The 123,294-nt window shown below is 36.6% G+C and overlaps 1 protein-coding gene across 13 annotated transcripts; it reads left to right on the top strand.

The window, feature by feature from the left end:
- The first annotated feature begins 45,783 nt into the window (after positions 1–45,783).
- Zbtb44 (zinc finger and BTB domain containing 44) lies at positions 45,784–110,390 on the top strand. 13 transcript variants are annotated; one of them, XM_026392428.2, is made up of 9 exons: positions 45,784–46,312; positions 58,967–59,165; positions 59,699–59,778; positions 80,387–80,459; positions 81,437–82,510; positions 96,974–97,058; positions 99,698–99,861; positions 101,161–101,461; positions 103,554–110,390. In XM_026392428.2, exons 5-9 carry the CDS (start codon positions 81,493–81,495, stop codon positions 103,834–103,836), a joined length of 1,851 nt encoding a protein of 616 aa, XP_026248213.1. In that variant the 5' UTR covers positions 45,784–46,312; positions 58,967–59,165; positions 59,699–59,778; positions 80,387–80,459; positions 81,437–81,492; the 3' UTR covers positions 103,837–110,390. The 13 variants fall into 13 exon arrangements, with proteins under 13 accessions (XP_026248213.1, XP_026248211.1, XP_077653104.1 ...); XM_026392426.2 differs by having other exon boundaries at positions 58,967–59,475; XM_077796978.1 differs by lacking the exons at positions 58,967–59,165; positions 59,699–59,778 and adding an exon at positions 68,818–68,977.
- The last annotated feature ends 12,904 nt before the right edge of the window (positions 110,391–123,294 follow it).

Genomic DNA, 123,294 nt, shown 5'->3' with positions numbered 1-123,294 from the left:
GTTCTGTTTTACATTTGGCTTTGTTCAGCAGCAACCTCCACTTAGCCAATTTCTGCTGAGGAGCCAAAGCGCCAAGAAACTACACAAGAAGACAGGGCCTGGACAGGATCAGAAATGCCAGAGATTTTGCCACCAAGCCTCATCCACCGAGACTGCCAGGAGAGCTTTGCAAATGGAATCAATCTGAATGTGGCTGATGAGAAACATCTGAATGAAAGAAGCCAGGACAAACAGAAATCATCAAATTTCCCACTGCCATAGGCTGCAGTAGCTTCCCCAAAATTTTCTACTTGTATGTCTTGATCTTTGTAACACAAGGAAGACACATGCTCCTTCCTGAAAACCTGTCCAGACCATGCAATTGGATTCTTATCTCACGAATCCCACTTTCCCTCCAGTCCCTGCCTCACTTCTGTGCCCCAGTCTGCCCAATGGTTATTGGGTCTCATTGGATATTTTTGATGGAAGACAGGTGGGAGATAGACTTTTGTCACAGTATTGTGCTTTATTTTCCCTGAAATTTAAAAAGATCAGAAAGCCTCATCCCCTAACCATCTATGTCCTCACTGCCCCCAAATAAAAGACCACAATACCTCCCCAATGTACCTCTCCAATGTAGTCCTCACAATACCTCCCTCAAGGTCAACCAAGCAGTGGCACCATTCACTGTAACACATCTCAGCTATTATAATAAAGGAGTGTGATTATCTGCCTTAAGCTGGGGGGAAAGAAAACCTGTGGTTGTCTAACAAATTCCACAGGAGAGAGCATATTCATTCTAATACCTGGAATTGGATCCTAGATCACAGTGACTTCAGAGTAGAAAACCAGAAAATCCCCCAAAAGATGATAACTTTACGTAAATAGCATTTTGGTGATACTCAGTTTCCTTTTTCTGACTGTATTTTCATCAGATGGGCTTCTCAATTTTGATTCAGAGCAGTTAGCCAGCTGCGATCACCTAAGAAAAGTGGGCAAATTAGGTGCTCTAATTTTTTTTTTTTTTTTTTTTTTTTTTTTTTGCTATTGGAGATTGAACCCAGGGGCATTTAACCACTAAACATCATCCCCAGACCTTTTTTTTTTTTTTTTTTTTTTTGTGTGTGTGTGTGTGTGTGTGTGTGTGTGTGTATTTTATTAGAGACAGGGTCACACTGAGTTGCTTAGGGCCTTGCTAAGTTGCTAAGGCTGGCTTTGAACTCATGATCCTCCTGCCTTAGCCTCCCAAGTCATTAGGATTACAGGATTAACAGGCAAATGCTCTATGTTTAACCTTGGCAATGCCAACAAAAGATCTGGCATCTGCAAAGCTTTGGTCCAGACCTGGGACCAAAACTGATTGATGGTTCTGTGACTTGATAGTTAGGAACTGCCAAGCCACCAGTCCAGAAACAATTAAACAGTTGGTCAGGGAGTTGCCCTGCTTCTTAGTTTCTTTAAAGGATAACTCAGCTATGTGTTACTCTGAGCATAAACATTATGCTGACCTTGATCCAGGAATTTAAACAGTGTCATTTCATGTAAACGCTAACAAATACCTTCTTGCTGAAGTGGTCTATTTTCAGGATTGGTTAGAGTTTCTTCTCTATGAAAGTACTTTGGGGAACTGGACTACTTTTAATTGACAGAAATGACTGTACAACTTTATGGGGTACAGTATGATGTTTCAGTACTCTTTATGCATTGTGTAATGAACAGCTCAGGATATTTAGGTTACCCATCATCTTAAACATTTATCATTTCTTTGTGATGAGAACATTTAAAAATCCTCTCTTCTAGCCTTTTTGAAATACATGATACACTATTGTTGACTAGAGTCACCCTTCTGTGTAATGGAACATCAGAACTTATTCTTCCTATCTGGCTGTGACTTGCACTGTTAAGCAATCTCTCCCCAGTTCCCCACCCACACTCCTCTGTCTCTGGTAAGCACTACTCTGCTCTACACTTCTCTGAGCTCAGCTTTTTTAGATTCCACATATGAGTGAAATCATATGGTATGTGTCTTTCTGTGCCTGGCTTATTTCACTTAACAGTATGATCCCCAAGATCTAGAACAGGACAAGGATGCCCACTTTCATCACTTCTGTCCAACACAGCACTTGAAGTCCTAGCTAGGGCAAGAAAGAAAAATAAAAAATCTCCAGGCTGGACACAATGGTACATACCTGTAATCCCAGGGGTTCAGGAGGCTGGGGCAGGAGGACCGCAAGTTCAAAGCCAGCCTCAGCAAAAGTGAGGTGCTAAGCAACTCAATGAAACCCTGTATCTAAATAAAATATTAAAAAGGGCTGGGGATATGGCTCAGTGGTTAAGTACCTGTGGATTCAATACCCAGGACAAAAAAAAAAAAAAAAAGGAAAAGAGAGAAAAGTTGTCCAAATTGGAAAAAAAGGAATTCAAATTGTCCTTATTTGCAAGTGATATGATTTTATATATATATATATATATATATATATATATATATATATATAAAATCCTAAAGTCTCTGCTAAAAAGAAACTATTAGAATAAATTCAATAAAGTTGTAGGATACAAAATCAGCATACAAAAATCAGTAGCATGTCTACAGACCAATAGCAAACTATCAAAAAAGAAATTTAAAAGGCAATACCACTTAAAATAGCTACTAAAAAGAAAACACTTAGTAATTTAACCTAGAAGGTAAAAGAGCCCTAGAATGAAAACTATAAAACGTTGATGAAAGAAATTAAAGGGGACACAACTAAATCGAAAAACATTCTGTATTCATGAGTTGGGAGAATTACTATTATTAAAATGTCCAGAGTACTCAAAGTGATCTACAGTTTTAATGCAATCCCTATCAAAATACCAATGTTATGAAGGGCACAGTGGTAAACACCTGTAATCCCAGCAATTTGGAAGGCTAAAGCACAACATTCACAAGCTTGAGACCAGAGTTAGCAACTTAACCAGACCCTGTCGCAAAACATAAAAAGACTTGGGGGTGTAGTTCAGTGATGGGTACTCCTGGTTCAATACCCAGTACCATGGGGGAAAAAAAGTGATTCTTCACTGAAGTAGAAAAAAGTAATCCTAAGATTCATATGCTATGTTGGGTTTTAAATTCACAATCATATCCACAATTCTTCCATTTTCATGGGTTTGCCTTCCAAACATTGCTACCAGCTTCTAAGGTTGAGGGAGCCCTCTGCTGATGGCTTGGCTGTAACTTCACACCACAGAGCAAGAAAAAGTGAATGAACTCTGAAGAATTCCCAAATTCGAGAACTATAACCTGTCTAGACCTGTGGTTGAATTTTGCTATGAAAAGCCAGGCTCTAGAAATGTTCTTTGTTAGGTGCAGGACAGGCTGAGTTGTCTACAGGGCAGTCTGAACAAACGTTAACTGCAGGATAACCCACGCACTCAAACCCCCCTTTGTCTGATCCTTTATCACCTGTTTGCATCAAGTCTGAACACTCAACCCCACTCAAGGCTGAACACTGGACCCCTACTGGTCTGGTGCAACAGAAACCCACATCTGACCCCTGCCCCATCTGCCTGAAGGCAGAAGATGACACCCTTAGCAACTACTGTATGATCCAATCACTGTATGCCAACAAGGCAGCTTTCAGACCCAGGGACCCCATTAGATTTGGGATATAAAAACTCCCTCCTGCCAGGCCCCTCTCTCTTGCTCTTGCTCTGTCTCTCTTTCTTGCTCTTGCTCTTGCTTTCGCTCTCTCTTGCTCTCTCTTTCTTCTCTTGCCACCCCCCCCCCGCTTTCTCCTCTTTTGCACTGCTGCAATAAAGATCTCTTGGTCACTTGGAGTGTTGTGGTCACTTTCCTTTCATTCTTGACATTATTTCAGATTTTATTTTTCCAGGTAATAGAAGTCAAAAGGTCTAGAAGAAGGCTGATGTCCTATGCATTAAAAGATTGTACACTTCTGTATGCATATGGAAAAGTATGCTCCAATACACACACACACACACACACACACACACACACACACATACACACACACACAAACACACACACACACACACACTGCAATTGTGACATGTTGGTCAACTACAGGAAGACTCTGCTCTACGTGTATGTGTCCTAGAATAAAGAAGTGGGAGGCACCAAGGTATATATAGAATCCCAGAATCAGGGGACTAGATGGAACATTTACCTTTTGTGGCATGCCCAGATGAAGACTCCGATGAGCCACGGCTTGACAGAGAGGAATTCTCTACTGTGGCTATATCCTTGATGGTGGAGGTTAACAGCTTAACACCAGGGTGTGGTGCCCAATTCGAAACTCTGGAAATTAATGGTGATAAGAGTGGGCTGTCTGCCAAGGGCCCACAGTGTGAATCCCAAGAGAAGCACCTTCTATTTTGAGATCTCTCTCAATTCATGGTGTGCTATCCTGTGCTTTGATGCATGTCCCATCTCTCTGTGTCTCTCTTTTTCTGAATCCTAAATTTTCTTGGGTTTTCAACCCATGGACTACATCACAACTTACTCTCTGACACTTCTGATTCACCAAAAGGAATAGTTGTACGGTAGTATGAATCAAATACTTCACCCAGAGGTCAACAGGAAGAAGCAATGCTATCACATTTCCTTTCCTTGCCAAAATGTCTAAGGAAAGAGAGGAGGAATGACAGAACATCAGGTGAAGCCTAGGCAAATGGGGATAAAAGCACAGTAAGTTCCTTTTCCTGGAGAGAGCTCCCCTGGAAAGGTCAAGTTAAAAGGTCAAATCACATAGTTTAGCCAATGCTGCCAAATATTTGCAAAAATAGCCAACTCTGAAAAAAATCAAAAGATCAGAAAATGCTACTCCCCTGCTCAAAAACCTTCTGTGACTCTCCATTGTCAATGTACAATCTGAAGTTTTTAAGAGGACATTCAAAATTCATTATCTCTCCTGCCACAATCCCTCCCTTCCTTCTTACCATCTCAATAACATGTAAGTATACACTCATCTTACCCATTAGACCACTTGCACCTCACATTTTTCCTGCTTCTAGTCCTCACTTCTCCTTTGTCTGTACTTCAGGCATTAGCTTAAATGTCACCTCCTCCATCTAGCTCTCCCAGACAGAATTAATGCTTCTCTCCCCATGCACCTAAGAGATTTCATTTATACCCTCTCCTCACCCCCACCATTATAACACAAATGAGATTTTTATTCTGTCTCCTCCAGTTTGTAAGTTTAGATCAAGCCCACATCTTACTTTTGCATCTGGCTTTTGAATTCCCACCTCCACTCTTCACCCCACTATTCTCCATAATTTCCTCCTGTCAAGGACCAATTATACCATCTCTCATAGAGTAAAGTCATTGTTTGTTACCTTAAACTAAATTAATACCTAAAATTAGAAGAAAATGCAATTCACTCCAAAAAAACAGAACATCAGAACCATGGCAATAGCCAAGTGAGGCATCGCATCTAGTCCTAAGTCATATGGACTCTCATTGCTTATCTAGAAACTTCTCAAGATTTTGAATTCCTCCAGTTTGGGGGCCCTGCATTATACATGTTATCATAGACTAATACCAATTGTTGAGCAATTGCAAATTATAAACCCCCTTTCCTCAAGATACCTTTCTGCCATCTGCTAGAAATATGTCATAATCCAAATATGAGTGACATATCTACAAGCATATGAGTGACACTCCCAGGGTTGTGCAAGGAACATCCCTAAGCAGCCTCAAACATATTAAGCAGAATGCATTGGGCTATTTATCCTGCAAGATGGGCTTCCTAACTGTGCAGTCCAAGAAATCTTGAGTTCAAATTCTGATTAACCATTATAACCTTTAGCTTTCATGCCTTTAAAATGGAGCTCATAAAATGTCTCTGCATGGGGTGGCTTTTAGAATTGAGATTTTTAAATACTGAATATTTAATGTCTCACAACAAACATTAAGTTAGTGGAAATGATTGTTACAGGAATACTTCTAGAATTTAATACATATCTGAAAACTTTTGGATTTTACCTTCAAAGCCCTTTGATTTTACCAAATTCTTTTGGATTTACCTTCAAAGCCCTTTCATAAACCATATGCAAAAATCACAGATTTTTTGGTGTTTCTGTATTCTTTGTTTTGTGCTAAAATTATAATACCATATGTGAGTCTCCATTTTATTAATCTGATGTAGCTAAAAATGATATTAAGATATTTACAAGAGTCAAATCCATTGTTTAAAGAAAAATTTTGTTACTACTGACTATATGTTCTAAATATTTAGAGAATTCCAAAGACACTGTTCAAAAATTAAATCTGGTGGGCTGTGGGTATAACTCAGTGGTAGAGATCTTGCCTACTATGCATGAGTCCCTGGGTTTGATCCCTGGCACTGAAAAATAAAAGAACTAAATCTTGTATAAAGAACACTTACATTTTCAACAAATATCCTAGAAATTCTCTATAATATATAATAGAAAGTTAGACCATTGTTTCATTAAGTATGTATTTAATGTGAAGGCTATTGAGGGATGACAATTAGGTTCTGAATCCATAGAATAGAATCCCAAGAGACTTAAAACTTTGGAAGAAGCAATTGAACCTGGAAGCTCAGTTAACCTGACATTCTGGTTGGCTCCAGGAGATTTTAGTGGAGCAATATTCTCTGGGTTTCCTCCTGAACCTGAGAATAACTTTAATTATTGCTTCACATTCCAATTTTCTAACGCTTAGCCAAATAATGTCCTTGAAAGTTCACTGGATTCACTAACAGAAACTATCAACTCTGGTTTTTCAAGAGTGGATCATTATTCATTTAATCCACAAGCACTTCCTGGCCCCTTATGCATAGAATACAATAATCATCAATGCAGAAATTAAAAAAGAAAATAACACAGGGCCTTGACCTCATGGGATTTCCAGTTTAGGGGGAAATCTAGAATTTCAACTTAAAATCTGTCTATTGGAATTAGTATATAAGATGGATAAATAATATATGGGGAGGGTAGGCTGGGGTTGTGGTTCAGCGGTAGAGCACTCACCTCGCATGCACAAGGCCCTGGGTTCGATCCTCAGCACCACATACAAATAATAAATAAATAAATAATAAAGGTTTTTTTAAATGTTAAAAAAAAAAGAATATATGGGAATGGTCATGGTAACCTAGAATTAAACTCAGCCTTAATGGATAGAAAGACTTTCACTGATCTAGGGAAGAGACCTCTATAATGACATATGCCCTTGGACAACAAAAAGTAGATCAATCTATTTACATATAAGTTAACGTACCAATACGGTAGATATAAAAATAATCTTGTCTAGTGGGACAAGATGATGGGAAATTTAAGTGACAGCATCAGGGAGTCACACTTTATCCTACATAGACTAGAAAGTGATCTATACAGTGTGGCATATCAGGTGGCACAACATAGAAAGCTGGTCAAGAGATACAGAAATGCAGAACTTTCACAGGTCATTTAGACATTAGCTCTGTGGTCAAAGGGATCACATGGCAGTGAGTCTAAATCTTCTGCCTTTAAAAAAAAAGACAATAACTTGGGGATTAGCTGTACATTTCAGTCTTCCATGTTCATGCTGCCCTCTTCCATATTCATGCTGGCTTCTTTGACTATGGGTCACCCACAATGGATAGATGAAGCAGTAAAGGCAAAAGAAACTCAGAGGTACTAGTGGCTGGAAAGAAGTTGTTCCTGGCAGTGAAACCTGCCCACTCCATGCCTGGGATTAGGTGGTTTGTTGGGCCCAATGGCATGGTCCGCAGGGCTGTCAGCAGCCTTTAATCAAAGCATGACAGTGTAGTGCACAGTGGTGACTGGTTTATGTTCTGGATATTAAATGTACGCTTACGTGTTCCTCTATTTATACACTCGCCCCGCCTGCTGGATGACTGCCATTCCATTCAAGGGAGGTAAAATAAAACCCTCCTGCGTAGCACGTTGATACACACGCCACACATTCCTGGAAGCAGCAGGCAAGAAAAGGTTTGACCTCCAACCACAAAAAGGAATCCAGTAGGGGAACCACACAGTGGCCTAAGAGACCACAAAAGAAATCCATCTCCACAGTGTGGAGAGCTGGTCTTGGTAGAGTAGGAGGTGGGATTTTTAATAAGCCATACCAGTTTCAAGAGATGGAATGGCAACATGAGGGCCCTGCCTTCACAACAACTTCATGGTCAAACTTGTCAAAATACCACCCTTGGAGACCTCCTAGTTTTTACACTAACTTTATTCTCTCATTCATCAGGCATAGTCCTTCTCCAGAGACTAAGACAGTTTCAACCCAGAGGAAAGCATAAAGCACTGGTCAGTTATGTGGAACTTGCAAAACTGAGTTTGGAGGCCCATATAAGGAACACTGGTATCCTGCTTACTGACAAAACTATCTTTTACCCATGCCTTTCATTCCACACCACTAAATTCCCATTGCTCTATCCCTTGCCCTTAAGCATTTAGAAGCAGACCCATGTTTTATTTTCTTGGCCACCTCCTTCCTAATGCTTTCTCAGATTACTAGAACTGAGTGCTTCCTTTCAAACTTTTTCTAATCCCATGGCACTTTTTTAATATCCTGTTTTATCTAATTATTCTCACATACTGCCTTCTCCCCACTAGTTATATCCCTCCACTCCCCACATCACCTTAAACATCAGAGATATTCCAATAAACTGTTGAAAATAAGCACAAATTGTAAAACCTCAGTGGTTTTTTAATAAATGTTGCTGACTCTTTCATCCAAGGTGGTACACTTCAAAAACACAAATACCACCCAAAGTGAAAATCATGATATCAATATATTGGTCCCCTTTATCCATAGGAGATATATGCCAAGACCCCAAGTAGATGCCTGAAACCTCAAATACTACCAAACTGTATATACTGTTTTTACATACATACCTATGGTAAAGTTTAGTGTGTAAATTAGGTACAGGAAGATATTAACAATAACTAATAATAAAACCAAACAATTTTAACAATACACTGTATTAAAGTTACATGAGTGCTCTCTCTCTCTCTCTCTCTCTCTCTCTCTATCTCTATCTCTATCTCACCTTTCTTCTTGTGATGATGTGACATGATACATGAATAGTACAGGGACTACAACATAGTGTTAGGCTACTACATAAGGACTACTTGGACACAAGCTTCATAATACCATGGCAGTCAATCTGATGACCAAGATGGCTACTGAGTGCCAATGGGTGGGTAGTGTATACAGTGTGGACATGCTGGAAAAAGGGACAATTCATGTCCCAGGCAGGTCAGAGTATCAGAGTGGGACAGTGGAGATTTTATCATATTACTCAGAATCTGCAATTTTGAACTTATAAAGTGTATATTTCTGAAATTTTTTACTTAACATTTTTGAACAATAATTGACCAACTAAAATTGCATAAAGCAGAACTATAGATAAAGGGAAACTACCTTGTTTGGTCAACCACTGACATGCTCCGAACAGATCAATAGGTAAAAGATAAGACAAGCAGTAAAAACATGAAGTTAAGGGGACAGTTAAGGGACCTACATGTTGGACCTCACGTGTTTTCTTTTAAAAAGCAATCTACCCAAGGCCATTCTGGTCCTGCTCTGGCTTACGGCAACAGAATATGTTACATTCCTTGACAAACAACCTGATATCTACAGGGCTGTTTTGAGGGCCAGGGAATTCATGTCCAAAGAATCCTCCCTACCAATAAGAAGACAAGTTACTCTGAAAGGAGACCTTTGTGACCTTTACACAGACCAAAGATTCCAAGACTCAGGAAGACAGGTTAATTAAGAGAAAAGCCAATCAACCATAAAAACCTGTAAAAACAAGTTCCAATTAGAATGAGTCATTGTGGGCCAAAGTGACAGAGAGTTGCTTTTAGATCTTTAGTATGACATTTTAATCTCATTATAATAAAAAGATCCTCACCCCATGGGAATCATGCAGAGTAGGGACTTAAAAATATGATGTGATACCAATGTCAGTCAAGAGTTAAGAGGAGGTACCTGGACAGGACTCTCTAGAAACTTCCCTGAGAACCCAATAAAACTAGGAAATAAAGGGGGCATGGCATCACTATCCTCTTTGACATGACTCATCCTCTCCCTTGAGGGTGTTTTCCTTTGTTTTCAAATAAAGTTTGCCATACTTGTACTCTGTTCCATGCCTTGCTTGGAATTTTCTCTTGCAAGGATACAAGGGCTGAGAAACACAATGCCCTCTCCCCAACATTAACATGGCACCTAACTCCCACAACAAGATATTAAAACCAGTGTTCTTCAAAACAGAGTAGAGAAGCAGTTAGCCCTTTGGGAAGCAGCCACCAATCTTACTGGAAAGAGGCAAATGTGAGGCATCTTCATCCACCTTTCTTCACCTCACCCCTTCCTGTTCACCCCACTTTCATACTTCCTGACCAGTTCTTACTTCCCCTCCTATTCCTGGCCCTCAAGTCCAGATGCTTACTATCTCTGAACTGTGGCAGTTGTCTCCTCATTGGTTGCCCACTCAAATATCTTCCACATTCCCCTGTTTTGTTTAGATGATTTACAGTTTTCCAAACATATCCACACATTCCCATCTTGAGGTCTCTGCTCATCCCTTTCCTATGTCTATGGAATGGAACATTTGCCCCTCATCTGTCTCTCTAAATTTTATTTAATTATTCAAACCTCAGTTCAACCTCTTCCTTCTTCATTGAGTCTTCCCCGAAACTTCCTCAGGGAAGCAATTTCTCTTTTTCTGAATTCTCATGGCACCTGGTACCTTTCTCGCTATAGCTAGCACACTCTGCATGATAGCATTCTGTTTGTTTGTCTTCCTCTCCAATTAAAATAGAAATCCCTGAGAGTGGCAGCTTTTGCCTGATCCCTCATGGTATCATACATTTTAACTTCATATAATATGTCTTTGATGAATATTTGTTATTTGTTGAGTGAACAAATGTATGAATGAATGAGTGTATAAAAAACTAGTAAGTGATTGAATGGATGATTAGATTGCCAGTGTGGCCCAGATTTAAGAAAGAGGAAAGTCACACCAGACAGTTATCAGATTGAACATTTGCCTTGATTTAGGCTAGTTATAATTATCCTCACTTTACAGATGAGGTAACTGAAGCCAAGGTAGACTAAATTTCTCCTAAGAGTCATGCTGCCAGCCTCCCAATTTAGAGCTCTCCATTTTAGACCATTCTACTCAAAACTGGCTTCTGTTTTCTTCAGTATTTGACAACATATACCATGGCTTTGACATCAAGATCAGAAAAACTACCCTACTTCTTATATTCATCCTCTTCTTATGAACCTCTTCTTAGTTCCATGCCTTCATAGAGGCTATGAATGAACATTTACTTATAATAGGAAGATGTCCATTCATGATAAACAAGGCCTACATAGTCTAAATTAAGAGGGGATTTTATCAAAAGAAGCAGCCACAGTGTGGGGTATGTAAGAAACAGATCCACCACAGGCGCTACTGTCAAGAAGCAGAGATAGAAAATTAGCTGCCTGTGAGTATCCCTCTCCTTTCTAGTCTCAATGCCAGGACCTCTTTGGTAGATGGATTCCCAGATTTAGTTCAGACCCTACAGATGGAAATTTTCAGGGCAAGCTTCATCCTTTTGCCACAGAAACATTGTCCACCCCTGCCCCTCAGCCTCCACTGAGAAGCAGGCACCAAATCAAAAGTGCAGAGGGTCAGCTTCTAGGGAAGAATTGATCTGGGCTTGAGAGTGGCCCCAGTCCCCGAGAAGTGCAACTGCTAAACATGCTAATGCTGATACATCCAGGAGATCTAAGCCCATTGCAAGGAAATCTCTGGCAAATGTTCTCACAGTTTGATTTGTGAAAACATTAGTTCCTGATAAGAGTTCAGGAAGTAGATAGTAGCTTTTAACACCTCTTGGGCTGAGCCCTGCAACTCTTTTGATGGTCTTTCTGCATGTTAGAGGAAGAAAACTTTAGGGCTAGTGGTAGGTAGAGAGCAGCCTGAACAGAAGGTGGTTCTTGCCCAGCCTTTTTAAGGGGTTACAAGCTCAATGGTTTTGTGCTTTTGTCTCCCAAACTGTAAAATGAGGGGACCTAGGGTTAGGACTGTTGTGCTTGTCTGTAAAATTCCAAATCCACAGTATGAGTGTAGACCAAAATTCCTCAAGTCACATCACTCTGGGTGGGCACCCTGACAAAGAAGCCATGTGGCTCAACTTTCACCAGTGGGAGCCTTTCTCATTCTCTGCCTTTCTGGTTCCAGGAGCCCCTGGGAATCCAGTGGCTAATCCCCTTCCCAAAGGCCCAAGGTACTATACTCTTTTCTAGGTTGCACCTACCCACCTGATGACCCTATTTTGGGCCCCACAGACACTGATGTGGGGCTCCAGTGCTCTGTTCCAGCACTGGCTTTACTGAAAGACAAGAAAACTGCTCCTTCCAGTTTTTACAGTCGACCCTTGGTATCCATGAGGGAATGGTTCCATGATTTCCCACAGATAGACAAATCCATGGATGCTCAAGACCCTTATATAAAATGGCATAGTGTTTGCCTATTACCTACGCACATCCTCCCTATACTTTAAATCATCTTTAAATTACTTATAATACTCGATATAATACAATTGTTATGTAAAAGTCATTGTACTATATTTTTTAGACAATAATAAGGAAAAAAAGTCTGTACATGTTCTTTACAGACACAACTTTTTTTTTTCAAAAATCTTCTATCTATGGTTAGTTGAATCCATGGCTGTAGAACCTGCAGATATGGAGGGCCAACTATATTACATTCTCTTTCTGGGGCACCAAGCAGAATAAAATTAGATATTCATATTATATAGACCCTTGAGTGAATTATCTGGCTGGTTTCTGTTGTTCATTAATGTTATAGTTTGAATCTGGAGCTCATGTATTGAAGGTTTGGTCTCTAGCTGATGGTACTACTGGGAGGTATCAATAACTTTAGTGGGGCCTAGTTGGAGGAACTAAGTTATTGAGAGCATGCCTTTGAAGGGTATATTGGGACCCTGGCCCCTTCCCTCACCCCTCTCCTTTCTCTGCTTTCTGGCTTCCACGAGGTAAGCAGCTTTCCTTTGTCATGTGCTTCTGCCACGATATACTGCCTCATCAAAGGACCAAAAGCAACTGGACCAAGAAACCACAGACTGAGACCTCTGAAATCATGAACCAAAATAAAGCTTTCCTCCTTTTAAGTTGATTAAATCAGGTATTTTTTCACAGTGATGCAAAGCTAACATAAAAAATTGGTACTTAAAATAGGGTTATTGTTGTAACTATATTTGAAGATGTGGTTCAGAAGCCTTTAGAATTGGTTTGTTGAAAGACATTGGATAAGTTTAGTGAAGTGGGCTAGAGAAAGCCTAGAATGCTCTCAGAAGGGCTTAATGGGTGGTTCTAGTGGGAGCTCAAAAGACCAGAATGCTGATAGGAATGTGGAGAGTAAAGCACAGACAGGCTGATGAGATTTCAGATGGAAATGAGAACTCTATTGGGAATTGGACTAGAGGACATTGGGAATTGGACTAGAGGACATTCACATTATACTCTGGCAAAGATCTTATCTACATTTTCACTATTCCCTGTGACATTGTGGGGGACTGAGTTTAAAGAAAAGGAAATTTCAAGGCAATACAGCATTCAAGCTGTAGCATGAATATTGCTGTATGCTTTTAGCCAGATTTACAGTGAGGTTTGGAAGCAAAAAGCAGAATGGAAAGATCTGAAAAACTTGTAGTTTGTCCAGAAAAGAAGCATGGGTGAAGTTGAGGCCAAGGAGGGTGTGGCAGTTAAAGAGATTAGCACCATTAAAAATAAGCTAAATGCTTTGCACTAAGGCTCAAGGAAAGATGCCTTAAGGACATATCAGCAATAAGGAAGACCCCTGCCCATTGAAAGCTCAATGGAAACTTGGTTCAAAGACTTTGAGAGTCGTGGAGTGCCTTGCTCACACATAGCAACCTAGAGAATTATTTCCCAGGGATTCCTTTTTCCTTATTCAGTTGTTCAAGCACTCAGAGGTTGCTGCAGCTATGGTCCAACGGGGGCCCAGCTACTGCTCCTGCTGACAGCAGACCTTCTCCTGCTGACAGCAGACCTTGGTTTCATCTACATAATGCTAATTTTTCAGGTATATAGAATGTAAGAGTTATGGGGTCACAGGGCTTTCATCAAGACTGAAAAGGAAAGCCTGGGAGACCCAGCCTGTATAACAAGGTCAAAGTCCTTCACAGCATCTCCTGAGAGGGTAATATGTAAAGCTGTAATAATGGGGCTGGGGTTATAGCTCTGTTGGTAATGTACTTGCCTCATATGCACAAGGCCCTGGGTTCAATCCCCAGCACCCAAAAAAAAAAAAAAAAAAAAAAAAAAAAGCTGTAAGAATGAAGCCAAGGGTCTGAGGATGTAACCCAGTGGTAAAGTGTTGAGAGCCACAGCAGAAGGGACCCCAGCAAACTTCCAGCTGCCAGCAAACTTCCAGCTGCCAGCTGATGATTGGCTCACAGCGGCCCCAGCAACATCTAGCTGATTGGCTCCTCTGTGGTGATGCTCATTGGGCTGTTTCCCCACCCTTTCAGACTGCCAGCTGATGATTGGCTCACAGCGGCCCCAGCAACATCTAGCTGATTGGCTCCTCTGCGGTGATGCTCATTGGGGGACTTCTTTGGCTCCGCCCACACAACCCAACCACTCGGCCTCAAGAGCAGGAGGATTGTGGTTGGTGGTGAGGTTTTTTTTTTTGGTGTGAGAGGCTTGTGGGAAGCCGGTGGTGGCAGTTGGGCTCTGAGGGTTTTTCCTGAGGAGCTGTTTTGTTTGGCCTGTGTGGTTCTAAAAATAAAGTTAGTTTCTTTTGAAAAAAAGAAAAGTGCTTGCTAGCAGGTATGAGGCCATGGATTTGATCCCCAGCACTGACAAAGCAAGAAAGAGAGAGAGAGTAAAAGAAAGAAAGGTAGATTACCAGTAATTAAGTATAATCTTTGCCTGAAAAACCAATTATCCACATATATATTTTCTATGAAAATGTACTCTTCTCCAAGAAAAAATAAAATAAACAACTATTTCTTTTATAAAATAATAAAATTTAAACCCCACTCCCCACTCCACTACCAAAAACAGTGGAGTCTAAGCTGCATTTGAGACCCCAGGAAATTAGCAATGCCAGATACATGAATCATCTGCCATAGAAAGTCACAGGCAATAAATACAGCCTCCCAAGAAAGAGGCCAAGTGGGCTGCAATCAGCAAGGCCATAGGGGCAGTGCTTCCCTTTGAGACTCACATCATGCAACTGTGTTTCAGATGCCAGACATACAGCTACAGGATTTAATATTTGCCTCACTGGGTTAAAGCCTTGGTTTGAACCAATCCTTCTTTCCTCTATTTTGGAATGGTAATGTTTACCCTGTACCATTGTGTGTTGGAAGTATGTAATTTGTTTTGTTGTTGCTATTTATTTTTATAGGAGGTCACAGCTAAGAGTTTGCACCCTGAGTCTCAGAGAAGACTTTGAACTTGGACTTGTTAGCAATGCTGGAACAGTTCAGATTTGGGGACCTCTTAGAGATGGACTGATGCATTTTTAATTGGATGGACATGAGCCTTTAGGATTCAGATAGAATGTATGGATCTGGAATGTCCCCCAAAAGCTCAGGTGTTCAAGGTTTAATCATCAGTTCATGGTGCTATTGGGAAGTAGTGGAGATTTTAGGAGGTTTGGCCTAGTTGGAGGCAGTAAGTTATTGGGGGAATTAGAACCCTGGCCCTTTCTTTCTTCTCTTTTCTATTTCTCCTTCTCCTTCTCTTTCTCCTTCTCTCTCCTCTTTCTGTTTTTCTTAGTCACCATGAGCAACTTTCTCCACCATGTGCTTTCATCATGATATACTGCCTCACCACAGACCCAAAAGCAAATAAACCAAGTAACCATAGACTGAAACTTGAGCCAAAAAATATTTTCCTCCTTTGAAGTTATTTATCTCAGGTATTTGTGTCACAGTGACACAAAGTTGACCAATACAATTAAAGTTCCCTGAAAGCTGGAGTAAAAGACTAGTAGAAAGTCATTTTACCATGTTACATTCTGTCCAAAGTGTCCTTATCTTGTCAGGGAAGACATACTTTAAACATAATTACCATGCATTCATCATGCTTAACAAAAGTGACATTAATTCCTTAATATCCTTCATTTGTATATCAATATTTGGTATGTTCCCTTGATTTTTTTCAAATATGTCTTTTTATTATTGATTTGTTCAAATCAGGATCCAGAATTTCAACATCACAGTGTTACCTCTTCTCAATATATTTTATCCTATAATAATTGAGCCCCTCCTTTTTCTCTAATGTAATTTTGACTAAGAATAATATATATTTGTTGAAGACACTGGGTTGTTTTTCCAATGCAAGGTCCCACATTGTGGATTTAGCTGATTCTATTCTTGTCATTAAAGTTGTTCTTTTATATATAAACTAACAGCAAATATTAAAGTTGTGATGCAATCAGGTACAATTTCTGAGGCAAGAAAACAAGTGAAGTTTCTGTTGTATCACACCATGAGGTACACAGTGTTTGGTCTGTCCAACTTTTAAGGAGGCTGACTGAAAACGGGGTATGGGGGTCAGTCTGACCTTTTTATTGCAATGACTCTCATTGACATTCCAATTAATAGTTTTAGACTCCTTAATGAATATTGCCTGAATCAAGTATTTCATTAGAGATTTAAAATTATGCATTTTAAAAAAATTTTACCATTTCCTACTTGAATCAAATGTATGAAATATGATATGTCAAGAGCTTTGTAATGTTTTGAACAACCAATAAAAAAATGCAAAAAAAATAAAAATAAAAATAAAAATTTTACCATTTCTTTTGCATTTATTAATTGTAATTCTTCTATATAGGAGGACCTACTTTTATCAACTATTCAGTTATCCCAAAATATTGATGGCATAGGAAAGGTAAAAAAAATACTTTTTCAGTATTTATTCATTTTTAGAAAAAATAAATTATTACCCTACCAACCTTCAGTGGTAAGCCATTAGGTTGTTTGGGGATTTTTTTTTTAAGTATCATTATGAAATCACTACCTTTATATATTTGATTGGTTTTAATCCATTGCTTTATTATTCTTTTTGATTCACAAATTACCCCCACTTAAACCCCTGGAAGCCCCTTCAAAAAACTTCCTGTGTTGTTTTGACATGACCCTAAGTATTCTTAGAGAGTCTCCCTGATATTCCCCATTGACATTTCAGCTAACAGTTTTAGTCTTCTTAAATGAATACTGCCTGAATCAATTATTTTATTAGAGGCTTAAAATCACGCATGTTAAAAGCAATTTTTACTTCCTTAAAAACAAGTTGTCCAAAAGCTCACTGCTATCATTTGATGCTGAAATAGTCTCCAAAAGCCCTTGTGTTTATAGGTTGGTCCCAAGCCAATGATGTTATTGGGAGGTGGTGTAACTTTTAAGAGATGAGGCTCAGTGGGAGGAAGTTAGGTCATGGCAGGCATGCCTTTAGAGGGAATATTGAGTTTCTCTAAAATATATTTCTAGATAGGAAACTGTTGACTCATTAGGTATGAGAGTCTTAAATTTACTAGATATTTCCAAATTACTCTCCAAATGGTCTTGCAAACATATGCTTCCAGTGTATAAAAATTCCCATATATCTACATCCTCACTTGAAAATGGTTCAACTCAGGGGTGTAGATGACTCTTTCTTGGTATTTTAATATGCACATCCCTGATTGCTAGTGAAGTTGAGATTTGTCTTATGTATGTGTTAGCTACTTGGGTTGATTTTTGTATTGAATTTGAGAGCAAACATATTGTTCAAGATCATAAGAACTGGGGTCAGACTCCTAGGTTTTAAACTCAGCTTCACGATTTACTAGCTGTGTAATCTTCAACAAGTTATCAAAACCTTTCTCTGCCTGTTTCTTCATCTGTAAAATAGGGATAATAAACACCTATCTCATAAGAACGTAGGAAATATTAAATGAGTTGATATATGTCTCAAGGGCTCAGAATACTAGCACTGAGCTACCATCATCATTGGTGTATAGGAGTTCTTTCTACATTTTATTTCTTTTTTCTATATTATTTCTTTGTTAGATTTTATACTTTATCTTTTTCCCAAATGTCTATAATTGGTCTTTTGTCTTTATTTATAACATATTTTGTTACTGTAATAAAATTTTATCTTTATTTTTCCTTCAGTTTGAGTTTTTTTTTGGTATATGGTATAAAAACCCTTTATATCGCAAGGTCATAAAGGCATTCTTTATCATATATTTTCTTCTAACATTTCAAAGTTTTGCTTTTCACCTATAGGATTTCAGCCCACCTGTGATGTAAGACAGAGATTCAATTTTGTGTTTTCCAATATGAAGAAACAATTTTTCAAGTCACCATTTATTGAAAAATTGATTATTTTACCACTGATTTATAATTCTACATTATCATATATCAAGTGTCCAGATAGGTGTGAGTGTATTTCTGGCCTTCATGTCCTATTCCATATATTATTTTCTAATCCTTGCACCATTCCACTGAGTTCTAACTTCTATAGTTTTAAAATAAATCTTTGTGTTTCATAGAATGAGTCTTACCATCTTTTTTTTTTTTTTTTTGAATCAGTATTCTTCACCCTTTGCTCTTTCATGGCACCTCTTGCAGCTAGAACAGTGCAGACCCTGTCTAACATCTGAGATATGAAGGATGAAAACCCACTGGAGTTACTCTGAGGGCAGAAACTACTGCTCTAAATAGTGGACTAAGCATGATCTGCAGCTAAAGTGATTCCCTCTGTGGGGAGGGGAAGAGGAAAGAAAGAGGATCTAGGTTTGGGTAGAGGCCATTTTGGGAGCTGCTAAACTGTGAGAATGTTATGGTTTGGATGTGAGATGTCCCCCAAAAGCTCCTATGCTCATGCAGGAATGTTTGGAGATGAAATGATTGGATTCTGAGATCTGTGACCTAATCAGTCCATACTAGTCTGAATGAACTAACTGGGTGGTAACTGTAGGCAGGTGGGACATGACTAAGGGAGGTGGGCCCCTGGGGGCATGTTTTAGACTGGTACATCTTTCCAGTGGCCCTTCTCCCTTCATCCCTGCTGCCATGGGCTGAGCTGCTTTGTCTACCATCACTTCAGCCATGATGTTCTGTCTCACTTTGGTCCTAGAGCCATGAAGTTGGCTATCAATTGACTGAAGCTCTTGAAACCATGAGCCAAAATAAACTTTTCCTCCTCTAAGTTGGTCTTATTGGGTATTTCGCTCATAGCAACAACTAGCTGACTAAGACAGCAAGGCAGCCTCTTGTCTGACCATAAGGATTACTGGGCATACTTGTTAACAAAAAAGATTTCCAGACTTTAGTACAGATTTATCAAATTTCCCAGGAAGAGTGCCTGAGAATTATTTTCTAAATAAATAAATAAATATATATATATATAGTTTTGCAGGATTTTTGTTTTCTGTATGTTTGTTGTTGCTGTTTTTTTTTTAAAAGAGAGAGGGAGATGGAGAGAGAATTTTAATATTTATTTTTTTTTAGTATTTGGCAGACACAACATCTTTGTATGTGGCACTGAGGATCGAACCTGGGCCACAGGCATGCCAGGCGAGTGCGCTACTGCTTGAGCCACATCCCCAGCCCTGTTTGTTGTTTTTTGCTTTTTGTGCATGTAGGGGTTTTTGTTAGATTTTTGTTTTTGTTTTTGTTTGTTTCTTGATACTGAGGATTGAACTCAGGGGCATTTACCACTGAGCTACATAACCAGACCTTTTTTGAGACATGGTCTTGCTAAGTTGCTGAGGGTCTTTACTAAATTGCTGAACTTGCAATCCTGCCTCAGACTCTGGAGTCACTGAGATTACAGGCATGCACCAACATGCCAGGCAGACAACTTGTATTTTTAATAAAAAACCCCCAGAGAGTCTTGTAAATGGTCAAGTTTGGAAAACACAAGAAAGGAGAATAAACATGGACTTTGGAGTAAGACTGGGTTTATAAAATGATTCACTCCTAACATTTGTATGGCTTTGAGCTAGTCACTTAACTTCACTGTGTCTCTTTCGTTTTTATTTAGAAAAGGGAGTTGATCATACCTCCATGATAGGGTAATAATGAAGACTGAATGAGAAGATGTATATAAAACACTTAGTATAAGGCTCAGTAAATGATCAATTTATTATGTTCGAGAGAAGACAAATTAGCAACCTACAAAGACATTTATTCCTAAAGTTAAGGGGGAGGCCCCTTTCTTGTTTTTCTTGTTTGTTCGGCATCTGCGTCCCATTTTTCTAGTCACAGTACCTGAATTATCTTAAGTGAATCACTACCACCTCGTTCACATGCTTCTCCTTAATCTATGTAAGGCTGTCTTCCAAGTTCTGGGTGAAAGTGACCCTGGCATGACCAATCAGCAGTCTCAATTCTACGTGGCCCTCTGATTGGTTCAGAATGAGGAAGATGACCCAAATTGGTCCAATGAGATTAAATCTTGGGATTTCCATTGATCTTGGAACTGAACTGCTGCCAAGAGGGCAAGAAGGACTGTAAAATTCATGATTACAGAAGAAAGAAGAGCAGAGATATGAGAACAGAAGAGCAAGTCTTGAAAATACTTTGGAGTTCTGGAATGTAGACATGCTATTCTATCTCAGGATTTTTCAGTTATGTGAGCCAATAAAAATTTTTGATCAAGACAATTTGGGTTAGATTTTTCTGTTACTTGCTCTCAAAAGTATCTTGACAATAATTTTTATAGCTTTTCTTCTATTTCAGTGTCCAGCTTACTAGGGAGTCATGAGAGCCTTTTTCATGTCTAATGTATTTCCTAACTTTTTTAGGAAGAAGCAATCCCATGGCCCAATATTTAGTTGATGAATAATGGAAACTGCTGAAGCATTACCACTTGGGGGCCTGGGGTGCAATAAGAAACTCAAAGCTTTTCCATCTAAATGGATCCTTTTCTCCCAGAGTGAGAAGGAGATGACATTTAGGTAGGTCTCTGCCTTTGCTCCACAAACTCTGAGAAAGGTTGCCATTAAAGGGCAACACAACAATGAAAGCGGTTGGATAGGAGAATGACAGGTTTGGCTTGTATGCAACACTGCAGCTGAGACAATTATTCTTGACAATGCAGCTGAGACAATTATGGGAAAACATTATGCAATCGTCTCTTTTAAGTTCAGCTTGCTAATATATAATACACAATTAGAGGGTATTGACAATTGGAATATACAGTATCAATTCTCTTTTTTTCTTTATTTTCTTCTTTTTTTAATTGTTGTTTATTTGTTTCGCCAGTGTTAATTTTTTACCCTCTCAAAATAAAATAGTCTATTGCCTGTGAAAGCTGCATTTATTTTGAGTCTCTTAAATATGCCACTATAGACAGGTAAGAATTCCAATTTTAATTTGGGAAGAATCCAAACAGAACTGGAGTTGGGAAGTCATCTTGAAATTCATTATTAAGGCAAAACCAGTGGTAAGTAGAATGAGGGTAAGTTTAGTTGCCAAGGAAGTGGAAGGTGGAGTTCAACCTCCCATGCCTCTCACTAGGAGTCCCTGTCAAGGACCTTAGGCAAATCTGGCTGAGGCAGCTTCTGGGCCTAATGAGGGATGTCCCAGAATGGACATGTCCCTGTGTGACTGCCCAGTGAATACCAAAAGGATTCAGTCATTTTATTCAAACCTGGAGGACTTGGCTACCCAAATACATGCTCTGTGGATGAACTCACTTTTGGTTTAGTCCCACATGGCTGCTGAAGTTTGAGCAGCTCAAACAGCAAGGGACAGAGGAGAACACAGGCGGGTGATCAGAGAAATCTAAGGGGATTAAGTTACTGTCAGATCAGAGGGAGGGGAGATTCTGGGTCAGATTAATGCAAGAGTCTAACTGGCTGGCAGGGAACTAAGAACTATCACAGTCCACTGTGGAGAACCAGCTGCCTTGTATATGTATGCAGATGCAGGCTAACTGGGCAGGAGAAAATATCAATGTGTACCCCAAATACCCAGCAGTATACCAACCCATCCAACTGGGAAACAAAGCATGCCTTTTGGATTCCAATTCTCCCAAACCAAAGAGATATCTACAATGATATCCATTTTCTTTTTTCAAAGAGCATGTCTTCACCAGTCACTCCACAAATACTTATTTAGAGATTTCTAAATGTTAGGCAGTTTGTTAGATGCCAGGGTTATGGAGGAAATATGTATAGTATTTCCCTCTAAGGAACTTCTCATCTAGTAAACAACGACCAAAAATGAAAAAATGCAGTAGGAACTGGGATCAAAGAGAGCCCAAGAGTTGACAAAATAGACAAAAATCCCAGTAAGTTTACATTCTAGTGATAGGCATTAAGAAGCTTTCTGGGACTGAGGATATATCTCAGTTGGTAGAGTGCTTGCCTTGCATGCACAAGGCCCTGGGTTCAATCCCTAGCGCCACAAAAAAAAAAAAAAAAAAAAAAAAGTTTTCTGGAAAGATAATATTTGAGCACAAATATGTGACTGTACAAGACTTGTTTGTATCTGGGATTCTGCCTATAGGTTCATAGCAAGCATTGTTTCTACTGCCCTTGAGGAGATTGCAAAACTACACTCAAAGACACAGACCCATACTTACCCTTATTTGTGAACAGAAACTGCTGCCAAACTACCTAAAGTTTGTGCCTACTAATGTTAATGATAAAAGATTTGAATGGAACAAACCATCTATGGTCTTTCCTCTGAACTCCAGTGTCCAAGGACACAGCAGACATTTGCTAAGCCTCTGGATCCGATTGATGGGTAAACCTCTAGTCATGGGAGCTTTATTCTAATTCCAATGAAGCTGAACGGTTCATAAAATTAAAGTCCTGACCTTTTAATATCATCTTCTACCAACCAGATTAAACAACACAGTGTAAAAGACAACCAAAGTGTGAAAACATAAACAGAGTACACACAGAGAGAAGACAAATATTAACTTATTACTAGACCTAAAATGGCATCAGAGGATATTGTTACCATGTTGAGGTCATAAACAGGAAACTAGATGAGATGAGAGAAAACTGATGGGTGGGCTTATTAGGAAGATATGGGTTTTGAAGGGTGACTTATATGATTAAAGACATAAATTCTTTTGCTATAGATCATGACTTATGTGATCTGGTGCCTATTTGGGGAGTATAGTTCCTAGAAGAGTGCCTGCCACATGGAAGATGCTTGATCATTTTTGAATATCCAGTGAATTGCAAAGTTAGGTGTTCTTTAATGAAACTTTCTTTTATTTCTTTTCATTTAATTTTATTAAAAGGTAATATATTGAAAGGGAGAGAGAAGGGGAATTGCATGAAAATGGAAGGAGACCTGCATTTGTATACAAAATTACATATAAGAGGAGGTAGGGGAAAGGGGGAAAAAAACAAGAGAGAGAAATGAATTACAGTAGATGGGGTAGAGAGAGAAGAAGGGAAGGGAGGAGAGGGGAGAGGAGGAGAGGGAAGGGGGGATAGGAAGGGGATAGGAAAGGCAGCAAAATACAACAGACACTAGTATGGCAGTATGTATAAACGTGGATGTGTAACCAATGTGATTCTGCAATCTGTACACGTGGTAAAAATGGGAGTTCATAACCCACTTGAATCAAATGTATGAAATATGATATGTCAAGAGCATTGTAATGTTTTGAACAATAAAAAACAATTTGGGAGACCTAGTACAAAATTAAAGCATGAAGCCCCTTGTTTAAAATGCTGAGAAAAACAGTGCCATTGAAGTTACTAAAATGTAAAGCTTTTTCTTTTCTTTAATGGTCATCCTTGACAAGTTATATTGTTTTTTATTCACAATTTAATGACATTCTAAGAAAAATAAAAATTTAAACTAGCGTGAATTTTTTTTAAAAAAGGTAATATATTGACATAGTTCAACATTTTAGTATAAAATGATGATAGAAAGTATTGGTCTCACTCCACTCTACTCATTCTGTTTCTACATCCTGCACAGCAACCATAACCATTTGTTAGTTTCCTATTTATCTTTCCAGGTTTTATTTATGCAAATAAAATAAAAATATATTCATTTTACTTTGCAAAAGATAACATATTAATCTGGTTTTTTTTCCACTTAATGTAACTTATTCTGTCTTCAACTTGGAGAGTAACTACTATTATTTTTAACAGTTCCAGTCAATTCTGCTGTGTGGATGTTCCCTAATTTATTAAGCCAGCCCATGAGAATGGATATTTGTGTTATTTCTAATTCTTGCTATTAAAAAACAAAAGTGCTATACATCGAATAATAAATTCCCCAAAATTGAATTGCTGAGACAAAGAATATATGCACTGATAATTTTACACACACACACACACACACACACACACACCCATCCAAACTGCCTTCTAAAGGTGTTATACAAACTTATAGCCTCACCAGCAATGTATAAGTATGCTTGTTTCCCCAAATTCTTGCCAACAGAGTTTTATCTAACTCGAATTTTTGTTAATCATATATTTAAAAATAATATCTCAGGATGGTTTTGTTTTGCACTTCTCTTGTTTTGAGGTACAGCAACTCTTTATGAATGGACCCCTTTATTTCTATGAATGGACTGTTCATACTTTTCTTATGTTTTCATTAGGATAATAGTCCTTTTGCTACTTGGCTCATAAGTGCATATTATATATAGAGAGAGTTTAGCCACTTTTCTGTAATGCACAAGTTGTAAACGCTTTTTATAGTGATACATTGACAAATGTTTAACAATAGCTTTCTGGAGAAAATAAACCCTGCTTTATAGCATTTTATAATTTCTATAGGGTAAATATATATGCTGCAGCCAATTTCAACCCACTAAAATGATATCACTGCATATGGAATTATAAAGAAATGTGTAATGGCATATAATTATATAATATCTACAATACAAATATAATAGATGTAAATAACCTCAAAACCCTCATGATAGTGAAAGGTAGTTTAATAATTAAGAAGAGGTGTATTTTGAGTATTTATTACCTGCATTTGTAACATACTTTCATTATAAAATTTATATAATTTTAATTTTCAATAATGGCTATGTTTGACAACCAACCTCCACATTTCTAAAAACATATTAATTCATAGGAGGTAGTGCAGGCCAGCTCTAACGCTACCTTGTCCCCCAGTTTGTCATTTGCCTTTTAACTTTCTTTCAAGTTGTGTTTTTCACCATAGAAAGCCTGATGTTGATGTAGTTGCATTTATCAATCATATTTTTATGGGTTTAGTCTTGAATAATAATTAGGATGTTCTTCCCCATTCCAAGATTATTAAAGAGTTCTTCCATGTTTCTTCTAATATATCATGGCTTCGTGGTTACATCTAAATCTTTAATCCACTTGGATCATATCTTGGTATATGGTGAGACAGTGGTTTTAAAATTTTAATCAGAAGCCTAACCAACTGTCCCCCCAAGTTGTCTATCGTTTAATATGACTCGGCTTTCTTTTTAATGGCCATGGCATTTATCATTATTAGAAGGGTAAGTTTGAATTATACTTGCAGTTTATAAACAGCTTCCCTATAACGGTCATTTGGTCCTCTTTTTTTTTGGGGGGGGGGCGTCACATCGTCTTTATTTTGTTTTTCTTTGTTTTTAACTGATACATAGATACATTAAATTTGTTTCACTCATTGTGATAAATTTGGTAGGTTGAAATAGCTATAATATTTTTATGCTCAGCATCCATTCCCATTCATTTCCTCTTGAATCCTTGAGGGAATTCTTCTATGTGATGTGATCCTAGAGAAGTCAATTACAGTATACTGGCCAAACCACAGGACTTACTACGATCTAAGCTGATCAGTGGAAAAATCCCACCACTCAGTGATTGGACAGTGTTGGACATCTGGCCTGAGCAAGGTAATACAATCTTTCTTGGAAGATTATTGGATATTTAAATGAGAGAGAAAAGACATTTTCTGTTGTAATTGTTAGGCTAGGAGAATTTAGGTCTTCATAACTAATACAAAAATTAAAGTATGTGTGAATAAAACCAAATAAAAATAAGCTAAGTCAAGAATTGGAGAACAGGACAGTTCTGATGGTTTCCTTTGGGTCTCTGGATTCAGCCTTCCACAAAAATTAATGCCCCTTGGACATTTAGGAATAAAGTTTATAAATTCCATTTTTGTTTGGTTAGTTGCTTTTGTTTGTTTAGTTGTTTTGCTTTTGCTTTACCTAGTTGAATGCAGCTTCTTTGTAATTTGCTTTAATAGGTATTATTGTTCCCACATTACAGATGAAGAAATAGATGGGTTGGATGAGTGTAGTCCAATCTCAGTGATAAGGTATTGCTTAGCTTTTATTTTCTGGTACCCTTTCTCCTAACATTGGCAACTCCCCACTGTAACCTCAAGAAGATTTCCTAGGATGACAAGGAAGAAATGGCATATAAAGGTATAGAAGCTGCTTATTTTCTTCTAAACTAGCCAAAATCCTGAATTGAATCTGTTCTGTTCCTGCCCTTTGGCCTTTCTTTTCTTGTAGCAATGTGAAAATCCCCTGACCTGGCTTCTCAGTATGGTCAAGGTCATAGTTTTATCCCCCTTGGCTGAGAAGATGTGAAAGGTCATTGTTCCAAAGGAATAAAACTCAAATCAGTCCCAGAGTTTCTTTTCATATTGGAAGGACAAATTTGGCTTTCTAAAGCCCTTCTTTGATTGAGAATTTCCTCATGTTACAATCTGGATTAGATTATACCTGGAAAACAAAAATATTCTGAGTTGGAACCAGGTCGTCTAAAAATTCTCTTTCCTGTGGAATGATTAACATTAAATTAGAATTTTTTATTTTGGTTTGAAATACAAACTTCAGTTAAAATGCAAATAGCTCCTGTGAAGGTTCATCCTCAAGTTTTATTGGCCATGTCCTCCTTAGTGGATACCTTAGTAGATTATTTGCTTGAAGCATATTTTCACTGAAAAAGTAGGAGGCCAAAGAGGATACATAGAAGAAGAAGAAATCTGAGAGCAGAAGCAGGGAATCCTACTGAAGGGGAGAAAAGTGAAGCAATGGAGAGATGGTGATAATTCAAAGGCTTTCCACCCTAGGTAACTTCTGAGACACAGCTGTAAACCACAGACATGGTTGGGACACACTGATTCAAAAAGTACTGTTCAGAATAAAATGAATTCAACAGGTTCTCATAACCCTGGGGAGAATTTAGTGCCAGAACCAGTCAGCTCATTCTTTTCACATATTCTTCTACTTGGTCATTTTTGGCATTGCTCAAGACCATTCACGAGCTGGAATTAAATTTGCATCCAGAAATGAGACCCAACCATTCAAAGCATGTAATTGCAGCTGTTCTATATTGTCAGCAAGTGCCAGCTCCCTGAGCAATTTACTACCTGGACGAATTTCATTTTATAAGCTTATCTGTTCTCAACTGTCATTGATACCCTTGTAGATTCCTTGTCCATAAAATTTTAATTCTACAACTAAGTTCTTATTCCAAGTTGCTTTACAATGGCTAAAATTGCCTTTGTTCCCACCATGATTTTGTGATTTTACATACCTTCATACTTTCATTTACGATTAAATGGCAAGTCTTTTGGTGCCCTTTGGTGAAAATCCAAGTGAACACAAAATTATATCAAAGAGGGGAAACATCAGTAAAAGTCAGATTAGAAAATTTCAAGCTCTCATTCCCTTACAGAAACATGGGGAAAAGTTTTTTTAAACAGAAACTATTTGAATTAACCTTATCAGAGCTCTGAAAAACAGTCATAGTTTACGGTCATCAATAAAATGCCCAATCAAGAAAAACAATCTTGAAAATAGCAGGAAAGTTTTGTAGAATTTTTACTCACCCTTATTCCACCATACCCAGCATGGCAGTGGTTTTGGTCTTGAAGTAGCAGCAGCCTGCAGGACCAAAGCAGGACTTAGAAATTATTTTGTATGTCTGCTCTAAACTGTCAGGTGGAGAACTGAAAAGATGACTGAAACAAAGAGCTTGTCTCTGTTTTGCCTAACTCAGAATTCAGGCAGGAAAACTGGCAGGCACTATATATAAAACCTCCAAGATGATTACAGATCCACAGGATCCTGAGGCAAAGGATTATAAGTAGAGACATACCATAGATCATCTAAGGTCCAGAGGACAAGTCTGGGAAGTTAGAACATACAAAAGCAGCCACGTATAGAAGGGGATTTAGGAAGCCACAACTACACACAGGCAAGATGCACACTCAGGAAAGACCTAAGAAGACCTTAAACTTTCACCTCAGGCTGATCCCCAGGCACAAAACAAGCATAGATAATTGTTAAAGGAATGCCCTAACACAGATTCACTCTTCAAACATTAGAGAAACTCCTGAAATTTAAAGAAATATTTGTCAAAACATTAGCTAAAGTCAGGTATGGTAGTGCACATCTGTGATCCCACTATCATTGGAGGCTGTTGCAGAAGGATCATGAGTTCAAAGTCAGCCTCAGCAACTTAGTAAGGCACTAAGCAACTCAGTGAGAACTTGTCTTTAATAAACTATTTTATTTATTTATTTATTTATTTATTTATTTTAGTTCTCGGCGGACACAACATCTTTGTTTGTATGTGGTGCTGAGGATCGAACCCAGGCCGCACGCATGCCAGGCGAGCACGCCGCTTGAGCCACATCCCCAGCCCTAAACTATTTTTTAAAAAGGGCCAGTGATGTGGATGTGGCTCAGTGGTTAAGCACCACTGCATTCAATCCCTAGTACCCAGTCCCCCCACCAAAAAATAGCTAATCATGAGCTAAAGAAGCAGAGAATTCTGTGACCCAACACAACAGGAACAACTTCTGCAAAAGTAGTTAAGAAAACTAAACTAATAGACTGCTATAGACTTTAACACACACACACACACACACACACACACACACACACACACAAACTGCAAACCTTGGGGAAGGAGAAAACTGGGATTTCCAAAGTTACCATATTATAAGTTAAATGCCAATGACCAATTTTGTTTTCTTTTCTTTCTTTTTTTTTTTTTTTTTGGTACCAGGGATTGAACCCAGGGATGTTTCACCACTGAGCCACCTGCCAACCATTACAAGGTCTCGCTAAGTTGCTTAGGGCCTCAATATGTTGCTGAAGCTGGCTTTGATCCTGCAATCTCCTGCCTCAGCCTACTGAGCTACTGGGATGACAGAACTGTGCCACCATGCCCAGCTCAAATGCCCAATACTCAATGACCAAAAAAAAAAATCACAAGATGTTCAAATAAAGAGGAAAACATGGCTCACTAAAGGGAAGAAAATATATTGGAAAAGGTCATCTCCAAGGAAACCCAGACATCAGACATACTAGACAAAAACTTAAACATAATGTTTATCTCTAAGTCTAGAGTCTAGAGGAAAACATGGGCCAAGAACTAAAGGAATATAGGTATATACACAAAATAATTGAAAGCAAGTATTCACAACATACAAAAGAGATTCTTGCATACCTATGTTTATTGAAGCCAAAATATGGAATCTCCTGGTTTCCCATCAACAGATGACTAGAGAAAGAAAATATGCTACATATACACAATGGAGTATTATTTGGCTACAGAGAATAATGTAACCCTGTAATTTGCAAAAAAAAAAAAAGGAAAAAAAAGAACTGAAGGACATGATGTAAATAAGTCAAACACAGAGACAAATATCATATATTTTCTCTCATGTGTGGAACCTGGGCAGGGGTTGGGAGGAGGATCTGAAAGTAGAATATAGAAAAGGGACTACTGGGGACTGAAAAGAGAGCCAGGGCAGGGAAGAGGGGGAGGGAATAGAAAAGGCCTGATGGATGTGATGAATGCATGGTATGTGTGTATATGGAAATATCACAGTGAATTCAATTAATTTGTGATATTAATGTGTTAATAATTATAATTTTAAAAAGCAAGGACTCAAATAGATACTTATATATCATAGCAGCATTATTTGCAATAGCCAAAAGGAGGAAGCCATCCAATTATCCATCAGATGAATGGGTAAACAAAATGTAGTATGCAGATACAATGAAATACATTCAAACTTAAAAAGGAATGCAATTTTGGTATATGTTAAACCTGGATTAACCATGAAAATATTATGCAAAAGTGAAATAAATCAGACACATTATAGCTAAAATTTTATGATTCCACTTATATGAGTTTTTTAAAATAAGCACATTCATAGAAACAAAATAAAGGATATCAGGTGCTTAGGATGAAATGGAGAAATGTTGTTTAATGGATACATAGTTTCTGTTTGGGATGATGAAAATTTCTGGAAAGGATTAGCAGTAGTGGTTGGACAATTAGAAGGTATTTAGTGCCATCAATTTGTACTATAAAAATAGTTAAAATGGTAAATTTCATTATACAATTTTTAAAAATTTTTTGTAAGGGATTGAACCCAGGGGCACTTTACCATTGAGCTACATCCCAGCCCTTTTTTATTTTTTATTTTGAGACAGGGTCTTGCTAATTTACTGAATTCCTCACTAAATTGCTAAAGCTAGCCTCTACTTTGTAATCTCCCTGTCTCAGCCTCTCAAGTCACTGGGATTATAGGCATGCGCCACCATACCTGGCCACAATAAAATTTTTAACTATGTTGGAGCTAAAATATTTTTATAACCCTCTCAAACCACCTATTATCATTTAACTTTTTTCCTTCACTCAACCAAAATTTATTAAATACTAAAAAATGTCCATTGTCATGTAGGTCTTCAGCTTCAAAAACACATCAAATAGTCTCTGTCATTTAAAAAAAAAAAAAACTTTAAAATCTGCTTGGGAAAGCATAGACTTTAAACTAGCAGACAATACCATGTGATAAGTACCATGATCTGGTAAGAATAAGTACTTTAGGAAGCATGTAGGTAGGAGCATTTAGGTCAAGCAAGAAATATGTAGAAATACTTTTGAGAGGATGCTGGTGACTGGACTAAATCTTAAAGAAAACAACTATGATGTAGCCAGGTATAAGGGGAAGGGAGCTCCTCAGATAAAAGGAGCAACACATGAAAAGGCACAGACAGTAAAGAGACCTGAGGAGATTGAAAAGAATATGATGTTATATGACACTGGGGGGAATGGGATAGGGAGAGGAAGATGAATACTCACAGAGAAATTTAGTTTCTTATATGATATAGGAGTTTGTACTTTATCCTTCAGGCAACAAGTACCCACTGCATAAGACTTCAGAAAGAGAAGTCTGCCATGTCTTCAAAATAGACTCCCTAACTACTTGGTAAGAATCAACAGAGAGGTGCTCAGCTCCCCAGGCATACAAGTGAGAATTGATGAAAAGCCTGAAGTGAGGTGGAGGAGATGGCCAGGGAGACTAACAGAGTTGGAAAAATGCTAATGATAAAGACTGGGAAGACTCAAGACTGGTTGGATGTGGGTGATGAGAAGACTTGGGTTTCTAGCTTGGGGAAATTAGTGAATGTGAGACAACTCACTGAAATGAGAAATTCAGAAGAAGAAATAGGTCTGGGGCAAGAGATATAAGTTCTGTTTGTAAATATATTGGAAGCAATGGTGAGGTAGTAATAGATGGCCATTTAGACATGGAGTTTGGGAAAGGCATGATGGACAGATAGAGATTGAAGAGTTCACTGGATTTGCCTAAGTTAAAAGAATTTATGTCTAAATGTAGAATCTCACAATTAGAGTAAGTATACTTCTCCTACTGCAGGCTAATTTAAGGAATGAAACAGTTCTTTTTATGACATCAAAATCAAACCATATGGGCAGTTGTCCGCTCAACTTTGCATGTAATAAAGCTTATGAGAATAAATACACTAAGGATAAGCCTGGAAGCTTTCCAAACCGGTTTTAACTCTGAAGCAAAGAGATATTTCTTTAAAATATATGTATATATTTTAAATATATATACATATATATATGTATATATATACATATATATATGTATATCTTGCCTGTGGTGAATCAAAATCCTTAATCTCTTTTTATATTAGAGATCAATCTTTTGGAAATCTTTTCAACAACCAGAAAGGAATAGCTAATCAAATAAAATGTGATAAAACCAAAACAAGTACAAGTGCACTCTATTCTTTTAAAAAAAAAAATGGACATTCATCATCAGTTTTCCCTGTCCTTTCCTTCTGCTGATAGAAATCCTTCTTCCTTGCTGGTGGATTCTATGCAGAATTCATATGGAACTGGATTACATCATATATGAAATAAGACTGGGCTTCAGAGTAAGAAAATCCTAAATTTAAATCCTATTCATCATGTCCACAGTCATTGACAAATTTGTTAATTCACTTACTCATTCATGCATGCAACAAACACAGAGCACATTCCTTACAATGTATCCTGTCCTATGTACACATAATACTGAGATAAAAATGCATACATCTTGTTCACAAACCAGTTGAGAAGGCAGATATACAAACACAGAATTACAGAGTGAAAATGTAGGTGTGAGGAAGATGGTGTGTATAACTCTGATTTTAGAAGACCATTACTGAGACTTGGAGGAGGAAAATGAATTTGCCAAGAGAGAAAGGTGGTAAGAAGTAGGAGAAATTAAAGGGGCCTAGGGACATGGGAAAAAGACAGAGGGTCTTCCTAGTAAAGGAACTATAAGACCAAAGTCAGGAATGCATAAGATGCAATTAGGTTCCAGGAGCTCCAAGTCATTCTTGGTACATCATTCAGATACATGAGTGACAGAAATGGATGGCAAGATCTGATGCACAGGCAGAGGCCAGATCATATGCATTCTGTCTAATCTGTTGCCTAGAGGTACCATTAAGGACTTCTCCTCATTCTCCACTGAGACTGTGGAAATATTACTCTTTCAGTAAATGCAGTCAAGTGCTACATAGTGACAATCTGTCAACAACAGAATGTTTACACAGTGAATCCCTATCAGCTCATATCATCTAGTGATGTAGTTATCTTAGTTGTATAAGTGAACCCTATGAGCTATGCATAACAATGAAATCACCTAATGGTGCATTTCTCAGAACATATTCTCATTGTTAAGTAACACATGACCGTTATTTTTTTTAATCTTATCACTGTCTCCTATGTTCTGGTACTCATTATTTGGGATTTTGACACTATTCATAGGCTCCTCTCTACATTCTGTAGCAGCCCATATTACTCAAGAGTTCTGCAGAGAAACAGAACCAATAGGATATATGTGTACACAGGGAGAATTTCTATTAAAAATTTGGCTCACATAATTGTGGAGGCTGTCAAGTCTCAAATCTATAGGGCTGGCCAACAGGCTGTAAACTTGGGCAGGGGTTTTTATGTTTTAATCTTGAAGAATTTCTTCTTCCTTGAGATACCTGTATTTTTTCTTAAGACCTTCAACTAATTGGAGAATCACACACACTATGGGGTAAGGGGTAATGTGTTTAATCAAAGTATATAAAAATAAGATTATAAATGTTAACCATATCTAAAAAATCTTCATAGCAATATGTAAACTGGCAATATATAAACAATTGGGCATACTAGCCTAGCTATGTTGAAACAACAACAAAAAAATAACCATTAAATATTCCTTGAGTCTTTAAAGTATTTCCATATTCAGACAAGAGTCCAGCAGGAAGCAGAATTCACTGAGATGCATCTTATGAAGGACTATTTTTAGAGGAGTAGTCAGGTTTAAGGGAACACATAAGCAACGTGAAGGTACCTGTCAAAAATATAAAAGTCGTAATATTTTATTCTATTTTAAAGCTAACAAGATAACCTACTACAGTTTCTTTTTTTAACCATATGATTTATTTTTATTTTTTTTAGTCATACATGACAGCAGAATTTATTTTGACATATAATACATACATGGAATGTACATACATCAATCATCTTGTCTATTCTATTCTGCTGCCCTTCCTATCCTCCCTACTCCTCCCCTCCTCTCCCATCCTTTCTCTCTATCCAATCTAATGTGACACACTTTTTTTTCTTTTTCTCCTCACAACATCATATATGTATTCTGTATAACAATGAGGTTCTCCTTCCAAATTCCGTGCAACTCCCCTTCTCCCTCTTTTTCCCTCCCACCTCTCTTCCCTATTTAGTGGTAGTCTTCTTCTCATGCTCCTCCTCCCTATCCCATTTTGAGTCACCCCCCTTATATCAGAGAAGACATTTGGCATTTGTTTTTTAGCATAATCTGCTCAAATGCCATCCGTTTACCTGCAAATGCCATGATCTTGTTATTTTTTAGTACTGAGTAATATTCCATTGTGTATAAATGCCACGTTTTTTAATCAATTCATCTATTGAAGGGCATCTAGGTTGGTTCCACATTCTAGCTATTGTGAATTGTGCTGCTATAAACATTGATGTGGCTGTGTCCCTGTAGTATGCTCTTTTTAGGTCTTTTGGGTATAGTCTGAGAAGGGGAATAGCTGGGTCAAATGGTGGTTCCATTTCCAGCTTTCCAAGGAATCTCCATACTGCTTTCCAAATTGGCTGCACCAATTTGCAGTCCCACCAGCAATGTATGAGTGTACCTTTTCCCCCACATCCTCGCCAGCACTTGTTGTTGTTTGACTTCATAATGGCTGCCATTCTTATTGGAGTGAGATGGTATCTTAGAGTAGTTTTAATTTGCATTTCTCTGATTGCTAGAGATGGTGAGCATTTTTTCATGTATTTGTTGATTGATTGTATATCCTCTTCTGAGAAGTTTCTGTTCAAGTCCTTGGCCCATTTGTTGATTGGGTTATTTGCTTTTTTGTTGTTTAACTTTTTGAGTTCTTTGTATACTCTAGAGATTAGAGCTCTATCTGATGTTTGAGGGGTAAAAAATTTGTTCCCAGGATGTAGGCTCCCTATTCACCTCACATATTATTTCTCTTGTTGAGAAAAAACTTTTTAGTTTGAATTCGTCCCATTTGTTGATTCTTGGTTTTAACTCTTGTGCTATAGGTGTCTTATTAAGAAATTTGGGGCCTGCTCCCACATGATGAAGATTAGGGCCAATTTTATCTTCTATTATATGCAGAGTCTCTGGTCTGATTCCTAGCTCCTTGATCCATTTTGAGTTGACTTTTGTGCATGGTGAGAGAAAGGGATTCAATTTCATTTTGTTGCATATGGATTTCCAGTTCTCCCAGCACCATTTGTTGAAGATGCTATCCTTTCTCCATTGCATGGTTTTAGCACCTTTGTCTAATATAAGGTAATTGTACTTTTGTGGATTTGTCTCTGTGTCCTCTATTTTGTACCATTGGTCTACCAGCCTGTTTTGGTGCCAGTATCATGCTGTTTTTGTTACTATTGCTCTATAGTATAGTTTAAAATCTGGAATCGCAATACCACCAATTTCACTCTTCCTGCTTAGAATTACTTCAGCTATTCTGGGTCTCTTATTTTTCCAGATGAATTTCATGATTGCTTTTTCTATTTCTGCAAGGAATGTCATTGGGATTTTGATGGGAATTGCATTGAATCTGTAAAGTGCTTTTGGTAATAAGGCCATCTTAATAATATTAATTCTACCAATCCATGAACAAGGTAAATCCTTCCATCTTCTAAGGTCTTCTTCTATTTCTTTCTTCAGGGTTCTGTAGTTTTCATTGTATAGATCTTTCACCTCTTTTGTTAAGTTGATTCCCAGGTATTTTATATTTTTTTGAGGATATTGTGAATGGAGTAGTTGTCCTCATTTCCATTTCAGAGAATTTGTCACTGATATACAGGAATGCCTTTGATTTATGCGTGTTGATTTTATATCCTGCTACTTTGCTGAATTCATTTACTAGTTCTAGAAGTTTCTTGGTTGAATTTTTTGGTCTGCTAGGTATAGGAACATGTCATAGGCAAATAGTGCTAATTTAAGTTCTTCTTTTCCTATATTTATGCCTTTAATTTCTTTCATCTGTCTAATTGCTCTGGCTAGTGTTTCAAGAACTATGTTGAATAGAAGTGGTGAGAGAGGGCATCCCTGTCTTGTTCCAGATTTTAAAGGGAATGCCTTCAATTTTTCTCCATTTAGAATGATGCTGGCCTGAGGCTTAGCATATATAGCTTTTACCATGTTGAGGTAATTTCCTGTTATCCCTAATTTTTCTAGAGTTTTGAACATAAAGGGATGCTGTATTTTGTCGAATGCTTTTCCAGCATCTATCGAGATGATCATATGGTTCTTATCTTTAAGTCTATTGATGTGGTGAATTACATTTATTGATTTCCGTATATTGAACCAGCCTTGCATCCCAGGGATGAATCCCACTTGGTCATGGTGCACAATCTTTTTGATATGTTTTTGTATCCGATTTGCCAGAATTTTATTGAGGATTTTTGCATCTAAATTCATTAGGGATATTGGTCTGAAGTTTTCTTTCTTTGAAGTGTCTTTATCTGGTTTTGGAATCACCTACTACAGTTTCATGGGAGCTGGCAGAAGACATAACACTCCTGGGTCAAAGATGAGGGACAGTTTATTTCTCCTAATAATAACAATAACCAGAACCTCAGCATATTTTGTTATAATCTCCCAAGCCCCAAATATCTTCACATGAAGTGGGATTGAGAGAAGACCCTGAGTTTAGGGAACCCAGTATTTTATAATGGGCACTAAACATCTCTTCCCTTTGCTCCAGAGAGAGATACTATCTTTACTTTCCAAGGCTACTCATTATACAAACATCCTTGAAAATATATTAGTGCCTTTCTCATAAGATATGCAGAAACATAAGAGACCCATGGAGAACTCACTCTAAACAGGACCTAAAAACCAATGGTGGTAAAATTCTCTTACCATTCATAGGGCCATAATGGCAAACTAAAGAAATAGAGTTATTGAAGCCCCGCAAGAACTGGAGCCATGGAAAAGAGACTACTGTGCAGGGTCAGAGAAATAGAGTTGCTACTATAAAAGCAATTGAATCACAGAGAATGGGAAATAAATATTCTGGTACTCTCTCTTCCACTTTGATCTTTGGCCAGTAATTACAATTAGCCAAATCCAACATAAAGCCAACTAGCAAGGAAATCTGGTATCAATATAATTTATAAAAGTCAATCTCTGAATGTTCAAAGAAGTACTGGGAGAAGAATAGAGAATATGTCTGGGATACAGCGGAGGAGAATAGTTGACACAATGGATGATCCTTCCAATATCTTAGCTTTGAAGCTTTTTCGATTTCTGGGATTAAGTGGCCTTCACTCCACTCACTCCACTTGGACCATTCAGACCCAACATTACATGGAATTTAACAACACAAAATAGTAAGCCTTAATATGTTAATCTCTGTCTACAACTTTCCAAACCTCCATGTGGCTCACTTTCTTTTTCCTAGTAGAGCTTCTTTGCTCATTGAACAACACTGTTTCATGCAATCCATTTATTCCTTCTGCTTCCAAATTTCTTCTTATTGAAATGTTCCATTTAATAATGCTTTCAGAAAGAGTCTCTGAGTGATAAAACACTAAGACTTTTAACTATCTGAAAATGTATCATAGTCTCAATATTGTATAATAGTTTAGCTGAGTATAGAATTCTTTTGTGCTGGTTATTTCCTCTTAGAATCTTAAGAATCTTATTCCATGAAACTTAAAACCACACTGAGATTCCATCTCATTCCAATTTGAATGGCAATTATCAAGAACACAAGTAACAATAGATGTTGGTGAGGATGTGGGGTAAATGGTACACCCATACATTGCTGGTGGAATTTCAAATTGGTGCAACCACTCTGGAAAGCAGTATGGAGATTTCTCAGAAATTGGAATGGAACCGCCATTTGACCCTGTTATCCCACTCCTCAGCATATATCCAAAGGACTTAAAATCAGCATATTACAGTGTCACTGTAATATGCTGTTTATAGCAGCTCAATTCACAATAGCTAAGCTGTGGAACCAACGCAGGTGTCCTTCAACGGATGAATGGATAAAGAAAATGTAACACACACACACACACACACAGGAATATAACTCAAACATAAAAAGAATAAAATTATGCATTTGCTGGTAAATGGATGGAACTGGAGGCTAAGTGAAATAAGCCAATCCCTCCCCCCCCAAAAAAAAATCCAAGAGAGAACCAAAGTTCTCTCTAATATGAAGATGCTAATACACAATGTTGGGGGAGGAGAATAGAAGTTCATTGGATTAGACAAAGGGGAATGAAGGGAAAGGGAGAAGGATGGGAATAGGAAAGACAGTAGAATAAATCAGACATACTTTTCCTATGTTCATATATGAATACACAACCAATGAAACTCCACATCATATACAACCACAAGAATGGGAACTTATACTCCATGTATGCATACTTTGTCAAAATATACTCTACTGTCATATATATCCAAAAAGAACAAAGTTTTTTGAAAAATTAAATCTTATCCCATTGTTTTTGACTACTCTTTTGGGTACTAGGGATTGAACACAGGGGCACTCAACCAGTGACCACTAAAACACATCCCCAGCCCTGTTTTGTATTTAGAGACAGGGTCTTACTAAGTTGCTTAGCACCTCACTAAGTTGCTGAGCCTAGCTTTGAACTTGTGATCCTTCTGCCTCAGCCTCCCAAGCCATAGAACCTGGCTTGGCTTCTCTTCTTGCTGATAAGATACCAATTTACATATTTTTTGCTCTTTAGGTAAACTTTTTGTCTCTAGTATCCTTGAATTTTTCTATAATGTGTTTACATAAGTGTTGCTATTGATTTGTTCTGCTCAGAAATAGGCTTTTTATACTTTGAGCAATTAAGCCTTTTATAATTCTTGAGAAATGTCCAGCCAATCATTTTGACTATATTTATTGTTATTTGTTGCCTTTGCCCCATTTTTTAAAAAATTTCTTCTCCTGGGGAATCCTATTATATGTGTGTTGAATACAAAAATTCAAGTTTCAAATTTTCCTTCTTATTCTCTCTCTCTTCTTTTTGCATGTTCCTTTGGATAGTTACATCATAGCTGTGTTCCAGTTCACTAATCATTCATTAAATTGTATTAATCTATAATTTAATCCATTTATTTGATTTTATCTTCAGTAAAAAATGTTTTTCATTTTAAAAAATTTTGTCATTTTAGATGAACAGAATGCCTTTATTTTGTTTATTTTTTATGTGGTGCTGAGAATCGAACCCAGTGCCTCATACATGGTATGCAAGTGCTCTACCCACTGAGCTACAGCCCTAGCCCAAAAATGTTTTTCATTTCCACAAGTTCTATTTAGTTCTTTTTCAAATCTTCCTGGCTTAGCTTAACAAAGTCTTGCTCTTATGATTTCTATAGCTTCTTTTATCTCTTTACTTATTTTTAAACTACTGATTTTATAATATTTTTATAATCATTCTATTAAAATATCAACGTTTTAGAATTCTAATTATACTGTGTTGTGATGATTCTTTGTATAGTTGTTCATTTTACCATGTAGTTTGGAATGTAGTCTATGAGCTCATCTTTAGGAAGTGTTGGCTTTCCCTTGTCGGTCTGCTGGGTAATGAGAGTATGCTACACAGTGGCTATATATTTGCATCTTCCAGGAATAAAAAGGATTTCATTGTCTATAAACAGCTTTTAAACTAATATATCCTCCTCAAATTAACAAATATAAGGTTAATTGAGATTTTAAAAATCTGAATATGGGCCAGAAATACAATTCTTTGTAACTTACCAGATAATTTTCTAGTTCCCCCTTTTACTGAAGGGTAGCCCTACCAAAGTCCTGGCTTGATTTAGAGATCTCAGCTCTAGTTTCCTCCCTTATTCTATCTTTTTAATTTTTTTTAGTTATATATAGACAAAATATCTTTATTTATTTTTTATGTGGTGCTGAGGATCAAACCTAGTGCCTCACATGTGGAAAGCAAGTGTTCTACCACCAACCCACAGCCCCAGTCCCCTTATCCTTATTCCATCTTAAGGCCTTTCTTCTGTCCTTATGCAGTCATTAGAAGCCCAGTACTCTACAACCTGCTTTGATATTTTCCTGGCTGATGTAGCAGGTTGATAGATCGTTTTTTAGTTACTTTTTTTACTTCTGGCATCCAAGAACATCATTCTACCATCCTTTAAGTGGGCAAGAGTGAAGTGTGCCTCTTTGGCTCACTCTGTCATGAGGTTAAAACTGGATTGCTACTTCATTCATAGATATATACTTTCATGTCCAATATTCTTCCAGGAACTTTATTGCATTCATGGTTATGGTGTCATTCTTATCCAGCATAAGATCTACTATACTTCCTACAACCCAGATGCAGTTGCATATGACTATAGTCCCAATGACTCAGGAGGCTGAGGCAAGAGGATCACTTGAGTCCAGGGATTCAAGGCCAGCCAGGACAATATAGCAAGATCCCATCTCAAAAAAAGAAAAAAAAATGCATGTACTGTACAATTAAATTGTTAGTTCAATATGTGTTCCTTCTGGAAACTGACCTCAGCATCTTCATATCTGGCATGTAGACTGTATGTCCTTATCATACCTCACTGCCTTGATTTCTGTTGATTGTTTTAGAGATGAGCACCCATCCTGAGTTAACCAATAAGTCCCTTCCCTGGAATTTTTAAGTTTAGGACTCAATGTATACAGTTCCTCTCAACTGTATACATTTGCATAGTGTTTAATATCCTCCTCAAATTAACAAATATAAGGTTAATTGAGATTTTAAAAATCTGAACATGGGCCAGAAATACGATTCTTTGTAACTTACCAGATAATTTTCTAGTTCCCCCTTTTACTGAAGGGTAGCTCTACCAAAGTCCTGGCTTGATTTAGAGATCTCAGCTCTATTTTCCTCCCTTATTCTATCTTTTAAAAAAATTTTAGTTATAAATAACTAACTATCCATATGAATTTCAGTATGTTAGAATTTTGACCTGGTATTTGAAGTTCTAGAGATAAATTACTTAAATCCTGGTTTGGGGGGCTGGGGATATAGCTTAGTTGGTAGAGTGCTTGCCTTGCATGCACAAATCCCTGTGTTTAATCCCCAGCACCTCAAAAAACAAAGACTGGTTTTGACATTTACAATCTTGTGATTTGGGGGATGTCTTAACCCCTCTTCAGTTTTCATATCTGTCAAATAGATATAACTTTACTATTTCATATTAGAATATTAGAAAAACATAGAACAGTACATCATACTTCTTAAGTGTAGCTATTTTTACTATTTACAAATTGAAACAAAAGCATTTTATTTTTCACAAATCTAACTCCAATTCAATTTTATTCAATTCAACTCAACATTTCTTTTTGAATTGCTTACTATATTCCAAGTATCAAGTTAAGCTTAGGAGAAAAATGATGCCAAAACATGATCTTTGTCTTCATAGAATTTATAGTTTAGTTTAGTGAGAAGGCAATGAATAATCACACAAATAATTATAAATATGAACCACAAGACATGCTATGAATTACAAGTAGAGGGTGGCATGAGAGAATACCAATCTAGTCTTCCTTAAGAAAGCAATAATCGAAAGGTATGTATGAGTTTGGGGAAGTTGGAGAAAGATTTTTGGGCAGAGGGCTCAAGTGCAAAGACTCTGAAATGGGAAAGAACTTGGTGACTTAGGAAATTAAAATGGGCCAATATGGCTGAGTTACAGTGAGAGAGGAAGAAATGCAGTTCCCTGAAATGAGTCTGGAGAATTACACAGGGACCACATCATACAGGACCTTGCAAGATGAAAAGCATCTGAAGAATTAAGTTCTTGGAAGTCGGGTTGAGGACTTTAGATCAGGGTGGTAGTGTTGGAAAAGAAAGAAGTGAACAGAGTTAGAGATTTGGTAATAGGGAAAGAGTCAATCATTTAGCCTGCTTTTCTGTATTCATAGTACCACTAAGTAATCAAATAACTGAAAAAGAGAAAATTCCCATTGAAGAATCACTGTCGCTAATAAATGAAGAATGATAGAACTATATCACCATTTAAAAATTCCTAATGTATGGGCTAGGATTATTGCTCAGTGGTAGAGCGCTTGCCTCACACACATGAGGCACTGGGTTCACCACATAAAAATAAATAAAATAAAGATATTGTGTCCATCTTTAAAAAAAATCCTTTAAAAAATCTCCTAGTGTATGAATGGATCTAGGCATTACTCATGGGTGATTGCTAAAATTACAAAAAGAAAAAAAGAGAGACACATTTTATCTCTTCTAATGGAAAACTACTCTACCACCTATGAAGTAATCTTGCTAAGAATTAAAATCAAATCTGATAAAACATCTAGATCCCACTACCTATTTACAAAAATGCAAAGGATAAGAGAATATGTTAAATACACTGTAGGGATACAGCCAATAAAATCTAGATTGTGGCAAATATTACAGGACAAAAACCTGGTCCCTAAAAAGTGACTGGGGGAAAAAGAGAAGAAAAAACATATAGGTCTTAAAAGATATATCACCCAAGCCATAGTATAGCTCCCCAACAAACTAAAATAATAATATACAGTAAATATATACAGTAAAACTAAAATAATAATATACAGACAGAAAGCAAATAGGTTAGTGATTGCTTAAGGAGTTGGGGAAAAATAGGTAGTAACTGCTAATGGGTATGGTTGCTTTGAGGGGGATGAGAATGTTAAAAAATTGACTACAGTGATCATTTTACAACTCCCTATGAATATACGAATAATTGTGTATCTTAAGTGAGTGAATTTATTGTGTGTGAATTATATCTCAATAAAGCTGGCATATGTATATTGTGTATACATTATAAACTATGTAGATATGTGTACTATGCATAACATTTTACAGGTACTAATATATATTTTTTAAAAAGAAGATATCTGAGGAAAGAGGGGAAATTGGCCAAGGTATGGAGTATTTCTACACAGAGGGACCAATATATGCAATGCAAGAAAGAGCATGGCATTTTAGATGTGATAAAAGGAACTCTATGAAGGGCATGTTCCTTAAAGGAATATATCAAGAGATGAAGCTAAAGACCTAGGAAAAGCCCAGATTGTGGAATATTGCAAAACCCATGCTAAGGATTTGGGACTTTATTCAGAAAACAATAGGAAGCCATTGTTAGGTGAAATGATTTCTATGCAGTACAACTCCGATTACCATATACATAATGAGGATAAGAGGGAATTTATTTAGGAAACCAGATAAGTGTTATTATAATTCTATATGCACACACTCTTGTCATCTTATTTTAGAATGGTGACAATGAGAATGGGCAAATTCAACAGGATTTGTTTGCTGATGGCTTGGAATTGAGATGCAATAGAGTAGTAAAGTAGCAAAGCTGACTTACCTAACTGGGGGGATGGTGAAATGGTAACAAGGGGAAGAGATGCAAGTAAGGGAAGGAGATTAATTTTTGTACTTGAAAGTATATAATACTGAAGCAAGACTGACTTTTACAATAATGAGTTCTCCTCATTGAAATAATTCAAGGCAGACTAGTGATCTTCCTGTTGAGTAGAAAGCATTCTTGCTCTGAAATGTTTCGGACTATATAACTAATAATAACCATTCAGCAATAATGGTCTTACCAAAAGAAAGTGACATTTGTGCCAGAATCTGGTCCCTAAAACAGCTTGTGGCTGAAATGAAACCCCTGGAATTTCCCTGGAATTTGAATTCCTCAGAATCATCCACATCAGATTAATATTTAAAGGTTCCTCATACTATCTAGTGTGTTTCACCTGTGTACAGGCTTCTGATTTCACTAAATCTTCCCAGAGGTGTTATTTAACCTAGTGTCAAAGAAAGGTGTATGTATTCCAGCAACCCAAAGACAAGTCTCTTCTAGCTCAGGAAGAAAAAAAGTGGGAGGTTGCAGAAGCCACAGAAACTGACTCTGCCCAAAGTCAAAATAGAGAAGAGGACTCCTGCAATAGTTAATCTTCTTTGTGTTTTTTCTCGCACCCTCTCCAAGCATCTATCACTTTGCCCTTAAGGACCCAACAACCATTTGTTGGTTTAATAAGAGTCTTCAGATTTGGAGTTGGGTGTAGAATGGGAGAATGATAAAAATTTTATATGTAAAATGATAAATAGTAAAAGCACAAAAAGGATGGAAAGATAGAAGAGACAAGAGATTAAGAAAGCAATTTTTGTGTTAATGTTAGTACTGCAGTGAAAGGCAACTGCCACCTCAGTCCCTTGAGACACAATTAGTGAAGACTTGCCTAATGGTCTTTTATTGACTGTCCTATTAAATGCTCTAGGAGAGGCAGACTGGATTTATTTGACTACTTTATTCCCACCAGATTCTTCGCCAGTTGTTTACCTGGTACATCCATTTTCACCCGCACCCCATCAGGGCCTGGACCTCAGGCACCTTTCTGAACCTTGGTGGGTAAGCATTCTGCCTTCTTTCCCTTCCCCTTCTTCAAATCTCAGTGCAGAACTGAGCCTAATTTACATCTTTCTGATTTTGCCCATCTGTAAAATGGGAATAATAAAAATGATGGTGGGAATAATACTAAAAACCTCTAAGTTGGGTTGCAGCAAAAATTAGATAACATAAACTTGAATACTTGTTGGAAACTACAAACTATAAACAGATCTTGGTTTTATTGCATTTATTTCTAAAGCAGATTTCATTGGTTAAAATTAGGATGCTTGGGTGTTTGGCTGCTTGTCTCTCCGGAGAGGATTAATGTGAGTTGTTGCCATGTGTTTCAGAAGAAAAATCCACTCATTTCAGCGGACGTCAACCTACCTTACACAAAGTCTTTGGAAATAAGTCTTTCGGCTTAAAAGCTGGAGGTGTGAGAGAACCAAGTATGCAAATGCAGAACAGCTTGTCTCAAGAGCTCGGCTCCAGCCGGCACCCTGGCACCCAGCCTGCTTCCCAGCAAACGCGGCGGGCGCACTGCTACCTGCTGCCCAGCCCCCCCCCCCCCCAATCGCCGGGTTTGGGTCCACAGCACATACCTGTCAGGCTTAGGGAATCAACACTTAACACGATTGATTTTGCAGGTGACCAAGAACTCTGAACTCCCCCCCCCCCCCGTAGGCGATACCAATCAGTTCGAGGTGACCCACACATTTCCTCCCCAAAAGGCCAGAGAAGTAAGCGAAGCTGTAATAAAATGATAGATTCACGATTGTGGGAGGAATAAGCAATAGGTTGTGGGTTTTTGTTGATTTTCTTTTCCAGTCGCTCTAGGTGTCCCTGGAACAAGGACTTGGTAGACCATTTTCCTAGTCATTTCAAGACCACACTTCCTGCCGGGTCGATCAGGAAATTGCTAGAACACCCTTTGGGCGCTAGGAGGATGCTGAAGGAGCCCAGGCAGTTAGTGAATCGAAGATACCGTAAGGGGGTCGCCGTCCGCCGGGCAAGCGGGCACGGGAGGTTCACGGCTTCTCCGCGCCTCTCCCCTTGGCGCCGGGGTGCCTCTTGGCAGGCCTCAGTTTCCACTTGTGAAAAATGGCCACACTACCAGTTCACCAGTTTTTGGCCTCGCTACAGAAAACCACCAGAGAAAACTGGAGTTTCTTTCGTTCTTAGTTCAAAGATTAACAAAATAAAAAAGTAATGCTTTTCTCAATGTACGAGGGGAGCCGGATGAAAGGGCGGCTTTAAGAAAGGACAAACTGGTTGCGATTATGGCGCTTTTTTCATATAATTCTGCACGTTTACATATAGGCATAAGTGCACAGGCAGTGTCAAGATTGAAGGTATTTCTGTGTCAGGCTGACTCCACCGAGCGAGAAGAACCAATACCTCACAGTTCAAGTCCCGGGGACCTGGAGGTCCTTTTCTGCGCTTGCGCAATAACCGCGGGTTTCCCCCAACCTCACCGCCCCCCGGTCCCGCCCTGAGATCGTGCGGCCCCGCCCACTTCCCCAGCCCGGCCGTTCGCGCAGAGCATTGTGGGACACAAACAAAGTGCCCCCAAACAGGCTGGAGTGAGCCGAGCGGCAACGGCGGCGGCGCCGGCCCGCACGCGCGCGGCGGCGGCTCCCTCCCAACCTCCCCCTCCCCTTCCCTCACTCCCCTTCCCCTTCCCCACCCCGCCCCGCCGGGAAAACGCGAGCCGTCGCCGCGCTCCCCAAACCGCCTCCTGCCCTCGGCCAACCGCCCCAACGGCCGCCCGCGCGCGGCTACCCGCGCCCCCTCGCTCCTCCCCTTAGGCCCCTCCGGGAGCTGGAGGTGCTTTCCTGGTCTCCGCCTCGCGCTCTCCCACCTCGCAGGCACGCCGGTGGGCTCTGCCGCCATGCCCCAGCCACAGGCTGCTCACGGGCCTAGGCGCGGCTGCCCGAGATAGGGTGCCCTGAGCCTCCCGGGGGAGGAGAGGGAGCCAGCCGCGCGCTCCGCCCCCTCCCCCCGGGCTGTCGCCGCCACCGCCGCCGCCACCTCGCCGCCTCAGCCTGGCGGGGAGGAGCAGCAGCAGGCCTCCGGGCCCCGGCACCGCCGCCCGCAGGTAATGGGGAAGGGAAGGCTAAGTGGGGGATGACTAGCCACTGCGCGCCGCTGGTGCACTGGGGTGCTCCCGCCTGGGAAGTGCCACCACGCGTCGCCCACCTGGGCGCAAGAGGGAAAGGAAAACCTGGTCTCTGACCCGCATCCGCGCCGGGAGACACTCCTCAGGGTCCCCCCAGTGACATTTAATCCTTCAGGGAGAAGGCTGGCCTTGAGCCCCGCAGTCCAGGAGCAATTACCCCGATCTTTAAGGGGTACTCATTTGTAAGCTTATCTGCCCAATACCAAACCCAAAGCAGGCGGAGGTGTTGATCCCTCTCACCTCACCTGGTCGATCTGCAAGCCTAAGACCTGTTTGTTGGCTCCTCTCCCCTGCTGCTTTTTCTCTTAATAGTTGAAAGAAAAATATGGCACTTATTTAAAAAAGAAAAAAAAATGCAGACACCTCTTTTTCTTCCTTACCTGAGGATCACTCTACATCTGATCATTTTACTGCCAGTCTAACCAGAAAAAGGGATTACCTACAAGTGAAATGAGTTCGTTAAAATTGATGAAAAGCAATTTGAATGTTTGTAAATTGTATGAACCTTAACCAGAATTTAGTATAAAAGCCAATGACCGTGTACTTTTTTGGAACTTAGAGAAATGAAGAAAAAACTTATTTTCGATTTCAACATATAAGTAGATTATCCGTTGAGGTTAGGGAAAAAAACTCTCCTTAACTTCCACTTATTTTCTTAGTGTTTTGTTTGGAGATAGGCTAATACTAATACTAAAACCAAATCATACAGTACAACAGATACCAAAGAGTTTGGATTGGTAGGGACTTGACGATTTCCTTTTCCTAGGGTTTCAGTGGAATTATTAATTTAAAAAAAAAAAAAGAGTCTTCATTTTTTTCCTATTACTTTGACTTCGAGGGGATATTTAATTTTATCTAATGTAGTTTCCCCTTTTCATGAAATGTGAAAGTAATTAATCTTTTAAAGTAACCTTACATTTAAGGATGATTACATCCATTAATTATGAAAGTTGGATTTACTTATTTGTGCAACAGGGCTAGGTTTTACTTATGTAATCTTTAATTCTCAGAACGATCCAATGATGCAGATTTGTTACTTGAATTTTACAGATGTAAAAGAAACTTAGTAATGTTAAGTAATTTGCCTTAGGTCACACGAGTAGTAAGAGCTGAGATTTAAGCCCAGATATAATTCCAGTGTAGGTGTACTTTCCTCTGTACCTCTCAGTAGAGTTATAGTTTCTTTTAACTTTGTCATGAAATTTTTCGTTTTATAGAAGTGTGGGGGGGGGAATACATGAATACCCCAGAACCTAGATTCAGTGATAAACATTTTTATCAAGTTGTTACCCTCTCTTTCTTTCCCTGTTATGTGTTGTGTAACCATTCCAAAGTAAGTTGGACACGTCTCCACCTTTAAATATTTCAGCATTTTCTAAGAATATATTCATTTACTAACCCTGATCAGTAACAATACCTATCAAATAGCTTATTCAATTAATGTATTCACATTTCCTCAATTGTTCCAAAGTGTCTTTGAGCTCCCCCAACCCTTCAAGATTTTGTATTTGGTGATTAAGACTAATCCCTTCTGTAAAAAGTATAATACTTACTCTTTCATTTTCCTGACATCTACCTGACCAAACCAGATGTATAATACACCCACATTCTGGACTGCCTATGTCCCAGTGGTGTTATTTCATTTATTCCTCTTTCCCCTTGAAATTTCTGTTAACTGGAAGTTTGATCTTAAGAAAAGCTTGATTAGCTTAAAGTAAAACTTTCTTTGGCAAGAGTATTTAATAGGTAATGCTGTGTACCTCAGGTTGCATCATATAGGAAATATATAATGTCAGATTGCTACACTGTTAATGATGTTAAATGTGACCAGTTGATTGAAGTGGTGACTACCAAATCTGTTGTAAAGGTGTGTGGTTTGTCATTTTGTGGTTAGTATGTAACCGAAGGGTAATACTTTGACCCCAAGCAAATATCCTATTTCTAACTACATTTTGCTTAGTAATATTTAGCATTCATTAATTGCTTTTGCTTAAATCAGTTTATTGGTATTTCTCTGTAGGAAAGATTTACTCCATAAAGTGGGAATAAGCTAAATTTTCTTGTAAAAATGCATATTAAATGCTTGCTTTCATCACTTCAGTATTCAGAGTAAAGAGCTGAGAAAATAGTCGCCCCCATGGTGGCAAATAGATTTTCTTTAGTATTTTTGGAAAAGATACTACTATGGATTTGTGGGGGGGGTATTTTTTTTTCATTGTTTTAGAACCATTATGATCCTTTCTCTTTTGGGTGACCAAATTGTCCCAAATTTGATAGTAGAAACCCTTTCAAGCTGGCTGCTGGCACAAGATATCACATGCTTCTTTTGTACTTTGTTTGCTCCACATCTGGCAAGGGCTGTTTATTCAAGGTGTCTTGGGTCTTTTTAGTTAGAAATAGCACATAGAAACCAAGATCTGTGTATTTGGCATATAGATTGCTGCTAAGGTGTCATTTCTTCTAGGCCCTTTGAGAAGAAAGAATTAAGAAATGGTTTTCTGCTTGTTTGTTTAATCAGAATTTCATAATGATATATCCTATTGAAATTTAGCATAGCAGAATTTTTCTTCTTTGATTCTGTTTTTGTCTTTTTGTATAAAAATCTTGCTACCAAATTAAATTAATATACTTATTTGCTTTCTACTGTATACATAAAATCATTTTTAAATTACAATACCTATACTACTGCTTCTGAGTGAAGTTGGGGATTTTTTTTGCATTTCTTTTTGTCCCTGAAATATATTACACAAAAGATGTGTAATCAGTACTATTTCCAAAGTCACTTAAAATACTTTTCTCTGGTCATACTACCAACTTGATATGATTCATTGGTTTCATATTTTTTTGGGGGGGGGTTATTTTTGAATTTGTAAAATATATACACAGCTCAAAAATCAAAATAATGTTTCCAGTTATACTTTTTAAAAAATTTACTCAAATTAGGTGAGATTTTTTTCCTTCAGATTTTAATATGAAATTTATTTCTTGCATAGTCCATGAGCAAGTTAGATCAAAGAGCTGTCAGATTATTTTTTAGAGCATTAATTATATATAGTATTTTGATCATTTTGACAATAGTACATGCAAGAAATTTGATTTCAATCCCATTTCTCCCCCCTTTTCCTTTCCCTCCTCCCTCCCCCTCTTCTCTTCTGCTGACCTTCCTCTCACTCATTTACTTTTGATTGGTATTTTCTGCACATGTGTTTGTGCATGCGTGCGTGTGTGTGAATATATACAGGTAATTCATCTTGGTTCATTTATGTATGTATGTAACAAGCTATTATTTAATTTGTTCCATAGTTCTGCCCCTTTCCCTTCTTTCCTTCCTCCTCCTTGTTCTCCTTCAAATTAGTTTTTTAAGGTAAAATATTCTTTTCTTTTGCCATACTCCTTTTAATATCTACTTGCATATTTTAATTGTAGAAGGATGAGCCATAAACAAGGTATAAAACTTAAAGCCATATAGTAGTGCTTTTAAATTAGATTCTGATTCTTCTGGCAAAGAGAAAGCACAAAGACTAATCTTTAGAAGTTAGAGAAATAGATTTCATGCTTTTGCAGATGTCATGTTTTAAATAAAAATTCCATAAAAGTAGAACTGCAACTTTTACTTTGCAATCAGGTCTTTAAAGAGACATGTTAATTGGTAGAGGTTTTATGAATCCATATACTTTTATGCCACACAACAAAACTGGTACACATATGCTAGCTGCAAAAATAAAGGCATTTAGATGTGTGATCAGTGAAGATAACACATTTTGTTTGGAATGAACCAAATTTGATAGAAATCACAATTATATGGTCTCAGATACTATGTTCGGATGCTTTTAAGAGGGAGCACTGGTTGTCTGAAGCAGGCAGAACACAGATAGTTTATTGACCTCCTGTCAACCACCTGATGAAAAGCCCACAGTGTGAATGTATTCTGTGTTCATCATCACTGCTTTTAGTACCAGAATGAGCATCTGTTTCCTTCAGGGAGTAGAATGAGATGATGGAGAATACATGTGCTTTATACCTATTCACCCTCATTCTGTCTTTAATCTCAGTAATATAAATGCACCAAGATTGTTGGAATAAATAAGGTGATTTTAAAAATGGTACAAACATTTACAAGGGTGTGTAGCCATGCAGAAGCTAAAAAGCCTGTTGTAGTTGACTAAAATATGGTGATGATGATGATTATATTTGTTGTGCCTTTTCTATAAACCAGGTATGCTAAACATGTTATACATCATTTCAGTTAAATCTCACATTAACCCTTCCATATTGCTACTAGTATCTTATCATTCGAGAAGGGAAAGTGATACTTCGAGTAGATTAAATGACTTGCCCAGGGTATCTCATCTAATAAGTAACCAACCCATGTTTCAAACTCAAGTTAGCACTTGGCTGCTATCTACACCTCACACTAAATGTGACAAGTTGTAAAATTGAATATATTTCAATCACGATGAATAGGAACCACATAACTGATGTTTATTCTGTAGGAAAATTGAGATCAATCGTTTGTCGTGTCTATTACACATATTTATGTTTTCCTTTCTAAGATATATATGAGAGTTCCTGGTCCCCTGCTACAAGAACTGCATTTTAGATCACGTTTTAATAGATGTTTTTAAAGTATCAAAAAATAAAAAGTAAAGTAACAAAAATCAAGATGAATTGATGAAGGGGTAGATGAGTGATAAGACAAGTAGGGTATAATAGAATGTAAATAATAGCATATAGATATGGTTGTTTAGGCATAACAGTATTGACAGCTGTTTAAAACTCAGTAACAGTCAATGTGTCCTGTATTCTGTCAGCAATTATCCTCTGAAACTCCTAGTAAGTCTTCCTAGCCTTTTAAAGAATAAAACAACTTTGTCACTGAAAAGACTGTTGTAAAAGGGGTTCCCTCATTAACTTAGGAGACTCCTGATTAATTAGGCTCCTTCCAACGATAATTTTTTATTACCTCTATAAATATTACATGTATTGAAAATAATTTTCCCTTGTGGTTTCCTGACATTTTGACTGCTGTTAAATAGAGTGTACTCTAAGCTTTACGATGGGATATTTTTGCTTTAAATGCCACTGTATTTACTACAAAGCAGAGTTGTCACATCTAAGAACAGTTGCTTAAAATTTATCTCCTGTTAAGCTGAAAGTCACATTAGTTTTTCGTTATTCTTCACCCCATTTTAGGACATGAGCAGGAAATCTTGTGATTTCTACTCATATATTCTAAAAGAGCAATTGTATATGTGCTTTTAAAAATACAAAGCAACATTAGAGTTATATTGCACTCTTATTTCATGAAGTATTACATTAATTTCTTCACTAACACTATCATTAGTGCCTAGAATATTCTTGGCTAGCACATTTTTACTTTACTTATCCTGGAGTAAACTACTAACTTGTCGAGGTATCTCATATTGATAACTGTTTTGGGAGAGTAAAAATGGGTAGATAGAAGCTCATTCTTAGTTTCTCATTATTCTTAGAAAGTATCATTTCCCTTTTTCCCCCCCCACATTAAATATTCTTCCATTTTAAATTTTAAACTTCCATTGGCAGCTTACAAAAGTTTGATACCCAGCCTTTTTTGCAGTTTCAATATTCTGGTACTTAAATAAAATTTTTAAAATTCTGTTACTTTACAATATTGCTGTCTTGCTATATGTATTTTGATTATTTTAATAGCCAAAGGATATTGCTATTCTTTTTTTTTAAAACAATATCTTGATTTTATTTTTATGTGGTGCTGAGGATCGAACCCACTGCCTCGTGCATGGTAGGTGAGCACTCTACCTCTGAGCCACAACCCCAGCCCTGCTATTCTTTTACAGACATTAAATTGTATATATTTCTTTATGCTGAAGTGATTTGCTGTTGATTAGATAATGATAATTTATGGATGCGTTCATCACACATCTTGGGTAACATCTAGAGAAGACTGTGCATCTCTGGAATCAACTTTTTATGAAACTACTACCCTCTTATTTCTGAAAATAACTATATAATTTCTTTATTAAATTATTTCATCTTACTTAGATCTTAACCTAAGTATCTTGATCCTCACTTATTCTTGGCAAACAACCATACTTAAATACATAAAATATTTTGTGTTCTTTGATTAATAAAATTGAAATATCCTTTGGCCCAAAGAAAATAAGATCTGAGAGTTTCCAGGAACTTAGACATATTGCAATTGTTTTCTTTTTACTGGTGGTATTTATTGATTTATTGATGTGCATGTAAGCATTCTTCCACTTTTAATTTTTTCTCCTTTTTATATTTCAGCTACTTGGGTCCCCCCCCACCTTTGTTTTTCTTCCTTTCTACTTTGGATCCTCCCATTGCTCATTTCCCTTTTGTGACTTTCCATTAATGTATGAAGGCAGTTTCTCTTATCTTTGGTGCCTTTTACATTATGTGCAAACCATACTTCCATGAGAATTATTTTTATTTACAGTAACCATTGTCTCTTATCTTTTGCCCCACCTAGTGGTGTTTCTTCCTTAATTCTTTCTACTTTCCTTAATTAGGTTTACTTAGCTTTGTTTTGAGAAGTTATGTAGCATAGTGGTAATACAACAAACTGAGCAAACCTGGATTCAATACTGACTTAATCTGTTACTTACTAGTTGTCTGACCTCGAGCTCTTCCTTTTTGGGGGGGTAGGGTGGGTACCAGGGATTGAACTCAGAGGCATTTAACCTCTAAGCCACATCCCCAGTCCTTTTTTCTATTTTATTGAGAGACAAGTTCTCTCTTAGTTGCTTAGGGCCTTGCTAAGTTGCTGAAGCTGGCTTTGAACTCGAAATCCTCCTGTCTCAGCCTCCTGAGCCACTAGAATTACAGGCATGTGCCACCATGCCCAGCTTCAAGCTGTTTCTTCTCTTTTGTGGTTTATTTTTCTTACAAGTAAAATATCTCAAAATGGCATATATCTCTGAAAGGTTATTGGTGGGAGGGTGCGGGAAGGGCGGCCTGGGGTTGTGGCTCATCGGTAGAGCGCTTGCCTAATAAAAGTAAATAAACAAAATAAAGGTATTGTGTCCAACTACAACTAAAAAAAAGTTATGTGAGAGCTAAGGTGGTGGTAAACGCTTGCCTCACACAAGTGAAGCACTGAAGACAACTAAATATATATATATTTTAATTATGTGAAAAATTGTTTAATATGTAAAAAGTACTTAAAACAATGCCTGACACATTGAGTTCCATGTAAGTATTAGCCAGTAATATTATTATTGCTTTTAATAAAAAAATTCAAAGCCATTGATTCTTTTTCAACCATTTATTGAAATACAACTTAAAAGTTATAGATTATTGCCACTAAAAAATTTGGATTTCTAATTTCATTTGGGTCTTTAGTGCCTCCTAGCTATCCTTCTGTTTTTTTTTCCTCCACACATTATTTTTCAGATTTCATTTTCCTCAAAATTTAACTCTATCCTCCCTTCTCAACTATCCACTTCTACCTCTAACTTCAAAGAGAAACAATGCTATCAAATAAAAACTTCTGCTACTTCTCACTGTGGGAAGAAGTGTTTCATTGTTGCATTTTCCTTGCTGAAAAATGATACCAATCTCAAAATTTTATGTAAAAATTAAATTATTTAACATGTAAAAAAGTACTTAAAGTAATGCCTGCACACACATCTTTTTTTCTCTCCATCACTTAGGTATCCTCTTGTTTTGGGTTAATCATTTCATGTTCTGAATCCCATTTTCTTCTACCTATCGAGGGACCTTTTACCATGTAGTAACACATGTTCCCTGCATCTTTAATTTTTCCCTCTTTTCTGAGTCTATTCTAATAATAATCAAAAATATTCTCTGCATATTTACCACAATAATATGTATATATGTATTTTTTATTTGTTTGGGGGAATGAAAGATCATTTCTATTCAAATATCAGTATATTTTAAAATCCTACTAAGCTAAGCTCCCAGTTAACCCCGTTGCTCTGTCTTTAGAACCAGAGTACTTCAGATTGAATTATTCGGGCCCACAGTTTTTATTTCTGTGTATTCTTTGTCAGTTGAAATATTGCTTCTAACTCTACGTCTACTCCCTTGTGTGCTATTATAAGGTCATCAGTGACTCCTTTGTGGCTATATCAAATATCTTTATATCTTTATATGTTGATGGTTTATATCTTTGAACTATCAACATTTGACCCTGTCAATCACCCCTTGAAACATCTTACACCCTTAATTTCTGAAATGTCTTACTATCCTTGTTTATTCTGTATATCTTTTTCACTATTCTGTCCTCCTTTATTTTACCCCTTGATTTGTTTAGCGAAAGGTTTATCAGTTTTGCTTATTTTTTTCAGAGAACCAAGGTTTAGCTTTAATTTTTTTCTATTATTTTAGGTTCATTTTGTTCTTTTATTAACTTCTTAAGATAGAAGTCTGGACCACTGTTACCTTTTTTTTAATTGTGATGAAACATACACAAAATTTACCACCATAACAGCTTTTAAGGGTACAGTTCAGTAGCTTTAAGTACATTTATATTTCTGTACAACCATCATTACTACCCATCTCCAGAACTCTTTTCATCTTTCAAAACTATAATTCAAGCCTGGTGCAGTGATACAGGCTTGTAATCCCATCTTTGGGACACTGAGGCATGAGGATCCCAAATTCAAGGGCAGCCTGAGCAACTTAGCAAAACCCTGTCTCAGAAGTAAAAAGGGCTCCCAGCAGCCTGGCATGCCAAGGCAGGAGGATCACAAGTTCAAAGCCAGCCTCAGCAATTTAATGAAACCTTATCTCTAAATAAATTATAAAGGAGCTGGGGATGTGGCTCAGTAGTTAAGTGCCCCTAGGTTCAATACCTGATACCGAAAAAATAAATAAAAGGGGTTAGGGGATATAGCTCTATAATAGATCACTCCTGGGTTTAATCACTAAGTACCACAGGAGAAGAAGAAAAAACACTATGACCCCATTGAACAATAAGATTTTAGTGTCCTCTCTACATCCCCAAGTATCTACTACTCTCTTTATGAATTTACTTTAGGTGTATTATATAATTGGAATCATGTTAACATTTATCCTTTATAACTACCTTTTCACTTGGCATGATACCTTCAAGATTTATTCATTTTGTAGCATCAGAATTTTTCCCTTTTTAAGGCTGAGTAATAGTCCATTAGTATGTTCCATGTTTGTTTATCCATTGGATCTGTTCACAGACATTTGAGTTACTTTTGGCTATTGTGAATAATGCTGCCTTTATATAATTGTACAAAGATTTCATATTCCTGCTTTCAGTTCCTTGGAGCATATACTTAAGTGGAGTTGCCAGATCTTATAGTAATTCTATTTTTTTTTTAATTTTATTTTTGGTACTGGGGATTGAACCCTGCCTGGGTCACTTAACTATTGAGCTATATCCTGAGCAGTGTGTGTGTGTGTGTGTGTGTGTGTGTGTGTGTGTGTATTTTTTAAGACATGATTTTGCTAAGTCGTTAGGACCTCACTAAATTGCTGAGGTTAGTTTTGAACTTGTAATCCTCCTGCCTCAGCCTCCTGAGTTGCTGGGATTACAGGAATGTGCCACTGGACCCAGCTATTTTTTAAGAATGCAATAAAAGGAAATTCTGTTAGTCTAATGTTGATAATTTAATTTATTAACTCTAGTTAAGTCTTAATCTCTCTCAAAGCTCTGAACTTATTTAATTAGGGAAAAGATTAAAATATTTGATTGAAAACTGGCTAGTTACGGCTGGGAATATAGCTTAATGTTATAGTGTTTGCTTAGCATGCATGAGATTTGATCTCTAGCACTCAAAACAAGGAGTAAAAGTGGCTAAAGTGATACTTTAAAACTCTGGTAAAGTTTTCTACTTAATTCTCCCTGAAAACTTTAACACTTAAGAAAGACTGTTGGGATGTAAACCATCATCAAATAAAGATTGTATACACTTTTATTTATGTTTAGATAAAGAAAAGGCAGGTTCTCAAATATGAGTTCTCATGTGAATCCATTCTGAAAAGTGGTTCTTTCACAGAAAAAGAGCCGTTTGTTTGTTTGTTTGTTTGTTTTTTAACTTAGATTGAAAACAGGGTACATATTAGAACAAAACTTAAAATATAAAGTACAGCTATATTTGTAAAGAATAAAACTTGATTGTAAAGAAAAAAATAGAAACATCTTATTTTGATTTTCTGGAAAATTAAAGTATGATTGAGTTAACATTTGCTGGTTTCGATGCACTTACATATCTTCCCTGGATTTTAACATGAAGTTTTAACTTCAAGTTATTAATGTGATTAAACACGAAGTAATATGTGTTTATTTTGGAATATTTATATTCCAATAAATATAAGCTCCATTAAAAAAGTAAGCCCCATAAACCACAAACACTTTTTGAGCATTTTACAAATATCCACTCTGTTGTAGGAAGTTACAAAATACAGGCAGGACCCAGCCTCTCCCCTCAAGGTAAATGTGGGTTTTGAGGAGAGCAAGATCTGCAAACAAATCATTGATCACCTATTACACAGAAATATTGTACTGAGGATAGAGTAGTGATTATTTTTAGAATTACTGCACTGTAATAAGTAATGTTATTGGTAAGTATAACACATGTAAATGATGTAGAAACAAATGATTAAGAACCTCTGCTGGTTTGTCTTCACAAGGGCCTATACACAAATGTTCATAGCAGCTTTATTTGCAGTAGCCCAAACTGGAAACAACAGTCTGTCAACAGTTAAATGACAAACAGATTGTGATACATCCATTCAGTGACACAGTCCTCAGAAGTAGAAAGGAACAAAAAAATTCTTAAGCCCATGTTGTGGGAAATATGGATGAATCTCATAGTAATATCAAGTGAAAGAAGTATGAGTATTGCATGATTCCTGTATATAAAGTTCTAGACCAATGCAGTACTGTAATTTGCTACTTGGAAGTCTGAGGCAGGAGATTGGCAATTTAGCAAGACCCTGTCTTAAAATTAAGGGGAAAAAAAAAAAAACAGGAATGGCTTGGGATGTTAACTCAGTGGCAGAGTGCCTCCCCAGTACTGCCAAAGAAAGACATGGAGGGAGGGAATTCCAGCTAATCCAAAATGACAAGCAAATTGATGATTTCTGAGGAGTAGCAAAAAGGAGACATTGCAAAGAAGCACAAAGAAACTTATAGGGATCACAGAAATGTTCCCTATCTTGATTGTGGTGATGATATATATGTCCTGACCTTTTTAAAGAATATATGCTGGGAACCCAGGTATGGTTGATTTCATAAATATGTTGGAATTATCCTTGGAGAGACAGGGCAAGTACTCCAGTAAACTTAAATTGGTAGAATGTCAAATGATACTGACAGAACTACTACAGGAATTCCATGGAGGGAAAGGTAATGTGGTATAACAGTAATATTAAGACAGCGTTTAATTATAGAAGTCTGAGTTTGAGTACCTGTTAGGCCGCTTCTTTTCTCTGATCTTTAGTTTTTTTAATGTATTTCATAAGACTTTTAAAATCCAAAGAAAATACATTTGAAAATACATTTTAATCTGAAAGGAATATAATAAATGGAAAGCATTGGTGATATCTCATGTTGAAAAATAACAAAATAGAGTAGAATTTAACCTGTTGAGAGTAATAAGGAAAGAATTCCAGAGGTGAGGAAGTGGATAATAGTATATTGAGAGAATGATGAGTCAAAGCCAATTTAAAGCAAAGAGTTTATATTGGAGAATAAGGGAGGGAGGGAGAGCGAGCCTAAAGCATCTAAAAGTGTAATAGAGCAGGGAGAAGATAAAAAGTGAGAAAGCTTAGCCACAGATACATTGTTGTTAGGAGCCTTGTAACCTTTGACAAATCACTTATTCTCTGAGGCTTAATTTCCTCATTAGTATAGTAGGAGATAATAGGCTTTTCTTAAGGATTTTGTATGTTGAAATCAATATTAAATAACAGCATTATGGAATATTATGAAATATATGAAATGTGACATCATGAAAGTGCTGAAATGTAACAAAGTCTGCGTGGTAACCAGGACATAAACTAATAAAATATCTGGATTGAGATATTGCATTTTAGAGACTATCTAAATAATGTTGGAGGATTAATTCCCTCTGGTAAAACTAAAGGTATGCAGACCAATCAGGATGCTGTTTAAGTAGTCTAGCACAGGGGCAGTAGAGAAAGGAAGGGGAGGGTGGATTTGAGATAGGTTTTAGTGATTGGGCCCATATTGGGAACAAAAGAAAAAAGTTGTATTAGTTTCATGATTATCACAAACTGGATGACTTAAAGCAACAAATTTATTTTCTCGGACTTCTGGAAGCCAGAAATTCTAAATCAGTATCTCTGGGTTGAAATCACGATGTTGACAGGTATCCATTTCCTCCAAAGGCTCTAAGGGAGAAACCATTCCTACTTCTTCCAGCTACAGGCATTCATCTTATAACCATATCATTCATCACTCCAGTTTCTGCGCACTGCCATAACCCCCTCGACCTCTCCTTTTTTATATCATCTTCTCTGTTTCAACTATCCCTCTGCCGCCTCCTCTTAAGGATATTTGTGATTGTACCTTTTTCTTTTTAGAGTTGGTGCTGTCATTGACCAGAGAACTTCAAAAAGAAGAGTACATTTGTGAGACATGATGATGAATTCATTTGGACCTGTTGAAGTACCTATGGGATATCTGAATGAGGAGTGACATTTTATATATCAGAAAACCTTGAGTCAAGTGGCTTAAACATTAAAGACATTTATTATTTCATACACCTAACGAACTGCTAGGGTAGGGCAACTTCAGAGTTAATTTGGCACTTTAATGGCATCATCAAAGTCAATTCTCAACTTTTTCTTTGCCATCCTTAGATTATAGCCTTCCCATGGTTACAAGACGGTCCCCACAATTCTGAATTATAGCCTTAATTCCAGAGATGAAAACAACACGTAGCTAGCTTGTTTGTGGGCTGTTTTGGAAGGGTGGAGGAGTGGCAATAAGATCCCTAGCAGGTTATATTTTTCTTGGTCAAAAAAATTTTCTTGATCACTGTCTTTTATCTAAAGCAAATCTTTTATATCGACAATGAAAATCTGTTGAGGTATGTATCTTATCCCATACACAAATCCAACATCTATTTTTTATGACTATCTTAAGTGATAGATGACAGAACAGCCCTACTGAGTACTTTCACTATCACCACTATTTTGTGACCCTAAAGCAGTGGTTATTGTGGTCTGGTAACTCTCTTGGGGATCCCAGAACTTTTCAGAGGTCAAAACAATTTCATAACAATATTTTAAGATATTTGCTGTTTCTTTCAGATTCTCTGAGATATATATGATGAAGTTTTTCAGAGGCACTTGAAACATGCTATCACAACAGACTGAATGCAAATGCAGATGTGAGAATTTGCTAATTTCCAATAAACTAGAATTCCAAGAGATTTGCAATTTTTCTTGCTTTTTTAAAAATATTTTTTAGTTGTCAATGGATCTTTTATTTTTATTTACTTATTTATTTATACATGGTGCTGAGGATAGAACTTGGGGCCTCACACATACCAGGCAAGTGCTCTACCAATGAGCCACAACTCCAGCCCATTCTAGTCTTTTTGAGTCTGAAAAAATATAGGTTTTTGAAAAACTGTTGTATTAACAGATTTATTATTTTTCAATGAATCAATTTTTTTAATTTCTAATTTTAAACAGTAAATGTATATAGCACACATAAATAAGTTCTTTGGGATTCTCGATCCATTTTAACAGTGTAAAGGGGTTCTGAGACTAAAAGTGAAATCTGCTGTGCAGGATGGATACCATTCTAACCACATACTCCATAGTTTTTCCATTTCTTCAGTCTTTTTTTCCTTGTCTTTTGCAGATCATCATCAATTATTGTGTAGGTTTAGAATCTTCATATATTGCAAGATTAGTTGTGGGTACTTTGGTCATTTATACTGAGTATTTACCCCAATCACAGGGCAGCATGCTTTGTTTTCTCTGTATTAATGTTTGTCTTTACTAATGTGTTAATCTTTGCATTTTATTTTCACTATTATCACATATCTCTGTTCATTAGCACTTTCAGCATTCTTACTGTTTTTGTACTCACCTAACATGCTGCACTTAATAATATGCACCTCAAAACTTACCCATAGAGAGAACACACCAATCAAGACCAGAAAGCCAAGATTTACAATTATACAAGATTATATTATCTCTGGCTAGTGGGCTTTGAAAGATGACTTTGATTTATCAGTAAACATAATTTGGAGATGATCTATAGTTCTCCTGAATTTTTCTGTGAAGAGTACCTTTCAAGGTTTTGATGAAAGATAAAGCTGGTGAATAAAAAAATGAATACTAAACTTTATCATGTGTATGTTACATATAGGAAAAAACATAACATATATAAGGTTCAATACTACATCTGATTTCAGACAACCAAAGGGGGTCTTGGAGAAGGTATCCTCAGAGAAGAGGGGACTACTCTACTATATGAGATTTTAAGCAATGGGTGTGCCTGAGCAATTGAAGGTATAAATCATTAAAAAAATAAGAAATTTTGCAGTGGAATATTAGCTGAAGGAGAAAAAGCAAGTTCAGTTTCAGATGTCAAATTTGCAACATGGCATGCACAGTCAAAGGGAATCTAGCAAGATAGCTGGTCATTAGAAGCTCAGAACTGAAGTTCAGGAAGTTGGAGATTTGAGATTAATTCAGTCACTAATAGCTTTCTGTCCATGATGTTAACTCCTCTGTTTCTTGCTATCATATCTTGTGCATATATACTGTGTGCCAATCAGTGGACACTTTACATACACTTATTTAATTCCTAAAGCAAGCCTCAAAAAAGCTCATGAAACTTTTCTAAGGTCATCCAGCTACCTCAGTGACACAGCAGTGATTAAGATCTAGATCTGTCTGAATTACAAATCTATCACTCTTCCTGGTATACACTCTTGTCTTCAGGCAACATTAATACATTGATAATTGAATTAAATGTGAAATGTGACTATACATGAGGTGAAGGAATCTATTGCATTATGGAAAAAAACTAATTCTTCTAATTAATGCATAATGATTTATCAAGTCTCAGTGTTTTTATTCTTACAGCAATCTTATGTGTTTCAAAGGAACAGAGATACCAGGAATGTCTATGGCAGATCTAGGATTAGAAACCTTAATGGGAATTGAGTAGTAGTTATGATATAAGGTTTATATGGTTTATTGGGAAGATTTGGGGTAGTAAGTTTCTAAGAAAATTCAAATTAAACTGGGTAAGTAAGTTGGCATACTAGATACTTCAGAGGCTGAGGCAGGAGGATCCCTTGGAGCCCAGGAGACTTCATGGCTAGCCTGGGGAACATAGTAAGACTCCATTTAAAAGAAAAAAGAAAATTCTAATTAATAGATGTTTTCATAGGGCTGTATTTTAGGGTGTTTTTTTTTAAGTATATATTTACAGATGGAAGAGTAACCTTTAAGTATTTTTCTGAGACCATCAGATAATCAATGTGCTAATATCTGGCATTTTCAGTCACTTATTTCTTTTTAAGTTGTTGGGTAGCAAGTACTACATCTAAGACAGCTTTTAAGATTCTGGTCTAGCCGGGCACAGTGCCACATGCCTGTAACCCCAGCAAGGTATAAAAGCTACATATTCATATTGACTAAGCAAGAATGAAAAAGTTTGCAGTATATCACATACAGTGTGGTACTATAAATTCCTTGAATTTTTGAAAATTTTACCTACATATTTGCTTGCCTTTTTAATAATATCTGCAGAGTAGAGAACTAGAAAAAAATCGAGTCATTCTCGCTGTCAAATCTCATAATTTTAAAAATGAGATTGAATTATTTTCATTATATTAAAATAAAAAAGATTTATATAATTCTAGAACAGCTATGCCAGTGAAGTCTGTGATGTTATTTGCTTCCCTGATATTCTTTGGAGTTTTGATAAAGTCTGGCCTTGATGATGAGAAAGTTTTAGAAATAGGTACTGGTTGCACAACAGTGCAGATGTAGTTATTTCACTTAACTGTACCCTTAGAAATGATTAGAATGACAAGTTTTGTTATATATTTATATTTTATCATAGTATTTTAAAAATCTTTCCTTGCCTGTGGAGGTATATCACATACATGAATATATTGAAATTAATTAAAATACAAATGAGATTGGCAACTTGGAAAAGTTGCCAATGTTTTCTAAATAAAATACAATGTGAACAGTTAAAAGTAGTGAAGAGGGTTGGGGTTGTGGCTCAGTGGTAGAGTGCTTGCCTAGCATGTGTGAGGTACTGGGTTCAGTTTTCAGCACCACATATAAATAAATGTTTTTTTAAAATATTTTTTTAGTTGTTGATAGACCTATCAACAACTAAAAAAAATTTTTAAAAAACAGTGAAGATACAGTAAAATGCCAAAATTTTATGCAATCCAATCTGATAATTTAAGTATTAGAGAGCTGTGAGACTAGTGGCCTTTGCAAAATTCCTCTACCTAGAGATTCTTTGAATTTGTAAATAAACTTTATTTTTATTAAGTAAGGGATTTAAAATCTGTGGGAGAAACCCAGGTGTATATCAAGAGATGAGTGGATAAACAAAATGTGATATATACATGCATTGTAATGTTATTTAATTTTTTTCTTAGAATTTTTTCACAGTACCTTTATTCTATTTATTTATTTGTTTATTTATTTATTTTTGTGCTGAGTATCAGACCCAGGTCCTCACTTGCCTTATGCTAGGCAAGTGCTCTACCACTAAGCTACAGCACCAGCCCATTATTTAATTTTTAGAAAGAAAAGAAATTGACAGACACTACAATATAGAGCAATCTTAAGAACATGATGATAGCTGGGCATAGTGGCACCTACCTGTAATCCCAGCAGCTCAGGAAGCTTTTGCAGGAGGAAGGAGAGTTCAAAGCCACCCTCAGCAAAAGCAAGGTGCTAAGTAGCTCAGTGAACCCTGTCTCTAAATAAAATACAAAAAAGGACTGGGGATGTGGCTCAGTGGTTGAGTCCCTCTGAATTCATTCCCCATCCCCCTCCCCCAAATTATGCTAAGTAGAATATGCCAAACAAAAGGATCAATATTGCGGATTCCACTTAGGTAAGGTATCTAGTGTTGTAAAATTTATACAAAGAAGGACTGTAGTTACTAAACACTGGGGAGAGGGAGGAATGTTTCAAGAGTACTGAGTTTAAGTATGGAATGTTGAAAACCTTCTAGAGATAGATACTGATAATGGTTTCCTAACAGTGTGAATGTACTGAATGTTACTGAAGTGTAGACTTAAAATTTTTATGTGTATTTTGCCACAATAAAAACCTAAGTAACTGCTGTGTATTAAGTGATTTAGGTGATGTCAGCTTTTTGGTTTGTATAGTGTTTTTGAAGAACATTATTTTTAAAATCGTGATAATAAGGGCATATCATCAATACAATAAAAAGCCTTTTCCCCATCTTTGTGAAACTGGGGATCAAACCCAGGGCCTTATGCATGTTAGGCAAGAGTTGTACTACTGAGGTATTTCTTTAGCCCTTAAAATTGCATTTTAATATTCCACTGGAAATTTGGCAAGTACAACTGAAGAACTGAATTTTCAGTTTTATTTGATTTTTAACTAACCATGTATGGCTAGTAGCAACTACATTAAACAGCACAGTTCTATGTTTTCTTCATCCTTTTACTTATTTTTTCTTTAATTTTTTTTTTTTTTAGTTATAGTTGGACACAATACTTTCATATTATTTATTTATTTTTATGTGGTGCTGAGGATCAAACCCAGTGCCTCACAGGTGCTAGGTGAGCACTCTACTGCTGAGCGACAACCTCAGACCCCTTTTACTTTCAGTCTACCTCTATCATGTTTAAAGTAAGTTTTTTATGGATAGCATATCATTGATTTATGTTTACAAATAAACATAAAGTAGTTGAAAATGTGGTGAAATGCCAGAATTTTGTTTGGGATAACTTCATTCTAATGATTTAAATGTTAGAAGGCAAAAGGACTATATGGCTTTCCCAAAATTTCTCTACCTAGAGATTCTTCAAATTTGCAAATAAACCTTGTTTTCATTAATTAAGTAGGGAATTTAAAATCTGTGGAAGAAACCATAGTGTGCCTCTACAGACCCTTTTGGCCAGTCTGTCTTTTACCTGGACTACTTAGATTTAGTGTCATTGATACGTGAAGATTTTGGTCTGCCATGATCTGTTTGTTCCCTCTGTTCTTTCTCTATTTTTTCTTCCTTTTGTGTTACTTGTACCTTTTTTAGAATTTTGTATTTATCCATAGTGTTTTGAGTGTAAATTTTTGTATAGGTTATTCTGAATTTGCTCTAGGTATTTATTTATTCAGAAGTAACTTGTCACAGTCTAAAACATTTTAAGTTTTTGGAATAGAAATCTTTCCTCCCTTTCAAATTTCCTTACCACTTCCCTTGTTTATGATTGTCTGAAATATTTCTGTATATACTTTGAGAATCATGTAAAAAAATGAGAATTTTTGCTTTAATTATGTCAAAAGTAAATTAGGAAACTCAAGATGGAAGACTGTCACCTGTGTTTTTTTACTCTTTCCATTGTTTTTCCTTCCATTTCAGTAACTTATTTAACCCTTCTTTTAGGGTAAAGCAGTTTGCAACAAATTTTCCAGTTTTTTTTGTTTGTTTGTTTGTTCTTTGTTTGGTACCAGGGATTGAACCCCAGGTGTGCTTAACCACTCCCACATTCCCAGCCCCTTTTTTATATTTTATTTTGAGACAGGGTCTCACTAAATTACCTAGGGCCTTGCTGAGTTGTTGAGGCTAGCTTTGAACCTGTGCAATCCTCCTGTGTCAGCCTCCCAAACCATTGGGATTAAAGGGGTCCACCATCATGCTCAGCAAATTTTCCTTTTTTTTTTTTTTTTTTGTCTGAAGATGTCTTAATATTCTCTTTATTCGTGATGGATATTTTGCTGGATATAGAATTCTGGGTTAACATGTCTTTTCTTGAAGAACTTAAAAAGACATTGTGTCACTTGTTTCTGCCATCTATAGTTATCTTTGAATATGATGTGTTTGGGGATGAATTTTTTTATTTTTTATTTTTTAATATTTATTTTTTAGTTACAGATGGACACAATATCTTTATTTTATTTTTATGTGGTGCGAAGAATTGAACCCAGTACCTCAGGCACACTAGGTGAGAGCTCTATCTCTGAGCCACAACCCCAGCCTGAATTTTTTCTTCTTTAATCCAGTTTTGCTTCACTGAGCCATTTGAATCTCAAGGTTTATGTTCTTTGCAAGAATTCAGAAGTTTTCAGTCATTATATTTTTGGGAGGCTTTTTCTGCCTCAACCTCTCTCTCTCCTTTAGGAAGGATATGGAAGTTAGTTCTCTTTTTTATACTGTGTAACATAGGCCCTCAAGGCTCTTTTCATCTTTTTTCAGTCTGTTTTCTTTCTTGTTCAAATTTGATGGTTTCTATCGTGCTATTCTGAAGTTCACTGATTTTTTTCCCCTGTCCTCTCCATTTGCCTGTTGAATTTATTGAGTTTATTTTCAGTTACATTTTTTTTACTTTAATATAAGCTTACATAAAATTCACCCATTTAAAGTGTGCAATTCAGTGACTTTTAATATATTTGTTGGGTTGTACATCCATCACTACAGTCAATTTTAGAACATTTTCATTAGTCCAAAATAATCCGTGGACTCCCCCTTTAGCTATCATATTCTAATACCTCCATCCCTCCAGTTCTAGCCAACCACTAATTTACTTTTTACCCTGTATTGTATTCTGGGCATTCATATAAATGGAATTGTACAATATATGTTCCTTGATGACTGTCTTTTTCAGTTATTATAGTAATTTTAAGATTCATTCATGTTGTAGCTTATATCAGTACTTCATTTTTATTATTGCCAAATAATACTTCATTGTATGGATAAAGCCACATTTTATTTGTCCATTCTTCAGTGCTGCTGTGAACACTTATGTGCATGTTTCTGTGTGAACACATTTTCACTTATTTTGGACATACATCTAGGAATAGTTGCTCAGTGGGCCGTGAGGTCACTGTATGTATAACCTCTGAGCAACTTCCAAGACTGTTTTCCCAAATGGCTATACCACTTTACATTCCCATCAGCCTTGTGTGAGCTTCCAGTTTCTCTAGCTTCACCTAACTATCCCAGTGGGTATGAAGTGATAGCTCATTGCAATTACTGTATTTCATTGTTGTTCTTTATTGTTTAATATGTTTTGGTTATGTTAATAATTGCTCCTTAAAGCATTTTTATGATGGCTGCTTTTAAATCTTTGCCAAATAATGGAGGTATCTGTGTCATCTCAGTGTTATCATCTGTACATTGTCTTTTCTTATTCAGGTTCAATTTTTTTTTGGTTCTTGTATGAAGAGTGATTTTTAAAATTTTATCCTGGACATTTTGGGGTTTAGGTTATAGGACTATAGATCTTTTAGCAGCATCCTTTGACACCATGCCATTAAGGGAGGCACTGTCTCTTTACTGCCAAGTCAGGGTAAAAGTCCAGGTTCCTTACATGGCATTTGTTGACACTGGCAGTGAGGTGAAGGGGGTGCCTCGTTACTGCTGGGTTGGGTCAGGAGGTTATGTTCCCCACTTGACCTCTGCTGAACCTCCCTGGCCCAAAAGGTAGAAACACCTTGTTTTACCATTTCCCACAAGTCTTCACTCGTCTCGAGGTCCTTCTTATCACTGGGCAGGGATAAAAACAGCTCCCCCCAGGTCTTCTCTAATATACATCAACAGGATAGGTGTACCTCATTACAGCTAGGCATGAGTACAACTAGTCTCAGCTTTCCCATTTGACCTCTAATTGGGTGAGTTGTTTTTGTACCGGTACATTTTTAAGAATTCTTTATACCCTATATTCTTGATACATGTTCTTTGACAGGTGAGTGATTTGCAAATAATTTCTCAAAGGTTTTAGCTTGTCTTTGCTCTCTTAATATAATGTTCTTCACACAGCAACTTTGATTTTCACACAGCAATTTTGATGGAATATAGTGTATCTTTTTGCTTTTGTGCTTTTGGTTTAATGGCTAATAGTTCCAAACCTGTAACCCTAAGACAAAGATTTTCTCCCTTATTGTGTTTTATACTTTAGCTTGTAACTTGGAATAAGATATGAGATTTCCATCAAGGATTTTGTTTGTTTTGTGGGTTTTTTGTTTGTTTTTTATTTTTGCATATGAATGTCCAGTTGTTACAACAACTAATTGAAATAACTGTTTTTCCATTGAATTGCTTACCAAAAATTCCTTTACCAAAAATCAGTCAACCGTATTTGTGTGGGTATATTTCTAGACTCTTGTTCATTGATCTCTCTGTACTTTTGCTAGTACCACTGTCTGGATTCCTGTATAGTAATTATAGTAATTCTTTAATGTGATTCCTCTAACTTTCTTTCTTCAGAATTGTTTTGTCAATTCCAATGTCTTTGCTTTTCTGTGTAAATTTTAGAATCAGCTCATCTATAGCTACAAAAAAAGTCCTGCTGTAATTCTAATTGTAATTATGTTAAATCTGTAGATAAATTTGAGCAAATTTGACATCTTTTACTATGTTGAGTTTTCCAATTCATGAATATAATGGTTCCCTTTTAGGTAGGTCTTCCTTAATTTCTTTTATCCATGTTTTATATTTTAGCATGTAACTTATATGTGTGTTTTGTTAGATTTATACTTGTTTTTTTCTGGAGCTGTTTTAATCATGATACTAGTTTTTGAGTTTAGGTTACCTTTTGTTAAATGCTACTATATAAAAATACAGTTGAGCCAGGTGCAGTAGTGCGCAGTTGTAATACCATGTAATCAGGTGGCTGAAGCAGGAGAGTTGTAAATTTGAGGCCACCCTAGAGCCAATCTAAAAATAAAATTTTAAAAAGGGGAAGGAGGGCTGGAGATGTAGCTCAGTGAGAATGCTTGCAAGGTCCTGAGTTCAATCCCTAGTGCCACCCCGTCCCCCATTCCCAATTATAGTTGACTTTTTTATGTTGACCTTGTATTTGGTAACTTCGTTCTGTTCTTTAAAGATTTTTTGGATGTTACTTACCATGTGTAATGAGTAAAGACCATTTCATTTTTTTTTCTTTTCAAATCTATATATCTTTTATATCTTTTTCTTGCTTTTTTTGCCCCAGTGAGGACCAGAATAGGTTGTATGTAATTGGTATTATTTCTTCTTTAAGTGTTTGGTAAAATTCTCTGTTGGAACCATCTGAGCCTAGAAATTCTTGGTTAGAAGGATTTCATTATGAATCCAATTTCAGTAGTAGTTATTGGCCCATTTTATTCTGGTTGTAGCATCTACATATTCATAATATTGCCTTTTTCCTTTCATAGTAATTTGATTTTTTCTTTTTTTTTTTTTTTTTTTTTAAATCTTTCAGTACTGGAGATTGAACCCAGGATCTCACATAGCTATACAGGCCCTCTGAACTACATCCCCAGCCCTGTTTATTTTATTTTGAGATAAAGTCTTGCCAAATTGCCCAGTCTGGCTTCAAACTTGCAATCCTCTACCTTAGCTTCTCTAGTAAGGAATAACAGGTATGTACCACTATGTCTGGCTTTTCTTTGTCATTCTTGCTAGATGTTTTTTCAATATTACTGATATTTTTAAAGAACATTTTGGAGTTTTTTGGTTTTCACTGCTTTTGTCTATTTTGTCAGTCTCTACTCTTTAGTAATTCCTTCCTTATGCTTGCTTTGGTTTTATTTTCTTCTTTCCTGGCTTCTTAAAGCAGAAACTTGAGATTGTTCATTTGAATCACGAGTAGTACTCAGCTTCTACGATAGAGATCTTATTCAGAGAAAACCTTGCCATTATCTTCCTTCACCTCTAGTTTCTGAACCCTGGATTTTGCCTGTGGGGAGGAAGGTAGACCATAAAGCAAATAGCATCTATTGTCTTCCCAAAGCAACTGACTTAATTGGCAACATAATATGTAGAACTTAAAAATGAAGATCCATCTCAAGAACAGTGGTAATTGTGGAAGAGGTTTAATGGATTTAATGAATGTATAGCCTAGAGTATATGCCAGCTGGTCATTAGGAGAGGCCAGGGAAGAAGTGGCAAGAACCCTGTTGTGTGGCCAGAGCAAATGTCAAACAGACATCAAAAAGTATTCCTTTAAAGGAGCCAGGATGTGATTGGATTAATTTGTAAAGTGATTGGATTGATTTGTGAAGTTGTTGGATTAATTTGTAAAGCAGATTATGGGGTCTCCCCTCTCTCCCCCCACAAACACACACATTGTTGAGAAACAGTAGATCAATTAGTGGAGTTTAATACCTAGATGTGATTAAAAAAAAAGAGAGAGAAAAGGCAGTCCTAGATTTATCACTGTAAATCCAGAGTGACTGTGACATACCCAAAGACACACCTCCCTGAGGAGCAACATCAGAAGCTTAGCATTGTGGGTTTTAGGGAATTGGGAAAAAGGACTTCACTAAAATCATCCAGCTAGTCATTAAAAAAAAAAAAAAAAAAGAAACAAGCAAAGAACAGTAACAAGCACTGGGAAAGAAGAGGAGGGGAAAGGAATAATAACCAGAATTGACTAAAATATTCAGTTTAACTAAAATGTTCAGTTTTCAACAAAAAGTTGAGGGTTGTACATAAACAAGAAAGTATAGCCCAAATACTAGGGGAAAGATGCAGGAAACATAAACTGCCTGTGAGATAGAAATCAGATGTCAGATTTAACTGAAAAAAATTTGGAATCGTCATTATAAGTATGCTTCATAGAACTACAGAAAAAGCATAATTAAAGAAGGTAAATGATAATTTTCACAAATGGAGAATATTAGTAAGCAAACAAATTATCAAAACAAATAGAAATTCTGGAGTTGAAAAATAATGAATTTCAAATTTACTGGCAGTTTAACACATTTGAACTGGCAGAAGAAAGATTTAATGAGTTTGATTATTGATAAAGATAAAGCAAACCAAAGAACAAAGGTAAATAAACACAGCCTTAGAAAAATGTGGAACACAATCCAGTGCACCACTGCTAGTACCAAAGGGGAGAGAAAAATGAGAAGAGATGGCAATTGAGGGGGGAAAAACAAACAATGGCAGAAAATTTGCTATATTTCTGGAAAAATTCATTTACATATTCAGGAATCTCTGTGAACTCCTAAGTAAGAAAAACACAAAGAGACAAAGACACATGGTAAAAATGGTGAAGTCAAAGACAAGGAGAAAATCTTGAAAAGTAGCAAGAGACAATAACCCTCAGAATGTTACCCCACAGTAAGATTAATAGTTTCTTACCAGAAATAATTATGTTCAAAAGTTAGTGGGATAAACATTCAAAGTGCTCAAAGACAAAAACTGTCAGTAGGCACTTGTCTAATCCCAGTTCTTCTAAAAACTGAGGCAGGAGAATCAGAAGTTCAAAGCCAGCCTAGGCAACTTAACAAGACCATGTTTCAAAATTTTAAAAAGGCCATGGCTCTACTTCAGTGGTAGAGTCCTGAATTCATCCTCACTACCACCAAAGGGTGGGTGTGGTACTGACAACCAAGAATCCTATATCTTTCATCATTTTTAAATGAAGGCAAAATAAGGACTTTCCCAAATAAACATTCAAAGAATTTGTTGCTAGCAGACCTACCTTGCAGGAAATATTAAAGGGATTTCTTCAGGCTGAAAGCAAATGACCCTCAGTGTTAATTACACCCACACAAAGCATACCAGCAAAGGTAATTATGTAATTATAAACAGCAATTAGTGAATATTTTCCTTCTTATCATAGCTGATTTTAAAATCAGTTATTATGTATACATATGTATGTATAGTGTAATGTTGATATATAACACAAACTGCAATAAGTGTGTAATATATTTGCTGATACTAGGACAAAGAAAAAATGATTGGAAATAAAGCTGTATTATTGAGCTAAGGAAATATGACTACAGATGGGAAGTTGTAATTACATCAACGTGTTGTGTTTGAAATATTAATAGATACAGTAGGGAAGAGAATAAAGCTATATAGGAGTAATGTTTTATCAGATCATTGGAATGAAACTAATATAAATCTGAAGCTGATTCTGACAAATAAAGGTGTATGTGGTAAACCTGAGAGCAACCACTAGAAATATAACTCAGAAAAATTGAAAGAAACCATTAAAATACAGGGTTGGGGGGATGAGTTATAGCTCTGTTTATAGAGCACTTACTGAGCATATGTGAGGCCCTGGGTTTAATCCCCAGCACCAAGGACGAAAAGGAAGAAGAGGAACAAAAAAAGGCATAAGACGGAACCAAAGTAGAATGGCAAGCATAAATCCATACTAATAATAAAAATGTGAATGGATTAAACAGAAAGTAGTTGTTAAATGTGGTTAATATTATCTAGCTATATGCAGGAGATTCAAAGAAATAAATGGAAAGTAACATGATGAAAATAGATATATCATGTAACTAGAAACAAGAAAACTATTGTAATTATACTAATAGTCAACAAATATGCTTTATAACCAGAGATGTTAGGGACTTTTTATGATAAAAGTCATTACATCAGAAAGGTAACCAATTGTAAGCATATATATACTTTAAAAACAAAATACCAAATAAGCAAAATAATTTTTATTTTGCAAATGTAATAAGCAAAATAATAAAAAATACATGACAGTTCAACATTAATGTTTGAAAACTTCAATATACAACTTCTAGTAATGTATAAAACAATTGGATGATAAGCAAGGAAATATAAACCATCTATATCTAACAGGCATCTATAGAACATCACACAAAAACAGATTATACTTTCCTCTGAAGGAAAGTATATGGACCATTCTTTAGTGTAGACCATATGCTAGGCCATAAAACAAAGTCAATAGATTTTAATAGGTTGAAAGAATGCAGAGTGTGTTCTGATATCATTGGAAGAAAATTAGAAATCAATAGCAGGAAAGTTTAAGAAATTCAAAAATATGTGGAAATTGAATAACACATTCCTAAATAATAAACGAAACAAAAAATCAAAATATTCACAGGGAAGTAAAAATGAAGACTCAACATACCAAAACTTGTGGAATGTGGCTATAGTATGCTTACAGAGCAATTTGTAGCTTTTCATGCCTACATTAAGACAGAAAAAAATAATACTAATGAATAACCTCACCTTCTAAAGACATTGGAAAAAAAGAAAAAACTAAACCTGAAAGAAGGAAATCCTAAAAATAACAAATAAATACTTAGAGCAATTGTATGCCAACAAATTGGGCAACACAGATGAGTAGAGATCCTAGGAAAAAACTCAAGAAGTAAACAATCTGAATAATATGTCAAGAGAATGAATCAGTAGTCCAAAAATATATATATATATATATCCACAAATAAAAGCTCCGGCTCAGATGGCTTTACTATGAATTCTACCAAACATTTAAAAAACTAATACCAATTCTTCACAAGCTCTTTTAAAATATAGAAAACACATCTCATTTTATGGGGCTAATATTACTCTGATAAGGTAACTAAAGATATCACAAGAAAACTATAGAACACTGTCATTTATAATATGTTGTATCAATACAATATTTTTAATCCATGTGATCATCCTCAATAAATATAGAAAAAGATTTGGCATAATTGAGTACCCTTTCATGACAACACACAGCAAACCAGGAGTAAAAAGAAACTTTCCTCAACCTGAAAATGGGCATCAAAAGCTAATGTCCTAATTAATGGTAAAAGACTGGCTACTCTCCTCCAAAAATCAGAAACAAGATAAGAATGCCCAGTGCAGTCTCACCACTTCTATTTAATACTGCACTGGAAATTCTAGCCAGAGAGATTGGGCAAGATGAAGGAATAAAAGGCACTCAGATTGGGAAGGAATAAATAAAATTATTGGTAGGTGACATGGTCTTATATAGAGGAAATTCTAAGGAATCCATTAGAAACCTGTTAGAACTAATGAGTTCATCAAGGTTACAGGATACAAAATTAGTTGTCTTTTTTATACATTTGCAATGAGCCATCCAAAATGAAATGAGAAAACAATTTCATTCACAATGGTATCAAAATAATAAAAAACTTGGGGGCTGGGGTTGTGGCTCAGAGGTAGAGCACACACACATAGCATGCATGAGGCACTGGGTTCGATCCTCAGCACCATATAAAGTAAAATAAAGACACTGTGTCCACCTATAACTTAAAAAATAAATATTTTTTAAAAACACTTGGGAACAAATTTCACAAAGTGTGAAACATTCTGAAAACTATAAAACATTGCCAAAAGACATTATAGACAATCTAAATAAATGAAAAAACACCGGTTTCTGAAATTCATGTGGAAGTGCAAGGGACTCAGACAATACAGTGCTGAAAAAGGACAATTGTACATCCTGATTTTAAAACTTCACACAATAATAATGAAGGCATTGTGATACTGGCACAAAGTTAGACACATATAGGTCAGTGGAATAGACCTCAGTCCAGATATATAAACTCGTTCATTTATGCTCAAATGATTTTTCAACCAGAACGACAAGTTCTTTCAATCGAGAAAATATAGCCTGCTTCCGGCACAACTGGGTACTTTATGTAAAAGATTGAGGTTGGACACTTAAAACCGTATACAAAAAAGAACTCAAAATGGATTTAAGATCCAAATGTAAGCTAAAACCATAAAACTCCTTGGAGTTTTAAGTATAAATCCTCATGGCATTGTATTTGGCAGCGGATTTATAGATATGACAACAAAAACATGAGCAGCAAAAGAAAAAGATAAACTGGACTTCATCAGAATTTTTTTAAAAAACTTGGGTTTGGCATGCACAGTGCCCTAGATTCAATCCTCAGCACCACAAAAATAAATAAAAATTTAAAATCTTGGGGGGGGGGGATTGGTAGACAACCCACAGAATGGGAGAAAATATTTGCAAACCATCTATCTGGTAAGCAAATTTATCCAGAATGTATGAATAATTCTTACAACTCAGTAACAGAAAGACAATCCAATCAAATGAGCACAGCATCTCAATGAGCACATGGAACATTGCTCAACCCTATTATCAAGAAAATGCAAATCAAAAACAGAATGAGATACCACTTCCTATGCACCAGAATGGCTAATATGGGGGGAAAACACTCAGAAAATAACATGAGTTGACAAGGATGTGGAGAAATGAGAACCTTTATACACTGTTGGTAGCAATACAAAGGTGTAGTATCTTTGGAAAACATTCTGGCAGTTACCAAACAAGCAGTAAATAACTGAACATTTCTGCTCCTACATGTATACCTAAGAAAAGTGAAAAAATACATTCACACCAAAAAGTGAATGATTGTTTATGGCAACATAATAACCAAAAGTTGGGACAACCTAGTGTCCATCAGCTATATTATTCAGCCATAAAATAAAAAGAAGTACTGATACATAGTACTATGTTACACTGAGTAAGTAAAGCAAACACAAAAAGTTTGCTTTTTATGTGATTCTGTTCTTAAGTCTGTCTTGAATAGGGAAATTTGGGGGACAAAGTAGGTAAGTAATTGCTTAGAGCTCATAGGAAGCTGGAGGGTAGGTTGAGAATATGAGAGCTAAAGTATATAGGATTTCTTTTTGAGGCAATAAAATTCTTTTAAAAATGACTGCAGTAATAGTTGTACATATTTGTGTAAGAATCTTGGAATTTTAATAAAGTTATATATTGTCATGTTATTGTAACATTAAAAGTCAATTGTTTATCAGATAGTTAAAAGCATTTTTAATTACCTCAAATTTTTGTACATTGATTTTTTTATATATATTTGTTTTTTGTAGTTGTAGTTAGACACAATAATTTTATTTATTTAATTTTATGTGGTGCTAAGGATTGAACCCAGGGCTTTGAACATGGGAGGCAGTGCTCTACACCCAGCCCCTGTACATTGATTTTTTTCAAGTTAAAACATATTGTGGTTGGTTTTTAAAACTTTTTTTTTTTTTTTTTGTACCAGGGGTCAGGGGTACTTAACAAGTGAGCCACATCCCTAGCACACCCCTCCTCTTTTTTTTTTTTTTTTTTTTTTTTTAAGACAGGGTCTCACTAAGTTGCTCAGAGCTTAACAAATTGCTGAGACTAGTTTTGAACTTGGGATCCTTCTTCCTCAGTCTCCCAAGCCACTGGGATTACAGACATGCACCATGGCACCCGGCTAAAATCTTTAAGTCTCTTCATTTGTAAATTTCTTTTTTTTTTAATATTTATTTTTTAGTTGTAGTTGGACACAATACCTTTGTTTAATTTATTCATTTTTATGTAGTGCTGAGGATCGAACCCAGGGCCTTGCAAGCTCTTAGATGAGTGCTCACTGCTGAGCCACAACCCCAGCCCCTGTAAATTTCTTACTTTGGTTTTCTTTATATCTGTGTTTGTGCTCTCATTTCAGTTTATTAGTTGAAAAATTTGAGTCTTTTGTTTCATAAAGTTTCTCACAGTCTTGATTTTTCGGTTTGTATCCCAGTGTGTCACTCAACATGTTCCTGTTGAGTTGGCAGTAGAGGACTAGATTGGATTTTGCCCATTCTTTTTTTTTTTTATCATTCATAATTGTTTTTTGCAAAGATACAAATCACTGATGAGCAATGACTCAATGTCTCGTATGGGAGGGAAGAGTTCAGAAAATGGTGTTCTTCTAATATTCTTTCCTTATTAACCAAAGCATTTTTTGTAATGAGAAGCCTCTTTTATATTCTATTTGCTCAAAAATACCATTTGTATTGGAAAGACAGGATAAATGCTTTTTTCTATCCTCCCTTTTAAAATCAATTTTCAAAATAACTCTTTGGTTTAATGGCATCTTATAAAGGAGATAAATTAACTTTGTTTTTTGTGTCATGTGCTTATGAGTTTAAACATTGTTGACAATGTGATCCTCCTCCAGTTGACTTATAGCAGCATTATTTATAATAATTAGAATGTGGGAACAACCCCATTGTCCGTCAGCTGACCAATAGATAATCAAAGTTTGACATATCCATTTATTGTAATATTGTATTATTCAGCCATAAAATAAAATGAAGCACCTTGTAAACTTTAGTAGCTTCGTTGCTATCTGGTTACATGTTCCATGTGGACGTTTATGGTCCCAAATGTGGAATAGCTATTTCTCTAAGGATCCCTGATTCCTTTTAATGGGAAATAGAATTCAGAAGCCAATCTCATGCTAAGGATATTCATTCTTGTAGATTTACTGCTATCAATTTGTACTGATACTTTCAATTGATATTCAAAACTATAAATTCAATTTGCCATTTTTTCCTTCAACTTTTAACCATTGATAATGAATAAATACAAGTACTTATGTATAGCAAAACCAGTTAAAATTTTCATGACACATATTTATTCATTCACATAGTTCACTGCTGTGTAGATGTGTGATGTGAAACACTGGACAGGGTCAAAAAATAAATTAAGACACCCTAAAATATTTTCACTGAATCCTTTTGCTCCATCTGCTCCAGACATTTCTCAACTTACCATTCTATCCCTTTCCCTCATACATTCTTTATATGTCTTCAGCTCTAACAATTGAACAGAATGAAATTAATCGGTGAGTCATAAAAATCCAGTATTTAGGTCCTGCTCTAACTTTTTCCCTAAACCAGAATGGACAGCTTCATATATATAAATTTACACATGGATTTTCCTCAGAAGTATTTCAGACTCATTATGTCCAAAACCAAAATATTCTGTTCCCCCATCCTTAACCCCTTGCAAAAATCATCTCTTCCTCTTTTTTTCCATACGATGTTTAATAAAAACACCAAAATCAGAAACCGAGAGTCAGATTCTTCTCTCCTGGTTACTCTGCAACCCCAACCTTAATACAGAATCATGCTAGGGTGATTTTCCTTCAAATGTTTCTCACAGTTGTGGGAAAATATTTCTAAGCTGTGTTTTCTCTGTCTTTACTGTCATCAGTTTAATTTGGTTTTAGTTTCTTAAATCTACCCTCTTTATTGCCATCAGGATAATCTATTTAAAATGCATAACTGCACTACTGTGGCTGTCCATGCTTATCATATAAGATCCTAGGTCTTTAACACAGTGAAACACTTATGGAAGTGACCTTAAACAAAATAATGTTCTAAGCCTCAAGTTTCCTCATCTATAAAAGTCATGTCATTATCATCTAACTTCATGTGAGATAGCATATCTCAACAACCAGTACAGATAACTTCATATGTAAATTTCCAAAACCTATTTTATCTCTCTCCTTAACCTTCTTTTGTGTTCTTTCTTTAATCAGAATATAGGGTGCAAATGAAGTGATCTCTGTTCTGTTTTAACATAAGTGAAAACTTCTTAGTATCTTAAAAGTTAGCATCCCAGTTTTGAAGTGTGACTGAATATTTAAACAGGCAAATTCTTATAATTAATATCAGCTTTTCCCATCCTCTCAAATTATTTTCAGTGTTAACTGTCTTTCATTGCATTCTCTTTTTTTTATTGGTTATTCAAAACATTACAAAGATTGCAGAATCACATCGGTTACACATCCACATTTTTACATAATGCCATAGTAGTAACTGTTGTATTCTGCTACCTTTAGCCATCATCTTACGTACTCACCTCACTTTATATGCTGAGGTACTCCAGTTTAATCTCAAATCTTCTGATCATTTTTATTACCTAATTTTTATGAAAAATATACATATTCAAAATATGCCCCATCATATAAGAAATAGAATAGGGCTGGGGATGTGGCTCAAGCGGTAGCGCACTTGCCTGGCATGCGTGCGGCCCGGGTTCGATCCTCAGCACCATATACAAACAAAGATGTTGTGTCCGCCAAAAACTAAAAAGAAATAAATAAATATTTTAAAAATTCTCTCTCAAAAAATTATATAAAAAAAAGAAATAGAATAGGAATCTGAAATTTGAACTCTGTTTAATTTTGTTTTGTTGTTTTGTTTTGTTTTTGCAGTACTAGGGATGAATCCAGAATTTTGAGCCAGCTATGCAAGTAGTGTACCACTGAGCTATATGCCCAGCCCCTACATTTAATTTTTATTCATGCTTTTTCTATTGTAAATAAACAGCCAATATTTATTGAATGCTTACTTTATGCCAGGAATTATGCTACTTTAACCCTCTTGATTATTTAGGAAGTATAATTTTCATGATTTCTATTTTTCGGATGACAGAACTGAAGCATTAGAGACAAAATAACTTCACTAAGATTTAATGCCTGACTAGTAAATGGAGAAATTAAAATTCAAAACCTAAGATTTGAATAACTTAAAATCACTGTTTTATCAACCAAGCTATATGCTTTCCTTTGCAAAAACTTTACCCAGCTTTGAGACAAAATTAATTTTTCCACCTTAAAGTTTATGTCCTTTAGCAACTACTGCTTTCATAAACATGTATATATAGTATTTCCATCAGTTATTTAAAATAAAAGGGTAGGAAGGAAAACATTTCTGAATTACTGAATAGTTCACATTGCAAACTGTTAGTACAGACACATTTTTATTACTTGTGAAAGCTACTTAAATTGTATATCAGTAATTAATAGTTTGTTCAAGAAGTTTAAATACATTCCATATTAAATATGTAACTACATACATACATATTCATCTACACATATGGAATGGAGAGAAATCAGATGTTTTCTTAAACAGAATTATCTAATTCATAGAAGTTTCAGGTACACTTCCTGGCATTTGAATTTTCCATGTTAGGTATGATTCTTTTCAAATACTCTTAATTTCATCTCTTTCCAAGCCTTTGCCTCAGTGTACATCCAAAATGTATTTGTGAATTTTTTATTACATAGTACATCAGAGTTTCTATAGACATATATTACAAAATGCATGTAATAAATATATGACTTAGAAGGCATTTCCCAGTGTATTATTCATCTTCTTCTCATCCCATAACTCCAACTGTATTAGACTTTGTACCACATTTAGACAAGACAGACTTAGCAGAAGTACTCACCCATTTTCATTTTTGTCTTCTGGCCATTTAAATTCATTTTGTAGTGTTCTCTTTCCAACTCCCTGGAGAGCAAGTCTTAGTAACTTTTCTAGTCACTTTCAGGAAATAAAGACAATCTTTTCAAGAACTAATAAACTGAATTCAAAGTTAAAAAATCAACTGTCCTTTCTTACCTCAGGCTTACTGTAGGCCTGCAGTGGAAATGTAGGGTTTGATTTGTTTCTTGTTTCTATGTTCTCACACTGAGCCCTCTTACACTCCTCTACATTTGCTGACTATGGTTTTGGCCCTTCCTGGATTAGGATAGGCTGAGGAAGAAGAAAAGGTCTGTGATGGTAGTAGCAGCAGCAATAACAGTTACTGATATTTTTGTAGCATTGATTATGTTAGTTACTGTTCAAAACACTAAATATGTATTAGGTCATTGATCCTCAGAAGTGTGGCCTGTGTTCTATTTTGCCTGTTTTACTGCTTAAGAAATTAGATACAGAGAATTTAGTGACTTAATTTAATAAATTCACACAGCTGAACCAACTGTGACAGTTGTCACAAATGACAACCCAGCATTGTGGCTCTAGATTCTGTGCACTTAAGACATTCCACTGTATGACTTTATATACTATGAAAAATAGTAAGCAAACTTCATAGTCCTGACCATGTTTAAGTCAGACTCATGCCAATTTAAAGTGTGATACAATTTCCATTCACTTGAGACAAAGGACACACATGCAGGAGAGTAGCAGGGAGTTTGTAATTCATGGCACACCGATTACTCTCAGCAAAATTCCTCTTCTGATCTTCAACTTTTAGATCACAGAAGATGAAAGAAGCACCATCTTAGAAAAGTTTTCCACCTCTTTGCATATGTGCCCTCACACCTTACCTAAATGTGGTATATTTTGGGGGCCTCCAACCAAACCAAGACTGAAGTGGTTTCATTTTAATACCCCACTGTACATTTTCCAAATATGCTGTTTAATTTCTTGACTTTATACCTTTGTTCATGCAGATGGTCCCTGGATTATGACTGTCACTTGTTCTGAAGGCATGTTTCCTCCCTCAACCACATGATCCCAATCAAAGTAAGCAATCTTGATGGCACAGCTTTAAAAGCAGAAGCCAGTTTCCTAGGATATAGCAAATGAATGAAACACTTTCTATATAGCCTTCCCATTTTTTACCTCTTCGTCTTGTTTCTATGAGAGGAAATAGCAAATATATTAAATGATGGTCTGTTTAGACCTGTCTTAACTGCAAAATGTCTTATTGTGATTACATGTCTTTAAGAAGAACATGTAAAACAGAGTTTTATTGTTTTTATTTTAATGACCTTAATTGGCTTATTTTCCATTCTTGAATCAGGCAACCCTTCAATCCATAAAATAGAGATGAGTGTTCCTGGAACAGGTTTATATTTGAACTATTTTCAGAATTATGGTCCAAGATGATTATTACAATGGCCTTCTCTATCAATCAAAAGGATTTATGCCTTTTATCCTTTTTATCACATCAAACAGGGAACAATCCCAAATTGATCATTTTGGCTTCTTGTTATTATCTTGGAATCTTTTTTTAATCTTTTCCCCCCTTTATTTTCCTTTCCTCCTCCTTTCTTTTCCCCTATATATTTATCTAAGTAGAATATTCAAAGAAATGATTATGTAGGATGGATTATTTAATGTTTGAACTGGCATTACCTACTGCATGTTTACGTTTAGAAACAGGGATGATACTATATCCATTGACAGAGATCTCTTGATGTTCAATAACTTACCAAATGTGAAATATTTAGTGTCTGGCATAAAAAGCCAGGCACTATTCTAAATATCAATATTTACAAATATCATTTAAAACTCTGGAGCTTATTTAAACAGTATTTGAAATGCTTCCCTGATTGAAGAGTTTGGAGAATACATTTTAATACATTGTGTACCTGAAGTTTCTCTCTCACTAGCATCTTTTTGTCTTTACTTGGCACAGTGGCCACCTGAAAATGGTATAAATTGCCTATTTTAGCTACTAAACCATCATTTAATATTTTATTTTATGTATTTTTTAGGACATTTGTGATTCATTTGCATCCTTGAAGAGCATCTGTAGAAGAAGAAGGAAAAGATGGGTGTGAAAACATTTACTCATAGCTCCTCTTCCCACAGCCAGGAAATGCTTGGAAAACTAAACATGCTGCGAAATGATGGACATTTTTGTGATATCACTATTCGTGTCCAGGACAAAATCTTCCGGGCACATAAGGTGGTACTAGCAGCTTGCAGTGATTTCTTTCGCACCAAACTTGTAGGCCAAGCAGAGGATGAGAACAAGAATGTGTTGGATCTGCATCATGTTACAGTGACTGGCTTTATACCCCTTTTAGAATATGCTTACACAGCTACTCTGTCAATTAACACAGAAAATATTATTGATGTTCTAGCTGCAGCCAGTTATATGCAAATGTTTAGTGTTGCTAGCACCTGCTCAGAGTTCATGAAATCAAGTATTTTATGGAATACACCCAATAGCCAGCCAGAAAAGAGTCTAGATGCTGGACAAGAAAGTAATTCTACCTGCAATTTTACTACTCGAGATGGAAGCATTTCCCCAGTGTCTTCAGAATGCAGTGTGGTGGAAAGAACCATTCCTGTCTGCCGAGAGTCCCGGAGAAAACGCAAAAGTTACATTGTTATGTCTCCTGAGAGTCCTGTAAAGTGTAGCACACAAACAAGTTCACCCCAAGTATTAAACTCTTCAGCTTCCTACACAGAAAATAGAAATCAACCAGTTGACTCTTCATTAGCTTTTCCCTGGACTTTTCCTTTTGGAATTGATCGAAGGATTCAACCTGAAAAGGCTAAGCAAGCAGAAAATACCCGGACTTTAGAGTTACCTGGCCCATCTGAGGCAGGTAGAAGAATGGCTGACTATGTGACTTGTGAGAGCACAAAAACTACCCTTCCTCTGGGTACCGAAGAAGATGTCCGGGTCAAAGTAGAAAGGTTAAGTGATGAGGAGGTCCATGAAGAAGTGTCTCAGCCTGTCAGTGCATCTCAGAGTTCACTGAGTGATCAGCAGACAGTGCCAGGAAGTGAACAAGTCCAAGAGGACCTTCTGATTAGTCCACAGTCTTCCTCTATAGGTATAATACCGTCTATGTTTTTCATAGTGCTACAGTCAATTAAACATTTTTAAGTTCTTAGTAGATTAAAAATTTTGTGTTCAGTCCTACATGAAATATAAAGAAGAGTAAAACATAACTGGATTTTTAAAGATGTTATTAGCACTACAGTTTCCTTTTTACAAGTTACACATCAGGGAAGGGGGGAAAAATGTTGACAGTACATGATGGCACAAAGCCAGAGATACAAATTGTGAATTACTTTCAGTGTAAAAGAAAACAGCTTTTAAAAATCCAGTTAGTGTTTTATTCTTTATTAAAATATTTATTGAGAACTTATATGATAAACATTGATGATGCATGAAGACATAGTTCATGCCACAAAGAAATTAATAGTCTATTTGATGAAGCAGTTATATAAATAATTGATTACAATGAACTGTTAAACCTAGAAACTAAAGGTATGAGCATGTATGGTTGCAACAAGGGAAAGAACAAAAGTAGGAGTTGGCGCAGGCTCGGGAATGACTCTTCAATGAAGATGCATAAAAGCACAAAACCTGTAGGAAAGTATAGAGGCATGGAAGAACATTGCATATTTGGTAAGCAGTGAATTCAGTGCAGAATAAAGTATGGGGAACAAATGGGAAACCAGACACAAAGGAGCAGGTTGTGAAGAGCCTTAGCCTTGGATACTTGTTTCAATTAGGATTGCTTTCTACTCCAATACAACAGAATGCCTCTGCAGTTGCTTTAACAACCAGGATTTTTTTTTTAATCATATAACATGTTCACAAATGGTAAGTCCAAGACTAGTGTGATGGACCTAAGCCCCTTGTGTATTTATAATCTAGTATCATTAGTTATCAGTTTCATCTATATGTTTGCTGTTTTTGATTATAAGATGCTCACTTCATCTTTATCTTTGCATTCTAAAATGGGGCATTGCTTTTATCAGGAAAGCACAAATATTCCCAGAAATCCCTTAAAAACTAATGCCACAAACTAGTATGTAACTTGGTTGTAGAGCCTTTGCCTAAGGTACACAAGGCCCTGGGTTTAATTCTCAGCATTGAAGGAAAAAAAAAGCCAGAACACACAATCTAATGCCATTCTGTGTCGTGATCTTTCCTAGTTGCAAGAGAACCTGGGAAAATAATGATTATTGGTTGTGTATATAATTGCCCGGAACAAAATCAGAGCAGAATGGATATTGTAAGCCAAGTAAGCTTGGATTTTATCCTTGTAGTAGTAGGTAGTATACCTTAAATAGAAAATAAAACACATATACACATATTTTAGGAAAATTAGTATTGTCATATAGGAGTTTGACTATGTGGAGAGAGGCTCAAAAACCAGTTGGTGTGATGAAGAGTAAAACCCTAAAGAAAATGGATATTACTAGACTTTGTAAAGGAAAAAATCTATGCTACTTGGTTGAATAGATACACTGAAGGAATGGAAAAAGAGTCAAAGTACTTGGGACAAAATAGTAATAACATTTTTTTATAGTCATTGATTCTAAGTCACAATTTTTTTATAACTTACTATGAATCCATATATGTGTTACAGTTGATCATCTTTCACAGTTACTTTTTCCTTTCTTAGTGGTACAAATAATAATGGTAATTATATAGTTATAGCATCTATTAAATGCAATAAATACAATATGAAAATCAATGGAAGTAGGACCTAGTTTTAAGAGTAATCAGCAAGGTTAGTTCTATGTAAATTGTACTTGGATTATGACTAAGCAATATCATGCCAAAAGCAGTTGAAATGGCAGGATTGGTAATATTACCTATTTGGGACTTTTCTCTTTTAAAATTTAGCAATGGCAAATTCAGTCTCAGTAGGAAAATATGTAAGAGCCAAGACCAAAGGACTGATCCTTGAGAAATATCTATATTCAGGTTTCAAGAGGGATTTAAAAAGTCAAGTGAATAATAAAGATGGTCTTTCCAAAATATGGAAGAACCAGAAAGATCATATTAACTTTGTTAATTTCTTATGTTTTTACCCATTAAATGAGTTTCTTAGGGCTACTACAACAAAGTACCACAAACTGGATGGTTAAACAATAGAAATGCATTTTCTTACAGTTGAGGCCAAAAGTCTAATGGTTTATAGGGGAGAATCCTTCCTGCCTCCTCTGGCTCTGGTAGTTGCCAACATTTCTTATATTATAGCTACATGACTACAATTTCTAACTCCAGTGTGTCTGTGCCTCTACCTTTGTCTCTAAATTTCTCTCCTTTTAAAAGACATCAGTCACTGGATATAGGGCCTACCCTAATCATATATGAGCTCATCTTAACTTGATTACATCTGCAGAGACACCCATTTACTAATAAGATTTCCTTCATAAGTAAGAGGGGATTAGACTTCAGTGTATCTTTTGTGGGGGCAGTTTCACCCACAATACTTAAAGTTTATATTCCTGATTTGGGACAAGATACTTTTGAAGAATTTTAGTGAACACACATCCAATAAAATATTTAATGGCAGGAGATCATTGCTTGTTAATATGACCGAGTTTTTGCTTAATTACCATGGTCTCTAATCTTGAAAACATGTTTGTGCCTTCTGAATTATGAACTGCTTAATGAATAATTACTATTTTAGTCATTAATCTGAGGATTTAGGAACCAAAATATTAATCTAACTTAAATGTCATGCTAATAAATGAAGTAGTCATATTTACCACTCTCATGTATATCTAATACGTTCATATTTTGCCTATATGATTATATATGGAAGTTATGGACATTACTAGTAGAGTAAAACTTGGAGTTACATAAGTAGAATTATTATAATTGTGAATCCTATTATAATTGGAACATAGTAATAATTGCTCTGAATATAATGTAATCAGATCATCTAAATGGGGTTTTTTCCTACCCATAGAAGTGTACTAATGACTCTCAGGAAACCTATCTTAACTGCAAATTTATGCAAAACAAAGCCACACAGGAAAAAAAGTAAATTCCTGGGGTATTGTGGGCAGTCAACAAATTTGGGAGGAAGAAAAGGGAGATGTGCATAGTACTTTATTTTCTATATTTCATAAGAATAGTTCTATAAGTAATTATTTTTATTTACTAATTCATTTTAAAAAGATATTCAGGAAATGGCTTGCCATTTTGATGTTTAATATGTTCATTCTGAAATTATAAAATAATAATAATTTATTACCCATGTAAATAATCCAAGTGGAATTTTACCTGTTAAGTTTTCCCTTTTTTCCAGTAGCCCACATTGTAAAATCTAACACCTTCAACTTAGGGCAAATAGAAGCAATAAATACAGCAAATTTAAAGGGGGAAAAAAGGGATGTGAGTAGTAAGTGTAGGTGGGGTCTTGTTACTCAGAAAGATAAGGCTATTTTTATACAGTTTAAGAAAAAAAAATGTAAGTGAAAGGGCTTCATTTTATGAATGACTTAATGATTTATTTTGAACTATAATTCTAGATAGTCTGCATTTTACTGTATTAACAAAGGAATTTTATACTCTAAAAATCTCTGCCAGCCAGCTACATTGGCATATGCCTATAATCCTAGTGACTCAGGAGGCTAAGGCAGGAGGATTACAAGTTCCAAGTTAGCCTCAGGAGTTTAATAAGACCCTCAGCAACTTAGTGTGAACCTGTCACAAAGTAAAAAATAAAAAGGACTGGAAATGTAGCTCAGTGGTAGAGGGATTTAATGTAGCTCAGTGGTAAAGGGATTTCATTCCCCAGTACCTAAATAAATAAATGTCTCTGCCATTAACAATAAAGTGGTTGGGACTGGGGGAATATCTCAGTGATAGTGCACTTGTCTAGGATGCACAAGGCCCTGGATTCAATCCATGGTTCTATAAAAATTAAAATTAAATGATTGTGTTAGGGTGGTCAGTTAACATATTAAAAAATAATTTGAATTTTCTTTTTTTATATATTTTTTCACTTATAGGTGGACACAGTATCTTCATTTTATTTATTTATTTGTTTACGTGGTGCTGAGAATTGAACCCTCACGAATTTGAGGCAAGTGCTCAACCACTGAGCTACAACCCCAGCCATGAGTTTTCTTAATAGCAATAAATGATAAATTTATTGAGGTGGGAAGCTAGAATAATGGTGGAATTTCAGCATATACTATATGGAAAAGCAATATAATATTATGATTAAAAGTTACCAGTTTTTCCCACTTAATAGATAATGTGACTCTGAGCAAATCACTTACTTAACACCACCAGTTTCCCTAGCCATAAAGATAGTGATATAATCACTCCTCCTACTTATGGTTTCACTTTCCACATTTTTAGTTACCTTCCATCAAATACAATACAGAAATATTAAGTGGAAAATTCCAGAAATAAATAATTCCTAAGTTTTAAATTTTATACCCTTCTGAATAGTGTGAGGAAATATTGTACCATCCTTCTCCATCCAGTCTGGATGTGAGTCATCTCATTGTCCAGTGTGTCTAGGCTGTGTAAGTTAGCCCTCTAGTCAACTTAGTTACTATTTTGGTTATTAGAACATTATCCCAGTACTTATGTTTAAGTAACCCTTTTTGAGAGAGAACAAGAGACCACATTTACAACTTTTATTATCACATATTGTTAGAATTGTTCTATTTTATTGCCAATCTCTTACTGTGACTGGTTAAAATTCACCATAGATGTGTATAGGAAAAACAGTACATATATAGGTTTCAGTACTATTCATGGTTTCACACAGTTCCTTGGAGGGAATGAATGTATCCTTACCTGATAAGGGGAACTACTGTACCTATTTGTCATGTCAGTACCCTCCAGCCAATAACCACCAGGAATGCACCTACAATTGAACAAGTTGCAGTGGTAGTTTTAACATCTGAAAATCTTTCATCAATAACCCAGGAATATAGAATAAGTTAGTGTTCAGACAAATATAACCAGGTGTCTACATAAGTACATCCTGATGGTGGGAGTGTTTGGATAAGTATCTATTACAACACGAGTAAGCCAGTTTTATATTCCCTAAGATGGATGGATACCTTGAGTAGAGTTAGTTCTCACAGAGAAAATTGAAGTGTGTCTGAGGAGAACTGTTTCTGGATAGCCCCATTAGTGTCCCTTGGATAATGTGTGCTGATGGGACTATAATGACTTCAGCAGAAGCATTTTGATGATGTGAGATCAAGGTCCAATTTTTACAGGACTGAGGGTTAGGATAATGATATGAAGGAAACCTAAATACCAGAGGGACCTATAAAAGGAAATCTCCTTCTGAGGTATTTAAGGAAGAGCTATTAAGTTTTTGTAAGCCAAATCAGATGAGGGATAATAGAGCCAATGATCTGTTAAAATTCAGAGCAGTAACTGTGATGGGGTAGAGGTGGGGACAACAGTCTTGTTTTTCCTTGGTCACAGAAGGAGATCTTAAGCTGGGCATGGTGGCACATGCCTGTAATCCCAGAGGCTTAGGACGCTGAGGCAGGAAAATCACAGTTCAAAGCCAGCCTCAGCAGGTAGTGAGGCCCTAAGCAACTTAGAAAGATCCTGTCTCAAAAATGAAAAATAAAAAGGGCTAAGGATGTGACTCAGTGGTTAAAGCAATTCTGGGTTTGATCCTGGGTACCAAAAAAACAAAAAAGGAGATCTTAGAAAAAAATGATAGGATAGCCGGGGCCCAGTGGCACACACCTATAATCCCAGCAGCTCAGGAGGCTGAGGCAGGAGGTTCATGAGTTCAAAGCCAGCCTCAGCAACGAAGGCACTAAGAATGACACCCAGTCTCTAAATAAAATACAAAATAGGGCTCGGGGTGTGGCTCAGAGGTCAAGTACACCTGAGTTCAATTCCCGGTACCAAAAAAATATATATATATAAGATGGTGCTGAAAGCTTATATTAAACTGTAATAGGCAGGTCTAGTAGTAAAATAAAGGATCAGAAATACTGAAAAATCAGCAAATAAATTAATCTAGTTTCATTGTCTTGGGTGGAAGCCATCCTTTTTTTAAGATAGTTTCTTCTGGTGAATCCCTCAGAATCCAAACTTACGTCTTCCAGTGGAATGGATAATAGAGGAGTAAGGAAAATCTGATGAATGGCTTTTAGGTTGGGAAATAAGAAACCAGTAACCAACATCTTGAAGTTTCATGGCTGAGTCAATTGTTAACAACTTGGTCAGTTCCTTGCTTTGTCATGACAAGGACAAAAATTTTCCTATCTTTTCCAGAAAATCAGAATTAACAGGAAGATTATATATTAGAAATGTCCCTGATACTTCCTCTTTAAAATTACCATTCTAATGTTTGTATACTGTTAATGCATCTCTAACAAATAATCTTGTTCTTAATCAAAAACTCCCCCAAAGTGGCCCCTTATGATTTCAAATTATCTTTGGTGAAATTGCATCAGTTGAGAGATAAATGTACAAGTTATTGTTACATGAGAAAAAAACATGAAGGGAACAGATATTTGGCCTGGAAAAATGTAGTTTTGGATTGAGATGACCCATAAAAGCTACAACAATTCATTCATAAGAATAATTCTGTGTAACTTTTTCTTTCCAGAGCTTGATTCTTTGTTTCAGAGTTGTCATGGACCAGGAGCCAGGCCAAAAAACCTCCTGATTCTGGGCATGTGACACTATTAGTTAAGCATTTGTTAGGAATACAAAGATAAAAATGAAGAATTTCTTATGTCTTTGTTGAAGTATAACTAACATGCCATAAAATTTTACCTGTTTAAAGTGCACAATGGTGTTTCATATGTTTAGAGAATTGTATAGCCATCCCACAGTATAAGTTTATAATATTGTGATTACCCTAAAAGGAAACCTTGTACCCATTAAGAATGCCTTCTTATTCCCTCACAGCCCCACTCTCTCATCACTAGGTAGCCATTAATATATTGTAAATAGATTTATCTATTCAATATACTTTATGTAAATGCGATCATGCAGTAGGTAGTCTTTTCTGACTGGCTTCTGTCCTTACCATGTTTTTTTCAGTTCATCCATGCAGTACTGTAGTACTTTTTAAAATTTGGAAATGGTTTTGAGAGTCACAGATCTAATTCAGCCTGCAGGGCTGGTTCTAATCAAGCCCATGTTCATGCTCTCGTTATAGTTTATTCCTCAGCAGATACAGCATAGGAACACTTACACCAAGGGACAACAAATCTGATTGAATAACCAAAATAATCCCAAAGACCTTATTTCTAGGAGAACCAAATAAATTCAACAGTAAAGGACTTCATTGAAATATTTAGCTGAGTTCAGCTTGAATTTATCCTCTAGCCAAGGGCAGGTTACACTTCAAAAGGTATTTTAGATCTATATTCTGTTATCAATAGTCCTAGTGCAAGGCAGTAGGAATTTAAGCAGAATCTTGATGAGACTTCCATTTCTGTTAGTGCCCTATAGCCAACAGTCACTTATAATTGAGCAAGTTGAGTTTATTGTCATTTGCAAGGGAGATTGCACACTATGGGATTTTTAGGGCTTCTCAGTGAGAGGGTATTAGAAAAGATGTAGCAGAAGATTTGAGCTTGTGTTAGGTGATTTTAGGAGGGATTTCAGGAAGTCAGGTTTTCTTAGTACTTCTTATATCAGAAAGTAGGGATTATTCTATGAACAAGGTCTTAATAAATATTACCTAGAAATGCAGACTGAAGTACAACAACATCAATAGTGACTAAGCTGGTAAGGAGGGGATGTTGGTATTTTTCTTATTGCATGGTGATTTTGGTTTTGCCTATGTTTGAACAGTAATGTTGGGGGTTGGGGGGTTCTTGCTTAATAAGGCTCACAGAGTAACGTAGTCTGATATTGGTGTTCCATGAGACTGTTTATGTCCAACAGGAGAACACCATTGCTTAGTTTTGAGTGCCAGGCCAACTCCTGAGTGATTGAGTGGCCAGGTCCTGAATGTGAGAAGCTACTTTCTCTTTTTCAAGTATCAAGTAGGATATTTTTGAAAACATGTAGAACAATGCCTCAGTAGGAGATAACCAATATAATTATTTCTCATTACCAGAGGGTTTAAACATCTTGAGTACCTACCTAAACAGTGGTAGCAGCAGTGTGTGTTTGATACAACAGAAATTGTCATATCAAGTTGATTGTCATTATAAATCAGCTTTACTGTTTCACAAGGTGAAAGGGTCCGTTCAGAATTCTTAGCCTTCTCACTATCCCTGAAGAAAGGAAACTTTCTTTTTGTAGTGCTATGTATTCAATCCAGGGCCCTCATGCATTGTAGGCAAGCATTTTACCACTGAGCTGTATCACATTCCCCCCCCACACACATCTAGAAACTTTATTTTAATAACTTAAGAAGCATCACTATCACCTCAGAAAAGTAATAACATCTGCAGTTAAATCAGTAAGTTAAATTCTAGTTCATGTAATTTACTGTGTTGTCACTGGCATCTCAAGAAAAAGATTTGATAAAATTTATTTTTACTGATAGTTGCATAAGTCATAACACTTTTTTATATTATAACTTTCACAGTATGGGTAGACTCTAAAGCCTGTGTTTTAACTCAGTTTAACTTGGAGTGTCTTCATGTTGTTTTTGTTTTTAGCTTTTGGTAAGGGGAAAGTGTTTTTGTTTTAATTTTTTCATCCCCAGTATCCATTGAATTAGGGATCTAGTAGCCAATGTTTTGAAGACATTTTAAGCATGTTGAAATGGATTTTTTTGTTGTTGTTTTATATGTATTTTGTACCCCCATTTAGTTCTTTTTGACCCGCTTTTTAAACAAACCCTTGACAATTCTAGAATCAATCCAAAAACAGAGTAGTCTTTATTTCCCTCTCACCAAGATTTCACTCACTCTTAGAAGTAATATAACCTGCCTGATAGTAAGAAATAAAATGCCAATTAAGAGTCTTCCTGTCCTCCCCTTATCAACCTCCAGGTGGGTTTTGTTTTATTTTGGCATAAAGTACAATACCTACAATTTCCTGTAAGCTTCTGTACTGTCTTTACTCTGATTAAGTTCCAAATCTATAAAGTAAGTTTTTGTGTTCGTGGTGACAAAAGTTCAACTATTGGGACTTTTCTAGTTTTTATCCTAAGACAAATTGAAATGTTAGTGTTCTCTTTTTTGTTCGTTTGCTTTGTTTTATTTAAGGAAAAAAGTGAGAATGGAAAGATTGAGAAGTAAGCAGTTCGTTCTTCAACAAAAGACAGCATCTGGTTCTCTACCCATCTGGAATGAAAACAAATCAGAAGGATCAGGGATAAGTTGGATAAGTAGACATAGGGGACAAACATAAATGTTATTTGATAATAAGGGAAAGAGGAAAAGTAAAAGGCATGCACAGAAATGCTAAACACACCAGTAAGGTAGAACGGGATACAGTTCAGAATGAGTGTAGAAGCAAGTAGTCCTGTCTGCTTTCAAAAGCCTCTGAGTATTTCCGTGTATTAGAACATAGTATAATAACTGGTGACCTTGATGGTTTTCCATGAATCATCAAGAACAAAAACTAAATTATATTTCGTATTATGTAAAAAGGCAAGGTAAATTGTAGCCCTGTAACAAATTTTCCAGCACAAATGATCAAGTAATTTTGGATGCCTTAAGAGGGATTAGGTTAGTTTTCTTTTTTTTTTTAAATCTTACTTAAATGGAAAATGTACTTGTTTCCAAATAATGCCAGCTAATTCAAGTGTTCCAAAAGGAAAAACTGAAGTATTCGATTAAATTTTCATCAGGAGTAAATTTTATCCTATGTATGCTAACAGATGATATTAATTAAATGTTCACATGTATATAGTATTATACAAACTGTTACAATTAGTACATTTTAACTTTCATTAAAATATTGTAACCAAAATTTGTTTACAATTAAGAAAGTAGACCTTTTCGGAAGCTCAGATTTGTCCATTTGATGAACAAATCAGACAGTAAAGAAATTGATTGCAGATAGTAAAGAAAAAACTAAGTTTTTTACCTGATGAGGGTAGGTCATTTGGATCCACTGTCCCTAGTACAAACAACAGATTGTTGGTATATATATAATTTGCTTTAAAACAGACCACCCTAAAAGTATTTGAAAACCTGAAAGATGGTCAAGAAGATGCCAGGTTAAATTAGAGGGGGGGGGGGACCTTGAGCCAAACAGATCACATTATCAGCATTAAAACAAGTTTAATGCTTTGCCAAACATTTGCCAAGCAAATGCCAGGTGCAAATTCATCAGAGAATAAGGGGAATGAAAGCCAAAGTCCAGACAGCATGTGAAGATTGAAAGTTGCTACCACACATTAAGAAGGGACCTCAAAGATACTAACTAACTAAAACTAGACCTGCTCCCCATCCTTCAGTCTTTGGTGCACTATAGGAAGACTGCCTTGCCAGTGGCAGACATGTCTGAGAAATTATGGTCACTACTAGCCCACTTGCACATTTACATCCTGGTTATACCTAGTGTGACTAGGCCAAGGAGTCTCCCAAAGAGTGACTTGTTTTAAGTCAAGCTCCCCAGGAGCTTAGCAGAAGCAGACATAAATCTTCTCTGGAAGAAGCATATTTATCCCAACCTCAGCAAATCAATCCCCTACAAATTATTATAAAGGGTAGAAACCACTGTCAAAAATAACCAGGGCACATAAGAAACAAGGCAAATAGAGAACCACTAACAGGGAAATTTTAAAACAGCAAAAATAAATTGGCATTGTCAATTAGCATGGTTTTCAGACATATAAAACAAATATACTTATTCAGTTTAACAAAATTAATAATCTTAATAATTGCAGAAAACAGTAAACTAAAAAGTTAACATAGCAAATTTGAGTGGGGGTGAAAAGGAAAAAAATAACCAAAATAAAAATCTCAGTGAACATTTTGGCAATAGATGGGATTTAGCAAAAGAGAATTCAGAACCAGAGGATAAATTAGAAGAAATTATTTGAATGCTGCACGGAGAGACATGGTAGAAGAGATTACAGTGGAGAAGAGAAGAAGTGTGAAGGATGCAAATGTAGATTTGATAAAAGTCCTGAAAGGAAAAGAGAGTGGCTGAGGATTTTCAAGAATTAATGAAAGATATCAGTCGGTCAAATGCCAGCAAATCACGAATCAGGAATAATAAAAAGAAAACACAAACTAGAGACATCATAGAGAAAATTCTTCAGAAAAAAATTTTTAATGACAAATTACCTTGAAAAGAAGAATATCTGACTTTTCAATATCAAAAACCAGTGCGATGATATTCAAGTGTTCCGAAAGAAAATAACTGCTGATGTAGATTTCTACACACTGTGAAATCTTTCAAGAATGAAAGTGAAAGACATTTTTAAAGAAACACAATTATCAGCTAATCACTAAAGAAGCTTCTTAAAGATGGACAACAGACAGAAGTAAAAGTAAACACAGAATTTCTCATAAATAAGAAATGAAGAGCAAAAGGAAGAGGTAAATATGTGAATAAATGTAAGTAAACATTGCTCATATAAGAGAGCAGTAATGCCTTGTGGGGCTCTAATCAGAACAAACACCTAAAATATCAGACAATAATTATTAAATTGCAGAATGGGAACAGGTAGAAAATAGTTAAAACCACCAAGATCCTTGTATTATCAGGAAGAAGTAAAGGTTTTGATTAACTTTAGACTTCAATAAGTACATAACTAATTTTTTTTTTCTTGCACTATGGTTACAACTTGGGAAACCAGGGCCTGACCCAGAATGTGTATAATTTCTATGGTAATAGTTTAAAAAAAATAGGAAAATATTATATAATTTCCAAACTAATAGAAGAGAGAAATGGAATGACCATTAACATTTGTATATTAAAATGAAAGGTCCAGAAACAAAATATTCAGGAAGCAAATGGGCTCAGAGGACTCGCTGTACTTGAGACCAAGATTTATTATGAAGCTCTGATAACTGAAGATGGGCTTTAATGCAAGGACAGATCAGCAGATGGAACTAAAAGAGAACCTGAAAACAGACAGATGTACTTATGTATGGTTGATATACTACAGAGATGACACTGCAAAGAAGAGAAAGAGACTTTTCAATAAATGCACTTGGTTACAAAATCAACTCCAGATGGATTTTTTTAAAAGGCCTAAATATCAAAGGCAACACATAAATCTTCTGTGATAATTTGAGATAGGAAAAGATTTTTAATAAGACCAAAAACCATAGCCATAAAGGAAAAGATTAATAAATTTAATTAAAATTTAAAATCTTTAGCCATCAGAAGACCCATAAAAAGATAAGCCATTGATGGAGAAATATATTTGTAGCATCTGTTACTGACAAAAGGTCTTGTATCCAAAATATGAAAAAAAAAAAGTGATGAAAAAGTAAGACATCTCAGTAGCAAGACTGGCATTTCACAAAGGTAGAGTTTCAATAAATACATGAAATGTTTCTCAACTTCATTTGTAAGAAAGAAAATTAAAAACAATGAAATATGTGGTAAGTATTCACAAAATTTGCAAAATTTTTCAAATCCAATAGTACTGAGTGTTGGTGTGAATGTGGAGCAATACAACTGTCATTAAATGCTGGTAGTAATACAAATTTAAAGCATTGAAAAAGAGTTGAGCATTTTCTAATAAAGGTAACCTAGCAATCACATCCCTAAGTATACACCCTAGAGAAAAAGCATGGACTTAAGTTAAATGTATTAATAGTGCAAGAATAGTCACAGCAACATTGTTCATAATAGCTTGAAACTTCATCAAAAGTAAAATAGAGACTGGGGTTGTGGCTCAGTGGCAGAGCGTTTGTCTAGCATTTGTGAGGCACTTGTTCAATTCTCAGCACCGCATATATAAATAAAGGTCCATTGACTATATGTATATGTATACACACACACACACACACACACATGCACATACTTTTTTTTTTTTTTAAGGCAAAATGGATGAGTCAAGCCTGGTAGTTCACACCTGTAATCCCAGTGGCTTGAGAGTCTGAGGCAGGAGGATCACAAGTTCAGAACCAGCCTCAACAACTTAGTGAAGTCCTAAGCAACTTAGTGTGAAACCCTATCTTTAAAAAGAGGGGGGGATGTAGATATAGTTCAGTGATAAAGCACTCTGGGTTCAATCCCCAGTGCCTCCCACAATAAAAAAGTAAAATGGAGAAATTCTTAATATTCTGCAATGATGAAAATAAACTTCAATTGTCAACATGAATGAGGCCACAGTGTTGAAGGAAACAAGCCATAAGAATACATACAATGTGATTCATTTTATAATTATATCAAGTTGTATAACCAGGCAACCCTGAAATATATTGTTCATGGCAAGAGTTGGCAAACCTCTTTGAAGGCCAGCTAGTAGATAGTTGAGATTTAACTGCTATGGGGTCTTTTTTGCAACCACAGCTACCCTATACATAATGTGAGAGTAGCCCTAGACTGCCCATTGCTGTGTTCCAGCAAGAACTAATCCCTAATTTACGGGTGCATGTATTTGAGATAAAAGTACTTTTTAAAGGAGGGAGTGGGGGAGGAAATGATAACCATATAAGACAAGCTTGTGAAGGAGGGTTTGTTGTTAGGGAAGAATAAATGGGAACTTCTAGAATGCCAGCAGTATTATCTTGTGACTTGTGTGGAGTTTCTTAGGTGTTTGCTTTGTATTTGAAATTTTTTAATATATATTTATTTTAGTTGTAAATGAACTTTTATTTTACTTATATGTGGTACTGAGACTTAAACCCAGGGCTTCACAGATGCTAGGCAAGTGCTCTACCACTGAGCTATAACCCCAGCCCCTGTATTTTAAATTTGTAGATACGAGTGAATGATTTGATTTGATAAGTTTTAAAAATGAACATGTACAACCAGAGAAAATGAAAAATTGTGCTCCATTTGTGTACTATGAATCAAAATGCATCTGCTGTCATGTATAACTAATTAGAACAAATAATTTTTTTTAAGGTTAAAAAATTAAAATAAACAAAAATTGCAGCCAGGCACAGTTGCTCACGCCTGTAATCCCAGCAGCTCTGTAGGCTGAGGCCGGAGGATTGAAAGTTCAAAGCCTGCCTCAGCAACAACAAGGTGCTAAGCAACTCAGTGAGATCCTGTCTCCAAAAAAAAAAAAAAAAAATACAAAAATAGGATTGGGGATGTGTGGCTCAGTGTTCAAGAGTCCCTGAGTTCAATCCTTGGTACCAAAAACAATAAAATAAAAATTGCCAGTGCTTCCTTAAATAATAGTTAAATATCATTTAGTTTTATGTGAATTCTATTTTGCATTTAAATTACTCTGCTTGTTTTCTGAAAATTTTCTAAAGAATTTAAATAGTAATCTAAAGTTTGTCTTACATATTTCCTTTAAAATCATGTAAACATTTAATTAAAGTAAAAATATAATATAGAACACTACTGCTTTTGGTTAATCACTCAACATATTAATACTAGAAAATACATGTGAGAGGCATGGATAAGTGGTTTGCAAGTACTATATTGGCTTATTTGCACCAAAGTATTGACAACTGTCCTCTTTTCATTCTTTTATTCACAGGCTCAGTAGATGAAGGCGTTACTGAGGGGTTGCCTACACTTCAAAGCACTTCTAGCACTAATGCTCATGCGGATGATGATGATCGGTTAGTTCTAATGTAATATGTGGTTTTCTTGTAAGGGTTGTGCTTACAACTCTAAATGTTTTATCTCAAAAGAGTATAAGAAATTTATCAGGACCTCGTGTATACTTTTCAGAGTAATGAGGTAGCATCATCACATTAGACTGCCTATAAAAGTTATAGATTTTTATTTTTGTTTTTCTGGCATTTCCAAAATTATCTAGTCCATTGCTTTAAATAGTATCTATATCAGAGGTTAGCAAACTATGTACCACAGGACAGTTCTAGCCTGCCATCTTTATTCTATAAATTAAGTATTAGAGGAATATAACCACATTATTTCTTATATATCATTGGTGGGTGGCAGAGTTAAGTGATTGGAACAGAGATCATATGGTATGCAAAGCCAAAATATTTACTATCTGGCCTGCTACAAAAACTGTACCAGTCCTGATCTGTATACCCTGGTTCCCAAGTCACTATCCTCACTTGACCCTTCCTACTTATACATAGACATATAAGGGGGATTTCATACATAACACCAAGACAGAACTATTGATTTCTATTTCCTATCTAAGTCCTCTTTCTTCTTTCTTTCATTTTTATCCCTCATTTTTTTAAACACAATCTCAAAATTACTCATGATTTTTGCTTCCCTCTCCACTTTCTCTCTCATACTTAATCCTTAAGTTCTATCAACTGTACTTCCAAAATATATCCCCAAGCCCCAGTCTATTTTTCCTCTCTATGCCATAACCACCCTAGTTTAAGTCATCACCATCTTCTGCCTCATCTGCTACAGTAGCTTTCAAACTTGCCCCTGATTTCATTATTCCACAACTTTATTTTCCATGTGGTAGCCAAAATCATCTTTTTTTTTTTTTTTAAATCAGATTAGGTTGTGTTGCAAGCTGCGGATACTTGCTATTCTTCATTCATATTTAAAACCTAAAATTGCTTGCTCATTTTTGTATTTTGTTGTTTTGTGGTACTAGAAGGGAACCTGGGGCCTTGAACTTGCTGAGCAAGCTTTCCGTAACTGAGCTGTACTCTATAGCCCACTATGCCTTTTAAAACAACTGTGTGATACAACTTTTGCCTGCTCCAATGAAATTATTCTCCCTCTATACTACATTCTAACCACATTGCCCTTTCAGTTCTTGAAATACCCATATTTGTTCCTTCCTGCCTCTGGGCATTTTTGCCTCTCTCTGTCCTTTACCTGAAATGCTTTCTTTTCCATTTCCATTCATGTTGTTGGCTCCTTCTGGGCCTTCAGATCACTGTCTCAGTGTTGGTTATCAAGGAGGCCTTTCCTGATAAACAGTCTAAACCAGTACCCCATCACTATTAGATCTTCATACTTTTATTCTCTGCTTTGATCATTTTCTTGATTATTGTTTGCCTCTCACCACTGAATATATATACCCCACTGAATGATTAAATTCCTCCTCATAGAGATTTCAGGACACTCTTAAAAATTATATTTGATGAAAAATTCAAAGGATTCAAAGAACCCAGTAAGGATTATTGTTCTTGGATAGCTAAATCCGGCTGAGATTATCAACCAGAATCATTTGCATGAAGTAATAAAAAGATAAATAAGCAGAAGTATGCCCAGATTCTGTAATTTCAAATATTACTCAGTTCTTCTGTTGTTTATTAAATATGGTACTGAATGATAGGCATATGGAGTTGAAATGCATAGCCTTTTCCCTCAAGGAGTTCCATCCATTTTCAAAGAAAAAGAGAGGTTGAAGATAGGCAAGTAAACAAGTCATCATTAAATCATCTGCAGAGAGTTGGGTTGCTTTGCCTAGGATGATATCCAGCTAAGCTACTGATAAAGAAAGCTTCAAGGAAGAGGATGTGACAGCTCAACAACATTTTATTTATTTATTTATTTTTACTTTTATAGTTGTAGATGGATAGCATTTTTTATTTTATTTGTTTTTATGTGGTGCTGAGGATTGAACACAGTGCCTCACACGTGCTAAGCAATCACTCTGCCACTGAGCTACAGCCCCAGCCCCCTCAGCTACATTTCATAAAATGATTAGGCAGTATCTAGACAAATAAGGTTAGAGAAGGGATTAAATGTCTAAAAGCACAGAATTGGCAGAGATTATGGAACAGTGGAGGGATCATTTGGTATAGGATATATTTAGGGAGTATGACAAGAAATGAGGCTGAAAAGGTAGATAGAAATCAGATATAAGGAGTATTGTATGCTTTTTAAAGGGGTTGAGACTGTATTGTAAGATAAGTTTTTGCAGGCTTTTAAAGGAAGACTGACTTAATCAGAGTTCTGTGATTCCATGAGAAGGGAGTGTGGTGCTAAACAAAGTTATTAATTCAAGTTTGTATGGAGGAAGCCTAAATAAGTAGTAGCAAAAGGGGACTAGAGAGATTAATGATATCTAAGATAAAATAGTCTATGATAGGTTTTGTAGTTATATGTTCATGCTTAACTTAAGATGCTACATATTCTGGTTAGTAACATTGTTTTTCATATTGTTCTAGGTGAAACTCCTAAACAGTCAATCTGTTTTCTAAGAAGTCTTTAAGTGTTTCTTCTTTTGTTCTTTTAAAGTTGACCTGCAGAAATGTTTTTTCAACTTAAAAATCAGAGCCTGGTTGCCTTTTTCGGTTTATTTTTTTAGATTGGAAAGTGTTCAGTATCCCTACCAACTCTACATTGCTCCTTCCACCAGCAGTACAGAACGACCAAGTCCAAATGGTCCAGACAGACCTTTTCAATGTCCAACCTGTGGGGTGCGATTCACCCGTATTCAGAACCTAAAACAGCACATGCTCATCCACTCAGGTAATGCCATTTTCCCTGTTGGTTCATGAATGAGTGTTCTAAAACATTTTATTTTTGAATCCTAATTAAAATAGAAAACAGGTGCTTTTGAGTAAAGAAAAAAGGGGAAAACTCTGGAAGTCAAATGAGAACAGATTAGCTTAGATTCATTGCTGAAATGGTGCATTGTCAGGAAACTATTTTGTCTAATGCATTTCATTACATATTCTGATTCAATAGTCAATGTGTAATATGTATATTAAAAGATACTGGGGAAAATAATAAATATTGGGTCTATTTGGTATGTTTACATATGTAAGATAGAGAATTGCACAGATGGCAAAGGAAATGGGTTTATAAGAGTATACATGTATTTTTTAATCATTCTTATTATGTTAACTACTGTAAATTTGAAAATACAAAAAATGCTTCAAAAGATTTAATATTTAATTATTAATATAATTTTGTTATGTAATCCTAATCTCTCTGCTCTGATTAGTATAGCTATATTTTTATAGTATAAGATTTTAGGTAAATGGTAGATCAGATTTTGATGAAGTTTTGTGACCACATAAATTTACCAGGATTCTTATGGGTAAAACACTGCCCTCTGATGGACAAGAGATTTTTGCTGCTGTTTTCAGCTATGTTAGTACCTCACTTCTCATTCTGTAGCTAGATCTTAAAAGTTCCTATCCTAATGCCAGTTCTCTGAGACATTGTTAAATCCATGATTGTGTTTTGTAAGACGTTTTAGTTTGTTTTTCTTTTTCCGTAAAACTGTGATAATGAATTTAAGGAAACAATGTTTTATAATTCAACAATTTTTATCAATAGCATAATAAATACTCAAAAAGCCATTTCATCAAATGATGGTTCTGTTGTGATCATGACATACAGTAATGTTAGAATTTTCCTTTTTTCTTCTCATTTCTTTCTGAGATGGGGGGGACATTTTCAGTTTAAGTCTCTTTAGTGAAATGAATATGTTCTTTGGTGGAGATTTTGGTTCTATCTAAATTCTAAGTAGTTAAAATATGTTTTGAAGTCTGTAAATGAGATGATTTAGAAGATTATTCAGAGATCAATTTCAGTATACATTACCTAATTTGCCCTCTTCCATTCTTTTTTTTTTTAAGCACTAATGACTTCAAATACTCTGCACCTTTTCTGCATAACTGAATTAGAATGTTTTTCTTCTAATAACGTTTGTCTTTTTAAATTATATCTACAAAATTATAGTTCAGAAATTTGTGAGGTATTTGACCTTTACAGTTCATTTTGTTCTCAGATGTTATTTTGATTTGCTTTATTTTCTAGGAATTAAACCATTTCAGTGTGACCGCTGTGGGAAAAAGTTCACCAGGGCTTACTCGCTAAAGATGCATCGCCTAAAGCATGAAGGTAAACGCTGTTTCCGGTGCCAGATATGTAGTGCTACTTTCACTTCCTTCGGGGAATATAAACACCATATGAGGGTTTCCCGGCACATTATCCGCAAGCCTCGGATTTACGAGTGCAAAACATGTGGCGCCATGTTCACCAACTCTGGAAATTTAATCGTGCACCTGAGGAGTCTGAACCATGAAGCATCAGAGCTAGCAAACTACTTCCAGAGCAGGTGAGGTGCACAACGAAAATCCAACCAGGAAAACTGCTTTCTAAACTCTCTTCCTGCTTTTAGGGCAGCCTGTTGTGTTATTTTAAATCAGGTTGCCAGCTAATCAGTCACATTCATTTTAAATTCCCAGGATCCATACTTTGATCTCCTGATCTGATAAAATTTTTTGCTGGATCTCCTAAAAAATTATTAATATTTTATAGTTGGTATTATAAGTTTATTCCTAAACAATAAAAGTTATATTTTTTAATATATATATATACACACAAACACACACACTTATATATTCCTACAGATGTAGACTAGTTATCCTCTTGATTTTTTTTTTTTTAAAGTATGAAATTAAAGTAATTTTGTAGTGGATCTGGAATAGATCTTAGAAAATATACCATGTCAGGTGATACTTAGTAATATTACATTACTTCAGACTCTGGATAGTAGTAAAATTCTTACCCACTTCCCTTTTTTTAAATCCTATGTAAAGGAATGTTCATTTACCAATAAGAAGGAAACTTTGATGGCAATTATAATGGATATGATTGTTTAGATCCAATGAAGTCTCTCTTATTTTCTTTCAGTTTAGAGCTCCATCTTTTAATAATAATAATTTATAATAGAGTGATCTTTTTGATTTATAGGGTATCCAAGGAAATCAGGTTCTAGTCCTAGCTCTGCCACTAATTGTGTTGATTAAGCATGTCACTTTACAGATGAAGAACTTGAAACTTAGCAAAAGATAAAATGTAAGCTCTAAACAGAATGGTTTCTAAAGCCTCCTCTAGAAATAAAATTCTATTTGTGTTTTTTTTTAATACTTTATAAGAATTGTACCTCTGTAGGAATCCTTAGTTTCTCATATAAATCTATTTAAAATTACTTCTGTTTTTAAAACCTTATTTTTCAATAGATTCCAAACTATTTCTGCATAGATTTTGTTTTTCCCCTTCAAACTAGATACTGATTTTGTTTAATCATTTCTAATTCTAAATGTGATTGTCATATCACAACCTATATTACACATACCATATTAAACAGTCATTCTGAAATACAATAGTGTTGGAGCTAACCACTCCTCTCTTTGTATCTCCCCTGTGTCCTCCACTCATCTTGTCTAATCCTGAAGACATTTTAGAAACTAGAACACAGAACATTTGAAATTGCTTTGAAATGACCAGATTTTTATTTTGCTACCAATATTGAACAATGAGATTATACAATGGCCATATCAAAAGTATTACTTTTTGACAGTCCTGGTATATTGAACTTTTTTAGTTTCAATAATGAAGATTTACATATAGCATCTAAGATAATACTTACTTCACAGTGTTTATTCTTTAACTACCAAAAAGTGAGTATAATAGAAAATACAGAAAAGTATAAAGAAATTTTAAAATCTTTTATCTCTTCTGGGGAAAATTTATACTTTTGATTAAATTTCATTATACTTTACTGTCTATATTTCCTGTGGAAATTAATAATTAAATAACTTTTGGGAACTGACCTGTAACCAATCATGGGTATTTATTTCCAAATTCTGATTCCACAGTAATTTGTTACCATTTTCAAATCTAATAGCAAGATAAATTGTTTCTCTGTATAGTAGATTATGTGTAAGGTCACTTATGCATAAGAACTTAGTTTATTAACTAACTTGTATCCAGTTAGCAATACAAGGATGGTTTTATATACTTCTCAGTGTAGTCCAAGAAAAGTTAAGCATTTAAGTTACTCAAATAATCTTTGCTTTAAGCTAAGGTCTTCTCTAGAAGGAGCTACTTATATTTGTTGGTATACAGACAGTCCTCTACATAGAACAAGAAAGGCTGTTTTAGGTGTCCAAAGGGTCACTGAAGTGATCATTAATCTTATATATTGTTGGTAGGGAGAGTTGATGCACTTTGGTTCTACTGATGACCTTGGTTCATATTCAGGAAAATTTATAAGTTGAGAGTTCCTGAGATTTAATCTTCATTGAAGAATTAGTGAAATGAAAAGTCCCTATCTTGTTTTACATATTACATCCTTTAATTGTAGCTTATCTATTACTGGTTTGAAAATTAACTCTGTATTTCATCCTTTGCCTCTTATCTAGTGATTTCCTAGTACCGGACTACTTAAACCAGGAGCAAGAAGAGACCCTTGTTCAGTATGATCTTGGAGAACACGGTTTTGAAAGCAACTCCTCTGTTCAAATGCCTGTAATTTCACAGGTCTCCTCGACCCAGAATTGTGAAAGCACTTTTCCCTTGGGGTCTCTTGGTGGGCTGGCAGAAAAAGAGGAAGAAGTGCCAGAGCAGCCAAAGACCAGTGCTTGTACTGAGGCTACCAGAGATGACCCCCCAAAATCAGAGCTATCTTCTATAACTATTGAGTAATTTTGTGATTTGGCTTCATTTTTGGTTTTTGGAAAGTGCCTGTGCTTGGTCTTGTACATTTAAAGTTAATTTAATTTTTTAAACAAGAAAGGGTTTAGGAAAGAACTTCCCTTTTCACTTTGTAAGCCCTTTGACTAATGTTTTATTTTTCATAACTGAGAGAAAGATTGCTTCTGTAAGTACACAGCAACATGATGTGGAAACATAATAGGAACTATGATACTTAAGGAAAACCAGTTGACTTAAACTATATACCAGTTTTTCCTTCCATTGTTAAAAGTAGGCTGACAGCGGATCATTAGGTAAAGAAGAAATCAGATGACTGTTGATCCTTCTGAGATGAAAGGGTACTTGAGTAATTATTAAACAGAAATTGACAAATGGCTCAAGTAGATGTTTGCTCCTATACACAGGAAGTTGTAAAGCCTATTGTTTTGGAAATATTTATGGTAAGCCTTCTTAAAAATTATTAAGGTAAATACTTTTGAAATCCAGCATACTTTTTTTTTAAGCTTTGTCATTTCTATTATGATTCTTCATGGTGAAAATTTGGTATTAGGTAGTCATTCTCTGTACCTTTATAGTACCACTCCAAAGGTAAAGAACCATGATTAAGAAAAGTCAGGCTATCAGGAATGTAGAATGAAGCATGTAAATCCCTGCTTCATAGAAACTATTTTAATACTGCTTTTCTAACTAAAATTGATGTTTACCTGGTTTTTGAATGTTAATGCCTGGCTAACTAGGTCATTGCCCCAATCAATTTTCCCTTTGCCCCATCATCAATACTTTCTCTTGCATATACTGGTATGCTACCATATAAAGGAAAAATATTGAAGATATTCTATGTTTTATATATAGGTTTATGTATTGGTGGGGATGTTTTTACTGTGCTGTTTTGGACAAAATAAAGAATTCTGTGTTGAGGCTACGTTCTTAACCCAACTAAGAGTGTTTACAAAGCCCTATATGAAAGTGATATATGCTACTTGTTCCAATATTTTTAGACATTGCCAAGTTTATTAAGAGCAATTATTATAGTTTTTACACAATGTAAGCAATAATGTAACAGATGAGAAGAGGCTATAAAATAATGACGTATGACTCATAAATTGGGGAGAGGGGGATTAAATCTTAACAAAAAACTAAAAGCCCTAAATAATGAATATCATCTTTTTTGCTGCTAAAAAGTGAAATTTATATGATGCTCTAGGCTGAGGTATACTTTTCATCTGGTGCCATTAAAGTATCTCTGACTGATCTGAAATGGGTCCATGCCTAATGAACTTTTGTGTAACTTTTTTTCTATATATAAAATGTCCAAAGTTTAATATGAAAGCACCTGGTTGGATTAGAAAAAAGAAACAAATTACAGTCAGGACTTTGGGGGGTTTGGGGGTTTTTTTTGAAGGGTGCAGAGTACTGGTGATTAAATGCTAAGCACATGCTCTACCACTGAGCTGCACCCTCTAGCCCTCATTCTAGTTTTCTACCTTACTTATGAACCTGGCTTTTACCCATTTGCACACAAACACAGGTGTATCACCTTCATGAAATCAGCATATATAGGTTATAATGGGCTTCCACCATTTATGTTTCTACTCTGATAGATCTGAATTACTTTCCACAAAAAGACTGATACTTATATGATAGTGCTGTGTCTCAACTAGAAAGGTCAACAGCTTTTAATGTCATTGAAAACTGCTTACCAATAAATAATCTTAAAATTAATCTCAGAATCCTACATAAGGAAAATTATGACCAGGAATCATAATAAAAAGAAAAGGAGGGAAGTAAGAATTAAGAAATTTGTCGATTTATTGATTGAAAATATTGTAGCACATCCCCTATCCTGAAAATCCTACATAAAAGAGCCCTGCGCCAAACTGGGAGCTCCAAGGTATTCTTTTGGGGTTTGTTTGTGTTTTGTTGTTGTTGTTGTTGATAGATGTTGATAGACCTTTATTTGTTTATATGAAGTGCTGAGACTCAAATCCAGCACCTCACACATGCCAGGCAAATGCACTACCACTGAGCTAGAGCCCCAGCCCTCCAAGGTATTCTTAACTGTGCTCACAGTAAAGAATTATCATTACTAAGGATTCTTTCCCAGATGGAAATTTTAAATTTTCATTGTCTCATTACAAATAGTGTATATTTCAAAGTTTTATTGAAATTTGAATATACTGTGTGAAAACATCTGGTTAATTGTCTATTGCCCAAATCTTACCAATACAGGTAACTGCTTATTATTTAACAAAGTGATAACAAAGGTCTTTTTCTACTTCAGTAAGGCTCTACTTTTTTCTTGATACATGGTTTAAGAATGTTTCATTTATGAATCTGTTTTAGAAAACAGAGCTGCAAAGGATGATTATATATGTAGTAGTATTTAGATTTATTTAAAATTTATTTTAAGAGAGGAATGTCTGAATATACAGTTTTTATGAGAACTTATGGAAACTATTGCAAAGGATGAAAGCCAGTTATATTGTCTCATCCATAGAAATTACCAGCATAACAAAACATAAAATATTACAGTTTAGAATATCTAAGCATAGGTGTCTTTCTCAAGGCTAAAGAGGGTAACTTTGTGATATTTAAGGGCTTAAATTTTAGAGTGCAAGATAATTTTCCTTTTAAAAACCAAGCATTTTATACAAGATAAGCTTTTATTTTCAATTTTTTAACTACCAAATAGATGTGATACACTTAGAAGTAAAGAAAGATATTCATGATAAAGGATATAGTAGCTCCTACATTCATTCTTCTCATTTCTGAAGGTATATTCTAACAGTCAACATCTAGCATGTCAGAAATTCTAATTCAGAAACAACTTATACTGATTTGGGGGTTTGTTTTGTTTTTGTTTTTATTTTTGCATTTTTAAATTTTCTACAAATGGGTGCAGATGGAGATTAACATCCACAATTTTTAACATGGATTTTTCACTGAAAAAAAAAACATATACTAAAGTGTTTAACCTCATTCATTCTTTTTTTTTTTTCATTCAACAACCATTCTGGTTTACAGTAATTAGGTTTCATGTTATAACACATGCCCTTTGGTTTTAAAAACAAACCAAAAAAAAAAAAAAAGCCTTTCATTTTGTTAAAATATTTTACCAAATGGAATGAGCTAGTTCACATATCTGTTGTATTTAAATCAGTGATAACACAGTTACCCTCTTACTACTGAGCCAGACTCTCCCAGTCTACACATGGTTCCCTGAGAACCTTTAGAAGCTATATTAAATATTTCAGTCTTTTCTCTCTCCTTATTTTATTGTCTTATCTTAGTCTAAATAGAGGTCAGTTATCTAATTTAGTGACTTTTACTTAGAAGATTCTCAATTGTGTTTTAGACTATTTTTTAGTTTTATAGTCCCTGAAAAAATACATTACGATATGATGTAATGGCAATTCTATACTGGTATACCACAGAGAGAAAATTACTATCACCTATTGAATGAACAGTCCTAAAAATTTTTATATTTTAACTGAAAGGAGTTTGAAATAAAGTTCACATTTGGAAGGAACAAACCCCAACTTGCTAAAAGAAAATAAATGTGGTTTTCACTGTAAATTATTGACATAAGATGCCTTATTTATAATATATTTAGATTTTAAAAGTTATTGGGAAGAGACTGTGTAGAAACCAGATTTTCTTTTCTGAAGCAGTACAAAACAGTGAAGCTGTTATGAACATGTCTGAGGAATATTTATAGATAAGCATATTCTTAGGCTTAAGATTGTCAAATTTAAGTTGTATTTTGTTTATACCCATTTTTATCTTTGTGTCATTTTTTTCTTGATAGAATGTGATGATATAGGGTGTTTTTATTTGAAAAGTCCTCAGCAAGACAAATTAGCCAAAAACGATAAAACAATGAATTGAAATTGAACCAGTCCTCAGCTTTGGCTAAGGAATGCTTTATTGACCTTAGATTATAGATATGTTGAGATTCTTATTATTGTATTTATGGGGAATTAAACCCTACGTCAGGTAGGGAATGAAGACAATACCAATTACATCAAGAATCATGGTCTTATTTTTATGATAGAAAATTAGTTCTGTGTTTTTAAAAATAGTCTCTGCAATGATTTCAGACAATGTTATTGGAATCTGTGTTTGGCAGTATCTGAAAAAATGAGACTGCTTTAAAGTGTTTGTGCTACTTTGAGCTCCCTCTCTACAGGACCCAGACCAGTTCCAGCTAATACCAAGGTTCCTGTGTACATAGTAGTTTACAAAGAACTTAAAGAGTTCAAACCATGAATTGAAAACAAAAACTTTTTTAAAAATATAAAAACTTTAATTTTTTTTTTATTTTAGTTTAAAAGTGCCTGGTTTATAAAATCAAATTCTTTATTTCCTTTCTCTTTTAAATGGACTAAGTTTGTTGATCAGGCTGAAAGCCATGGGCTCAGCTGTGATGATTTGATACAGTTGCTGCTTAATTATTTGAGGAGCTAGTGTCATGACTTCTATTAAACTGTTCTTGTTTTCCAAATACTAGCCTAATCATACCCAGATTTTATTCAGTAAAACATGTTAAAACTCATAAACGAAAGCTTAGGTTATGAAAGTCCATCACCTGCAAAAGGACAAATCTTTCCTACTCCAAGAGAAGCCTGTCATCTCCAAATACATGTCGAGTCCTTGATATTATTGAAGACTTTTGTGCAGATCTTAGAAATACCTGCTTTCCAGAGGGAACCTTTCCTATGATTATGTTATGAGTGTGTTCTCTAGATTTCTTTTTGTTTGAAGTATCAATTTAATTTTCAAGTTGATGGATACTATGTAAAGTCTCTCATACTGAGAGTAGTCCACTAAATTTTTGAAAGTTGCACTACTTTTCATCTTTCAAGTACCTGAAATGAATGACATCAGGTATTTGGAAGGAGTAAGATCATTAACCTATTAATTATCTTCCTTGTACAAAGTGATGGCTTCTAATTCTTCTACTTCAAGATATATTTTAGGAAAACAACCACCCCTGGTAGAGTAAAATTTGATTTTGATTCAAGTTCCCAATAATATATAATTTTTCTGTTGTTACTGGTGCCTTGTGTGGCATCAGATAGAGATTGCCTGCCTCTTTGTAGGGCACCCTTGTGGCACCTTATGTCTGACTTGGAGGATAGTATATGGCTTCTTTGTGCCACTACTGTCTTTTCAAAAGCCATTTTATAAAAATCCTAGGTAGCCTATTTTAATATTTAAATATATATATTTGTGAAAGATACTTTTAGAACAGACTTTTTTTTTTTTTTTAGTTTAAAATTCTAGTATTCCCCTTTTTAAGAGTAAATTTAAGCTTTTCCAGAATTAGGAAGTGTCTTTTTTCAGAGCAGCATAAGAGAAAGTTTGCAGTAACAGGCCAGGAGTCAGTGATAAAAGAAATTCATAAGGGGTACAGATTTAAAGGGGGGAAATTGCTTTGCTGTTACAGAAATGGATTTTTAAATAAAATTGTGTTTTTGTTTGTGTGATTTCATATTTGCTGCTATAGTAGCTCAATATATTACAGGGCTAACAAATAAACCTGGCTTCATTTAAAAACTGGAGTCCTTTCTAATGCAAGCAGCCTAGGAAGAGACTGTATCACAGTCTTCCAGAGGGTGACTGATTGCTCTGTGTAACTGATGCATGCTTTAATATTTGTCTATAACTCAGCAGCAAGGAAGTCTTGGGGAAACTTTTTACCCTGCTGTCTATAACATGATTCTTTTGGGAGCACTGGCGTCTTGTGAAACCCTCAAGGAAGGGTAATGCTGGAGAGAAAATGTGAATTAATTACATAGATGGTGTCTTTATGTCCTCCACTCCTCTCCTAGGACCAGTACAACTCTTCAGCTGTGCCAGTCCCTGATTCACCAGCTTGTATCCAGTTGTCATCTCATTCAAGTATGGCTTTACTTGGTGACAGTGGCCATAGCTAAGTTACTTGGCATGTTTGACTTTTGACAATAACAAAAATGGTTTTGGATTTTATTTCATTTCCTAAAAATGTATACAATGTCAGAGCTTCACATTTTATATACTAGTATCCGGCTATTAGTATTTTACAGGAACCATAGTTCTTGGTGACTACATATATATATATATATATATATATATTTTTTTGTGACTTTTGTAAACTAAGTGCCGTTTAAACGTTACAATCATTTTTAGAGTTATTGTAATCAATGTGAATATCATGGTTTTTCAAATCTGTTCTGAGCCTATAGTGTTTGCTTTGTGAACATATGTGTATTGTATATATCCTGTATAGTTATATTGTACTGAAATATTAGCTTGTTTGATATAAGGAAAGTATGTATTGAGTACCTTTTTGCTAGCCTGATTGTTTAATCTTTTTTTAAAAAGGTTTAAACTTAAAAAAAAATCTTCAAACTGGCCTTTATTACATGGTCACAAAGTTGCAGTTAGAAAGGATGGACAGGGAAAAAAACAGTTTTGAGTGTCTTTGCATAGAAATATGAGAGTAAGATTTGTTTTTGTTTTTTTCTCATTAAAATATCTTATTAATGCTTTATGGAATAAGACTTCCTGCTGTTGTTATTTATTATTGGCTGGAAGGAAGAATTGGCAGTTTTGTTTAAGGTCAAATGGATGAGGGAAATCAACAATATTCACTGCCTAATATCCAGTGTGTGTGTGTGTGTGTGTGTGTGTGTGTGTGTGTGTGTGTGTGTGTACGGACTATAGAGAATATTGGACAGCATGCATCAGTTTCCTGGTCAAGTAAGAAAAGAGCTGTAAGTGCAGATTTTTCATAACACCAAACCCAAGATTGGGAGGGGCTATCAAGGACACTGGTTAGAGGAAGTCATCAGGTCCTGGAGCTTTGAACTGGCTTCCTGTGAAAAGCTATTTAATGAATGATGGGTTGCCTCTTATAGACATTGCTCTGAGTTTTTCTGAAATATTTCATACTTAATAATGACTAGAGACCTATTGTTGTCATTTCAGTGATAAGTTAAACAGGGATGTATAGGTACATGGCAAGGAAAGCAGTCCCATAACTTAGGTAAGTAGCCTATAAGAGCCAAAAGGAAGGGCTTTCTTTTTAACTTTTTTAGTTATAGATGGACACAATACCTTTATTTTTTATTTTATGAAGTGCTGAGGATCAAGTCCAGTGCCTCACACATGTTAGCCTCTACCACTGAGCTATACCCTCAGCCCAGGAAGGGCTTTCTAACTAGATTTATGTTGAGTTTTTTACAATACTGACAGTAACAGGCAAATAATTTTTTGTTCATTTTTTAGGTGTCTCGGATGGAACCTAGGTCCTCACACGTGCTTAACAGATGTTCTACTACTGAGCCACATCCCCAATTCTTTTATTGACTTCAAACAACCAGGAGCATTTTAGTTAAAGTTCAGAGAAGAGGGTAAATTTTAAGGAATGCTCTCTATCATTCAGTGAGTGTACTGAGTGTTTTTAACAAGTTTATCAGACCATTCAAGGTCAGCAAGCTACTAGTTCTTCAGTAGCTTGAGCCACAGAGGATAGTGTAGAATGTAGAATTTAAAATAATTTTATTCTTGTGGTGTGCATGTTCCTTTCTGTGAATAATAATAAAAGTAATAATCGAAGATGTGTATCTCAGTTAGTAGACTAGAAATTAATAATTGGAGTTTTTCTCTTTTGAACAGAAAAGTTTATTCTAAGTACTAAACTGACAAAGATGGGAATATTATAACTGTAAACACACCAAGAGTTTAAAGGAAGGGTAACTTGCACCAAATCCCAAACTATAATTTTTTTAAACATAAGTAAACTTTTATACAAGTGGGAAAGGTAAGAGCGTAGTCAATCTAGTAAGAAATTTAAGCAAACGGTTGATTAAACACCCTTGTAGACAAAGATAAACTTGTTTTGTTGATGCTGCTGCCCTTCCCTTACATTCCAATTGGGTTACTTGAACTTTCCTACCAAAAATATTGGAATGTTTATATCTACCCATTTTCTGGGTAGGAGAACAAGTCACGGCAGAGGCTGTGAACACAGCATTAGAATCATTTTTCAGACCATCCGTGCATAAATCCCCCACTTTTTTATCCATGCCTAGTTTTTCCCACAATTAACATTTTTCGATGCTTTTAACTGGAAGTCATTTAGTGAGTCCCAATTATCAGAGAATCTGAGAAATTTTAGGCATAGTAGCTAACACACACACACACACACACCCTTAGGATAAGGCTGCCTCAATTTTGAATTGCCTCTGGTGGGTTTTGCCATCTAAAGACCCTCTGTTGGGAAAACTGCTTTAGAACATAACAAGAAAAGGTCACAACCAAATAAAATCCCCAGAATTCATTTTAAATTAGGGGCTGAGGGAGAAAATGTTCTGTTTAGCAATCCAAACAGCAGTACACCTAGTAAGACCTGTGTCTACCGGAGCAGAGCTCTTTGTTAAATCTACTTCCAAGTTAGTGGAAAAGCCTTGTTAGGTTTTACAGTTTATAAAGCAATTTGGTCTTCAGAAACCCAATGAAATAAGCTGAAAAAGTAATAAATTTAGTATGATCCATGAAGAGAGTCAGTGCCCTTTCTATCCATTTTGAGAGATTATAGGCAGGGCTGGCATCTCAGAAGTGTTGAGCAGAATCAGTATCTGGGTGGACTTCGCTCCCTCCCAAACACAGGGATTTGGAAAAGAAGCCAGGAACATTTTTGCCTTGCCAGTTCTAACATTATAGTTCTTTTGGAGCACTGGCATTTTGTGAAACAAGACCTTGAGGGAGGGAAATGTGAATTAAATTATGCAGGTGGGTGTTTTTATATCTTTTATGCCAGGATCCAGTGCTCTAAAAGGAGTGTTGTAACTTTTTCTTACAGTGTGAAAAACAATTGCTCATGACTCTTTGATGGTACTGGGGATTGAACCCAAGGGTGCTCAACAGCTAACTATATCTCCAGTCCTTTTTATTTTTTATTTTGAGAAGGTCTCACTAAATTGCTGAAGCTGGCCTTGAATTTGTGACCCACTTGCCTGGGATTACAGTCATGTGCCACCATACTTGGCTGCTCGTGACCTTTTTCTGAAGATGTAGATTGGTTGTTTTTTTCTTTTGTTGTTTGTTTGCTCCATGTATTCTTGCCTAGTTGGTATCTTTGCTGGGTTATCTTCCCCATCCCCATTCATAACATTTTCCATCATTTTTTTTCAACCTTATTGCTACAAACTTAATTCTAGCTCTTGCTTCTGGCCTAATAACCACAGCCTCCCAGTTGCTAGTCCTTCTCCTAAGTTGGGTCCTCTTCCAGTTCATTTTTCACATTACTATTAAAATAATTCTAATCAGGCCATCCCCCTGCTTTGAATCTCCCACTTCCCTTACCCTCAGAATCCCTTCCAAGTTTGTTTCCCCTGAACTTTCAAAAGAGCTCAGGCCTCACACCTCTGAAAGCCCATCCCTTAGTCCTCATTTCCCACTCCCTCCTTCCATCAATCTGGGTCTGGGGGTCCTTCCTTTCCATTCCCATGACAAATTATATTTAACTCTTCCAGACCACTTCTCTGTCACACTGTCTTACAAATCTCCCTCATGGGTAGTTGTGAGAATTAATTATATATACAATGCTTACAACAGAACCTGATATATAGTAACTACTTTGTAAGTCTTGTCTGTTATTACAAGAAGCTGGTATTACTCGAGAGGGTGGCGCACACCTAATAATTCCAACAGCCCCCAGAGGCTGAGGCAGAAGGATTGAGAGTTCAAAGCCAGCCTCAGCAAAAGTGTCTCTAAATAAAATACAAAATAAGGCTGGGGGTGTGGCTCAGTGGTTGAGTGCTCCCTAGTTCTGGTGCAAAAAAAAAAAAAAAAAAAAGACACTGGTATTGTGCACACTGGTGTGTCTTCCTCACCTGACTCAGTCCTCACAGTCAGGGGTTATGCCTTGTATTTGTAGCATATTTTGCAGAAGCTGGCAGATTAGAACTCACCGCAATGCTTAGAGGTACTTGTCAGGGAACTTTGGGACAGAATACCAAGAATTATTTTCATCCCATTGCCTCAACTCTCTCGTCAGTAAATGCATCAGAACCTTGCTCATTTTTAAATGAGTGTCTGAAATATAAGGCTATGGCAATTATGAATGGATATTGACTTTAATCCTCAGAACAGCTGCTATCAGCCAGCCAGAGTTGTCCCAAAGTGTTTTCCTTCCAAGTCTGCCGGTCCCCCAACTACCCACCACTTTCTCCTGGTTTCCTCATCCATCAAGTCATACTTCAGTCACTTTTCCATGACACCCTCCTCCAAGAGCCACCTCCATTCAATTGGGACACATTTTTACATTCACTTAACACCCTGCACTTTTGTTACCTGACAATTGACCATAACTGTCTTTTGTCCCAAAGGGTCCCCAGACCTAGGGATGATTGAATGAGTGGAGTCTCTGGCCTTTATGAAGCTTATGGTTTCTGAAGAAGAATTAGAGAAATAAAATAACAAATGAGATGCCATGAGAAAAACACCAAAAGGCATGTTTTGGGGATTTGGAGGAGCGAGCTGGCTGGAAGGTAAGGGAAGGCACCATGAAGCAGCTGACACTTGAGCTGTATCTTTCTCAAGAAAAGACAAGGATTTGTACAAACAGAAATGAGGAAGGACACAGCTCCAGGAAACAGCACTAAGCCTAAGAGGAATAGTGGTGGGGAACGAAAATAGTTTAATTTGCCAAATATTAACACATCCCTGAAGGGGAAGAATGGGACCAGATCATAGAAGCTCTGAAGACTTAGAACTGTGTCTATTAGGAAATTACAAATTCTCAGGCAAAGGAGCAACATGATCAGAGCTCTCTCTAGAAAGATTAAGAACAAGTACAAAGTAGATTAAAGGGAATACATACAGAGTTAACTGAGTTCACAAATTAACATCAGAATGTCAGGTAAGAGTCCAAAAGAAGACATATGCATGAAGCTGGACAGGGGGGATGTGTGTTGGTGACATCAGGGCTGAAATAAGCAGCTGGCTGTGGGAAGGTTTTGGTGTGCCTGGGAGCCCAAGTCTGTGACTCATCTGGGAACAGTGAACCTGCTAAGACCAGTATTCTCATAACAGAGAATGCCTGCTGTGTTCTAAACTCTATCTATACATGTGACCTCTTCAGGCAACCTGCCTTTGTTTTTGTAGGGGAATTCTAAGAATAAATGAATCAGACAAAGTTCTGAGCCAGTTCTAGAACTGAATACCAGAGCTGTGGTGTGGCTCAGTGGTAGATGCATGCTTAGCATGCATGAGGCCCTGGGTTCCATCACCACTACCACAAAAAAAAAAAAAAAGAACTTCAGACTTGAATGAACAGGGAATTTTCCCCCAGCAATAGTCATGCAAAGTAAGTTATTTAGCTGGTTACTTAAGTTTTTACCTTTCCAGCACAATTCAGCTTCTACCAACCAGGTCAATGGGATTGAAAGTTCCAAAGATTTGTGTCCTAATTCTGTGCTGCTTGCAATTCCTTTTTCTTTCCCTCAATAAACACAGAGTGACTGCTGCACCAGGCCCTGTGACTAGAACAACAGATTTGACCTTGTGGACTTGTCGGTGGGGGGAGACTGCAATAAACAAGACAACAGTGTGTTAGACGATAGTGAGTGCCAAGGGGAAAGGCTGTGCTAATGGGCAGGTGAGCAGTTTTAGGATGGCCAAGAGTGGAAATGACAAGTAAAGGTCCAAAAGAGGAGAGGGCAATAGTGCTGCAGGCAGAGGGACACAAGTGCTACCCCTGCAGGGGGAAGGGAGACAAGATTCTCATCCAGGTCTGAAGAAGCCAAAATAGAGCCAGAAGGAGGGGTTGTTTCCAGACACACGAGGTGTCATTTCCTGGACACAGGAGGTCTCTCCCCAATACAGGCCAAGGAACAGGTTGCTCTAAGTTAGAATCCAGGTGCTAATGACAGTTTTAGGGTTTTTGTTGTTCTTAAGATCCAAGCTCATTCTTCATATTTAGATTTTTGGCTTCTGAGAATTGCAATACTATTTAAAAGATCTGTGCATGTCAAATACTCAAACAAATCCCTTCCCTTTCTACAGGGGGCTGGCTGAACACACATCTGAGTTTGCTAGCCCCAGAGTGCATGCACATGCAGCTGTATTGACAAGCATATAATCTGCTTCCATCCAATAAGAGTGAAATGGTTTCTTAAGGCCCTTTCTCTTCCCCAAGAATTTCCTGACAGGTAAGGAAATGTTCATAACTGCCCTGAAGAAAGCTTATGAAGGGGATGAGATCTAAGCAGGAAGCAGTGTGCCTTCCAATGGAAAAAGTAGGCACTGGTTGTATCTACCAGTACCCAAGAGGTGCTGGCACACTTGTGCATAATTTCTCTCCAAAGCTTGGGGTCCACAGCATCCCACAAACGTGTGATACCTATGAGAATTTTAACCCACTACATACAGACTGTATCCCTCTCAGATATGGCAGGGATTTCCCTATGGTCTCAAGAGAAAGAGACTGGCACAAATTCACTTCAGAGTTGTTGTTTTTTTTTTTAACTTTGCCCATTATAAGGCAAATAAATAAATATATATATATGTGTGTGTGTGTGTGTGTGTGTGTGTGTGTGTGTGCATAGATAGATATGACACTTCTCTCCATGGAGACAGTTTGGGGCAGGGGACTCCATAGTTGGAGAGCCCCAGTCCTCTTCATAACCTTGGAGTGCTACTGTTGCCATTAGTTATGCCCACCCAAGTACCCACTCCCAAGACTCCCACCAGACCCTGGTAGGACCATATGACCCTGAGCCTGTACTCTTGAAGCCCATGGGACCTAAAAGCTTTTCAAGTCCAGGTAAAAACAATGTGCTCCCAGTGAGCCTGCCATTCTCCCCTCACATTCCTCTCCTTGCTATCTCCAGCAACCCCCATTCCAGAGCCAAACATTCCAGCCTCTTGCCTCTTTATAGGCATCAAGTTTGGAAGGGTTTTCCTCAATTTGCTGAGTCTCTCTCCATTGGATCCATTCACATAACTGTTGGTTTATCCCAGCTCTTATATGTGTCAGTGAGTTTTTCAGTTCCTCTCCTGCAGACAAGCATTGGTTGGAGGGGAGAGGGGGGTGAACAGGGCCAAGGACATAGGAAACACCGGCAGCTTAGCTTTGCTGACAACCCCCAGTGCCCAGTGGGTAGCAGCTGCCAATTGCATCACTCAGCACCTGAGTTCCTGAACCTGTTGAACATGGTCCTTTTCTCTGTGAGGCCACCTCTAAGCATGTTAAAATTATCCAACCTGTGTTCAGTGTGGACACCAAGATTTGGCCCTCCCTTCCCTGAAGTTATCTGCAGTGCAGTCCCATGAATAACTACAAAACAGAAAAGGTTCACTAATCCACAAGGAGAACGGAAAGTATCTGGGAAGGTCAAGGAGTGATAGAATTCAGACTCCATCTAAGGTCATGTGAATCTAGGATGACAGGAACACGTGGTACCAAACATGCTTACCCTTCCAAAACCAAAACCACATCTGAGTGTGGGCGTTGCTGGTGTTTATGAAGTGCTCAGCTGAGCTCCGTGCCTCTTTGTGGCTCCCTCTTCCTCTGCTGGGGCAGGTGGCATGGGGCAGGAAAGTGCTTGCTGTCTTAGCAGTCAGGAGATGGGGGTCCAGCAAGAAAGACCTCCATCTATCTCATTGTAGTTCTAGAGTTATTTTGAAGATCACAGCGGTACTCCTGTGCCTGGAACAAAGCCTGACACCTAGTAAAATGTCAATGCGTATTCTTTAGATGAACAAATGAAGAGATGGAATGTAAAGCTACTGGAAATGGGCCCACAGTCACAGAAATCTGGCAGTTAGGTTACAGTTCTTTTTGTTTTAAATCAATCCAAGTATAGTTGGACATGGTGGTGCACCCCCTTAAATCCTGCTGAAGCAGGAGGACACCTTGAGCCCAGGAGTTCATGGCCAGCCTGGGCAACATAGGAGACCCTATATCAAGAACAAAAATAAAATACTTAGGTCAGTACACTTTCTACCTCCCTCTGTCATTTCCATCCTCATAACGAAGTACCCCATTACAATCTGTTTACAGAGCAGTCAAGCTGATAATTATAGCTCTTGGGTATTCTTTGAGGCTTTAATACCAGAAGTGGTGCCAAGTGGTACTGGGCATGACTTTAGCAACCCCCAGGCCCAAATCTTCATCAGCTTCCCTAGTATCTGATTTGAGTGAACATAATTTAAGAGTTTAAAAAGAGGGCTGGGGTTGTAGCTCAGTGGTAGAGCACTTGCCTTGCATGCACAAGGCCCTGGGTTTGATCCTCAGCACCGCATAAAAATAAAATGGGGGCTGGGGATGTGGCTCAAGCGGTAGAGTGCTCGCCTGGCATGCCTGCGGCCCGGGTTTGATCCTCAGCACCACATACAAACAAAGATGTTGTGTCTGCCAAGAACTAAAAAATAAAGTAAATATTAAAAATAAATAAATAAAAATAAAAGTTTAAAAAGAGGGTGCAGCCAATTTGGAAAGCAGTATGGAGATTTCTTGGAAAGCTGGGAATGGAACCACCATTTGACCCAGCTATTCCCCTTCTCGGTCTATTCCCCAAAGACCTAATAAAGCATGCTACAGGGACACTGCTACATCGATGTTCATAGCAGCACAATTCACGATAGCAAGATTGTGGAATCAGCCTAGATGCCCTTCAATAGATGAATGGATAAAAAAAATGTGGCATTTATACACAATGGAGTATTACTCTGCATTAAGAAATGACAAAATCATAGAATTTGGAGGGAAATGGATGGCATTAGAGCAGATTATGCTAAGTGAAGCTAGTCAATCTTTAAAAAATAAATACCAAATGACCCCTTTGATATAAGGGGAGTAAACAAGGACAGGGTAGGGACGAAAGTTTGAGAAGAAGATTTACATTAAACAGGGATGAGAGGTGGGAGGGAAAGGGAGTGAGAAGGGAAACCGCATGGAAATGGAAGGCGATCCTCAGGGTTATACAAAATGACATATAAGAGGAAAGGAGGGGTAAGACAAGATAATACAAATCGAAGAAATGATTTACAGTAGAAGGGGTAGAGAGAGAAAAGGGGAGGGGAGGGGAGGGGAGGGGGGATAGTAGAGAATAGGACAGACAGCAGAATACATCAGACACTAGAAAGGCAATATGTCAATCAATGGAAGGGTAACTGATGTGATACAGCAATCTGTATACGGGGTAAAATTGGGAGTTCATAACCCACTTGAATCAAACTGTGAAATATGATGTATTAAGAACTATGTAATGTTTTGAACGACCAACAATAAAAAAAAAAGTTTAAAAAGAGGCTGGGGGAGTAGCTCAGGAGCAAAATATTTGCTTACCCATGTTCAATGTCCTAGGTTCCATCTCCAGAATTATTAAAAAAAAAAAAAAGACTAGAAAAGAAAGACTGAAGGGCTTATGTTATTTAACCAATAGAAGAAAATGTTTAGAGATGTGAAGGTTTCAGATAGATTAAATGGGATAAAATCCAAGCGTGGTCAAAGGTGCCCCAAGGAGCCTCTTGGGGTCCTTTGTAGCCATAAGAGGAGAGAAAACAGAATAAGCAGAATTCTTCATTCCCCATGGCAGTGACCATGATCCTGACTTCTCTGTCCTTCCATAAGCCTATTCCAGCCTAGGAATCTGCCAAGAAAGCCAGTGTGTTCCAACCTTTACTCTTCAAGGTCCCATCAGGGAGGCTAACTCCACATGGCAGGGTTGGCCATCCAGTTCATGAGCTCAGGAAACACTAGTGGGAGCGTGCCCACTGTGTGCACAAACAACAGGCCATTTGTGCCATTTGCTATGTAGGGCTCACATCTTGGGGTGAAGGGTTTAGGGCAGAGGAAAGTCTGGAGAGCCAGCCACAGGAAAGCACCTTCACAATGGCATGCAAACCTGGTGTTGTCATGGGAGCACAAGTGCCTGACATCTATGCTGTGCCGAGATGCAAACTGAGTGGGCATGGGCTCTGGGGAAAGAGGGGCTGCCCAAAGTTCTGTGTTTAGACCTTACCTCTATTCCACTACATGCTGGCTAGCACTGACAGCATGAAATTTAGTGTTTGAGCGCCCCCTACTGCTCTCACCTGGAAGAACTGCAGAGCTGGAACTAAAGCCTAAATGATCTTTATTTACCCTTAACACAACTTATAAAATATTTAGAATCAGAAGGCTTTTGTTTAACATAAGTACCAATTAAACCATTCAAAATGTTAACCAATTTGTCTTTCAAAAAGCCCTTCAACTAGAACATCTTTTTAGTTTTGGTTCTTGCTCCATTCTTTGGGTCCATGAAAATCCTTGTCTCTTGTGATCCAGAACCCTACCCAGGTTCAATATGGGTCTTCATTGGGAAGGGGAAATCTGAGCAAAGAGGGTTGCCCTGGGCTCAACGGGACCCACCATATCCCAACCCCAGCAGAATTTCTATTGATCCTCCTTCCCTCCCACCCCCACCCCAAAAGCCCCCACCCCTGACCCCCCACCCACCCCCTCTTGGTTCCAGGCCAAAACTTTTAGCCTCTGCTCCCTGTTTATTCTTCCCCCAAAGCCAAGCAACATTCAGCAGAAATAAAGGGCTCAGGGGAGGAAGATAGGGGCAGAGGCTGGTTGTTCTGAATCAGAGCACAGAACACGGTGTTCTGCTGCCCACGGCCAAGACCTCAAGGAAACGTTTCTCCCTCCAGTCCACACTGCCCCAGGCGGAGGAGTAAAAGAAAGCAGATGGTTTGGCCCCTAAGAAAGGGAAATGCCCAGGGGCTGCTGGGGGTAGCCAAGGAAATGGGAATGGGAAAGATTTAGAAATGCTGAAGGAGCCATTTCAGAGCCCAGCTGGTGATAGTTCCTTTGGCCTTTCCCATGTGTGTTTCAACCAGTGGATTTATTACCTGGCAAGAGAGTGCTGGGTCCAGCATCTCTTGAGCTCCAGGTGGAGAGGGCCTGGGCTCCTCTGGGAGTGCAAACTTCATCCCAGGAGCAACCAGCAGAGGTGCCTCCTTTCTCTTCCCTTCCTGCTGAACCTTGAGGAAGGTACTTGTTGGATGCTAGGGTCTGTTTCCTCTGCTGTCAATGTGAACAATTCTCTACTTTAGGACCCATCCATTTCACCACGTTGGATACCACCGCTTGGCACACGCTACTGGTTGTTTTGACCACTTATCAGATCTATAAACAATCTTCAAATGCTATCCAGTTCTAACACCCATCGAGGAAAAGACACACAGTTTCTAATCCCATTGGCAAAGGCAGGGTACAAAGATGGGGTAGAGGCACATTAAGTTCCTTTTCACCATGTTAAAGAAGGGATGCAAAGTCCTTGCTGGAGGCTGGCCTGGGTGACCTTGAATTTGAGGCTCTTTCCCACTAAGATGTTGGATGGTGATATTTTTCCAATTCTAAAAGGATGACCCTGGAAGGGCAGCTGCTCTCCCAGGAGAAGTGGGAGACACATTAATTACTGAGCAGTGAAAGCCTCGGGGGGGAAAAATTCTTGCATACACCAGAAAGAGACCCAGGCTGGGGCACCTTTCCCTGAGACTCAGCCCCAGTTGGTCAGCAGAGCCATTGACCTCCCACACCTTCTCTCCCCTGGCTCTGACTAAGCTCTAGACCCTGACTCTGGCTGACTACCCACCCAGGGTTCTGCTTCGCATTCCTTCATCAAGAATCCATAGTCTTGGACAAGCATGGTGGTGCAAACCTGTAATACCAGTGGCTCAGGAGACTGAGGCAGAAGGATTGCAAGTTCAAAGCCAGCCTCAGTAATTTAACAAGGCCCTAAGCAATTTAGGAAGAGCCCATCTCAACACAAAATTTTTTTAAAGGGCTGGTGCCATGGCTCAGAGATTAACCTCTGGGTTCAATTCCTGGTACAAGGGGGAAAAGAATACATAGTCCCAATCATACATAGCACCAAGTTGTTAATGAATAGTTCTTCCCTCCCTAATTTATATAAATTCTTATTCGCCACTTTTTACAATAGATTTGCTCATTTCAAACATAGATTTCCCTTTTTTCCTAGCCATTTCCATACAATTGTGCCTTAGCTATTTGGACAGTACCTAGACTATGAACTTCAAAGGTCAGACAGCCGGTGTATTTTGGGAACTGACCTCTAAACGCACTTCTATATGGAGAGAGATCTCCACCCTCCCCTAGCAAGCCTGCTCCCTCTCCTCCCATCACCCTGCACACCATGTTCTTGCAGCTCTATGGAAAAAGAGTTTCTCCGAGGATGGAAGAATTTCCCTACTGAGTTAACTAAGACCATATGAAGTTCCAGAGAGGTCTGGCAAAGGGACTGAGCTATTCTTGATCACAGGGGTGTGGGCAGGGGAAATAGTGATAACCTCCAAGGTGAAGGCAGTGGGTAGGGAGGGAAAGTACTGTGCGCCAAGGGGAAAGGAAAGTTGAGTTCACATCCCAGGAAAATACACACATCCCTCCTGCTGGAAGATGCTGAGACAATGGAACAAACAGACAATGGGACTGATTCCGCCTACGCCTGGAAACTGGCTTTTTAGGAAATGATGGGAGGTGAGCGGAAAGGATAGAATGAACATATGGCTTCCAAGCTGCAGGAGAGGGATGATGGAACTCAGGAACAGAGAAGAAGGGCGGGGGACCAGGAAGGGATAGTCAGGCTCATTGAAATATTTTTTTTTTAAATACCGTGGTTTTATTTTTATGTGGTGCTGAGGATCGAACCCAGGGCTGCACACATGCGAGGCGAGTACTCTACCACTGAGCCACAACCCTAGCCCCGTCATTGAAATCTTAAGTTAGCATTATCACCAAAATATAGGATCCTCACTGTAGGCAGATTAGACCACAAAAGTGATTAGTGTGCATGAGAGTGTCCCAGATGCAGGTCACCTTGTCTGCAGCTGGGTCCTGGGCCCACTCACTGCGGCTGTCCCTGACATCCCCCTCTCCATCTCCACTATAAGCTTAGAGGGGCTCAGATCAAAGTAGAGCCAGGACAGTCCCCCACTACTGGCACCTGCTGGTTATGTGCTTGTCATCATGTGGAAGAGCAGTTTGGAGCATCTTCTAGACAATCCCACGTTCCAAAATCTAGTGAGAAACATCCCCACTCCTGCTTTGGGGTTTGGTCTCATTATTCCAGTGTTATTTAGAGGTCTCATTATTCCAGTGTTGTTTCGGTGTTATTTAGTGTTATGTTTCCTTCCTCATGGTCACCCTGAGGAACCTCAGACCCGGGGCCTGACCTGAGATAACCCTTCTTCCCACCTCCTTCCCACCACAGCTCTTCTCCTATCTCTCACATTACTGGACAAATAGAGATGGTATCACGGCTGATGAGAACCATTCTCATTCCCACTAGGTGGATCCCAGGAGAAGCAGTGACACTCTATTCTACCCAGACTGGCACGTACAGGACCAGCCTAGAACAACACCCATCCTAGAAATTGGGATCTTGACAG

The sequence above is a fragment of the Urocitellus parryii genome, chromosome 4, assembly GCF_045843805.1.
Source record: "Urocitellus parryii isolate mUroPar1 chromosome 4, mUroPar1.hap1, whole genome shotgun sequence".
Classification (NCBI taxonomy): Eukaryota; Metazoa; Chordata; class Mammalia; order Rodentia; family Sciuridae; genus Urocitellus; species Urocitellus parryii.
This window is presented reverse-complemented; position numbering and strand designations above follow the sequence as displayed.

Excerpts from the sequence above, each read along its gene's own strand:
- Zbtb44 (XM_026392432.2), top strand. The coding sequence starts at position 81,493 with ATGGGTGTGAAAACATTTACTCATAGCTCCTCTTCCCACAGCCAGGAA. Across the intron at positions 97,059-99,697 it reads CATGCGGATGATGATGATCG|ATTGGAAAGTGTTCAGTATC; the intron begins GTTAGTTCTAAT and ends TTATTTTTTTAG. Across the intron at positions 99,862-101,160 it reads GCACATGCTCATCCACTCAG|GAATTAAACCATTTCAGTGT; the intron begins GTAATGCCATTT and ends TTTATTTTCTAG.